Here is a 121,671-nt window from a genome sequence, read left to right as displayed (position 1 = left end):
AAGACTAAACTCGGATGCCGTCGAAGGTGGTCTTTCTCGAATTATGTATCACAACAAATAGTCAGACGTGGGTGGGCGAGAGAAAAGAGTTGTTCGAACAGTGTTGATGTGTGAAGATTGCAAGAAACTGCTGCGGCGGTAAGCGGGCGTGATGATAACGGTCTTGGGGTTGAAGCAGAAAACCGGGTAGGATTTCGCGCGTCAATGGTAATCGGACAAAGGCTAGCTCGTCAATTTCCCGTCTTCGCATCGTAACTTCGCCCGGGTTCGCCTTGGAAATGGGAAACGCTGAAGGAATCCCGCATGCCTCGCCGCACAGCTGCAGCAACATCGCGCATTCGACTGACGTTTGAGTGGGCGCCACCACAGAATTCGCGGCGAATCAAAGCTGAGAATATTTGAGTTGCGCTTTTCGGGCAACAGTCTCCCATGCTACCTGCACATCTTGGCAGCCTGAACGGGACGCCCAGTCCAGCTGTTGCGGTTCTTTGCACCAACCTGAGAGGAGTCGGAAACATGTTTCCAAACTCGCGATGTCAGCTGTCTTGACAAACCTCCATCATGCTTGTTCCCACGTCTTCTGTCATCCCATACTCATTTGGAAAAGCACACAGCAATATTTACCAACCGAAATAACAAGAGCAATCCCATTACATCTCGTGTCATTTTGACGTCGGCAAGATTTGCCATGTATGAAAGGGCTCTCCATGGCTCTGCCAGTGATGATGGAAAAGCCACCCAGCCTGCGACAGAATATCGAATGCTACAGAGCTGTCGCGAACCCCATAATGGCAAGGGTTCGCAAAACATTCACCGCGATGGAAAAGACGGTGGACACCTTGTCTCGTGGAGACCATTAATATTTGCCCGACTTCTCCTTGCGTGGCTCATGATATTCGGGGTTCTTGTCACCGCTAGGAACTTTTCGCCGGATGGACTGAGCACTTGGACATACTACTTCCCCGTATGTAACACCGTTCTGCCACTAATCCATTACGTTCACTGACTCTGAAAACATAGATTTGCGACCCGACGGATTGGCGACGTACCCCTCCGCAACGATTCAGATTCCTACCAAATAACCCATCATGCGAATCACAGATTGCGCAGCTGGTTGGTTTTGAAATACTTTTCTGGGCCAATGCTTTCAGCTTGCTTTGGAATTCGACCTTTGGGCAGAGACATGTGAGATGGGTGTTTGGAGTAACCGCTGCGGGAACCTTTATGACGATAGTGCGCATCCAAGACCCGTCCCCAGCTCTGCTGCTGGTGATGCCGTTTATCCTAAGTGTCTGTTCTTCCATCGGTTTCGTCGTAGATGTCGGCAGATAGAGCTTTCCCGCTTCAGCGATAGGTCACCATGAGAGGATTGAAATTCGATTATGAGGTTTCCAAGAACATCACCGGAATGCGATACCCCAGTTTCTGCAGGAATCAAGGGGATGGAGTTCATGTCGAAGTCTATGGCCCGGCTTCAAAGGGCAGAAGCATCTAAATTGTAAATAATGACAATGCTTCAAAACATATGTAGACACGCATGCCTACAGGTTTGTAACCGACTGCTCTGGCAAACCCACAGTGCTGTTTGTGTTCTATAATGTCACTTCTTAGCACACATGATGCAATTATCAAGTTGTAGATACTCTCTCGGTGAAGCACTTCACTCGAATGATGGATTTAATTGTGTCTAAGGCTCTACTGAGATCCCAGGAAGAGAGGCAATCATCAACTCAAGCCCCCGAGCTCCATAACTGATGATCACATAGACCATGGGGCCTCAGGAGTCTCCGTTCAGCCAGATCTCAAGCTCGTCACAGAACCCAGGCCACATGTCCAATTCTGTCTGTTCTCACCAGACTCCTTTCTTTCACCGCCCGGATTCCAGACCGCGTCTTCACTGACAAGCATCAAATCATGCCCAAAATACTCTACATAAACGTCATCATCACATCTTCAGCCTCGGCTCTCATTCATGAGCCAAAGCCCATCCTGAGACCGCACATTCCCATGGCTGGCGACCTCATAGCACCACCGTATATTGTATTGCGTGATTCAGAATCAAGGGCCGTTGTGAACACCGGCGATGATGTCGACCGCCACCCCTAAACAAGGCCATCTAATCACCTCCAAACCTCGGAATCACCCTCGGGAAAACAGAGCTGAATCGGGACCACCGAGCCTTCGCATTCACCAGCAAGCTTTGCGCCGTATTCATCAACCAGACGATCGAGGCCCAGTTACGATCGGCCCGCCCACCCGAGGAACACCCTCTCCAACTCCCTCATCGCCGTCCCATAAAGGCCTCCACGGAAACTCACTATGAACACAGCCGAGGTCCAGCCTAAACCGGCATTCATCTCGTCCCCGTATTCCACCAGAGAGGTTCGCACATACACTCATACAACCTGCCAGCAATAAAACCTCTGCGCCTCGCAGTCGCAGTCGCGCTTCGTTGCAACTACCCTTCCCCTCCAAGAAAGCCTACGCAATCTTTCCTCCCTAATGCGCGCCCAAACCCTCCCTCCCTCTCAAAACGTAATCAAACTTACGACGAACTCTTTTGCGTTCCTCACCACATTAGCAAAACCAAGCCGTCGCTGAGCTTAATCCCACCGCAAAGAGGGAAGGTCCTGCTCCTATCGCCGTAAACCTTGCGCGAAGCCGAGGGACTTTACATAAGGTACGAAGAGAGGGAGCTCTGGCCTCCCACCCTCCCGCGCCGAGATGCGACGAACTTACAGAGAGCTCTCGACCTCGGCTGTTTGAGAATCTGTCCGCCAATGCAAGGCAGATTCGAATCAAAACCGCCTAAACCACGAATCTTGATTATGTCGAAAGTGAGTACTAAGCTCGAGGGTGTATGGCGTTTACCACCCCCTACCTCTACCATTACCACCACCACCATCACACCTCTCTCCCCTCGTTTTCGTACAAAGTTCACGCAGCCCGTTGATGTCAGTGAAGAACTTCTGCCCCCTCCACCGGCTTGGCATGGAGCCGAAAAGTCCACGGAGCCGTCCGGCCACCAGCTCCGCGGACGTCCGCGGAGGGAGAATAAGGAGAATGGCATCATTTCGTACGTGTTTCGGCCGAGAAGTTTCTTGTCCGAAATGCAATCTGGGAGGTTACGCTCCCGCAGCATTAAGTGTCGTTGTCGTAAACTGAGTATGTCGCCCTCCTTTGTGACTCGCCTGGGCCAATAAAAGGGGCTTTTTTGGTGCTGTCCCCAATTCCTTGTGAACCAATAGACTGGTGTTTCGTGATTCGTGATGTTCGTGTGTTTGAAGCGGTACATTCGCTCGACTTCTAAAGACTTTCATCTCATAGCCCATGCCCTGGATAATGCAGATGAAGGGACACTGGCGATACAAAGGGGGTTAGTCCTGAGGGGTTTAGAGAGAGATTACGACTCAGCTGGCAGTACATGATAGAGACCATCGCCAAAGTAGCCTGGCTGTTCGGAAAGATAGCCGTGACGATAAGGGCAATCCCAGCTGTTTGAAACCAGACAGATTGTAGACACTATCACCAAGCGGCAACTACCATGCCGGAGCCATCCAAAGGGACGAAAAAAGGGGTCTCAGGCATTGGCGGGGTTCGGTTGATGACACTGAACTACTGGCCAGCCTCCAACGCCCGCAGATGGGATACTGGTCCTGGCACTGCGGTGCGTGCTGCAATCGCCGAAAAGACACCACATGTGTACGTCGTCGTCGTCGAGAGGCTGAGATACGAATGTCTCGGGTGACCCGAGTTCCTTCAATAGGCATGGTCTGTGAAGCAGACGTTTCGCAGTTTTACATGATGGCACTGACGCGGGCCACATGCAGCACGGGAGTCAAGATGAGGTGACGTGCAATTCGCAGTGACGCCAAATCTTCAAGGAAAGGCATGTTTTCTTCACTCGGACGAGCCCTAGAAGCTGCTCCGACCATGTTTCCAAGGACAATCGTGCCTTGATTTGGGCGAGTGTTGCCTACTTTCGTGACCACCGGAACAAAACCCCCTTCACCGGCACAAAAGACCGCGCAAATCGAGATCTCCCGGAACCAAGCCTCCGGAAACACCCAGGCGCTCAGACCGCTTGAGCCCACCTGAACAAAACCACCGACCGCGGTCCTGGTCTGTCAGACGCCGAAGTGCCGTGACGAGATGCCTGGCCAGCACCGGGCCTCAGCATCGGCGCGATTCCCAACAGTGGACCGTCTCCACTCCTCCGTGACGGCGATGACTGATCGGGGGCTCCATCGTACGACGCGTCTGAGTGCTCGTCCTAAGGTGGATGCGCGGAACAGTCCGACTTAAACCGATCCCCACCGCAAGGTAGAAAAAAACAGATGCTAATGGGGCCGCGCCAAAAAAATCTTTGCACTGCTGATCACACAAACAGTCACTCGGTCTGGATGCTTACATCTCCGGGCTGAATAGCGGGGCAGACTTAGGTCGGAAGTCGGGTAAGTGGTGACGAGGACCATATCACACACATAATCCCATTGTTCAGGGGGCTGGTCGAGCCGTTGTCGCTGTTGACTCCGTTGCTCGTGCGTTGGTTGCCCCAGCTGCAGAAAAATGCCAGCATCGTGAGAAGGAGAAAGAAGATTTCCCCCTTCTTGCTGCCCACCGATGACCGGCGGGATATTTCCCTTCTCGTGGAAACATGAGGTAACCGATGCGGCATTTCTAGCCGCTCGTTAAGCGCGGAACGTCGCAGGCCTCGTGGGAAAAGTTGGCAGGCACCTTTGTGAGCTCCAGATAAGAGAGGAAAAAATGAAGAATCCAGTGGAGCCAAGACGCACTTCGTGATCGTAAACTCGAGAGGTTTGACTCGTGCAACCGTGGGCCAACCTTGGCAGCCACCAACTTTTTCCTCGTAATGACTGTCAATCGTCTGGTCAATCATCTCGATTGATATCATAGCCTCCAGCTGACATGTGCCAACCCACTAGGGCGTAGGGAAAAAGCTTGGCATGCTGCCCTCGTAGATCCCCAGATCTGCCTCCCGCCATGTAGCTTCGCGGGCCAACTCCGCCAAGTGAGTTTCTCGAAACATCATTGAATGAAGATCACGATACTTGGAGAAACAAAAGGCTACATCGGCTTATCTCCATGCGTTCCGCGGCGGCAGACTGAAAGCCAGTCGAGCATCTTCATCACGACAGTGGGGCCCATGCGTTCCGCGGCGGAATCATGTTGCACCTTTGGCCAGCTGTTTGGTGATAGAGACAGTCAGCCCATTCCCAATGCAGAGCCTTGTCGTTATATCCATGCCTATTGTCGCTGCCACGTCGCTGGACGTACTGGTTGCTGCACCTCGGGAGCGGCCCACTGTGCATAAGGAGGTTAGCCGGTTGGTCATGAACGTGTTTTTGTGCCGCCGCCGAAAGTCCTCCGACACATTTGCATAGATCCCCCAGTAAATCTCAGATCAAGCACGGAGATAGCAACGGGGAATAGGCCCCACTGTCCCGACTGTCCTGCAGACAGGGGCCGGTGGCGTGACTCGAATCACATCGGTTTCGCGACAAGCCATCGCCGTGCTCCGCTATCAGTGGTTCAGCCCCTTCCAAATGCGTCGTGAATGAATAAGTTACCAGGTCGATCGTGCTCCAGACCGACAGAAGATTGGAAATACCAAGGAAGTGTGATTGCAAACAAGGCATGCAGTCTGCTTAGTAGATGGGCCGGGCCACTCGCTTGGCCATGGCAGATTGAGCGCCGTATTCTCGTTTCGTCAACCGTTTTGCCATGTGTTTCCGTGATCTCTGTGACCGACTTTCTTTTGTGAAGAAGCATAGCTCGGTACTAGCCTTTTGGATCATTCGGTGGTTCAGCTCCGGAATTATGGATCTGCCTCCGTGCCTCCGGACCCGGTAGCCGCCGGTGCCAAGCATGAACGGCGTCCGGGCACCGTAATCCCGTGGTCCCGTTCGCGGGAGATACCGGCCGGAGTCCAGCCCAAGAACAGGTAGCGTAGAGACGGGAAAACTTTGCTAGACCTGTCCCACAGTGAGCCTCGGCTGAGCCATCGGCTTGCTTCCATTGAAATTTGAGTGTGGCCAGCGCGATCATGCGCCCCGATTATCCACCCCGGCGGGAAGACGTGCAACCCCGGTGCCTATCAATCATCAGACGGCAGAAGGAGCGCAGTTATCCACATGATAGCTGCGGACGATCACTGATACGGGATTCAGCAGGAGGGAGTGCCTTGTGAAAGGTTGGTTGTCGTCTCCCGGGAGACCCATCAGCCTCGGGGGCGCCGTTCGATACCTGGGGGGTGTCCTCTATTTCGAACCTCCAAGTTGTCAGTTGTCTAGAACCAGACAGGCGGGCCGACAGGTGAGACTGGAGACCGAAACTCAGACGGATGGTGGACCCAATACTCTGGATAAGGCTTTGCGCCAGGATGACGTCTCCTGCAACCAAAAGTTTTGTCAGTGCATGTGGACAATTTGAGAAAATAGTGATGGCATAGCCCCAAACGTCTGCAAGTGCCGATGTTTATCGCCTGGCACGAGCGCACCGGTGAGAAGGAAGTTTCTCTTGGTTTGTGTACCTTGGGCTTCGATTAGAAATCCTCCACATCGACAAAGGGCGAGACTCGATGCCAAGTCCAAGAAGGCATCGCGTGGCGGGACAGGACGAAAGCCGCGCCGACAAGCAATGAGGCTCCAAAGCCTCGAGACGTCATGGAGAACGTGGTGGTGGTGGAGTCGAACCTCGGCCGAACTGGAAATTAGCAGAAGCCGAAGTCCGCTTTTGGCAGACGGCGCAGAACGGTGGTAGTACTCGAGTAGAGGGCTGCCAAGGCGCGTCTGCAAGACAGCGGGTAGGACGGGTAGAGCATCGGTGGGCTACCCGATACAGAAGCCATCCTTGTTTCTTGTGTTATGGTTGGGATGCTTTGTGTGGTGGTACTGCGGCGGGCAAAACACAAGTAGAGAATGTACTCTGGTCTCCCTTTGTCCAGGTTCGTAGATATCGAGATGTCTCCACGGCGGGGGGCAGGAGGCGAATAGTCTAAGTGCGCCATTTTGAGATTCCGGCTTCTCCCTTGGGTCCTGGGGGAAAGACCCTGAAGGCGTGAATAGGGGTCACGAGAAGGCTTAGGTGGTCGTCAAACGGGGATCAGGGGAGCCCAGGGGCTTGGGACGCGATCCTCGTGGCCGTAGTGGATGGGCTGCAGAGTTTCGATGTTGAGATTGTACGGGGTGGTGAAGGGGCGCAAGGCGGATGACAGGTACGAGGTACACAGGGTAAAGGTGCGTTATTGTTGTGGTGTAGTGTAGTGTACGAATAGCAGCGTGCAGTGTGGTTGGTGTTAGAGGGCTGACAGGGTTAGGATCGCTTGTTCGGTGTCTTGCGTATGGAGGTCGGAGGCCGAAAGGCCGTCTTCGTTACCGAGAGAAGGCCGGCCCTGGGCGCTGCAATTGGCTCATATGATCAGCGTGGGATCGACCGGGGCTAACTTTATGAATAATGCAAGGTAGCCGGGGAGCGGGAGGCATCCGCTGGCGTGCGGTGCACTATTCTGGCGGAGGGCGATCCGAGCCAACCCTACTGTAGCCGCTGTGTAGCGGACTCTAGCCTGTTGACAACATGTGGTGTTGGATGACGGCGGGAGAAGTCGTCATCAGGAGGTAGGGGACCGGACCGCAGGAGAGCAACAGGGCCATCGTTGCTTCATCGCGGGGTGCCGAGTTGACGAGATTTGAGATGACCAGATGGGAGAAGCGAGATGCCGAGGGATGAACAAGATGCAGCGAGGCAGTACCGGCCGGAGGGCGGAGGTCATTTTGCGGCCCGGTGCATATTGGAAGTGGGTTGCGCCGGGCATGAGGAGCCCCGATATTGAGGTCAGGCGACGTGACGATAATGCGCGGCAATGGTAAAATTGTGGTTTTTTGGAAAAGGCTCGTGGTCAGGATGCAAGTTTGGGTAGCCAAAGGCGGGATTCGGGAGAGGTACTCGAGCAATACTTTCCTTTACTTGTTGTTTGTCCAAGATGCCTGCCTGCCTGCCTACATAGTACTGCGTACCGTATTTGTGATGATACGTACCCAGGGCCCCTAGGAAATATTAGGCGTGGTTTAAGGAAAGTTCTCTCCAACCAGGCAGGCGCCACACTTGTGCTTGCCCAAAGATGAAAAAGATACTGCGACCTCGCTGCGGTATTCCCGTGGCGGCGCCGTGAGGCCGGGGCCGAGTGGAGACGGCACTTGCCAGCAGTGAAGCCGATTAGTCAGTTGGCGGCGACCACGTCCAAAAGGGGATAGTGGAGCGACCCGTCGGCACTTGCCAGGTGCAGACCTACCTTACCTAAGTACCTACTTGAGGTAGGTACCTTAAGGTGGTGGTAGGGGCTTGCTTACCCAATGCCAAATTCGGTGTGGTCAGTGTGGTGGATGGTGGACAGCGAAAAGTGCGGCCGTGGAAACACTGAACCACCTTCTAGAAAAATTCGACAGGCCACGATGATTTCACAATTTGCCAAATGCTGTGGGGATGTGGAGGGGAAGAGAGCGGAGGGACGGATGGATCGCTCCCACCCACCGGAGGAGCTACGCCGTAAGTACCAGACGCCGAAACTGCGCGCGCTCTGCTGCTGCTGCGAGTAAAAGAGACGACGGCGCACAGGTACTTCGTACATGCAGGTATTACAGCAAAAGCAAAAGCAAAAGCAAAAGCAAAAGCACAAGCAGCGTTTGGTACGGTACAGTACGGTACCTTACGGTGGGATGAGGGATGAGGGATGAGGGATGAGGAATCGGCGTTTAAGCGTGGTAATCACGGTCTTGATTGGCGTGCGCTGTTTACCTCAAACCCCTTGGGTGCCCCCCATCCCACCTTGCTCCGGCGATTAACTAAGCTTTCCGCCGTGAGATTTCTAATTCGTCTCATCTTGCGGCCGACGCGAGTCGGCGGCGGCGCCAATTGACCCCCGAAGCGGACAATTCCATCTTCATAGAGCAGGGCACCTTACTTAGTACCTTCCGCTCTGCTCTTCCTGCGCTGGCGGTTCGTGGATGAGGTCGGTCTGTCGCAGGATGTCCCCTGAAGACCTCACCATGATATCACCCTCCGAGGGAGTTAGCAGCTAGATTGAAGCTATGCCTGCCTCCTGCACGCTACCATGGTCTAACCTAGGCGGCTCGGCCTTCTCATAGACACCGTTTGAAGCCCTAGAGCTCAGACGTATCGCACATAGGGTTGGCAATGTAGATGCTGTAATGGAAGTGAGTGCTGTGCTGACGCCGGCTTTATTGAAGGAAGCCACCGCCAACACCACGGACAAATCAACTCGGAGTTAACATCTCCGCTCCGTGGATCTAGAACCAACTCCCGTGAACCGATCGGCATGGGGGAATGGAGCAGAGCAAATAGTGATGCCAATGTTGCGTGCGATCATCACATTTGACAGATGCAGCCATGACCGCCCGCACACCACCAATACTACCTTCAGGCTTTTACCATGGGAACAGTCTCAGGCATACTAACAGACCGCCTGGAGTCTCAAACATGAAAAATCTGTAGCGGTGACTCACAACGAGCCTGCCTGCCTGTTATCTTACCTTACCTTACGGTGTGAGGTGGTAAGAATGCGGCTTCAGGGATTGGTAAGAGCGGGTGAATGTTCACGTTATCACTTAATTCTTTGCAAATTTGGCCGGGAATAATACGCAGTGATGACATTTGTGTTGTGCCTTCCATTCTCCGACGCCCCACCCAACACCTCGGCACCGCTCCACGACCCTCAAGGTACATGCACCTGCCACTTACCACTTACACTGCTTACTCCAAGACACTCCAAGACATGGAGGAGGGACTGAGGCTTGTACCTGATCCTCCGCCTCCAACAGAACGAACTCCGGTCTGACTTGACCCTGAACCTCTCCGTTGGCATCAATTCCCACACGTCTCCACGGCAAAATAGTCTAATTAATCGCTGGGACTTTTGGTCTGGGCGAAACCGATCCACGTTGCTTATTCCTGCCGTCCTCCGCCCGGTGCCCGGATCGACTAATCAGCCAACCAACGAGCACTCACTCACAGAGTCACAAGCTCGGGCGCACACGCTGGATTGAGGTCTCGTACTCGTACTGTCCTCGACTGCGAGCGAAAATGCAGTGCAGGAAAGCCTCGAGTCTTGGCAAACGGGCCGGGATATCGCGACTGTGCGAGGTAGTGGGAGTAACATAGTACCTAGGTGGTGGCGGTGTAAGTAGAGGTTGGGTTGGGGAACGAAAGGCAAACAAAGTAGCAGGTCACTGTCTGAGCGACACCTTCTCGTACGCCTTTACAACGGTAATTGCGGTCACGGAAGGAACTCCAGAAAGGTACCTGATCCTACTTGTTGCATCGCGAGGTCATCAGGACGTTGCGTCCACTCATCGCCCTTTCAGCTTGATGCGTTGCGACTTTACTCATCGCAGACGCCACACTCTAAGGTACCTACCTGCCTGGCCTGCTTGACATCGCCATCGACAACATCTGTCTGCATTGCATGATCAAACAAACAAGTCGTTCGGCTCAAAACGCTTGCCGCTGATCACCTCGAGCTGGCCTTGCGAGCCTCTGCTCTGTGCGGTGCGGCCGTCTCGACAACTTCACGCGCCGACGGGGCGAGCGGGCCACAGAACGGCCTCGCGATCGTCCAACTTGTCCGTGCTCCGCTTGTCGTCTCCCGCGCTGCGTCGGCGAGATGGCTGTCAACTACAACCCCGAGCCATCTGCTCCCTTCTCCTCCTCGCCGGACTTTTTTTTTTTACACTCTGGTCCAGGTCCCCGATCTTTCGCGATCGTCCACGAACCATTGGCTCCCCCACGCCGCCGTGGCGAGCCGCCGACGAGCCTCGGCAGGGAGCTTCACGGCGGCTCCCTGCTTGTCGCCAGAGAATAAGGTTCGCTCCTCGAAACTGGTCGCCTTGACGTTGTGTCCTGCACTGCACCCTTTGCCTTGGGCGGTGTCACAGTATCAGATGGGTTTGATGGTGATGGCGGGCACCATCCATCTGCCTGCACGCTCCCGCCGCACAGAGGGTTGCGCTGGCCAGAAGTTTGAACCACCCTTCCGCCGACCTTATTGCACCCGTCACATCACACACGCCTCAACCCGTTCGCTCAAAGTTGCTGTTACCTCCATTTCGCCTCAACTCAACTCCCTCCGCCGTCAAAGTTCCGTCTCCAGCCCTTGAGTTGCCTCCCACTTAGACTTTGCGGTCAGGCACAACTTGCCCTTCTTCCATGCAACCGCAAGAGGCATCGCCGAATCCATGGTTGCCGTTCTTGGCGCATACTATTCTTTTAGCACGCATCGTCAGTATGCCAGCTCCAACATGGATTAATTAGGATGACACAAAAGTCCGTCCGTCATGGCTGCCCTCCCACACGAGGCTGTCGGCGCTGTTGCGAGGAACGAGGAAGTCCCTGCATGCATTCGAGCTCGACCATGTCCCGCTGTCTGTTCTCCAAACCGTTTTACGCGGTCAGTTCACCTGCGCTCGAGCTGCGTCGATAGGAAACGCCTGAGGATAATTGGGATATGCTGCTTTCAACCCCTTGAGTCCCCCACCGGGCAAGGAATCCGCCGATGGGTCACATTGGGCTTGAAGAGAAAACTAATTCAAGCATATCAAAAATACAACAACTTGGCGGCCGTAATGGGCGCTGTTCCGGCGGCTTGAGATTTTTGCTGGCCCAGCCCAGTGGTTATGATCCATCATGAATCATCAACCCTGGCTCCCTGTCTATTTGCCCAAAATGGCAATCTGGTTCAGGGACTCACCACGTACCACAACGCCAGCTGGCAGACACCAGTCTCTGGCGTCATCAATTTGATCATGCTTGCCATCTGGTCTCCATTCGAGTCCAGAACCTTTGCAAATTCGCCGCGCCGTTCGTGATCGCGGCCCCGAGGTTGAGCTGATCTGGAGTCGTTATCGTTGACGGTGGCAGCGCAACCAAAAGTAAAGGACCCCGCCCTCGGCGCCGGCCTCGTCGAGAGACCGGTATCTTGGCGTACGGGGAATCAGTGGGATTTATTCGCACCGCTACCGGCCCCGTCAGATTCCGCCGATGTGTGCACAAATCTGGGAATCATGGTCATGTAGCAACTTGGGATGGACTGATCGATCCCACGGCGCTAAACCTTGGTCGGGGAACTCAGGGCAATGCCATGAGCGTCAAGACGTACGGAATTCACACAACGGGACGGTCACCGCGACACCCATTTGCCCAAAACGGTAGAGAGAGGGGGGGGGGGGGGGGGGTTGTTCAACACGACGTATCGGCGTCAGTAGAACGTGCAGGAGCGCCTAAAATGCTGGTTACAGACAAGAGAGGTCTACCAGCCACGGGCGAAGTACGGACGAGTGGGGATTGGAGGGACCTTGGAGAGAGCTCGGAGGGTTTTGTGTCGTTCGGGAAGCAGAGTCTTTCTGTCGCTGTCTTTCTCTGTCTCCTTGGCCCCATCACCCATGCAGAGCTTGCTGCTCAGGTTGTTGTCGTCGGGGACTTAGCAACCTCCACACCCGATGTACTTTGTATCGCAATGTACCGCCCCGTCACCGCAGCGGACCCGCTCAACCTGCCTTACCCCTTGACGGCACCATTACGAGCCTTGTCCTCGCACAACCCACTTGAACAAGGCGTACACTCGGCTTCGTCTCTCCAAGGTACCGTCCAGTCTCTGCCCATCCATCTCCTCCTCCTCCCCGAGGCAGATGGCCCAGACTAGGCCTATGGCTAACATACTTGCAGCGTCATGTCATGTTGTGTTCATGACCCCAAGCCGCAGCCAGCAAGCAAGCATGGACAGCTCGCATTCTCTGGATCCCGGCTGAGCTGTGGATAACCCTGCTTCCTGAATATAAGATGCGGGCGGCTGTTCCGTCTGATTGGGATCCCCCTTCGACGGAACTTGGAAGCCATTGATGTTTCGAATCGGGGACCTTGATCACAATCCATCTCCAACTCCGCCGCCGACCTGACGTTGATAGCTTCTTGGTTCTGATGTAATGCCGTCTACTTAAAAGACCATCTCGATCCCGAACAGACGACACAACTGGACTGCATATTTCAAGCCAGCAAGAACCACAATCTCGAAACACTTCTCGGGCCCTTTGTCTTGGTCTCTCATCACTCATCCACACACACACTTCAACAAGCTTAGCCTCACCATCTTATCTCACCTCAAGCCACACTTGCAAAAGATAATCATCTTGTTACACCAAACCGGCTTATATCGAACCAATCCTCCCGCATTCGCCCGCCCGCTGTAAAGGACTTCAGTCATCTACGGCTCAACGAATAGAAACAAAAGGCACCAACCAGCCTCAGTCATCGCCCTTTTGGACCAGAACCAGTACCCGGCACCGTCGTCCGCCAAAAGACAGGTCCCTCCTGCGGTCAGCAATCCGCCATATTTGCAGTCATAAGCCCTACCACGTCCCAGGCCCGGCTTGCAAATCAGGACCCCAATCCCTATCCTCGTTCACACGCTCTGCACTCTCAACTCCGCTGCGGACTTTACCTCGTTTGGCGGCTAGTTCATTCAGAGCTGTCTAGCGCGCAGGCTACATTGCACAACATCAGTTGTACAAACGGTACACCAAGAATTCCAGGATCCCGTTTCTGTTCTTGTGCTCCTCCCCCCATTCCATTCCACACGACTGGACCAGGGGCCCGCCCGCGCATACTCGGACATAAAGACGTCGCCGACCGTTAATGCCAGCAATCCACAATCCGCCCTCTCTGCACAGCACCAACACCACAAGGACACACACCCAAGCAGGCACCGCACACGCCCTGCCCACCCGCCCTCCTAGCATTGCGAGCGACCGAACTTTATTAACTCAAAAGCTTCCGAGGCCTTCTGCCGCATCACATAATCTCGCGCGCGCACAATAGACGCACCCCGACAGTCTGCTCGACATTAATAATTTGCCAACACCCTGCATCCCAGTCCCTTGCCGTGCTGACTGTCCCGACTCTTGACCCTAGCGCCGCGGACTCTTGGCTGTGTCTACCTGTGTCATCCCGACTCTTTTACCTTTTTGGCTATCCTTCCCTAACTGAACTGGGTCTCGTTCTCGTTATTATATTTCACTTACACGGCCTGCACCCACAGACAGGAACAAACTTATACGTCTGTTTGCCCCTCGATCTTGGATCACAACCATCCTGCCTCATTTACACTACTACCTCTTCACCTCAACTACAACTTCGCCTCACATCATAACTCTTAATCATCCACCATGGGAAGCGGCCTACCTACCCCTCCATTGGAGGACCAGAAGTCCAGGAAGAACTCCTCATCCAGCTCAAAGTCCATCAAGGCCAACCGCCACACCGCAAAGCGCGCCAGCCCTCACAACGCAACATCACACCATGACCACCCCGCCTCTGCAATGTCTGCCGACGGTCGTCACAAGAGAGTATGGAAGGCTTGCGAGAGGTGTAGAATGAAGAAGACCAAGGTAGGCCTCACTGTCCCCCGCCTCCCAACCCACCCTCCCCTCTAACATCACTTAGTGCGACGGAGAGTTCCCTTGCAAGAGATGTAAGGACGACGGTCTCGTCTGCACTGCCGGTGTCCGCAAGAAGACGGAATACAAGCAGCTCCCTCGAGGATACGCCGAGGTCCTCGAGCACACCCAATTCGCCCTCATCGCCACCGTTCACAAGTTGTACTCCATGGTCAGGAATAACCAGCAATGGGACCTTGGCGAGCCTGAGCTCAACGACCGAGGACAACCTGTCATCCACAACATTGCCCAGAAGCTTGGCTGCATTCGCCCCAACTCAGATATCGACCTTCCCGTCCACTCTGTCTTCCCCGAAGACGAAGCAGGCCTCGCCGAATTGGCGCGCCAACTGGAGGAGCAACAGAAGGAGCGCGATGCAGAGAAGGCAGCTACCACCACCAGGATACCTACAGAACTTGACTCGGCTTCGTCTTGCGAACGCTCCGACCGCGCGAGCTCCTCTGAGCTCGACCACTCCGAGTTCGAGGCCGACTACCGCAAGGCAGTCTTTGGCCAGCACAACAACCCGATGACCATGTCTCCCCAGAGCTTCTCGACCGGCTACACCGAGTTCGATGTCGACTCTGTCGCCTCACCAGTCGACCCCACCGCCGCAATGTTCCATAACCAGTCCCCGACCATGAACGCCTACGTACCACAATGGACCATGCCTCGCCAGGCAGCACCGCCCCAACCACCAGCAATGGATCTCGCCCAGCAGTTCTTCCAACAACAAAACGGCGCCCTCTCCAGCATGGACATGCTTAATCAGGGCCTCATTGAGAACGAATTTGGCACCATCAAGCCTCACGTCCTCTCATGTCCGAACCCCGAGGTGATGATGGGCATGGGTGACCCAATGATCTACGGGGGCTACGACGGCGAGCCGATGCGCCTATAAACGGTTCACTCGAACAACGAAACCTCGAATTTCTTACATCTGATCACGCGTTATGAGATATAGAACTGGGGTTACTGGCGGGTTTCGGCACCGGGCTGGCGCACGCGCGCCCAGCTCGCGCACATGCGATGGCGGTTGGGAGGTTTTATTACGGTGTTCCGTCTGCTCTTCTTTCCAACGATACACCGCGAAGGCGTTGCTTTATTGTTACCGGCGGGATCTACTGGTGTCCACAACGACACAGGCGTTTTCAGGGATTTACGGGGAAACATGTTTATGCCATTTACTTCTCTATTGTGTGGTAATTTCTTCTCAGGGGGAGGGGGAAGGACGAAGAAAAAAGGCAGTCACGACGACTACTCGAATCGGAGACCATGTATCATCACGGCCGGGTTTTTCTTTCATGTTTTCCCTCCTGTCAGTCGCTTCGCATAGCCTGGCGCCTGAAAGGTGTTTCTTAGACAACAGGTTTACTTTCACCACACTCTCTCCCGCCCCCGTGCGTGTGTACATTGGGACGACTCAGCATAACAAAATAGCTGGATATGGGGGCCGGGGAGGGGGGCGTGTAAACCTTGGCGAGAAAAATACCAAACCACACTCTTCTTACAATTTCGTTCACCATGACTATGCATGCACACATTCTTGCAGTGACTGGTTCACCAGAGAAGAGACGAGAAAGAAAATAAATGCGCGCTAACAATTTCCTCTTTGGGCAGCAGGGCAGCAAAAAAAGAAAAGACCAAACGAACGAGCGCTCGCTGCGCTCTGCCACCAAGCGCACCCAGCCATAACCTAGTTCGAATGACTTTTTTTTTTTTTTTTTTTGCTCTTGTCGCCGTCTACATTTTAGTTCAGCGGCTGTAACCTTCAGAGTTTGTATGGTCCTGTAGTAAAAGAGTGAAGAATGTTGGCATGAACGCACACACACTCGGTGGCACAACAGTCCGATATCCCCCAAACTGAAAATGATGCCAAAATAACAACAGCACACAATAGCATTTCAGTGGACGGCGACGAGGCAAAACACACTGCAGTCGGCGTCCATCTTGGCTGCTGGTTGGGTTGCTTGCTTGCTACTGGAGGGGGTCGGCGACGGCTTGCGACGGTGTGCGAGCTTGCACTTGCAGGCTGACAGGGAACAGCTAACTATGCAATGCTGCCCTCCCCTCCCCCCCTAGTCCCCCGTCCTGAAGCATCATCCCCCCTCATCCTTTCAGAGCTTCCCCTCAGGGAAAGAGGGAGCTTTGCGAAGCAGGAGCCAGCTCCGTTCCAACTTTTTTTTTTCTTTGGTCTTCTCTGGCCTGCTGCTGCTTTCGGCCTGCAACCGTCACGGTTACCCTTTCCCCCTTCCCCTACTGCGTGACCCCCCGTGACCTGATCTGACCGCTGTTATTGCTGCTACGGCGGCGGAGGGTTTGGAGCGAATGCGACGCTCAGAGTTGCCAAGGGGGGGGGTACCATAGTGAGTTAACCTAAGCCACGGCCGGCGGACTCCACGTCACGACTGTAGAACCCGTACAGACAGGACAGGGGCCCGTCAACGGCCGCAGGTGTTGACAAAATACGTGTAAAAAGGGCCCCCAGGTAATCTTCTGATACTGAAGAAACCGACGATCATTGTTCGAAACGGGTCTTAGTCGACCTCACCGTACCCAGGTCTAGATTGCCAGCTCAGCTGTCGTGACCGTCGATGTTTTGCTGTATCCGTCGTCAATATTTCTCCAAGCTTCTGGTGCCCCCCACCAGCGGCGGCGCTGCAGCAGTTGGGTTTGAGTTGATCTGCGAAATGCCTGATGGAAGCTTGAGAGACACTTTGGGGGCCGAATGGGGTTCCAAACAGACGGAAATAGAGGCAAGACCAAGCCAACAACAGCCCATTTACTGCCCAACCCCCTATTTTCGTATTTCCCCTGGATGCTTGTCCTGTTTCCCTTTTTCATGTGAGATGAGCCGCTTGTCGGGCGTAGATTGCATCACCATCATGGCCAACGGGTGCAAACTGGCAACACGGAATAACAAGTCCCATCGGAGCGGACGAAACAAAACTCCAAGTCCGCCGAGACGGCGGGCGAGCTACCAGCCCAGTCGTCGTCGTCGTCACGCCCCTCACGCTCTAAGCCACTCGATCAAGAGGTCTTGGTTCGTTCTGGACAAAGGTTCCCCTGGCGTATCCGGGATCCCTGCTTCGTTGGTCAGTTAGGGGGGCGTGGGAGATGTGAAGCCAGGGGGTGTGTATCTGTCTCCCCGCCTGCAGTGCGTGTGTGGTTGCTCGTAGTCGCTGCGTCTGCGGCGCTGGCGTTGACAGTGGCAGGGCGCAAAAGCCAACGGTCTGCGCAGAGACGCACACACAACGTCGACGCACGTTCACGCATTTGCCTCTACACGCGGAAGCAAACTCCCTGGGCGGAAACAGATATGCATGGAACTCAGGCGCATATTTCCAGGCAGGGTCACTCTGGCGACAGGCAGAATGGAGCGCCACGGGGAACAGAGAAAAAAGTTCTCCAGCAGGACATAGCGATAGGAACCGTCTGAAAGCGTCCGCCCTGCGATCTCTTTCGATCCCAACACGCAACGCGGCGCCCCACAGCGCATGTTCCACTAAACGCGGGAAGCTCAGGGCGCTGTTCATGCGATGATGCTGCGTTTGAGGATAGGATAAGCGGACTTTTGGGGCCTATGGCGCGCCGCGCGGTGGATAAGAGGGTGTTTTTTTTTTTTTTTTTTTTTTTTGATAGTGGGCTATTCGTTGCTGCGTAGGATGTGCTTTGCGCGCCAGAAGGGGGCTACTAGGGTGGTTGGAAATCGAAAAGTGATCTCGGCGTTTGTAGCGGAGGGCGGGACGGGATGTTGTAAACCCCGTGGTCCGACGGTGGAGGCCCCCATATGAGTCGACATTTTTTTTTCCCACTGCAAAATGCGAGGGCGGAATTAGCCTCATGGTCCTGTGGCCGGGTTTAAGAGTGTGTGGATTATGGATTTTCGGTTTCTTGCTGCTTCAGGTGTAGGGCGGAAGAAAAAGTCGTTCACGGACTTCCAGACCGATGACATTGTTTGAAGGGGCTCAGACAAGCGTGGGCAATGGCACCTTGTGAGTTCACGTGTTGGGCTGGGCGGGCTTGTCTGAGTTGGGTTGACGATGCTGGGAAATCCCTGAATTGGGTATTGTTTGGGGTTCAGGAGCTTTGTCAGCGGACAAAATTGGGTTTCTCGAACAAATGATGAGCGCCGTGGCCGACATTGAAGAAGGTCTGAGAGTTTCCCACACAGCAAATTGTGGATGGTGAGAGTGGTGGACTGCCGTCAAAGTAGAGTGCCAGCAGCGGAACGCCCACCTCGAAGTCTAACGTTGTGCGACGTTCGGGGCAACGTCGTCCTCGTTGTCGGACAAGGCAGCCATCAGTCGGGCGAAACTCAAGGGCGAAAAGGCCTCTCGGCCGCAGGTCTTCGGGCTTCTCGCACTCGGCATATTACTTGATCGCCCTGTAAGGCGTGTCATTGGTGCCAGTAGCAGAGTACTATGCATAGTAGTGTAGCAGTCGTAGTGTACGTCGTACACTAGTGAGGGAGGGCGATTGATACGGCAGAGAGATGGTGTGGGTTAATTCCGGTGACTGACAGTGGGTCGAAAGGCGGTGATTAGATGGTGTTATTTTTGCCCTCTTTTTCCTTCTCGACTTTTTCTCTCTGTTGCTCCATGTCCGCAAGCAGCCAGTCGGGCTGCAACACTGTTCCGCCCCGTCCCACTCTGTCCACATCGTCGGGATCGGAGAGAACTGGGGACCAGACAGTGAGTCGATGACCAACCGCCAACGTGGTGGGTGGTCCCCTGACAGGGTGACAGGGGCCCCGTATTTTAGGCAGGCGATCGCAAAGGATCGGCGGCCAGCTGGACGAGGGCTGGGAGTTGTGCAGAGCTCAGTGCCGCGTTTTGTGCAAGCGTCGGCAGCTCGCGATGCCGAACGGGGGCTAATCGGACATCGCATACGCCGTATTGACACCGGCGTGGAGCGGGCAGGGGAGGCTCCCGCGGTATGCAGCGCACCGGCGACGAATCTGAAATTGGGCAAATGGGTAGGGCCAACATCCACCCGAATCCATGATAAGCTGGACCCCCGACCTGACCTCGTCGTCCGGGGGGTGGTTGCCTCGCATTAGACTAGAAGCCAAGACGAGGAGGCAGATGACACATATTGGGTGATTATTTCGAAAAAAAAGTTTTTCGTTCTTTCAGGTGGTTCAATCATCAGCCGTAACCCTAAGGTGCAAGTCGCGCTTGTCGATGATTTGGGTGGGCGTTTGATTGGCGCATGTCTTGGCTTTTTCTTGGTATTCCTGGGCTCGTGGTCCGCGGGCTGGCGGGCTCGGTGGCCGGGCGCCGGTTTGTCATGCGGCGGCCGGGCTCGGGGTCCTTTCAGGGTTCCTAGACTTTGGCCCTAGGGATTTGTTGGCGCCCGAGGACACGTTTGCGTCCATGTCTCGGGGTCAGACTCGGTCGCTCACTCTGAGTCGGGGTGAACGGTGACGGAAACGGTGACGGCTGCCGCGACGGGTGAGTGCGGGAACCCCACGTGGGTATCCGGGGGATTATCTTGAAGAGTGTGCGTACCTGATGCTGATGCGTACATGATCCAATGATTTCCATGATGCCATGTCTGCGTCTCACTGCCTTGTTCAATGTCGGGGCCGCATCTCGAGGTGGTTTGATGTTCTCGGGGTGGGGGGGGCCAATTGGCGAGGGGACTTCGGGCCCGAACTCCTGAGGAGAGTAATGGAAAGGCGGTGCTGTGCGGTGCGGTGTGGAGGATGCAAGGAGAAGATGCTCCTGCGCCTGTTGCAGTTCCTCCGTCGATCCGTACGGGAAGTAGCTGTCGGCCGTTGTCTTCGATCGTAGATTCAAGCAAGGAAGGAAGTAAGGAAGGAGACACCCGCACCCGTGCACCTTCCAGGTTGTTCTTTGCGGGAGGCCTTCCCCTTCCTTGATTGCAATGGAAGGAACCATCGCGATTGCAGCTGCCTTGTTTCGATGTTTCGGTCTCGGCACCTTACTCCAAGAGTGCAGCAGCTCGCACCCTACTTTCCTCATCCGTCGATGCACCTGCGACATTGCATATTATCTACCTACCTTACCTTAGGAATCACTCAAGGCAGTTACCCTCGTTGGCGGGACTGCCCGACTGGCAACGCACCTGCACCTACACTACTCATGGAAATAACACGAATTGTGCAGGAACGCGGGCGATTGGCCCGCTGCTGCATCCTCGCATCATTTCCCAATTGCGAATCCCGTTCCCGGATCATCACCTAGGTAGGTGCCTATCCTCCTGCCTGTTGCCTCCTCCTGTCACAGGTGACAGCCAGGCTTCTGGATTGAGATAAGTCAAGGCACCTTGGTGTCTCGCGAAGATGGACCTCCTGCCGTGTCAGTCATGGTGCTTGACTTGTTGTGCCTGTCAATCAAGCTTGAAATGGGCTGACAGCGAAAGTGACAGGACTGGGCATGGCCTGTCTATGTCATGTCAAGGCTGTCGCAAGTTGTCAGTGCCATGCCATGCCATGTTGACAGCACATGCAGTCCGTCAGTCAGGTACGAGTATTCTGATGGAGACGTCTCCAACTTTGCGAGCTTTGCCCTGGGCCTGTGCCTGTGCCTGTGCCCGCCCAGGAACTGCGTAAGTTCCCTTATTCCCCATTCCATCCCCAAACTCCGTACTGACGCCCCCTTGATAAACGCGTATTAGCGTATTCACCTCACCCGCCTGCAGCTGTCAAACATCCATCTCGCATTGCTCGGATTGTCTCGTCTGCCCTCGTTTTCGGTCTCGCGGCTAGCTAGTCTCTCGCTTGGTGTAACAACTGTCGCCGCTGCGACCACCGCCACCACGGCCTCACAGCCATCGCTGCTGCGAAACGAAATGACTCTCGCCAATTACTGCACGATGCGAAGTGCGAGGGCTTGCTGCTCGCTGTCGCAACTCACATGCCCTTGAATCTCGACAAGCGAAGGGGGGGCGTACGACGCAAATAATTACATTGTGGCTCGATAAGGTGGCTCCAAGAGTCCAAGCGACCCCAATTCGAGCCTACACTACACTATTCGACGAACGTACAGACATAAGCTGGGCAACCATGTTTTATCCTCCAGCTCTGTGTCTTGGCCAACCCTTTGCCCCAAAACAGGTGGCCGTGCTAGCCTTGGGACGCTTGGCATTCTGCACCCGCCGTATTGGCATCTCGTCACTTTTACTGACTGCCGCCGAGGGAGATCGCCATCGCATTTTCGCATCCCTCGTTAAGGTAGACGCCAACCGAACCCACGCCCACCCTGTCAGTGTCAGTGTCATGTCAACCTCTCCATTACCCCGCTCTCTCTCGTGCCAGGGGAGTTTGTGAGATTGCAATTCTTACGGATTTGGCCCAGGCCTACGACAAGCCGTTGGCGCAGCATCTTGGTGTCAAGGGCCAAGAGCTAAGAGCCACAGAGTACCTCGAGAGACATCGAGTGACTTTGCCAAAGTCCCTGCATGTTTCTCCAGGTATTGACTCGATCCTACCATCATCTACTGCGACAATTGCATCTGCTGCTGCACAATTCCAGCATGGGCATCTTCACGCTGAATTACACCAGTCTTGGCACCCTGGGCTTTGCTTGATAAAGTCAGCACTGCCCCAACCACGGCGATATTTGACACCGCCCGCCAGACTGTGAGCCACTGTTATCCTCGTGGGCCCGCCAATCACCCGCTGTACAGCGTCCATCATTCGCCTGATTATCAGATGACGGCCATCATGGTCCCAAGCTTCAACATTGGCCTGCGAACTCTAATCCGCTGGACATTTGTCTCGAAGTTCAGGAACTCTACCCTACACTAGGCCACAATCAATGTTACGCAAACGTGAGGCTTTGCTATCGTGGGACCCGAGTTCAGAAAAGATCCTTCAATAGACGCGGCGCTACTAGGAGTCAATTGGCCGCTATGCGAGGGGTTTTGATATAGACGAGGCGGGGGTTGCCGCCCGACTGCTGACATCTTGTACCTCGTCAATTTGGAATCTCCAACGTCTTACTTCCTGGCTGAATATGGATGTACGAGCATGACGACGAGGGCAATCCTTCGAAAGAGCCAAGCTCATCTCTTTACGGAAGCCGCACAGGCTTAGATGCTGGCATTGGAATCCAGCCACTCCAAAGTCCCATAAGCAAACCCCGTCTCGCGAGGTGTCGCGTCCGTTCGAATGGGTAGGATTCCAGGCTGCCGTTTATCGCCGCGGAGATCACTCTCTGCAACACAGGATCTGCCTGTAGGCTTGCCACGGCGGAGCATTGGAGGCTCACTTTGCATGGTCACCCGCAGGCGCTGACCCAGCTCGCAGGATGCTGGTGAGCCTTATTTCCAGAGTCGCCCTTTACACAACAGAAAGGATTCCAAAACACGTCGCCGCGTTGGCAAGACCAGTGCCAGTCATTTGGTTCACGCTGCACATACGCCATCATGCCATATCAGCACCTTATTCGGCCGTTAGCCAACCTTGATTCGCCCGGCAGACGGCTTCCCTCTTCGAGGAAGCAATCCGGGGACTTTCTCTGTCTCATGATAACAAGCCCGTCAGCTTACAAGCATCGAGAGAGCCAAAAGCTTAGTATGCTTGATATGCTGCCCAATTCAACAGGCAAGAACTGGCAAGAGATCCACAGCTCCGATGTGCCCAATCCACAACATCGCAGAGTTATTGGGGGCAGACATTTTGTCTCTTATTTCCAGTAAAGTTAAATCCCACCTAATAAGGATCCTAGTTATATCCAACGTCAGCAATGGAGGGGAGTTGGGATGCTAAATCCACGTTGTAGGCTCTATACCATATGGAGACATCGTGAGCAGGTCCCCGAGCCTCGGACCCCTCTCCGGTCGGGATTGTACAAGTCCGCCAATTTTTCAAGCTTCATGATTTCTCACTAGAGACCCTGCGGCAGATGTTGACCCGACACTTCGGAAAGATCATCAGCCGGTGGGAGAACCCTCGCCGTTTATCTGATCTAAACAGGCACAAGAAACCTGAGGTGGAGGGCAGCAATTACTCGGCCGCAGGCATACGGTCTAATCAATAATCAGATCTCCGAAGCTTGTTGACTCGTGCGGGTCGGTCCAGCCCCTGGGCCACTGCGTTTTGTCATCAACGGCGACCTCCTCCACGGACGGCCGAAATCTTCGGACGAAGGTGACGCCGTCCGTCGCCGCTGTCTCTCATCTTCCCCTCAGATTAAGGACGTTGAGATCTGCTATCCGTAACGGAAAGGTGGAGGACGATCGTTGGTGGGAAGGGGAGGGGCCGAGGAGGGCTAAACAGACACACGCACTCTCAAAACTCTGTTCTGCCCATCGTCATCTTGCTTGCGCGCGCGCGCGACTCGGGGTTCATCTTTTCTCATCAACCCAAACGAGGCCCGAAATGGGTGAAAATAAACCCCAAAGACCAGGACCCTGGTCCCATGCCCCGTCCCCGTTGCAATGTTGGTGGTGGGTGGTGGCCGGCGCGTCGCCGTCTCCATGGACGGGGTTGTCGCGCGCCTGCAGAGAATTAAGGTTAATCGGCACCGATGGGCATACGACGTATTACCGGGATGCCACCTGACCCAAGCGTCAGGTTTGACAGCGTTCGTCTTGCTACTCTATTCGTACCGGTAGGTCGCCGCAGTATGGGCTTTTGGGTTTCGTGGGGGGGCGCGCGGTCTAGGGCGTCCCCTTACAGACATTTGCAATCTGTATGATTAACATTACTTGCCTTTCGTTAGTCTACCCTCCCCTTCCCCCCTCATCCCCGACCCGCGCGGCCGGGGTCCGGGGTGCGGGCTTTCTGCTCATCTTTTTCTCCGCTCCGCGGCCGTTCGGTCTCGGACCTTGAGAGGTGCCAGGGCGGGTAGCATCCAGGGGTCAACGCCGGAGGGAGAAGGATAACTCATCAACGGCGACCGTGGTTCCTCCGAACGTTGTTGCGATAGTAATCGGGTAAAGGCTACTGCATCATACAAGTCCCAAGCCAAGGCAGACTTTTAGCTGGCATTAGCGAAGAGTGTTTGCTTGTGAGCTGCCAGAATAGTACTGGACTCCTTTCTTTGGTTTTCCTTATACTTTCTGAGGCGGCTTCGTCATCGCGTACAGTCGTGAATGCGAAATAGGGGCCCCGGGGGGGGGGTGGAGGAGGCTCGGGGGCGTCTATCTCATGTTCCTAACTCCCCAAACCCGAAGTTGGGATGATTAATCCGCGGGAAGGTCGAAGATCACTCAACACAAGTCCGCCGTTTGATGCATATGAGGGTCAACCCCGTCTTGCCGCGGAGGATAGGCAGGAAAAGCACGGGGCAGCCGACGCGGAAAGGGGGAGACTTCCCCTTCCCCGTCCGTCTCTGTGCCTTGTAAGGTCCGCCCCGTCGGGTGACCGAGTCAAGCTGGCGTTCTCGAACTGTCTTTTGACGAGGAAAGGCAGAGAGCGAGCGAGAGGGCTAACCCGAGGGAATGGAACCGTGATCCCTACACACCCCACGAACATGCATGAGGCGTTGATCTTTTCTTTTCTCTTTTGCTGATACAGGGGCCGCGGGGGATGGGAAACAGACTCTCGGGTTTGAACAAGTCGAGTAACTGCGCCGATGACGAGAGGTATGCATCCCATCGGTAACTTGCCTTCTGCTTTTGCGCATGTTTAGTTTAGCCTATTGTACAGTTTGCGATATGGTGTTTCTTGTAAGGCATTCTTGTGTCGTATGATACCGGCCCTTCGGTTTCGGTATCTCATTACTTGTTTGGGAAGTGAAGTCCTGCACATCCCCTCTGTATCATTCGACTAGCCCATGCCCAAGGTATTGATTATGATCGTACGTTTGAACCAGCGCCTTGGCCCCGAGCTACTTGATGAATACATGTCAAACGAGGGAAGTCCGGGCTTCGTTCGGTTCAGGGGGCAGAGAGCGAGAAGAGTGATGATCTGCCTTGCTTGTGGGGTGTACCTTTCTCTCCCGCCCTGAGGGTCCTGTGAGCTTGGTTGCGCTTGCATTGGGGTCGTCTTAAGGTTTGTGGTGATGGCTTGGAAAGGCTGGGCGGGGGGAGCGGAGGGTTGAATAGGGACGACGGGCCGGGGAGGAGAGTGGGAGTGGGATGGAGATGATGTGACCAACTCTTGGGGGACCGTCGTGGGGTTGACAGGTTGGCGGAAACGGTTTTGAGGAGGGGGAGGTTCCGTTACGGCGGGATTGAGGGCTCGTGGTTTCCAGGCTGTGGTTCCTGTTGGCCAAGACTTGGGGTTCGTCGTGGAGATCGCGTGGACTTCAGTGTAGCGAGTTTTACAGAAGTGGTATCTTTTGTGATTCGCAACCAACTCGGCTTTGAAAAGCGTACCCCGTTTTGAATTTGCTCGCCTCTTGCCATTGACAACAGTTTCTGTTGCTATCGAGAAGTACAAGTTGCGTTGGGAAATGTGTTGTCTAGGAGAAAGACCGCTGCAACACAAATATCTTTCAGCGAGACCTTCGTATACTCGGACATCAACGAACCATTCAACCTGCTATCTGGCGTAAATTTAGTGAATTTTTCAGTATCAACTACGACAAATGCATCTTAACTTGCCAAAGGAATGATTTCGAAGCTCGTGAAACCCGCCTCCGAGCCTCCAGGTCGGTTGAGTGGCTATGACGGCAGTTGGTTCGACAAAGGCCGCAACCCGACGACTTGATTTGGAATCACGGTAAAATTATGTGTTTCTTGGACTCATTGATTCAACGTGTATCGTTGAGATGCTCTGAGTTGAGCCGTTGAAGCTCCTGCATCTGCGTACATGTGCACGTAAGCCCGAGTTCATCTTGGAGAAAGGCGTAATCTATTCCCGCGAAGCTACAACTTAAACATGTCTTCATCAGATCATCGCCATAAAGACTTCAATCAAATACTCGGAAATTGTTTGAGTCTTGCTTAACTGGCAAGGCAAACGCAGGTCGCCTTGATCTGGTCGTGGGGACATGGGCTACTTCGAGGCAGACCGCAGTTCTTGATGGCCGTCTGGCCTGTCATCTGAATACCGACCGACGATGGCGTCCATTTGGAGGACTCATCGATCAAATTTAGTATCAGTGGTATGGGTACAAACAATGGTACATTACCACCGGCGAACCGGTGCTTTGGTTCGGCAGATCATCCCAACTCTTGGGGGAAGAACAGGCTACTTACTCATGTGGCCTGCTTGCCCAGCCAGAAACCCTAGCTTCATGTGCCGAGTCGGGGGCAGATTCTAACGTAAACCATGGCGTCGATCATTCTTCTATTTGAAGTGACCTGAATCAGGCGTTTGTGGCATGTGCTGGTGCTCAGAGTCTTGGGGGAATAGGGGCTGAGGTAGGTAGGTGTTCTTCGCCGGCTATGTCGCTGCTCTGTATCAATCATCTTGCTAAATTTCAATCACAAGGGGGCCTACAAGATGTGAGAAAGATTCCTGAGACGGTTCCTTCCATTTTTGGAGGGTTGTGGTCGGCTAGCAGACTAGTTGTGCAATTTAATGGACGGAGACGGTACGAGCACGAGGAGAGCCTCGAAACATCTGACTGACAAGGGTCGAGTAAAGGGTTTGAAAGACCAACTAATGTGTGTGTGAAAAATTATATGCGTCTATCTGCTTGGTATAAATGGTCATAAAAGCACTGAAACCAAGGAAATGCGGCTAGTCGTACACGCGCTTATTCCCATACAGCATTCGCTTCCTTCCTCTGTTTCCTCACCAGGCTTTGTCTGCATAATCATCTCCACCATTACTCTAAACTCCAGGCTGATAACGATGCACTCACAGACTCTTGTACTCGTCCTTGATTTGGTTGACAATGTACCGCAGGGCTCTAAGGTTCGGCTGCGTCTTCATCAGCAGAGCCATCTTCAATGGCTTCGTGACGTCTGTTCGAAATTCCCTATCCAGGCGTAGTACAGCCGTTCGTGTGAGAATATTCGGCAAGCGATGGGTCCCTCGTCTGAGATGGCTTTCCATTCTCCCCATCGCTTCATCTAGGCGGCCAGCTTCGTGATCGAATGCGTCCCTCTCTTCACCCCTCGGCCTATTCCGCTTTTGCACTTGGTGCAATATTTGCCGGGCTTTTCTGACGCTGAGGATCATCGCTTCGGCACAATCGGCTGTGTCTAATGGCTTGACGCGGGATCGTCCTTGAAGATCTTCGCCTGCCCGATCTCGAATGTCCCAAGCGGACTGTACAGGCGTGAGACGTGGCTCCGGAGTGGGATGCCGTGGCTGGTAGATGACTGGTGCCGGAGATTCCTGCCATTGGCGCTCTGGCGGTTGAACGTGGACGACAAATGGTTCTAGACTGCAGCGTCTTTGGATGTATCGCCGTCTTCTGGCTGATTCTTCGGGTCGATCATATCTTGCTGGGATGTAAATGATTCGAGGGTACAGAGCGTACTCATCGTCGTCCTTCTCTTTATCGCCACGGAAGCAGGACAGCATGTGAAGGACGGCTGGACAGATGGTAGACATAAAACTTTCTCCGGGATAGTGTTTGGTGGTGTCGATCTTTATTCTGTCTTGAGAACTTGGCGCTGCGTCTTATATACGTGATGGTTCGTTCAAAGAGAGATCTAACGATGGCAACCTAGATACAGAATTTTACGAATAAGCTCTTAGATTGAGTCCGGCGAGGCATTCAAGTTGTATCGTGACACTAGAGTAAATCCACTTGCCATGCTGAGGCTGAGTTTTGAGGCTATTTTAGACTGAACGCCGCCGTTGGTGGCGCTGGCTCATGTGAGGACTTGGCCACGCTGGCATTGCCCTAGCTTGAATATGAGCGGCATCACTAGGTGATAGTTTGTTTTGCGTTTCGATGCAAGAAATGGATAGCACTCCTATGATGACTGGGCTGCAATCGCGGTGGATTGCATGCTGGGAGGGGAACCATCCGAGTTCAATATGTGCAGGCCTGATTTGAGCGTCCTGGAGTACTTCAGGTCATTTCATCCGCTGCCTCCAAGATTTTGCGATGATTGGAGTCTTCCTCGGCAGCTTTAGCGGCAAGCCTTCGAACCACATCGTTGCCGTCCTCCAGTATGTATCCTATGGCAGAGATAATACATGGACATGCTGGCAAAACGTTGTCCAACAGAGCTGTCTTCAGCGGTTCCGTCACATCTAAACGGAAATCGCGGTCCAGGCGGAGAAATATGGCTCGAGCCTGATCTGTAGATCAATTAGACCTTTTTGCAGCGACTTCTCTCCGTCTGGCGCAACTTACATCGATCTCTTCTCAACAATTCCTTGTCTAAACCAATGAGCTTTTGTTTCAAATCTTGCAATGCCTGTCGCAAGTTTTCAAGCTCGGCAGTTTTCTTCTTGCTACAACGCTTATGGGTTCTCTGGATTTCGGCCAGAATCAGAAGGGCTTTATCCACGCTCGAGCTAGCAGCGTTGACACATTCGATGTCGGTCAAAGGCCTGTTCATCGAACGCGGTATCATCCTCTCCTGAAGTTGGTTACTTTCTGGGTCCGGGCTTCTTTGCGACGCTTGGTTTTCGCGACGGAAACGGAGAAATCGTTTATACATTGCGTCCATTGAAGAATTATTCGTTCGGTAGAGGTGAGAATGATGAAGATTGAACCAGAATGGACATTCTCAAGTCGGCTTGGTCAATCGTTTTGTATTCATACCTACCCTGAAAGTCTTTTGGAAGAAATCCTTCTTTAGGGAAACTGCCGAGAAACATCCAACATTCCTTCGAGCATAACCTTAAGTTGTTTGTGGAAGGGATGGCTGCGGCTGAGTCTACTAACGGTTTTAGGCCTTGTCGGCGCTTCGTGGCGGTAGCCACGTGTGGTGATCGGCGACTATCAAATCCGCGAAAGACATCGAACGTAAACAACCCAAGCAAATGACTTGATTAAGTCGCTCATCATACCTTAATGTGCTCATCCCCGCCGTTCTTCTTGTAAGCAGAGACTCTACTCTCTGAATGACCTTTTTACTTCCTCCAGGTAAAGAAGCACTTATTCAACAGGAGAAATGCTAGGATTTCAGAGCGGCAATGGCTTTCGAAAGCGGAATCCGGATAGGATTCGGGATGACATGGACTATGCTGAGCGCGTTTTCCGTTACTCATGGCATTCAGGAAACGACGAACCACATATCCTGGAGTACCGAATACTCAACAGAATCAACCTTTTCCACCTCCAGAATGAGCTTGCCAAGCTCAAATCCGCCGTCTGGACAGATTTTAGTGCTAAAGAAGATGATTTAGCAAGGTTAAGGACAACGCTGCACGATTATGGTAAGTTAAGCTATGTCAGTGACGAAAGCCGGCTTGTGTCGCTTTTGAAACCATCTCTATATCGAAAGTCTGACTCAGAAAACTCCCGAATAGCAAATGCTGTACGTGATTACGAATACCTCAGAGCTCTCCCAGAAATCACGGGCTCCCAAGCAGAAGACCGACGTCGCGATCTGACAGCCGCGTTCCCCTTCATCGCTGACCTCGCCGGCGACCCGTACAACTCGCGATACTGCACCTTCCGCGCCCCCTCACACCCAGAAGCTCCCGTCGACCCTCTCAGGCGCTTCCTCAAAGCAAGGCTTCCGAGGCAGTGGACGTATACGAAAGACGAGATGCGGGTCCACATAGACGAGTACCTCAAGAACGACCCGCCAGAGACTGTCTCGCCCTTGGTCGACAAGCTGGCCAGGTTCATCATCTCCTTCACCGGCGGGGTGAGCCTAATAGTCCCTATGCTTATCATGAGTCTCCCGGGGCAAGATACGACAAAGAGCCTCGTTGTCACGTCGGTCGCCGTCACCATCTTTTCGGTTGTGATGGGCTTGGTCTTCAAGGTGTCGAATGAGGAGACCGTAGTGGCTACGGCTACGTACGCGGCGGTGCTGGTTGTGTTTGTCGGTACTAGTTCTTAATGATGGCCTTTCAAATGAACACTAATATGCTTTCACGTCGTGTTGGGTCTCAAGATTCAAACGTTGATGATGTGTTCATAGCTTCATTTCATTCTTCACTAGATCGTCTAAAACTCCGCAGAAACAGCAATGAATCCAGTCGCCTTGCCCTCAGCGGCCTGCTTCATGAGCTCCTGGTAGACGGGGTCCTTGGTCTGGTAGTACTCCATATCCCTATTCACGCGTTAGCTTCCCAATGAACATCTAGGAGAACATCTCATCAGGGCTGAACTCACGCCTCATTCGCAAAGGTGATCTCGTACACCACGCTCCACGGCTGAGATCCCGGGACGTCGGTGAGAGTCTTGCACTTGCTCGCCTTGGAGGAGAGGATGTATGTGTTGCCGTCCTGTCACTCATATGTAAGTATCTGCTAACTCCGATAACCTGGGACCGAGGAACGTACCTTCTTGCACTCGCTCGAGAAGTTGCCGAAGCGAGCGACGGCCTCCTCCTGCTTGACGTCGTCGGAGAGGGCAATAAGTCCGATTCTGGTGATGGCCATTTTTGATGAATTTGAAGTTTCTTTCGTGCCGGACGAGTGGTACTTGAAGCAGCAGGTATCGTGATGTGATTTTCGAGTAATTTCCAATCTTCATTCTTCACCAAAACTCGACCGCTTTATATACACAGCAAGGCACACCGCGGACCTCGGCCGCGGTGACGACCCCCGCACTAGGAAATTCATGCCGTCCTCTCGGCGCGCCACGACAGTCTCACCATCACGGGGCTACCGGCCAGAGACCGACCACAGAACCCCCAAAAATGCGGAGCAACGACCCCGTTCCGCACCAATTCTCCGATGCCAGATACCTCTCTCCTCTCATGCAGGGCAGCAACATGAACCACGTCCAGACGACGAAAAAAAAACGGCGGCCATCCACAAACCGGAACGATCGTCCCTGAAACATGCCCCGATTCGGATCTCTGAGCCAGACCGCTCCCAGATAAAGCTGGCTCTTGGCGCGCGCGGGTCTGGATGGTGGCACGCTGGCTTTCTCAACGTTGAGCTACCTTTAGACTTCACCGCCAATCGGAGCCGAATCCACAGATCGTCAGGCAGACAGGAAAGACTCCTTTCTCAATACAGAAAGCTTCACTGCCAATCTGGTGAACCCTGCCGAGGTAAAAAAGAAACCACCCCCACACGGCGGACAATCGGGGGGACCGCGTCCTGATGTCGAAGTGCGCAAGATTGGAGGGCGATCGAAAAAGGGCTCGGCGTTCAGGGGGATGCGTGGCCATGTCGTGGAACGGCATTGCGAAGTCTGGGGGTCGTGTCTGCCGTCTTTTTTCTGGGACCGGAGAACGGAGGTTTTACCGGTTCGGGCATGTTCGCTGGTGTGGGGGTCGTGCCGGGCAGATCCCGGCTTCCCGCGGAGGCGGAGGAGACCGGGGACACTGGGGGTCTGTGCTGGTGTAAGGTTCCGGGGCGCCGATGACAGCTGTCCGTCTGCGGCGCGGTTCGGTGATGGGTGACGTGGGAACTTGCAACGGTCTTATTGATACGGCTCTTTGCCAAATGGAATTCGCAACAACAATTGCAACGGATCGAGAGGATAGTACGCTTAAATCTGATCATTCATTCTAGACAGTACGCTAAACTTTTGAGTAGCCACCCAGATAAGACATAAAGGTCGTTATATCATACAAGCCCTTCCCTCTAGACATGTTCTCGTGTATGCAATGTCCCATTATCCCTAGTGATCCACCAAGCCTCCGGACATCAATCCGGTCGTGCAAAAAATGTATACGCCGTGCGGTATAGCAATATGGTTTAGAAGTTAGAGATTAAGAACGATAAGACGGCTGGTTTCCAGCAGCCGGGAGCATCCATCGAAAAGACATTTGTCGCTCCGAGAACGCCTCGCCATAAGATGCAGTGGCATGAATCAATACTCGCTGATGAAGCAATTTATGAAGCAACGAACATGATAAGAAAAGGAAGACGAGGAACAAAAATCAAACACGGCCATGCTCTTTACTGACTTCCCCTGCGTCGCCTCTGGTCTCCTCTGTAGTTCAAGGAGTACGGAGCCGGGCGTTCCTGGCGCATGGTACGCCTTTCCGGAAGACCGGACCTCACGTCAGGGTAGTATCCCGGCTGGGGCCCAGCGCTGTTGGGCGGATAGACCGGAGAACGGGGAGCATACCCCGCCTGAGAGATTTCGGCTGCGCTCGTAGGGTACATGCAGTCTTGCTGCGCGGGCCGCAGGCAGAAAGGGTTCTCCTGCTGGGTGGTGTAGTGCTGGGGAGGCATGCCAGAGATGGCCTGCATGGGGCGCATCATCTCTGCAGAGGTAGGCGGGGTGTAAGTCGGGATCGGTCGAGACTGCATTGCGTAGTCTGACAGAGGGATTGATTGCTGAACTGGAGTGGGCAGGGGCTGTTGGAAGAAGCCGTGAGGAGCCTCAGCCGGAGCAGGGTGGCTGGTAACCGGTGAGTTCATGTGAGATGAAGGGCGGCTGTAGGCTGCACTTGGATAGAAGTCTGAGGTGGCAACGCGGTTCTCTTGGCGAACTCGACTGTGACCATTGGTCATGTCGCGGAAGAGGCGCGAGTGGTCTCGGTTCTGAGCCAAAGCCGACGAGCGGTCGGGTGGTGGCGTGGCCTGTCCGTCAACCCAGCGACACGAATCGTCGTCGCTGGCACCCATCTGAGAAGAAACAGAGGCGGGGGCGGATGGAACACGGCCGCCTGTGGCGACAGGCGCGTTTTTGTTCTCCAGACGAGATTTATCCCCAGTCTTGGAGTTGGCCTCCGCGGAGGCCTGCGCGCGTTTGACTACCTCAGGATGAACCCCTTCCACGTATTCGATGAACTCCTTGAGGGCCTGAACCTTCTGGTTCAGCTGCTTGATACCCTCTTCAGGGGTGGCGGGAGGCTCAGAGGCTTCGGGCAGAAGGTTTTGCATTGCTGCGGCAATCTGGTCAGACAGAGCCTGCAACCTCCTTTCTGTGCCCTGGAACGGAATGCCAGAGATCGGCTGGAGAAGGCCGAGCGTCTGGGAAGATTCTTCAGCTGCACGACGCGCGGCTTGGAGGGTCTCGTGGGCCTTGCGGACGTGGTCATCATTGACTTGCTGAAGCTGCTCACAGTGTCTCTCGAGAGCAGCAATGTGATTTTGCGTGCTTTGACGGAAAGAGTTGACCATGGCAGTGGGTGTGAACGTTTGTGCGGGTTGAGGCTTTGCTCGACGGATGACGGGTGTTCCTCGAGCGCTCGATGAACGTGACTCGTCAGGGAGCGGACTACGCCTGGGTTGCTGACTGTGTGAGGTTGATGGCAAGCTGCCTTCATGAACCGGGCTGTAGTTGGAGGGCAATGCGTAGGGAGGGCGAGGCTCATGGCGGTTGCTCTGAATGACGTGGACCTCTTGTGGCATAGAAAACGGAACTGGAGCGGGAGCAGGAACGGGGAGCCTGTTGGTTTGCTCTGCGTAACGAGGCTGCATCTGGAAACCCTGGCCAGGATGAGGAGCAGTGGCTTGAGGCAGTTGCTGTGGCTGGGCATATTCTGCGCGTTGCCCGTGCATGGTAGGCGTCTCCAAATGCTCATGCTGTCCCATATTCTGACCGTGAGCTCTGTTGGGGTCTTCCATCATCCTGTACTGATCATAGTATTCCGAGTGCACTTCTTGCCTCGGTGGGAGCTGTTGCTGGCGCTGCGGTGTAGGCATATGCGGTTGTCGCATCTCTGCCAACTGCTGCTGCGGCATCTGCAGAGTGTTCCAGGCTTGGTCCTGACCTGCCTGCATCCCTGGAGCAGCCCACATGTGATTTTGCGTGGTGTTATCTGGGCGCTGCTGTTCTGGGTGTGTACCAACGTAGTTGTCGCCCTCGTTCTGTTGCATGAACACAAAGTTGACTTGCAGATCACCTTCTGTGTTCATTCCGTTCAGCTGGAACCCTTCGCTGCAAAAGTCGAGCGTGGCAGGACAGCCAGCATCAAGGTTGAAACTGCCGTCAACATCGAATGCAGGCTCATCGTCTGACCCCAGGTCTGACCAAGAAGCACTGCCGCATGGTTGGCGATGTGTTGGGGCGTCTGTCGATATACGAGTGTTCTGCTTTGTGGCAAAGAAAGCAGAACGGGTAAACAGCGGCTTTGGTGACGTCTGCTGATGTCTGGTTAGCACGGCTGTTGAATTTGAGCCGTTGTTGAACATGGACACACTCTTACCTTATGTGTAGCAGTAGACTTGTAAACGGGTGATTCGGGGTCGCGAATCTCGATGGCAGAATCTCGCCGGCCTTGATGGCGGTAAAAGTGCATGACAGGAACGTCATCGCCAGACTCGGAAGGACTCCTCGAGGACGCGCAAGACGAAGAAGGCGTCAACGCGGGCTGCTGTATCGCATCGACTGACAAAGCATCCCACTGGACCGTAAATGTTGAGACTCTGTCGGTAGCGTCGAGGACAGCTCGTGAAGGATTGCCCTCAAAGATGATCTCGCGTGCGACATACACAGAAGAACCAAGAAGGCTCACAATTCCGCGGTTACCCAAGCGGCGTTGGGCGTCCCCCGGCTGCCTGAAGTCCAAGCTAGGACCGTACATGGTGATCAGGAAGGTGGCGCCGGATCGCTGTTCGGTATGTGTGGGAACCCAGCAGACAGACTTGAGAAGCACAAGCATGTACTGGTTGTTTCGCAGGTTGAGAACGTGGACAGAGTCCTTCAGGTCTTCGTTCGATCCGTTGTCAATGATCGCCACAGAATCCCCGCGTTGATATTCTTGGCCGTCGAGAGATCTGCCGTCGTGCACCAACGTGCCGTGGGATAGCTGCATATTGACGTTCATGGGTTCACAACCCATAACAGGGAGGGTGGCTGGCTGCATTGCCATGTCGGCGTATTGTTCGAACCCACCGCGGGAGGGAGCGTATCGTTTGGTAAAGAAGGACTGATAAGAAAGATGGGATGGCCAGCAGGCACAGGAACTACCAAGGAGAATGTTCCGGGTTGTGGCGCATAACTTGATGGTAAGCGATGTCGAGACTTGCGTGGATGCAGGGCTTCAGGAGAAAATCCAAAGTCTAATGCGTGGAGACAACGTGTAAACGTTGAGGCAAAGAACTGGTGGTTGACAAAACATGAGAGGAGGGTAGCACAAGAACCAGACGAGGAGGCGAGGAATTTTATAAGATGGATCGAAACTAGAGAGAACCGTGAGCGAAGAGCGTCTAGGGCATCCATGGGAACTAGATGCGCCTTGGCATCTCGGGACCGATACCCACGACATGGGTCATAGAAAGTAGCTGCAGCGGAAGACTCGAAGTGCTTCCGTCTGTATGAACTCGTGTGCGATACCCTTGTCGACACCCTCAGTTCTTGCGGACGTATGAACAGTGGACATGGGGGTGGGAGTTGAAAACCAGGATGCGCTAAAGGGCGATCTTCCAGGTACCTAGGGCCGTAAGGTACCACCCCTGAACAGCAGCAGAACAGGGGAGATGACGACGGGGCAAGCCGGGAGGGCCAGGTTGTTGCAAGGCCATGGCTGTCTCGGACCCTTTCTCCACCCCCAAAGAAGACTCGTCTTGTCTACTTGCTGTGAAGTGTGCATGTGTGTGTGCTGGGAATGAGTATGTGGGCGAAGTTGGGTCGACTTAGCACACTGTTGCTGTACCCAGCCCCAAGGCTCGGGATACAGATCTCAGCCATCTCGTACAATCAGTCACTTCTCAAGTTATTGGCCTCCTGATCCACGATTGACGGTGGACATAAGCAAGAGCTCCAAGTCAAACGTCTCGGGAAAGAAAGGGCGTCATCTGCGTCAACCGCTGGACTTATTTGACGCCATTGACGCCGAGCAGCCTTAGGAAAGTCTTTGCCGCGGCAGAGTAGCCGGGCGAAGTATGGCAGGTTCGGTGCATATTCGTACACTGGATAGACAGACAGAGAGTCGTTTGAAAAGCAATGAGCACGAACAACGAAAGAAAAATTCTGAGAAGTGATAGGGCGAAACATGCCATTGGTTATCGAACACGCCGGACCGCTATTCTGCCCGCGCGGGCGTGGAGTAGCCGAACGCCTGCGAGACCTCGTCGGCCACTAGTTGGTCGACGGGGACCCCGCCGAGGGGGGGCATGAGCCTACTGGCTACTTTCTGATGAACTTATCGAGCATGAGCATGCGCCGACCCGCAAATCGGGTTCCCGAGGCAGATGTAAGACAGAATAATGATCGTCGTATGACGCCAGGTATCCCGCGATGCAGAACCGGTGCACGGTATTCTCTGCCTCGGTGGCCTCGGCAGAGGCAGAGGCTGAGGCAGGGCGACAGGGACCCTCATCGCCGCCACAGACTGAAACCGATTCCAAAGGAGCCAATTTTGGTGGCTTCATCCTCTTGATACCAAGCCACTCCGGTCTCGCTCTGCATAGAGACTAATGACCTCCTCTGGCAACGAAGGGTGATGATAGACTCGGGCGTGGTGATACCATTTGAATCGGACCGTATTGAGATTTGTCTTAAAGAGCGGAATACGCCATTTTCATTTTGTACATCGCGTCAAGGACGATCTGACGGCGCCTATTCCGAGGCTTGGCCAAGATCCGTCGCGTCCGCGAGAGGGGGGTATCTTGAGTCTAGGTAGATGTTGGGTTGCCACCTCATCGTCCCTCCTTGCCTGGCTTGGAGTCAGACTCGTTCTTGTTTGCTGCTTCATCCTGGGGCGTCTTTCCAAGTTTGGTGAGAACTCTAGCGGCCCATTCTTCAAATTCTCTCTCGGCAGCTTCGTCTGTCTGGCCAGCGGCTCCATGGATACTCCTACGAGCCATCGCCCTCAAGTCCTCCACGGAACTAATGTCGAACGCCCAGGCGGCACCTCCAGTCATCATCATGCCGAAGCTGACAACGTTAAGAGTCGCCAGGTTCAGCGCCTCCAGGGCGATCAAGGAGCCCTCAGGGTTGCCCTGCTTGCCTGCCGCAGCATGGCTCGGCGAGTAGAACTTGGGGTAGGCGGCCATTGTCTTCCTTGCAACGGCTCGTCGCGTGATCACAGACGAAAACAACAGGAAGCTGGCGCCAGCAAAGAACAGGCCCAGTTGTTTCGCAGCTCTCGAGGAGAAAGCGGAGGATGTTGGCTGAGCTTGTGGCCTCGTGAGGCGAGAGTCCGGCGACTCGTTGTCGGCAGGAGCCATGGCTGAGGAGTGTTGCGCAAGCATCGAATCTTGAGCCTTGATTGCCTCAACAGTTAGAGACACCATCCACAGTGGCTGATCGGGAGGGGGCTTACCAAGCCAAGGGCGGTGTTTCCCGACTCAATTGACCACAGGCTGTTTGCTGAAGTACTTGTGCTGGAGGTGTTCGTGTGGACTGGACGGGTGGCTCACAGCTCAGGTGCTGCGCAAAGTGAAGCAAGGTCAGGCAAAGGAAAGCGGAGCTAGCTTTGGCGCGGGTGCTTCGACAGTGGGAATGGAAGCTCTTCCGCTCTGGAGTCGGGGAAAGGAAGTTCCCGCCCCTAAAATTAGCCGACCCCATCATCTTGAGCGTTATATGCAATAACGGAAACAGGTTATGCATCAACTGAGTCCACGGAGGAGACTCCGCTCCACTTCTCGCGACAGGGATCGTCAGATCTTTCCCGTCCAGTACATTGAGGAAAGGAACGTGCTGTACCTTATTCTCCGCCTTACCCGCCGTCCCTCTCGATTTGGCCTGCCTCGTTTCCGATGACTACATCGTGGCTGCTTTGGCAATGATCTTTGAATAGATACGAAGGCAGGAGATGAGCGCCCAACTGGCGGCTTTCTCCCCCTCAACTACGCCTGAATTCCAAGAATCCCCCCTACATCAGGCTGTCGTATATGTGCGGAGGCATGCAAATTTGCATCATGCCGGCCGAATGCTACGGTTCACTACGGACGAAATGCAAAATGCAGTCTGCAGACTGCAAGCTGGCCCACTGTCAACACCACACAACCTTTAGAGGGCTCGCAGCCACGAACCCTGCGACCGCGATGACCGACAAGCCACGACGAGCATCACGAAACCATCAAGGGCTTGGACTGGAATCTCAACATTGCATCCGCGAGAAGCCATGCTCCCTCTTGTCTGCAGCTGAAATGCGAGCAATTCAGGCGGTCTGCGATTGCGATAGCCCTCGGCGCTAATGGCTGCGCTAAATCCCTCGTCAAGCAATGGCACACGTTGCTCCCCTATGGGTTTTCAAATCTCCAACGCCCAATCACCACCCTCCACAACCGACATCAACCCCGGCCTTCATCACGTACTTGGTGCCAGGTTGGGATGACAGTTGGCCTTGCAACGGTCGTTCCCATCAGACGACATCACTTGCAGATGAGATGCCAGCCTGGCCAGCGGAAGTCTTCCCCGGGGCCTGTCCCGCCCCCCTTTGACGGCTGCATCTAGCGAATGGCATGACATGGGCCCGCCGGCTGTGCAAGATTGTCCGTTTGGCACTTGACCAGCAAACTTCTGCGCAAAACCACCATGCAAAATGATAGATCAAAACTCGCTTGTCAGCTACCTTACCTCCAGCACGCATACGCCATCCACGCCGCGCTGCATCAAACTTCACGATTCATGAAACTAAACAGCCGAGGTACAATATACAGCAAAGTACAGATATAGAAAAGGACTAAGCAACCCTAATAGATATAACCTAAGGTGTGAATATAGAAGTACTATACTTAGTACTAGAAGATATAGAGGTTTTAAGAGAAATAAAGATAAAGTAAATAAAGTATAATAACTTTTCTTTATAGTAACTTTAGCTACTAAAGTTATAAGAACTTTACTTTATATAAAAAAGTAATAGTAAAGTAAGTAGCTAATACTCTATATCTATTAAATAATATAATAGTAAATTAATAACTTAATAACTTTAATAATAACTTTAACTTAAAAAACGCTATATATACTAACTTTTAAATAACTATTTAAAGTATATAAAAGCTTTAGTTAAGAGAAATATAAAGGTTCTTTATAAATACTACTAAACTTAGTATTAAGGATATTATCGCTATATTTATTTTTAGTACTTACTTTTAGAAATAAGCTAAACTATAACTAATAAACTTATAAACTTAAACTTTAAACTAAGCTTATAAGAAGTATTAATAGGGGGTAATAGATTAAATAGAATAAGATCTTATTATAGCTCTCTAGGGTAATAAATATACTACTTATAGAGTTACTCTACTAAGGGCTTTATTAATTACTTAGATTATATAGGAAGGGTAGGATAAAGAGTTAAGGGATAAAGTAGTATACTAAGACTAATATAAGAGAAATTCAAACCAATAACAGGCTACTCACACCCTAGGGTGGGGGGAGGGTTGAAACTAAACAGCAAGCCAGCCATCAGACGCAAAGCTTCGGCCAACTGACCAGTCCGGACCACCTGCTTGTCTCGGCAAAGATCGAAGGCCCGGAGATCTTGATCGCTGCATCGCCGATGGCTTCTGATGATTTGGTGAGCTGCACCAGGCTGCTGGGTCTTTGCAGGCCTGTGCGGTCTTCGCGCACGTTACACAAGGTGCAAGCAGACAACTTCAGCCATTGCCGGTTTTCCATCGCGACTGCTTCTTCTAGATGAGCTTGGCATTTGCGTCTGGTCGCACAACAGCCGTCGTGCCGTTTCCTTGGGTTCGACGTCATCGCAACGGCATTGCACTGTCAGTCGTCTAAGCGATGCTTGGGGACATTGCGATCTGCCTGGTACCTGCATAGGAACATCTGGTCTCTCCCTAGACGAAAAGGAAACGGCGGTTCGAAGTCGAGCTCGACTGATTGTTGAGTTCTCTTACCTCATGTCGACTAAGCGCAACGAAGAGGAGAAACCAAACCGAGACCGACCTCACGAACACAAATCGGCCGGGGGCCTGGACCGCCGGCGGGCGCATTAGTCGAGTTTTCTGCAATATGATCAAAATTCCGGGTCGGCCCAAAGCTCATGGTCACATGGTTGGCCGAATAACAGCAACGGGGCAATCTGTTGCAATGTCCATCGGGCTGGCGACGTCCAAAGTGACTAGCGAAATGCAGCACCCAGCAAAAAGTATGTGACGATGTCGGACTTCGACTGTGGAGACTGCGACAAACATGACTGAAGAGCGCTCCGTCCCGACACTCGGGCACCTGGATTCGATAGTCGCTGCAAGACAAGAAAGCCACAATCGGATTGCATCGGAGACAGGTGTTGGTTTACGGAGAATGAGAAGTTCCAACTTGGCCCGACTTGTCTCATTCAGACTCGAAGCCTCTCACAAGTTGGATGCCTTCATTGTCAACAAGAGGCGATATTCGACAAGATCGCATGTTGCAATAAGATTGGGCAGGCGACCTGCAGCAAAACACTTTTTTTTCTTCGTCAAACAAGGATGCGTCTTGCTCGAGAAATGCCCAAGCGACTAATAAGGGCTGACACACAATGGGCGAGGGCACAGACAGTGGGCAGTGATTGGTGGCTGGCGATTTGCACGTCTGTCATTTATCACATTCTGGAGATCTAGTGCCTCAGCCCGGAAGGGCAATAGTCACGAATAGGGACCACCTAATGACGACGGGATGGGGTCGGGTTCAGCTGACGCCCATGGACAAGACTTTCTACGGCCAGATTTTAAGTGAATGGCAGCGGCTGAGGGATTTAGCAGGCAAGCAAAAGCACGGCCTCAACGTGCAGCACATGTGGGAATCTCCGCGATCGCCGAGGCGCGAGTTTATCGCGGTGTCGCTGGGTGCCATGGTTGCCTTACCATGTATCTGGGTCGATGATCGGGTTGCGCATTAAGTGATCGATCTCTTGACACGATAACCTCCTGTCACTGCGGAATATGCATATTGCGGCAGCAAACGTGTTGATTACTATTCCAACGGGCGAGGAAAACAAAAGTCGACGTTGGCGGCGGGAATGGCGTCTCTTTGCGACGCAAAGCTTTGGTAACGGGAACAACCGCAGAGGCGAAAGTTTGCTGATGTTTCGTGGGGCCTTCCCCGTCAATAGTCACGGAAGGCCCTGTGCCTCGTCCGCTGTACGCGCCGGTCTCGTAACGTACGACTCATTGTCCCAAAGTCTCTTGCTCTCTTCAACCACAGGCGGCAAAGGTCGAGAGAAAGAAGATTTTTGGGACCAAATCAACGGGACGCAGCGCACGGACGGAAATCCGACAGAAGGGAAAGGGAGGGCATCAGATCTGAGTCTTTACCTCTAAACGCACGCCTTGGGCCCTGGCCGGCATCTTCAATCCTGGCAGCGGGGAAAGAGGATGGCTTCGTGTTGTCCCTGTTGAGTCGAGTCAAGTCAAGTCGCAGGTGCGTGAAGTGGGAATTCTGGGAGAAGCGAAGACAAAGCGCAAATGAGAGATAAACTTGGTCAACTCTCACTTTTCTCATGGAAAAAGAAGAACTGACGAGAAGTGGCCTCTGATATGTGACGAGAGAAGGGTAGGACACGGCAGGGAGGATATGGTGGGAAAGACGAATCCCAAGATCAAGCGAGACCAGCACTTTTAGTGCCGCCCACCTCTGCGCCCTCGAGTGTCCCCTGGTCCCGGCGATGAGTGCCCCGGACCCCCGGGGAGGTCTTCCACATTAAAGCGGGACCACGGGGGTCTCAAAGGAGCGGCGGCGGTCGGGTAAGGCGCGGCTTCCCAGGTTGGCACACGCCAACGATGCACCTACCTACCGTCCGCGGCCAGAGGCACTGGACGGACTGTTCAAGTGCACCCAGTACGTACCTGTCCAACCGTGCGCCACAGATGGTTAGCGCCCTCAGCGTTGGGTGTCCCACTGTCCAACCTCCATCCACTCGACTTCATCTTCCCATCCTCACGCAGTCCACGCAGTCCTTACTGCGCCCACAAAGGCAGAATTTCTCGTAACCACGAAACCCCCTGCGCATGCGGACAGTCTCGGCAGATACCTATAGCTGATCTGGCCAACGAATCGTGGTTCAAATCTAAGCACCTGCATCAGCCCAACCCACGTCAAGTCTCACGTGGACTGATTCCGTCGGCCCTAATCAGATCTCGACCTGACACAACACCACCACTTGCTAACGACGTTTGGCACTCCCAGTCAACCCGACATTCAACCGCCAATCACCAGCTCTGCAACACATCTCCTTTGCATTCTCATCCTTGACCACTCCACCAGCTTGGCCCCTCCCGTCCTGGTCCAGGCGCCACGGATACTTCGCGATACACCAGCGGGAGCCTCACGTCCCAGACAACTTACGGGAGCCATCAGCCACCAGGAGCCCCTTGGGTTGCTGCACATCATCCATCTACGGCCACGTTCCGTCTGTGACCGTACGGCACAGCATCAACGCTTTATCATGGGCAAACAGAAAACAGCCAACGTTGGCAAAGCAAAGGGAGGCGCTGGCAACGCTGGAGCCAACGCAAAGACGACCGCTGCTCCCGCTCCCAACGTCCCTCCCGCTTGGCCCCAATTCAAGCCACCATTACCAGTCACCGATCTTGTGCCCGAGAAATTCCCATCGTGCCCGGACAAGGTCGTTCTTGTCCGCAATTTCTGGCCGAAATCCCTATGCAGCTCCTACGTCACATTCCTGAGGAATCTCCCGCTTGTCACCACCCCTGGCCGACCCAAGAGAGGGGAGGCGGTCAGAGTGAACGACCGTTTCCAAGTACAGGATGCCACTTTCGCTCGACGCCTGTGGGAGGAGACGGGCCTGCGCGAATCGCTTGCCCAAGAAGATGTTCAAGGCTTATGGTGAGTCCACTGCTTTCACCTCCCTCCCCCTGCCCTCTCCCCGCCCTTCTCAGAACCCTGGCCCTGAAGGATGCATCGTACGCGCTTCCGGCTAGATCCGCCAGCTGCAACCAGTCGAAAAATACCCAAAAGGAGTTTTGCGCACACGAAACCCATGCGGAAGAAGAAAACCAGCTGCCTCACGAACATCCAGGCGGGATTTCGGCTAACACGAGAAATACATGCTAGGGGCGGTGAGGTCGTCGGTCTGAACCCCAACATTCGCATCTATCGCTACTCCAAGGGCCAGTATTTCGATGCACACTGTAAGTCCCAGCGCCAAGTCGTCAACCTGTCATTAAACAACACATCTACTGCAGTCGACGAACTTTCTGCGTGTCACTGTGCGAAGTCCTTCCCGCCTCAAAACATGTAGGATCCATGATCGAGTTCCTCGAAATCCTTTTGCGAGTGCAACTTGCAGCAAGCCACCAGGATTTGTCATTGTTGATCAATAGCTCGAGTTGAGAGTCAACAGTAGGGACATGCAAGCCTTCGAAGTCTTGGGCGAGCAATCGTGACATCACCAAGTGTTGATATCCTCCTCCCTACACCGACTCTTCTTAGGTCCCAGGGCCGAGTTACAGTTAGACCAGCCCACGACGCTCGTCTGGTGTTCAGCAGGCTAGAGTTGCCGTGTGCAGACACATCTTGCGAGTAGTTAGTCACGCAAGCTTGGTCCATACGTTTTCTCTCGCCCCTTTGGCAATTTCCTTCATCGACCCATTCGTACGGATACTCGCCATGGAGTGGTTTCCAGTCCATGCATGTCTCAACCTCATCAAGCCCAGAACAAAAGTCTCCAAAGAGGTCCCATGACTTGCAGTGTCGCAGACAAGAGACAAAACCAGCCGGGACCTGCGGTGGTTTTACCCACTATTTCTGTTATGTTTGAGGACGAAATTACATGGCCCCGCAATGGGTGAGGGCAGCGATCTACGATGGTCATTTTTGATATATGATATCTCGCCTCCTCCGCTCAGTCCTCTTTGTTTACCTTCCACTCGTCATCACAAGACTCTCGAGAGCTCGAACACCGCGAATCCCATCGATTTGTTCCGCAGGCCCAAACCCTGCGGATCGTTCCATACCGATCCACCCAATGGCGTTATCCTTCAGGGTCCCGGGGGAGAATTGAGTCCGGGAGCCAGCAAGTCCGATCCAGTCAACCCATCAGTATCTCGCATCTTCCCATCCGCTCGAGAAATCAAGCAACGAATGTGCGCTGGCGATTGCCTAGCTGCAGCTTCCAAGGATTCCTTCTGCGCTCTTTGACACTTTCCTTCTGTCCCCTTCACCTGTCTTCCGTGCAGGCCTCCTCTTCATCTCGCTCCTGCTCTTAAGATCGATCCAGGCCAGCTGACCAACGGAACCCCCACACTCAGACGACGACTCCAATAACGTCTCGCTCGCCCTCGACCCCTCCGCGGGAGCCGTGCCGTGCAAGACAACCTGGACACTCTTGCTCTACCTAACATCCTCCGCCGAGGGCTGCGTCGGCGGCGAGACCGTCTTCTTCCCCAACGACCGCCGCTCCGCCAAGGAGGAGATCCCGGTCGCGCTCGAAACGGGCATGGCTCTCTTGCACAAACATGGCGATGATTGTATGCTGGTAAGTCCTCTTCCTCTTCGTCTTTCTCTGCTTCTGTACGATTTCCATCGTCGTGCGTTCCCCTCGTCTCGCCTCGAAAGGCTCTGCATCCTCCCCTGATCCCCGACCCAAAACCGCGCGCTCCTGACCATGCTCTTTTGTACAACTGCGACCGTTGCCACCATGGGCTTTTCGCCAGCGTTCCTTCTGCCGTACCTATTTCTTTTCTTTTTCGTGGCGCGAAACAGGCCAACCACGGCCACACAACTGCGGCCTCACCTCTGCTACCTTTTCGCTTTGTCCCCAACCACCCGTCCCGCCTTGCCCGCCCACTCTTGCAGACATTAAACTCCCTTCCTCCCCCCTCCCACTTATTTTTTTCTTGCCCACCTCCCCAGCCGTACTAGGTCCAAGGAACTGCAGACTGACACATGTTCCACTTATCAACAGCACGAGGGGCGGGAAGTCACCGCGGGCGAAAAGTGGGTGTTGAGGACCGATCTCTGCGTCAGGAAGTGAACACGCCGCAGCCCTCACGGCCACACCCACACTCACACATACACAAACATGAACGCAAACGAAAACACACCAATGCCGGGCCGCACCCCTCCTTTTCCCGCTCGGACGTGGAGCCAAGAGGAACGAGATCGCGCGGGCGTAGCGGATGGTGCATCCACTGCGTTGGTATTTCGTCCCCGGGGGAGAGAGAGGGTACTTTGCTCCAAAGGGCAAGCCACGCGCACAGGATGACAGATCAATGCCTACGAGACCATTACATACTTCCATTTTGTACCTGTTCAGAAAACCACCAATCCACCAACCGCCGCGGGATCGTGCCATGTGCAGCCGCACCCCTCCCCCCCGCCCATCTACAATCTACTCCTCCTCGTCCGCTTGTCCTTTCCCCTCTTATTTGGTCAAATATTCTGCTGCTGCTGAATCATATGGAGAAAATAACGGGACCTCTCTTCTTGTTCGACATCGGGAAGGCGTCAAGTGATCTCTGGATATGCATCCCGTGCCCGATTAGGTTGCCGTTGATCGACGTGTTCGACGTGTTCGAAAGGGACCGAGCGGGAATTTTGTCCCCTGGCCCTTTCCCTTTCGTCCTTGTTTTCGTTCCGGGAACGACAAGAGGTGTGGTGTGTGTGTGTGAGTCGTGCCGGGGATGAGGAGCAAGAGGGCTTGTTCGTGCTCGTTCGCAACTGCTCACGAACAAAGTCCCAGCCGCCAAATCATCGAGACAGACATTGCCGGGACAGGTAGCAATTTTCAAGGGGTCCTAAAACCCCCCCTCCCCTCTCCCCGAGCAAAATGCACAGTACCCATCATTGTGTGTCACTCGCAACTCGCCTATGTCGCCATGTGTGCCATGTAGACATCTTCCCCAAGCGATGCGGCTGACTTTGAGGAGGGGAAAAAGGCCTTCCAGCTTGACTAGTTTTCTGATAGGAAGAAGACTTTTCTGCCGTTTCCGTTGCTGTTCCTACTGCCCGCTGCTGATCTACGGGTTGTTCCTTTTGCATGGCGCTGCGCGAACTTTTGCAGTGGATGAACGCAGCAGCATGCACCCCTTTTCTTGTGCCTGCGTCCTGCGTCCTGCGGCCCTCTTGAGGGGTATTTCTCGTCTAAGGTAGTCTGCAGTCTGCAGTCTGTGTCTATGTCATTCGTGTACACTTGTGTTCAAGAAAATGTGTATATTTTGTATGTAGAAGCCTCAGCCGGCTGCGTCCGGGCTGCCTCCCCGAGTGCCCCGAATAGAAAACGGTCCGGAGAGCAGGCCTTTGCTGCGCTGCCACATCCTCTTGGCCATGCCGTCTATTCCTTCTCGCAGCAACACGACGTGGACCCTTCGGTTCGGAGACGTCCTTGGGCACGTCCCAAGGTCACAGCGGCATCAGCAACAGGCGACGTCTGCGTCATGAAGTGAAATCTATTATGCCATGTCCATGTGTCTCGTAAATGGAAAGTGACTGATGCCTGACGGATTGTGTGCGCACTCGCGCTTCCGGCCATCAGGGCCCAACCAAACACCCAAGTCTACTAGCCCTCTACCCTTTCTCAAGCTCCGAAATCGCTGCTCTATCCATGTCCATGATGAACAGCGAGAGACGACGGGAATGACCTGTCGAACGCCGTGTCGCAGCAGAAAAAGCTCCCGTTATCGCGCCCGCGTTCAGCCTCTGGCGCCGCTCATCAGTGCGGCCATACGATCCATGGGGTTGTCTTCATCCTCGACATGTACCTCTTCCCCACCGGTGGCGTCTTCGGTCTTGGATGACACTGAGACCTCGTCGCTGTTCCTGTCCGTGGGGCTGTTGTCAAACAACCTGAGCATCTCACCCCGGTGGACCTCTCTTCCGTCCTCAATCTGCGTCGCTGGCTCCGCCTCAACGTTCCCATGGGGAGCGTGGTAGGTCTTCTTCGTAATCGGCGCTGCTTCTGGGTTGATGGTGGGTGTGGTCTTGACTTTGCCCGTGGCAATACGGCCCATGATCCAATGAAAGATCCAGGGGAAGCTGATCAGGGGCATCGACTGACGCTTGTGCTCCTCGTCTTCGTACTCCCCTGCCAGTGCTGCATTGACCTCGTCCTGGGTCACTTTATACATGGCCGCCACGAATGGGCCGATGTTGTCGAACACCCGACTACCGCCGGCCTCCTGATAGCAAATTTCGCGGAAACGATGCTTCAGCAATGAGGATTCTCGGCCTATCTCTTCCTGCTGCTTGTAGTCACTGCCGACGCGCGGCTTGGACAAGGCGAAACCGGTCCAAATCTCGAACTCGGTATCAATGTCGCGCTGACCCATGAGACGCCGCATTGCCATATCATACTGGACCTTGACCGCTCGCGCCTTGGAGAGCAAGTCTTCAGTAAGATGGAAGCGGTTCAGAACTCTGTTGTCGAATCTCTTCTCGTAGAGGGGGTTGAAACCCACGTCTTGGATCATGTCGTACAATTTACCGAGAGCGGTCGATGAGTGGTAGGTCTGGCCTCTGCTGCCCAGGAAATGAGGGCGTTCCTTTGGATTCAGTGCGGGAGGGAGCTTTGCAGGGTCACCAGTCTTGACGTAGTCGACAGCTTTGGAGTGTAGAGCTGCGAGCTGAAGACCTGTATTGTGTTAGTACTCCTACAATCCTTTAGGTCCGTTTCATCCCAGATAAACTCACATTTCTGATCCTTGACGCCAAGCAAAGACTTGTCAGCGTGGGCCAAGTGCGCAGTAGCAATCAAGGCGAGACTGTCGTTCTGCATGTACCGAACAAAGAATGTTCTGAGATCCTTGACTTGAACATCTCGACGAAGTACTGCCGGTGTAGGCTGAGTATAGTTCATCGGCGGTTGGTGCCAATCTTTTGGAATGAGGTCTTGGTTCCACATCACGAAGAAGTCATCGCCATCCAGATCACCTCCTGACATCATGCTCGGAACATCGCGGTCGCCGTTTCGTGGGAAAACCACGACATTTCTAAGGTGGTGCAGCTGGGGGACGTCAACTGCCTCCACCACCCTAAGATCGCCTGGATGAAGTGATGGGTTGCGTCCAACGATACAAAGCCCCGTGACACATGTGAACTTTCCACTGCCGCTAGGGCTTTCAACCTGCAAGAAGACCTGAGGCAGATCCTCGATGTTGTTGGTCTTCTTCCCTTCGGTGGCGGTCGAGTAACCTCGTAGAGTACCTGTCTCATCCAAGCAGCCTAGAAGGAAAGCACTCTCCTCCACAATGACACGGGCCTTTTCCTTGAGCAGTTTCATGGACCAGATTCTCCAAAGATCCAGGATTGTCAGCACAAATGGCTCCTGAATCTCCGGGTCCATGAACCCCCAACCAACGAGATCTTTGATCGTCAATGATGTCAAGTTTTCATCGATATACTGACCCAAAAGGCTAGCGGCCGCAACTCGATCGTTCATTGCTTTCTGGTAGTTCTTGATCTGCCGTTCCGCAAGCTTCAGGATCGTCTCCGCTCGAACACCAAGGGATGTCAAAACAGTGATTGTCTGGCGATTCAAGGTCGCAATCGAATGCTGTGCGTACTTGATAATCTCAAGACCATTGAATGTTGCCTTGAACTTCTCTTGAGATGGCCGAATGTGAACCTCCTGCCTTTTGGCATCGGGCCAGACTGCCAGCATGCCTTTGCAACCGCCCATTCGGAATTGAAATGCGGAAGGGACGCTGATGCAGGCGTCATCGCTGCTCATCTCTACGACGACAATGTGCGCCAGCAGCTGCGAAATTTTGCCGACACCGTCGCTGAAACAGAAGCCGTTGCGTTTGATGTCTTCAATGGGAACAATATTGGCAACAGTGGTCCCTGGGATCTCGCGCGTGGTAGAGAAGCACTGCCCGATCCGTGCAGCGTATTTCGCAACATTCTTGATGTGACCGAAGTCACCCATCCAGTCCCGAATATAATCGCAGGATCTATGGTCCGTTGGGCAAAAGAAGTAGGCCGCGCATTCTCTAATTTGAGAATTTCCGAATGCCAAAAATTCGTAGTGTCGATTTCCAATGGTGATGCCCTTGGCCAAAGTACGGTAGACCCTGCTGAAAAGCTCTTCGCCCGAGTCGCTGTAGATCTTGCCGTAGTAAAGTTCGTCAGTGAACTGTACTCGAAGGAATCGGTCTTGGTCTTCGCTGAACTTTCGGAGAACTCTGTTGGAGGACTCGACGCCAGGAGAGCTGTAGTATGCTGTTGTGGGAGTCACGACAACCTTCCGGATTGTGGTGCAGTAGCGAGGCATCAAGGGGTTGGGGAAGTGAAGATTCGCCTCCTCATCCTCAAAGATTTCGTTCAGATCCCATACTCTCTTCTCTCGATCTGCAAAATATTCGAGAGTCCATTTCGCACGGTCCTTGTTGACAGCTGCTAATCGCTCCAGGAACTCTCGGGTGATGGCGTATTCACAGATGATGCCTCGAGAAATGCAAACCTCCAACTGATAGTGGACTTGGAAGTCCAAGGCTGGCGGTGACTCCAATGAGGATGCAAGAGACTGCAGAGACAGACCGGTGGAGGTGCCTTCTTCCTTCCCCTGGGTCTTTGAAGCTCTGTACAGGGTAGCGAGCAGAGCCGGCCTATGCGGAGTGAACTTGAAGTTGCTCGAAATTGCCTCGATGTTGTATGCATGAAGAGCCTCCAGAGCCTCGTCCAAGGAGTTATCTTCATCGCCGACAATGAATCTCAAAGTTGTCCATCGACCAATGTTGATGTAGCCCGGGTCGTCAAAGTCTGTCTGCAAGGTGACAGGGAAGTTCGAAGGCAGGCGATTGTCTTTCAAAATGATCGTCCGACGCTCCCACATATCCAAAGTGCCCCAAAACAGCCTTCCTTCTGCCATTGCGGCAAGACTCTTGTCGTCTCTTTTTGTTCTGAAAATAGGAGGAAGCTCGAGAGGAATGACCAAGGCAGTAGCACCCTCTTCATTCTTGGTCCGAAAGAGTTTTGTTATGCGAGCAAAGGCAATGTTGCAGCGGTAGCGATGGAAATTGTCGTCCTCCACGTCTTGAGCACCAACTCCTCTGGCGACTGCTTCGACATTCTGATGAGCTTTCTTCGGAATGTCAAACGTAACGGTGAGCTGCTTTCTTCCAAGATCCACATCAATTTTGACATTGTCTTTGACAGACTTGTGGACCATCATGTCAGTTTCCTGGAGAAGCGAACCAAAGTCCATCTGCTGCACTTTCAAGACCGTTCTCGTTCTCAGTTGAACTTTTGGGTTGGCAGGACTCGGTGTCAGGTCGTCGAACTTTAGCTTCGGCACGAAAAGGGCGAGAGTGATTCGCGCCCTTTGTCCAGCACCGAACTTGATGTTGTAGTTGATGGAAGACCAGAAATTCGTTTCGGGCGGCGGCTCGAAGCGAACCTTTGCGAAGCCATTGCGATAGCCGTCCTTGTTCTCGCCGATCTCTAGCATGGTGATGTTGCCATGTCGTGAGAATGACTTGTGCAGGTCTGCCAGCGTGGCAGCGGAAGGCAGTCTGTGAATCTTGAGCGTGAGCTCCGGCCACGTCCTCCAGGGGTTGGTATTTATGTCGAGGCGTTGACTGCTTGAGATGGTAGGCTCGGATTTCGTATCGATTCGACGAGTACCTATGTTGTCTGTCAGCAAATTGAAGCAAAACAATCGGGCAGTAGCAAGGGACACGTCGAGATGATGAACTTGTTAAGGTCTTCCCCATGAGGCAGGAAGTCCGGGAAAGGGAAGTGCCAGTGACGGCTGAGAAGAGTGCAAAGGTATTTTGCGGAGAAGAAGTCTTGCAGCTCGGGGGAGCGGTTGCGGAAGGTCCTATTCACGACAACTTCGACTGACGAGACCAAGATAGAGATATTTGTACGCACCTGAACGAAACTTGTTGGGCGTGGTCTGTCTCGTTGACGAAAGCGTCTTCAAAACTGTACCCAAGCTTGCCTTCTCGCGCTGCTCTCCTTCCTCTTGGCTCTCCTGCGTAATCCCTAGGGACGCTTCGGACGCCGGAGACCCCGGAGCAGAGTTTGATCGCAACATGGTATCTGCGATGTCAGAACTCATGATGTTGTGAGAGAATCTAGGTCGGGAGCGACATTGATGGTGGTGAAGTTGTTTGGGTCTGATGCAGAGATATGGGTTAGGTAGAAGGTAAAAGGTAGAGAAGATAGGCAAAGGTGAGGCGGAGAGAGGCCTGACCTGGAAGGTGTGTCGGGAGTTGCGTTGTTTCCTTCTTCAAGAAGGCAGGTAGACAATTAATCACCTTAAGGCGTTGCCTTCTTGATTTTCTTTTTTGAGGTGAAGTCGAGAAGATTCTTTTACCTCAACTGCAACTACCCGCCTGCCACATAGAGCTGCTTGCTGGGTCGACGCGAAAAGTCAGGAACAACGCAATGTCTGCAGGCTCCCGAACCGGAATACACACCTGTATTAATCCCATCGTCAATCTTCACACCAACATACACTCTCTCTGTATATGCCAGCTCGAGAATGGAGATCATCACTTCTGATGCGTCACGAACGAGATACTACAATCAAGGCTGTTAATGACCTGAATTTTGTTGATTTTATCCCTTCTCTATGGAAATCGTTCAAACTTGAGTATGTAGCATCCAACCAGCTCAACCGGAGTTACCAAGTTTGTCAGGTGCCTCGAACTCGCTAAGTGTTTTGATGGAAGCTGACTATTCCAAATCTTGTAGCCAACGGCGCAAGTCACTCCATCCTGTTTTTACCAAACCAACTGAAGACAATGCGATGCAAACACGTCATCGGCCATACTACAAAAGCCCACCCCAAGGAGCGACCATCCACAACATCAGATCGTCTTGGACCCCTCAGGAATGTCCATGATCTTACCAGGGTTCAAAATCCATTTCGGGTCAAGCGCCTTCTTGATGGATTTCATCACGTCGAGCGTGTCAGGACCAACCTCAAGAAGAAGCGAATCCTTCTTACCCCAACCAATGGAGTGCTCGCCGGTACATGTTCCCTCCATTTCGATCGCGCGCTTGACCATGTTCTTGACACACTTCTCAACCTTTTCTCTCTCCTCGGGGATCTTGCGGTTATAGATAATGCTTTCGTGGAAGTTTCCGTCGCCGATATGGCCAAGGATACTGGCGAACAATCCCATCTCGTCCATCTCCTTTTTGCTAACCTCGATCAAATCGGCCAACCGACTGAAGGGCACTGCGACGTCCGTACTCCCTGCAAAATGTTAGTCTGCGCCGCATCGGCAAATGGAAACACGCTGAAAACTACTCACAGACTTCCTCTCCGTCTTTACGAAGCGCCAGCATTGACCAAAGCGATTCTTTCCTAGCCGACCAGAGAAGCTTCTGCTCAAGTGCATCCTTGGCGAACTCGAAGTTTCCGCCCTTGTGGTTCTTGGTGATATCCTGCACCAGGCCGATATTTTCCTTTACACCAGCCTTGGTACCAGAGAACTTGAAGAACAGAGTCGGAAGCTCCTTCCATACCCGAGGAGCTGTAGCACCTCCCAGGTTGACGACCTTCATCTGGACTTCGTCCATGATCTCCATGGCAGCGACAGGAATGCCATTTCGCATTACCTCGGCCGCAGCAGCCGCTGCATCTCGAATGCTTGGGAATGTTACAACTGCCACAGAGAAATCCTCCGGTACGACTGTGAGCTTGAGAGTGGCTGAAGCTGCATCAGTTGTCTGTTCAAGTCGTCGAGGGGGCTTCTAAGTACTCACCTTCGGTAACAATACCAAGCGTTCCTTCAGACCCAACGATGAGCCCGTTGAGATTGTAGCCGGCGGATGATTTTCTTGGCCGTCTTCGAGTCTTGACCACGGTGCCGTCGGACAAAACGACGGTCAGGTTGATGACCCAATCCTTCATGGTTCCGTATCTAACCGCATTTGTTCCCGAGCAATTGGTACCGATCATTCCTCCAATCTTCGCACTTGGACCTAAAGTTTTCGTCAGCAGTTATAACGAATCGCATACATCGGCACAATCCTTACCCGGATCAATGGGGAAGAAGAGACCACTCTCCATTTTCGCCAGCTTCTCATTCAAATCCTGCCATCCAATACTTGGCTGGACAACAATATCCATATCTTCCTTGTTGAAAGAGAGAATTCTATCCATGAAGGCAAAGTCGACGCTGATTCCGCCATACGGAGCTGAGAAGTTGCCTTCCAAACTGGAACCACCAGAATAAGGGATGATAGGGACGTTGTACTTGAAACACACGCGTGCAATCGTCGAGACCTGTTCCGTTGATCGCGGGTACGCGACTGCCACAGGAAGACCATCGGGGTTGGTCGTCGACCATTCAGAGTAGCCGTGAGCATGCAAGTCCTCAGGATCAGTCGAAATAATGTCATCGCCTCCTAGTTCTTGGCGAATTTCCTTCAGGGCCTGGCACATTGTCAGGATGATGGAACACGTATGCATACGGAGAACCTACCTGCTCCATTTCGGCCATACTCGCATACTTGATAGGTCCGATACCGCCAAGCAGCGAGCCATCCGCGAGAGGGAGAAAGTTGGACGACAAGGGGCTTTCTTTTCTTGAACTGGCAAGACCCCATCCAGCGGCGCCGGCAGCCAAAGCCACACCCCAAACAGACTTTCCATTCCAACCAGCATGCGAATTCGCGCTTGAGCTTTCGGAGTTGCCACCTTGAGTGCTCTTCCGGGCGGTCGTCACGGAGAACCTCCGGCCGGCTCGGAAGGTGGATCCCACCAGTTGGCCCCTCAAGCCGTGGCTAAGGAGGGGCCTCGCAGAGTATTTTGCCGACATGGGCTGCAAGGAGATAAATCCGAATTGTCAAGATTGTGAGTCGCTATTGGTCCAATGAAGTGGCCAGGGTTCGATGCTGTCAGAAACGACAGGGCTTGACCACGGTGTGGGTTGCGTCGGCGAATGGCTTGTGTCGGCGTTGGATTTTCCTCTGTTTTTCTGCTCTACTTCAATGAAACGGGAGTTGAACGATCGAATTCAAGGACAGCGACTCTCGACTTGTTCGGCAAGGTATAGATATGAATTCTTCAAAGCCACTGTCGGGAAAAGGAAGGCATCCAGTCTCAAGAGAGTCGAGTGATGCTGACGAGATCAAAGGGTCGACGCGAAACGAATCCGTGACAAAGACGTTCGAGATCGTGAACACACCTGAGTGGGAAAGGGCACACTTATATCCCAAGAAGAGGACAATCAACCACTGCAAGATTCAAATCTCGAGCTATGTCGCAATCGTCCACAGAGGAAGCTAAGCGGCTAAGCGTTGGGGCAAGTGGATAAGGTGGATGCTCATGGGGCCGAACATCTTTAATAACGATGTTTTGGGTGTTTCTTCGTGGGAGGAATCCAGAGCGTGACCCAACCGCAAGTATCTGGGCGTACTACTTCCCACATTAGGAACGAGGTGCATCCAAGCCAGAGACTATGGGTGGACAGACGGTCTCCTGGCATCCAATCAGATCACTGGAGCATAGCGATGTTGGCCAAACCAGTCAAGAAACCAAAAAGCAGGAGGGCTACGATGACGAGAAGCTAAGCCGACGAACAGCCTAGGTCGTAGCTCTGAGTCGTCAGCGGGGTGGGATGCCGGGCTACCTCACGATGGTACTTCGCAGTACCTTGGCGACTAAGACCAGACCAGCTAAGTTCTCCAGGTGGAGCACTGGAGCTGTCTTGCTGCTGGAGACACAGCAAAAGGGACGACATCGGTCTTGAATCTGGGGCACAACCGATTCCAAGCGGGGAAGAGGCCGAAGCTGAAACAAGAGACCGTCGACTCTTTCGGTGATGGGAACATTTGCCCGGGCTTCGGAACGGTGACGGCGATGGGTGGCCCAGCTCAACTTGGACGCTTGGCTGCCTTGTATTACCAACCACCACTCTCGTCCTAATCACTTATGGCCACACCAACCCAGCATGTCGGGTAGCAGAAGCAGGGGCATCGGAGTTGACGCGGAAAAGAGACGCTGGCCATCAGATTGAACGGCAAAAAGGGCATGAGCACCTGCCGAGACGGGAGGTTTTCACGTCATCACAAGAGACCGACACCAGGTTGTGATGCAAGTGTGACCCCCGTTTCGTGGGGTGGCTTGGGAAAGGTGGATGGGGGGCAGCGACAACCTTCTGGAGTTGTCAATATGAAGTCTGATTACCAACTACATCCCACCGTTTTGTTTGGGCTACAAAGCGACATAATCAAACCGGAAGACCTGTTGTGCAATTGGCTGCCGAGCGAAAACTTGGAGGGCTTCGGCTAACAGTTCTAAGACTTGCAAGAGCATTGACCGACACCCGTCTTGTACGACAGTGAGACGGACGAAGAGCCTGAAGATCTAGTGCTCAAGCTAGAAGCGTGTCCCCCACGTTCAGCCAGCGAAGCGACGAGGGTGGTAAAATTTCTAGCTATCCCCATGACCACGGAGTTCAACCTTGCAGGGCAACAGGGTCAAAAAAGAGCCTTGAATTCTGACGAACCCCCGCGCATCGGCCCTGTCGGTGTAGAGTCCGCGGTGGAGCCTGCTTGAGGGGTAAAAGGACTGCGGTGGACGCCGAAGACGCAGGCCCGTTAACCTCCGGTGCTTCTAGAGAGCAGTCAGTGCCGCATCCCGGCTGGGAGCTGACGGCCCTTTCATTCTCTGGTGGGTGTCACTGCATGTTCCTGCGCACCGCTGCGAAGTCGCACTTCTATGGTGGATCACAGGACGAAGGCAGACACTAGGCCATGCTTGCGAGGCTCTTTCGTGGACATTGATAGAGCAAGCAACTTACTCCCAGCTGTCCCACCCATGGATGCAGCCGGGAATCCGCTTCCGATATTTGGGCCGGCACGGAGGTTTACCGAGGCGAAGACAGCCACAGCGCTGTTTGAACAGGATGCTTCTGAGCAGCTGAAAACTGCACTGGCCGTACAAGACTCTCATCCCCTCCAAGTTGAACCGCTCACAGCGTTTGACTTGCTTACCACCTATGTCAACATTCGTCAGGGATGTCTGCGAGGCTTATGTCATCTTAGCTGGTCGTCTTGGTTGCAAAGTCAACTAGAGAACCAATCGCGACTTTGGGATGACAGCATAAACAATGGCCGGTGAGTGGCTTTCGGAGACCGGTGACCTTTCTATGAATCACGGCAATAGACGAACACGAGGACGTGCTCCCCTGCCTCGTAAGAGACGCATCATCAAATGCACTTGTTGTTGAGCAGACCTGCGGGCGCTCAGCCCTCCCGCAACCTTCCCAAAGGATTTTCGATGCATCACTAGGGGCGTAGTCCCACGCTGCAACCCCTGCTCTACTTGCAACCTTCCATCGATGATCGGTCTGCTTGTTGGGCACAACTTCAGGGGCTTGCATCGGAAGTCGGATGGCCCAGGCGGGAAAGCCGCAATTGTTTGTCGATTTGAAGTACTTCAGCATTTCCATGAAATCGAGAAGCCGGCAATCAAGCTTCATCAACCTGGCTTCCAACGCTTACTTGCCTAGCCTCATTCCGGATGAGCAGAGAAACCCCAGTGTATTTATGGCAAGCCTTATTATCCGCCAACTACCACGCTTTCTCCTGTGTCAACAACGGACCCTGCTTTGACATTGCTTAGCCATATTTCAACAAACGGTTCCTGAGAGGACAGACACTCCCCACTTGAGGATTCGAGCCCTGCAGGAGCTCGTTCTCTACAGGTCCGAAAGAATGTAGCGCTAACAGTTGCCCTCCGCTTCAATGTTCTAGAACGCTGCTTGTTGCAGTCCTGGGGCTGCAGCTTCGGTGCGGTCTGGGCAGGAAAAGAAAGGTTCGGAAAGACAAATCAAATAATACGGATGACCGCATATTGCCAATGGATCTGGCGGTGGCGGAGGCTGAATTCCGAGCAATACGTCGACGGATATTGACGAGGATTATTGCATGGTGCAAGATACCACCCGCAGTCCTGTGCCTTAGAGGCGCTGCTTGCCTTGACTACGGCACATTGTGCCGTGGGAAGATATTCATCCTTTGGGCAGATGGGATTCTCCGCTTGAACCCAATAATGTCACAGGATACTGGACATCAAACCCGACTTCCGTCTCCAAAGACGAGCGCTGTTGTCGTCAAACTTGTCGTGGCACGACAGGTTGGGGTCTCCGCGGTTTCGATTGCTGGGGGAGTTTGACAGCGCCGGTTGTACAGCGGGGTTTGGGGTCACAAAGGCGGGGTGTTCCACCCGAACTCAAGCTCGCGGCACCGGGATCACAACTTTCGTGCTGAACGTCAAAAGCGAAACTTGCCAGACTCGCTTCGTCTACGGCTGTCTGATGCTATATCATAGCACGGAAGAAGATTTGCACACAGACTGTACGCCACGCCGGAGCCAAACGGTGGTGTGACGAGAGCTGACGAGGCAACCTTCAAAGCTCATGGCTGGCACCTGCGTGTGTAGATCCCTCTGGCGGGAGAAGCCTCTCCTTCGTTTCTCGAACATCTCAGCACCCACCATCGCTCCCTCCAGAACGCGCGTTTGACCAACGGTTCGCTCAGAATTCGACCCAGGGTGGCTTCTCCAGGAACCGATGTACCTCGCCTGAGATGCCGCTGAAATCACCGTCACAAATCAACTTTGGCGTTACACGAGCCGGACCTTCTGCCTTTGCCTCGTCGAACACTGAGTGCCTCGTTTCTCAGCCTCTTGAATCCCCAGCTACGAAGCGTACCGTTCGATTGCGAACATGGTGCGTTGTACGTAATGGTCAGACTGACAACGCCCGCCCCCCAAAAGTCCCCCGCGTCCCCAAGACTCGAATTCGCGGGGAAGCCGTGTCAGTTTTCGCACTGCCGAGTAAGACTGCGTCATGTAGAGCATGCAGCGAGGCACGAGACCCTTTGCGCTTTCGACCTTGTTCCTCCGACTCATGTTGCGAAGTATCTCTCTATCCATAGATCCGAATTGAGGGGGCCTTGCTGGGGCAATGTGACGGCGGCGAGCTGCGGTGAGGCTGGATCTGTCCGGCTTGCCTTCGTGTACAGCGGCCTGAATAGACCACGGTGAGCGGTGAAGAGGGGCCTCGTTGGTGACAGTGACGAGCCGGGCGCTTTCCACAAAGGTTTGAAGTAGGGAAGTGCTCAGATCGAAAGGCTTCTTCTTCATTCTGGCTGGTGATCTGTATTGGTAGCTTCAACCTAAGGCGCTGCCATAGCTCAGTTTTCTACCAGTTTGTGGACGCAACCATCTCCCTACTCAACTTCAATCTGCTTGTGCCAGCATCCTAGGTAAGTAGCAGCAGCAGGTAAGGTAGCCCGCCCTGCGGTACGAGCCTACGAGTGAACCGACAAGACGTTACACGAGTTGGACCTTGGTCACCGTGGCAAGATATCACGAGGCATGGAAGGGAACTCAAAAGTAACTTGGGCGGAAGAGTGACCTTCAATGGATTGGTATTGGCCGTAGTACAGCTATCTGCCGGGGACGTCAAAAAGCCGACAACTCTAAAATCAGCCCTAGACTCCGTTTTTTTGATTCATCAATCCCATTTGCCCGACCCAAATAAACCGTTTCGTCCTTTTTTGGAGCAAAGACATCACGAAAAAGTGTTGTTGCGGCCAACCAGCGTCGTGTCCTTCAGGACTACAACAGGGGAAGGCGCGCGGCAGGACTCAACTCACATACCCACTTTGCTGGAGACAGAAGAGTGAGGAGGAATTTAGTTGCCAGCCAGGGCCTGGGCGCGGCGGCGGTCGCGCTCCTCGGCGATGGTGAGCTTGACACCCTTGCCCTTGGGCAGGGAGATCCAGGGCTTCTCGGAGCCGATGACGAAGACGTTGGACTCACGGGTGGCGAAGGTGTTGTCAATGGCGTCCTTGATGTGGACGATGTTGAAACCTCCGTCGTGGCGCTCACGGTGGGTGATGACACCGACACGACCCATGTTGCGACCACCGGTGACCATGGCGATGGAGCCGGTGTCGAACTTGATGAAGTCCTGGATCTTGCCAGTCTTGAGGTCAATCTTGACGGTGTCGTTGACCTTGATGAGGGGGTCAGGGTAGCGGATGCTGTGAACAGACATTGGTTAGCCAACAGTTGGGGTAGGGTAAGACATTACCAGCCGTCGGATGTAATTTTGGTGTGGTGTTCGTTTCGACAAATCGCGGCCAATGTTGTTTCTTTCCTTCTTTTTTGACGTTGGTTCCTGCCTTCCTTGACTAGCAAGTGAAGTCGTTCCCTTGTGAGGAGAACGCTAAGGATTTGAAACACCCAACAAGAGCAGAGAGACGCATGTTTGACACATGGATTGTGACGAATCGACCAAAGCTTGATCCAACGGCTGAATGATGTCTTACGGAACATTGAGAGCAACACTCACGTTCTGGCATCGTGCGTGACCAAGAATGGGATTCCGCCGCGGCCAAGCTGGACGCGCTTGACCTTGCCGAGCTTGTACTCGGCCTCCTCGGCCTGGATGCGGTGGACGGTGAAGCGGCCCTTGGTGTCGTAGATGAGGCGGAAGTTCTCGCCCGTCTTCTCGATGGTGATGACGTCCATGAAGCCGGCGGGGAAGGTGATGTCGGTGCGGACCTTGTGGTCGACCTTGATGAGGCGCTGCATCATGATGGAGCGGGTCTCACGGTAGTTGAGGGCGTACTTGAGGCGGTTGCGCAGGAAGACGATCAGGGGCAGGCAGTCGCGCAGCTTGTGAGGACCGGCCGAGGGGCGCGGGGCGTAGGTTCCCGACAGCTTGTCGAGAAGCCAGTGGGAGGGCGCGCTAAGGCGCTTCTGGTGCTTCTTGCTGGAGGCATTGTCAGTTTTGGTTCACGGTTGGTCATGTTGTTTTTTCGATTCGTCTTGTCGTTTCGAAAATTGCCATCCCTTCGCCGCTGCTGTTTTCGCAAACGACAGGAACGACGAGAGGCATTTCGAATTCGAATCGTCCAGGGCGAATTGAGTGCGAGAGCAACTTACAGTCCCTTGCCCATCTTGTCTGACTGCCGGTTAGTCTATGGGGGTATCTGGTCGGTGGGTGTGAAGTCGAAGTCAAGGACAATCTCAAATTCGCAGCCGGGACGTGGAGTAGCAGGTCGCTCGATCCAAAAATTCTGTGAGGCTAGGTTTTTCGAACCCTACGCTGCCAAAGTGGGGGCCTTAGATAATACAGTCAAGCGAGGCGGGTGGTCTGTGCTGGACTTTGACCAGTGCCGCTCAACTTCAACCTGCTTGTGGGGCAGTTGCTACCGCCCCGCCGCCGTCCATCAAATTGTGGAGGACCGGCCAATGGCAGCTTCAAAGGGGACGGACCGAATCATGTCGGCGAATTTGGATCCAACGAAGACATCACAGGATACCAGTGTGCGCTCAAGCTGCTGCATTCTGATACATCCATCTAGCGACTGATGCTTTCTAGCACACAGATTCACACACTCTATCCGACAGTCCTGGAAGCCCGAAGCCGTACTAGGCTTCTCGGGCCTCCTCGTTCTTTTGCAGAAACGACTGTAATCCTTCTAACCGTGTCCATTCCATTTTCCCATCCTTGACCGTGAGGTATCTGATTATGCGCCGAATCTCCATATCGCTATAACGGAAAGTCCAGTTTGGTATAAGCACCCGTTCAGAAATGACCGTAGAGGCAGCAGAGCGCCTCGTTCCCCTACTCCACGCAAACAAATAATACGCAGCACTTTTAATATCTAAATCAACAAGGCCCGGCAAACACGGGCCTCTTGGCTCTGAAGAGCATCGTATGAGTTCGCAAGGCATTAGAGCCTTGTCGTATGTTATGTAAGGAGAGCTGCTGAAGGGCAGTGAAGCGACTTGGGCGTTCGGCCTCATGGTACTTGTTGTCGGTTCCTTCAACACGAGGGTAGATAGATCAAGGTGACATGGGCTCGGGTGCCATCTCGGCGGCGTACTGCCTCATGGGCAAGTTGTCGACCTGAGAGTCGTCCAATAGCAGGCGGGAGATATCCATCTCACCCGCGCTGCCCATGAAAGCGGCGGTTGTCGTTTCGCCAAAATCGAAGGCCTGTTGTACCGCCGGCGATTCTCCATTGTCGAGCACTGATAGAGGCCATCTGGGCAGATCCTCCTTCGAGTTGGTCCTATTCAAGGCCGCTTCCATTGGAGGCGGTCTGTTGGGCTGCAAGGTGTTGGTGATGCTCATGCTGACCGTAGGCTCCAGCGTATCACCACCCCTGCCGTCTTTGATCTGGAACAGTCCCTTTTCAATCTTCTGGTATACACTTGGGTACTTGTTCCGCACTCTGTCCCGAAGGTCCGTCGGCTGTCGTCCTGACAGACTGAAGCGAGAATCCCGCTGGATCTTGGTCCATGCGGGTCCGTACTTGTCCAGACCCTCTAGTATTTGTTTATCATCTTGGTCGGTGAATGGCCGTCGTTCCCGTCGATGAGACTTCTTGAAAGGGCCATGGATTCCCAGCTCGGCCAAGTCCTCGAGCTTCTTGCGGTGCGCCCGGCTTTTCTTCGCCTTGGGGATGCCGTCCGCGTCGAGCAAAGCGGCCTGTGCCTGTGATTGCTCGGCGACAACAGGCTCTTCCTGCGCGATAAGGATGTTCTCAGAGAGCAGGCCAGTCTTGGCCTTTGCCTTGGGCTCAGTTGGAGTCGTAGGCATCGCAGCCGTCGCAATCTTGGTGTCGCTGTTTGTCCGTCGAAGCTCGTTCGGGCAGCACGTGCGGAACCGATCTTTCAAGTCTCCCGCAGTTCGGTCGTTGAAGTTGAAGTCCGGATCCGCGAGTATATCAGTCCACTTGCCTACGCCGTGTCGATTGACACCTAGAAGCAAGTGGTTTGTCTCTGCCTCGGACCATTTGCGTCTGGGCTTCATAGCCTTCTTCCTCGTCTTACCACTGCCGGTTTTCGAGGCCTTTGTAGGAGTCGGTTCAGGTTCCTGGGGCTTCTCGGTTTCTTTCTCTTCGGTGACAGGCGCGTAATCTCGTAGGGGCTTGAGCTGGTTGCTCTCGGGTTCGTTAAAGTCGTTGGAGGCAATGGGAGGAAACAGAGCAGCGTCTGGTGGAGGTTCATGAAGGCCATTGATGATGGGCGGCATAGCCGGCATGACCTGAGGTTGGATGGGCTTTTGCTTCTTCACCGGTTGAGGCAGCTGAACGAAATCGTCCTTGGTGGCGATGTTCCGGTGTCTCTTCTTGTTGGATGTGTCATCTTTGCTATTGTCGGGTACTTCGTCGAGGATCTTGCTGAGGGAAAAGGATGAGTCTGTCGTGTCTCGATCTTCACCGACGAGCAGCCTGAGCTGCATATATGCGGTGCTGCTAACAGCCCCACCTCGATCGTTTGCTCCATCGTCTTCCTTTCTTATATCTCTCGCGGCGAAGGCATCGTCTGGCCCTCTCGAAGGTGCGAGCGGGGCTCCATGGCTCGTGGCGAGAGGTGCCTTGGGCTTATCTTCACGGTGGGAGGTATCGGGCTCGAGGGGGAACGGTCGCTCGGAGGGACGGGAGTATGCCAGGCGGAGCGGCGGCAGATCAGCGCGAGCAAGCTGAGGAGTAGTCGAATCGTTGAGCAGGTGGATGAGGCGTGGCTCGATGAAGGCCATCGTGGGCGAAAGGAGTCGGAGTGGGCATTTGGTTAAAGATTGATGTAGGAAACAACACTGGCGAAGAGAAGAGGGAAAGGCAGAGCGCGGCGGTGGGGACGGAAAGAGGAGGACCAGCAGTCAGGGTGTGTGATGGCAATGATGGCAGACGGGGCAAGATGGTGAGAATGGTCGCGAGAGCAGACGCGGAGTGGTGGGATGGAATTCGAGGCCTTGCCTTCTCTTTGCCTTGCACGGCTCGACTTTTGACTGGCCAAGGCGATGGCGGAGTAAGTCAGGTACTAAAAAAACGCCTGCAGTATTCCACGTCCGTCTGGCAGCAGTACGGACGGACGAGCAGAGCTAGCTCACACTCTGCTGCAGGGCACTCCCAGAGACATTGCAAAGCAGGTGCAGCGGTAGACCTCCACTTCCCAGAGAGGAGCAAGGCACCGAGTCCACCCACTCAGTGTCGCCGGGTGTGAGGTCCCACGTGAAGATTCTCCACCAGAGCAACGGCGAACCAGGCTAGCGTGGTTGGAAACACGGTATTTCCTGCTACGGCAGGGAACAAAACCGGGTGCGCTGAACAACTTTGATACTTTTGGTCTATCATTGGACTGTCACAGGCCACAGGTACTTGTACCTTGCCTCACTTCATTAAATAGATAGACCGGCAGGGCACCTTGTAGGCACCCAATCCTTACTGAGGTGCCTACGGAGTACCTACTATGTATGGTAGACGCATCGCATGCCCAACACCCGCAGACAAATCAACGCATTCTACTTTTGACTGCGGACTGCAGCCTCTCATCTCCAGGCCTGTTGCCTCGAGGTTGGCCGAAGAAACCAATCCCAATGGCTTCAATACGACTCCAAGCTGCCCTAAGCTCCTTGGGCAGTGAGCACTAGCCCGAGATGTGAGTGAGGGCAAGGTAGCATCAGGCGGGTGATGAGTGGTAGGTGCCCAAGGTAAGGCGATGGAAGCAAGGGACCTCATGCTGGCGCTGGTGGTGGTGGCGTCTTGACACTCATCAATGAGCAGAACGACCACTGACTGGACGCTTCCCCGTGCACACCTTTTCCCACGCACGCAACCGCAACCCACCTCCTCAGGGCAAGGTTCGCTGCCTCAGCACTCGGACATGGGGGAGCTAAGGGTCCCAAGGGGACGCCGGAGGCACGGGAAACACCAGACCGGTCCCCTGTCTCCGTTGTTTCCGCCTCCCCGCTCCACCCTCGCCTCTGAGTGTCTCTCTCCGACGTGCCCTTCAGCCAGCCGTCGAACACCAACAGCTCGATTCTCAACCGCCTCGGCGTACCTATGAACGGATCTCTGACAACAACTCTACCCAATCAACCGACTTGCCTTCTCTCCCTCCAATCCCGTTTCCCTTTCCTGCCCTAACCGGAACTTTTGATACCTGTCTGCATCTGCACCCAAAACCACCGGCCTCCCATCGTTCGAGTTGCACTGCATCTTCAAAGCAGCTCCACCAGCTCGCGACAGCGTCAAACCCCGGGTCCCCGTTTGAGCCGCCAACATGGCCGCCGCACTCCCAACCTTCCCCAGACTGGTCTTCACCGTCTTCGAGCCCATCTCGCTGTGCGTACGATCCTTCTCGACAAGTTGAGGCGCCCCATCAGCTGATGTGAATGTCTCAAGCGCCGCCGGCTTCCTTGGAGCCGTCATTGACCCGGATTGGTTCATATCCGAGCAAATTGCTTCGGTCGCGGCCACCACTCCGCCGACCCTGGCCACAGATAACAGCCGTCTCGTTGCTTTACAGCTGGGCAACATCTATCTTCTCATGGCCATGGTCGGCTTGGCTGTCCTCAATTCCACCAGCGAGCTGAAGGTGGTGCGCAGTTATCTCGTCGCTCTGTGGATAGCCGATCTCGGCCACATCTACGTGTGCTATCATGTTCTGGGCCTGCAGAGATTCATCGACGTTGCAAGTTGGAATTCTATGACTTGGGGCAACGTGGGAGTGACGGTAAGACCCTGAATAGCCTCGGCCGGCGAACGTGCAGCGCTAACAAGTGTAGGCATTCCTGTGTCTGACCCGCTCGGCCTATCTCATGGGGTGGTTCGGGGCAGATGTAGAGGACACCAAGAGCTCATCAAAGAAGCGGGAATGAGATTCTCGCGCACTTTGGGCGTTCGCCGATATTCGAATGATCTGTAAGATGTCTCAGTCTCTACTGAGAGCTGGTCATCCGGGCCAATGTCCCCTACGGAGGCTACGTTACCCATCGATCCAGCTGATCCTCTGCCTTTTGTCTAATCCTGATACTCGCCTTTGTGAAACCTTGGGATAAGAATCAGAGATTACTCAGGTGGCGAGAATGGAGATTCCGGGCTGATTGCTTGCATTGACACAGGCTCTTTTCCAGTTCGCATAGTTCTACCACTTCCAATGGCTGTATATCTGGAAGCTGCGAGTGTATCAATCAGAATTCAAGCCAGGTACGCCGAGTGCTGTGTACCTGGGTAGTACCCTGAGGTGCCATCCAGAACCTACAAGGCATTTGCAGAAGGGACGAGGGTCAATTAGCCCAACTCCGTACCCCGCGCAAAGTGAAGTCGATCTTAGCTTTGAGTGCATCAATCCCGATTTTGAAAAGGAAATAAAGTCATGAAGTGTGATTCTATCCAATCAATCTTTATCAAGCTCAAAGCAACGTGCAAAGGTTGGGGGGCAGTGGTTCAACTTTAATGAATGCACCTCACAGCTCCCTCTGAATTAAAAGTGGATACCTAAGGCAGTTGCATCGTTCCTGGGCACCACCCCTCCATTGGACGGGCGTTCGTACGCGGGAGGCGCCTTACTCGCCAGGGTTAGGGTTAAGCGAATGAGAGTTTGTTTACACTACACCACCACCTCTCCACCCCCTCGAATGACGCGTTCTCTTCACGATCTTTCAAAAACGGGCCGCTGCTCATCATAAAATGGTGCTGACGAGGGCAAATCGCGGTGCCAGCGACCAGCCGGCCGAGTCTGGCCGGTCTGCACGCCTGGCGCGTCGCCGTGGGGGCTCCAACGATAACATGGAACGCGAGTTGCCGGCCAGGACCAGGGCCAAGGGCAAACAAGTCGCGGTGCCGTCGAGCGATCCGGGCGACGACGAAGAAGAAGACGAAGAGGAAGATGAAGGGGCAGGGTCAGAGGAGGAGGAAATCGCCAAGGGCGAATCGATTGCACGGTTCAATGCGCCGAGAGGAAACCTCGTCAAGTCCATCAGCCCGCCGCCTCAGAGCGAAAGTGGTGGGTCACATTCATAATCGAGCAAAACTCCTGGATGGACGCTGACGATAGAACAGACATTGCTTCAATCATTGGTTCTCAGAGCGTGTCTGGTGTCCAGAGATTCGCCAACCCTTACGGCGCAACAGCACAGTACACACGTCACTCAAGTGTGTTATCCCTGCAATCCGCACTCATCCTTCACAACGCAGTGCTCATGCAATCCAGGCGTACCTAGGCCATTCGGCTCGTCAGCGCCTCTATTCGGTCGCGGAGGTATTTCAATTATCTGCCCTTGTCATGTCACAATGCTCACCAGAAACCGCAGGTCTACCAGGAAGCCCGGTAAGGGAGGATGACGAGGAAGACGCGCCAGACGAAGGTCGCGGGACCCAAGGGAGCAACCACAACACCAGCCGCGACGAGACAGCGGAACTTCGAGAAAATGCCCTCGACCCCCTGTGGAGCACCACGAACGACCTCGCCAAGTACCTCCTCGAGCCAAAGCCGGACAAGAAGACCTGGAACCAGCTGCTTAAGATCCAGCGCCAGAATTGGGCCAGCATGCAAACTCTCTTCACCAACAGGGACAACGAGTTCCTCATCGACCTACCCGACGTCCTGTCCGCATTGCCCGAGAAGCTCCAGTCGCGCGGACGGGTCATCCTCGCCGCGACGAACGCGACTTCCCTCCAGAACGAGCTCATCAAGACCGTCCAGGGGACCGGCGACCTGCTCGACATCTGCGCCCGCGTCTTCGAACGGCTTGACCAGGACTTCCCCGCCCCCTTCCTCATCTCCATCCCCGACGATCCGTATGAGCTCATCACCAACGAAGTGATCGAGCTGACTCTCGACATCCGTGTCCAGAAGTTCATCGCCCAGCTGAGAGACCTCACGGATCACCCCGTCAGCCCCGCCAACATCGCATCCGACCTCTTCTGCGCGGTCGACGAAGGCGTGGACGGCGAGGAAGCGCTCCGTCACGGGCCATACCAGCCCGTTTGCGGCGGCGTCGAATCCCCCCTGGTATCGCAGCGTGCTAGAAGCATCGCGCAGCTTATCGAAGAGAAGACGGTTGTGGAGGCAATCCACATGCTGGAGGATGCGTTCCCCTTCATGACCGAGGACGATACCGGGCTCTCCATCGACCTGATGCAGTGGACCGCCGACATCATCGGACAGGCACAGGATTTCCTGCGGGAGCCGGCGATCGGGTCAACCATCAGATCCTCCTCTCCTTCCGAATCCCTCGCCTCATCCTCCCAGCAAGAATTTGTCCGCAAGGACGTGTATGTGCCTCCCTCCCTTCCATTGAGTATCCCACCAACTAACACTCAAAAGTCACGAGAACATCATGTCGAAAACAGTTGTCCAGCACTTGGCCATGCTCCGCCGCCAAGCTCCTCAATCCACCGCGTCAACGTCAGCCCCTCAACCTCCTCCGTCCCGCCAGCCACCCCCATCCAGCCCCGACGATCTATCCGCAGATGGAGACGACATCCTCGCCATAGCCCGGGGCAAGCCACCTCCCTCTTCCGCCGCCGCCGCCGGACCAAGCACCTCGGCCCCGCGCTCCAGCGGCTTCACCCCCGTCAACGGCACCAAACGCCCCTCGGAAACCCAAGACCCCGAAGACCCCTTCGAGAACGACACCCGCTCCCCAGACCCCTCCCGCAGAGCCCAGCTCGACCTCGACAGACAAAACATGCCCCCGCCAGCCTCCCGTCCCCAGAAACGCCAACGCCTCCCCTCACACCCGCAACCGCAACCCTCATCCTCCGCCTCCTCCTCCCGTCCAACCCCCTCCCCAAGCGCCAACCCAGCTCCCGCCCCGCCCTCCCCGAACGGAAGCACCAGCAGCAGCGCCCCTCCCCCGTCCTCCGCGGCCTCCACCTCCCTCCTCAGCGGCGAGATGTCCTTCTCCCAGATCCGCGAATCGAACCGCCTGCCGCCCTCCCGCGCCGCCGGCGCCCCGCAGCGCCAGCCCTGGTCCGACGCCGACACCCGCCGCCTCATACGCCTCATCGAGGTGCACGAGTGCAAATGGGCCGTCATCGCCCGGCGCCAGGACCCCGACTACCGCCGCGGCAGGCAGCCCGACCCCGGCCCCGAGGACACGGAGGACTGCGTCTTTGAGATCCGGCGCGACCAGCAGGCCATCCGCGACAAGGCGAGGAATCTAAAGGTCGACCTGCTCAAGTACGTTACTTCAGCCCCTCCCTTGCCTCACACTGTAGAAAGTAAAGCATACTAACACGGCAGAAACACAACAGGGCCGACTTCGCATTATACCCGGGCTTCAACGGCATCGCCCTCGGCAAAAAGGAGCGGGCCGCGCTCATTGCGCGCGGCAAGAACCCTGACCGGCGGGAGGAGGACACCACGCCTGACGGTGTGGTTCACAACACGACGTTTATTCCTGACGAGTAGCGTAGTCGGTAGCAAAAGTGCGCATGCATTGGTGAGTGGATCATGTCAGCAGGGCTGGAACAGTGTCAAAACTACCAAATTATGCATCATGTTTGTTTTTTCAGTCGCGTGTATTGATGGCGTTGAGGGTGACTGGTATTGGATCATCAGGCGCGTGTCACGCACAAACAATACATTTCATCACTTGTTCACGAGGCTGCCATATTGTGACAAATAAAAAATTCCGTGAATAGAAATCCGGTCCCTATCAAGACTGCCCTAAGAATATCGACCGACCTCTCTAGGGTGAACGCGGCCCATCACGTCTGTGTCTCGCCGTCCCGGTCATCGCAGGCATTTGCTCCATCTCCACACCAAAAAACCAATCTGACTGATTACAACCACCACCACCTTGGTTCAGTCTACTGCCCCTTCACCGGTCTTGAAAGTCGTAAAAGAAGCGAAGTCGAAAGAAAAGTTGGGTAGAAACTAGACATCATCGCACGCCTTTAGGGCGGCGGCGTAAAGGTATTTTTTCGGTGCCAAACGTACAAAAAACCGGATCTCGTTCCTCTATGTGGTGCAGCAACAAAAGCCCAAGAGATGACCGTTTCCCATACCAAAGACCAGAGAGCTAACAGGTAGCGCGCTTGTACGTTGATTTGGCTGAACGGAATCGCAGTGAAAGGAGTCGGTGGATATCGAGGTGGTGTCGTCATGTGAGTCCAGGGCTGGAATGCCGTCGTGATGCCATAGTTTCGGGGGCCTTCCAACCAGAGAAGTTCGTAAGAGTATGTGACAGAGGAAAGACAGGACAAAGGGGGTATGCTGCGCGGTGCTCTCAAATCTCAACAAGTGTAGAAAATATGTGGATCCAGCCATGAGCAGCTGGAAACTGAAGTAAAGGGTATCGGAAGTTGAAGTGGCGTAGCGGATTTTACGTTGCTCTTGTAAAGCAGTCTATCGTCGACGAGAGTTGGGGCTGTTCTTGAGTCGAGATGTACGCCAACCCTCGTACCATTGCTCCCTGCTGGCCTCACGGAGCTCGGCTCTCCATTCACTGAAGACGGCATCCTTGAGTCTCGTAAAGTCGCAGTGCTCCTCATTGTAGGGGTCCGCAAAGCCCCAGGGGAATTGACGCCCCATAACCTCGGGCTCGTATAAGTCGGGGCTGATGATGGAAAGAGGGAGAAAAGGAATCTCGTCCTCCTTCGAATCTTGCTTCGCCTTGTGCTGGCGGATAGACGATCCCGACAGTCGTTTTGATGAGGGAGAAGACGGCGCCTCGCCGTCACCGCCCTGGATCGGAAGGTCCTCGTCGCCGTTGTTGCTGTGCTCGTAGCCATCCTCGCCCTCGTCTTCCTCGTCAATCTTAGTAGAGTCGTCATCCTCATCCAGGCCGAGGGGTTCGAGGGGATCCATTCCAGCCTTCTTGATCGTGTCCCAGACCGTCTTCTTGAGGACATTCATGTGCTTGGTAGTGATGGTATCGGCCTTGGAAATGACGGGAATGACAGTCGTCTTGCCCTGGAGGGTGCGGAGGACTTGGAGGTCAAGGTCCTCATCCAGGCCACCGGTAATGTTCGCCGGCGGTGCGTACTTGCCGTTGTGGCCATTTGGCACAGTCTTCACAGCAGCAAGATTGCGGTCCAGACGAGCTGGGTCGAGAACCATGAAGACAGCATGAATGTGGGTATCCTGTACACCAGGCGATCGAATGACCTTCATCTCCTCGGTAAAAGTCTCTTCGAACTTGCTCTCCAGGAATGCTGACATCTCTCTAAGCTGAAGGTCAACCACATTCTTTTCGAGACCTTCCGAGTCCCAGATTGTCAGGCCAACACGTTCGCCGTCGATTTCACTCTCAAGGTAGTGGGGGATGTAATTGCCCGAAGCGGCAGCCCTGGGAGTCGAGTCTTCCTCGGTCTCGGTTCGACGGGATCGTTTCTTGGGCGGCAGCGCCAGAGCAGTCTTCAGGAACTCAAGGAATGAAGTCTTGCCAGCGCCGCGAGTGCCAATGACGAGAATGCTAGAAGAGAAGGTTAGCTTTCGGTGTCTTCAGATCGAGGGAGGATTGTCTCAGATCGGGTGAGGCTTACTTGAAGGGTGTGGGATCCTTTCTTCTCCGAACCCTCCTAGGGCTGTTGACAGTGCTGACGGCGCTGCTGGCGTAACTGTAGCGACCGCGGTGCGTCATACTCTCGGTACGAGCGTAAGGATCGTAGGCGGGGTTGCTCGTGGGCACAGGTGGTACGGGAGGAATATACCCTCCCGCGCTGAAGCCGGGATCCATCGAAGGACGAGTGGAATAGGCGGTGCCAATAGTATGGTCAGACATGATCGAGGCTTCGTCGGCACGAAGGTCTGAGGGGATGGAGTTGGAGAGCTGGTCATTGCCCTTGTAGAACTCGGGCAGCTTGGGTGGGATTTTGGAGATGGCAGCTTGACGCTGGCGTTCGAGTTCGCGTTCCTGCTGCTCCCTGAGGGCTTGGGCCTTCTTACCGCCCTTCCCCAGGTCGCCGGACTTGGAGCGTCTGAGAAGCATACCGAGACTACTGCGACGGGGCTGTTGGCTCATTGGTATCCGGGGTGCTCAGCATAAAATATTTGTTTCAGCGTCGGGAGCCGCAAACGGAGTGGGCGACTGGCATGCGACTAACACAACCAGCAGCACTTTCTGTCGCGCTTGATCGTTCGATTGCGTGAAGGCGGCAAATGTGGACCGCTCGTACCAACGGGCGTTGAAAAGCGCCGAACTTCGAGTCGTGTGATTTGGTAAATAGCAATATGTCGCCGAGGAGAAAATCCAGGTCGACGTCAGTCACCAAACCCGTGGTTTGGTTTCGTTGGGGGTTTGTAGGTGAAAGGGGAAAGCAATCGGGGCTCCCCTGGAAAGGGTGGAAAGGGGTCAATGACCGAAGAGAATGGGACGATGTGTGGGAAAAGAGCTGATGAAATCAGGTTAGCTACCAATACCCGGATAGAAGGCAATTGCTTGACGCCCAAACACTGCGAACGCTCTTCCTCGACCAACCGCAGACAGCAGCGCAGCGGGAACAGCAGCAGCGTGTCGAGTCGAGCAAGTGTCTCGCCGGGCGGCGCCTGCGAAAAGGTGACAGGGAAATGGCAGCCGGCAGGAGTTTGGGAGACAGCGCGAAAGCAATGCCTCTGCCAATGCTCTGCTCTGGTCGGGTCAGGTCAGACCAGAGACAGAAACAGAGACACAGGCGGGAACCAATGCCCGGGCCGGCTCCGAGAAGGAATTCTGGGGACGTATGCGTTCCCCAGTGGTGGTCCTGCCGTGGTTGGCCGCGATTGACGGCAGAGGTCGAGGCAGGAGATCTGCCGCCTGCAGAGGGGTCGCGGGACGCAGGTCGCAAGTCTCAAGGAGGGGCGGACAAGCAGCGAGTAGGGGCAGGAAGCGGGAGCTGATGACGATGGGATGGGATTGGCGCCGTTATAAGGACTTACCAGTAGGATGCCGAGCTTCAAAGCTGGAGCTTAGGCAGTTTGAAAGCAAATGGTGCTATTCTCGTGGAATTGGCGGCGGCAGAAGAAGCAAGCGTCGGCTCCTGCGATTAAGATGGATGTGCAATGCTGCAATGGCAATGGCGGGGAGCGCGGTGCGGTGCAGATCAGAGACAGACGACTGGCCAAACGTCGGACGGATGGTCGAACGGAGCGAGGGTTTCCAGTCGCGCGGCGATGGCAGGAGATCGGACGAAGAGGCGTGGCCGCGCGTGGAGAGGATGGTCGGAGTCCGTGACCCGCGTGTGTGAGTCTGGTCTGCGGTCTACTGAGCAGACAGACAGGACGAATGGAACGAGGGGGCCGCAGGATTCTGAGACCTGGCCGAGAGCTTCCAATTCCAAAAGACCAAAAAAAGTGTCGAGAGTGAGAGGGATCCGTGGAGGGGATGAGGCGTAATTAAGAGATGGGAATTGCGAAGAACGTGGACCCGGCGGGACGAGACGAGAAGCAGGCGAGGCGGGTCGAATGCAGCTGGTGAGGTCGTGGTATCCGTACGTAGGGTGAAGGCAGGCCAGGTACCAAGGTAAGGTAAGGTACGTATGGGTAGGTATGGACCTTACGTATGGATGAGGTGGGCACACAAGTGCAAGCGTTAGCGAGAGTTAAGGCAGGTTGGTAGCGTGTTGGTAGGCCCGGTTCGAGAGTACCTAGGGCAAGCCAGTCCAGTCCAGTGCAGGTACAGGTACAGGTGTGCAGGGAGTAAAGGTTGGCGTGGGTTGTGAAATGTGAAGAGCGAGCGAGCAGCCTGGAGCAAGAATGGCGTCGAGAAGAGCAAGCAGGCGCAGTGTCTAAAGTGAATGAGTGAGTGAGGGTGAGGGTGAGGGTGAGGGCGGGATGGCCAGTGCAGATGCGCGCAGATGGAGAATTGGGGGGGGTGTTCGAGGAGACGGGAGACTGAGAGAGCAAGTGGAGGGACCCGCGACGAGACGAGTGTAATTATGCCAGTGGAGGAGCAGGTGCGATGGATGGGGACAGGATGAGGTCAGTGCAGGGCGCTGCGCGATGCGATTGCAGACCAATGAAATTGCCGACTTGGGTTTGCGCCGACAGCAGCAGCAATGCGATGCTTCCCGCTCTGTTTATGAGAGATGTCAAGGTGTGCACTGAGTTGGAACAGGTGTAAAGTGAATCAAGGCAACAGGCGCAAAAAGAGCAACAGGAGCAAGAAAGACGACACAAGCAGAGTCAGGCAGACAGAGAGAGAACCACCGCGAGTGCGACGCAACAGACGAGAACAGGACCTGCCCGTTCCCAGAAGACGAAGCTCCTGCTCCATCCAGCATGTCAGGCGTCCCCCATCGTCCCTCCTCTTCACCTTCACCCCATGCTGGATCCAATGTCCCGTCCAATTTGAGAATCGAGAGGGGCTTCGCCGATGGACGATGGACACTGGACAGCACCAACCGGCCAAGCAGGGTACGCACTGAAGTCCTGCCATTCTTGTCATGTGATTGGTTGGGCGACGGGTAGCGCATCACCCTGCAGCCAGAAATTCCCCCGACGCAGGTACAGACGGGGCCGCGCTAGGCTGGGTTGGGGCCCAGGTACCGTCTCCGGCTCCAGCGAGAGACGACATAGAAGAGACGACGACCTCGCCAGAGACCAGGCCAGGGCTCCTCACTCTCCCATCACTCGCATCTCTCTCTCGCTCCGCATGGCCTGTAACGCAGTCGTAACTCCAGCAGCTCGCTAGCCCAGGGCCCCCAGAGACATTCTCCAACCAGGCGCACTAATGGGCAGCTAATAACGCCATTGGGGCCGCCCGACGCAGCCTAAGCACTGAGATGATGGAGGTCCCCCGGGCCCTAGAAACACCGTTTGAACTGTCTGGTTGGTTTCTTATCTAGCTGCTGCTTCTGCCCTGGTGGCTGCTGCTAGCTATCGATCAGGCAAGTAAGTGCCCAGACTCTAATACCAACGGCTTGCGTATCTCCTTAGCGACTGGAACATGGGGGTTTTAGATCCCACGTGTAGTAGCCAGTCAGACTATGCCCTTAGTGCCCACAGTATATTCGAAAAAGACGCTTGTGGCGTGCGTTTAGCTAGCGAGGAGTCTAATTAGAGGTAATAGATATAAATATAAGTTATACTAAATGTGGTATATTAGCTAATATTACTAATACTATCTACTGTAATACCCCTACTAGCACCTCTTATAGAGGGCTATACTATAATCTAAATACTAGAAATCTATTTTATAATCCTTAGAGATATTAGTAGTAGTCTCACTAAGAACCTTCTTCTGAAACTTAGATAAGCACTATATATAAAGCCTCTTCTTTAGTAATACTAAGAAAGTATAATTTATATAAGTAGATAGCTATTTTAGTATAGCTAAAAAAAACTATATAATAATAGCCTCCTCGCTATACTTTATAATAATCTCTTTATAGAGGTATTACTAGAACTTACTTTAGGTCTAATAAGTATTCTATATATCTCTAGATATATTAGAAGTATTATAAAAAGCTTCTCAGAACACTAAGTAGGCGTTTATTATACTAATAGGTAAGATAAAGTTAAAGTTAAATACTTAGGCCCCTCTATAATATATATAATATCTATAGGTATATATTACTTAGTGCTAATTACTAATATTAATAGCGTTTATATATTAGTTATATTTATAGTAGATAAGAAGGAAGGGTAGTAGCTTTATATAGGTAATCTCTACCTCTCCTATAGTAGGATTAACTACTTTAAAAGGTACTTATAATATTCTGAAATAGGTTATATTACTTACTAGCTGCTTATATAGCTTAAGCTAAGTATACTCTCTACTGTGGAAGCTAGTAGTTACTATTAAAATAGGGGAGCTATCCTTAAATAGAAGCTAGTTAACTATACTATTATCTATAGGTATAGTAAAGATAGTGCTTTATAATATCTTTTTAGTGTTATTATTATAGCTTTTAATATTATAGAGGATTTTAGTAACCTTACTATTAGGTTAGTAGGTATCTATAATAATAACTTCACATTAATAGAGATATTAAAGTAAGTTAATTAATATAAATAAGTTATTAATAAATAGGTAGTATTATTAATAACTATTTAGTAGTAGTACTTAGAGAATAAGCTATACTATAAGGGCTTTAGTATCTAATAGAGGTCTCTTAATATTTTTATTATATTAAAGAAGAGTAATAAGTAGTCTATAATTTATATATTAAGCTTAGCGTAAAAAATACCTAGCTTTACTAATAACTTATACTTTAAAGCTAATAGGTATAAGCTTACTAGATATATATTACTTATTAGAGTAGTAGCTTTAGTAACACATTATACTCTTATTAATAGTAAAGGTACTACTAGGGGTCTAGAAGCATATTAATACTTCTTAGAGGTAGTTACTTTAGTTAGTAACCCTCTTATAGATAGTAAGGCAGCCTTTCTCAGCCTCAAAATTAGGGTTATAAGTAGTAAAGTTATAGTAAAGCTATTTAAAGTAGTTATAAGAGATCTAATAATTAATCTTATAGTTAGGTAAGTACTTACCTTTAGCTTAGTAGTTATTAAGGTGTAGTTTGCAGTAGATAGTTATATATATTAATATATTAAGAAATATATATATCTCAGCCTTATAGGTCTACTATAGTGACTTAAGGCTTTAAGCAGAGTTATATATAGTATTACTAGCTTCTAAAGCCTTAAAGCAGTATATCTCTAACTTATAGTTAGTCTATACTACCTACTTAGCAACTTTAGCAAGAGGCATAAACTCTTCCTAGATCTTAAGAGGGGTTTTACTATAGTTAATATTAATCTTATATTACTAACGCTCTAAAGTTATTTTATAGAAAAGTAGGCTAGCTACTAGAGGAGGGTTACTATAGCAGTCTCCTCAAGGAGGGTTAAGGTTATTAAGATGCCTATAAACCTTACTATTATAGTAGCTATATTAAATAATAAGCGCTAGGTTACTAAGAGAGTGCTACTTAGCCTCCTAGTTAATACTACTGTTAATACTAGCCTTAAGGATTATTAATAATATCCCTAAAGCTAGAAGAGGTTATAGAAGGTTATTAATAAAGCTAATACTAATAGGAAAGTGAGGAAGTTTAATAAGAGGGTTATATTCCTTAAATTTATTATAGTACTTAACCTCAAAGTTATAAGGATCTAATAATTTAATAGGGTTATCTATTATAGCAAAAAAATAGTGATTTTTTGACGTAAGGTAGGGTGGGTATAGTAGTAGTAAGGGGAGGTTATAAGGGTTAGAGGTATATAGGGAGGAATACTATAAACTTAGAAAAAAAGAGGGGAAATACTAGTCAGTCTTTAGGGAAGTATAGGTACTTCAAAAGTATCAATTTCACTACAAAATATAAGTATATTAACCTGTAGCTTAGACTAGGCGTAATGGCGCGTCTTTTTTAACTACATCTGGCGAGTAGCTGTGGGGGGGGCTAAAACTCCCATGTTCCAGTCGCTAAGGAGATTCGCACGCAGGTAAGGTAGCTGCTGTTCACTAAACGCAAGAAGCCGGCTTGTGCTCCCCCAGGCCACATGGCGGTGTATTGCGCCAGTCGAGCTTGGGAAATCAAGGCTAATGACGAGAGAAGGCGGGCTATCACCAAGTGCTGCCCCTAAGTCCCAACACCGTGTTCATGCATGAGCCGCTACCAACGCTACGCCAACTTCGCCCCGCTACAAGAATCCTTCCCCTGGGCCAGGCTGGGAAAGACGGCAAGGGCGTTGGCGCTGGCCGCTGGGCCGGCACATGGGGAGATGATCACTGTGAAGGAGCTCTCTGTGTTGTTGCTGCTTCGATTTCCCTCATCAGCATTTACACGTCATCTGACTGAGCACCATGATCAAAATACCTATTCCCAGTATCAATAGTTTGGAAGGCTTGAGGCACAAAAGCGAGAGGGTGCCTACCTGGCTTATCTGCTCTTTCCTACCTACCTACCTTTCCTTCTGGACCTTCCATTGCTCCCCTTCCGTCCTTCCTTCCCCCTGAGCACAGGTTTGGGAAGGCTCAGATGTAACAGCACCTGGACGAGACAGCCTCTTTCGAAAGAGGGACCTTCCCTGAATGCAACCGCGGGACAAACTCAGCAAGAACGGGATTTCCCAGTAAGCGGCCACCCCTTAAAATTGCATCCAGGAATTTCGAGCCAAGTTTTCCCACGACCACCTCCCTTGTCTTGCCTGCCTACCCGCATCTCCTATCCCCCATCCATTCTCCTGATCCAATCATCTGCCGCCGACTGTGTGAGAGCCCGTCATCTTCTTCCAATTCCCGCGCGTCTGTCACGCGTGCCGCTCATGATACTTTTTTCTTTTCCTTCCTCAACGTTCAATTATCTGCATCTGTCGGACACCATCAGCGGCCCTCGTCGGGGAACAGACTCTCGTCCGTCATCGACCAGCCGGCGGCCCACGTCTTGGCATCTCGTGTGCGGCTTCCTACATCGGTGCTCCGGAGCATAAGATACTAACACAAACACACCCGGCAAACACCAATCTCTTGTCATTGTGTATCCTTACCCGGCACTTTACCCTGGCACACGAAGAAAGAAAGGGAAAAAAAAAAAAAAAAAGTCGTGTGCGGTGGGTTGGTTTAGATTCCAGGCTGCAGGACCCGTGGCACGGATGGAAACGTCTTTGCTCCCGCAAGCGGCAAGCGGCTTTCGAAAATGTGCCCAGTGCTGTCCCGGGCCATCCACACGCGCAAAAGATCGTCGTCATGCCACCAATGACGAGAGGAAACCGACAACTCTGAGTGAGTCTAGATTCATCGTCGATCATTGCTACCCACAACTGCCGCTGTCAACCTCAGACTCGCGTCTCTTTTTCTTTCCTCTCAAAGTACGGATACGTCCTCTCGCCAAAGCAGCACAGACATATGACGCTCCTCTCAAAATTTTAAAACATCTCAATTCTCACTTCCGTCTTCATACGATCACGGCCTCTGCGAGCACTGCAACTTGCAGGCAGGCAGACCAAGATAATCTCGCTCCATCTCGCTCCATGGACCCCATCAACGTCCCTCCCGTCCCCTCCCCGTCCCTCAAGCCCTTTGGCGAACTCGATGGGGTCAGTGGAACCCCCGACGCCGAAATGGGCGCTGTTTCACATTAACCACGCGCTCCTTCATGCCATCTCATCCAAAGAAATTCCTCTCAAATTGTCCGAGATCGATCGACATGCTCCAAATTACCTTTTAGCACCGTGCAACAAGGCAAACCCGCTACGACCACCACCTTCACCACCAGACAGCCCAACACCACTCCCAAAATTCCAGGGGTCCAAAAATTCCTTCTTTTCCTTCTCTCATTTCCGCATCGCATTTTAGCTTGCCCTCCTGCTGAACAGCCGACCACACCGTTGCCTCACTACCTCCAACTCCCGAGATCGTTGTGTGAGACAAGAAGAACAACGTTGTGTTTGTCTCGCACAAGTGGCGCAGACGAGAGAGACATTCCCTCCCGAGAACACAAAGCCCACGACCACACGCGGTATCCGTAGGGCAGGACATCACACATCACCCTCTCCTTCGCTAACCCCCCCTAGCCCAAACCCCCCAAGCTTAACTCAACTTCATGCAATTCAAGACATTACGGCCAAATGCGAAAATACATTGCCATATTGCCTCTTGTTATTACCCCCTTTTGACCGCACAGCACACTCACTTCGGAGCCAATGACCCGAAGGTTTGATCAAGTGAAGCCACCCCAGAGCGCAGTCCTCCATTCAAACAAGTGCCCGGGAACATCCCGTGAGCCGCAATATCGCGGAAACAGCTTCCGAACCCCAGGAGTTCTGTGCCCAGACGCCCTGCTCCTCTCGCTCGGGCTGCCGCCGCCGCTGCCCCCCTTCACCAATTCGGCCCGCTGGCTTCTGCCTCTCCCGCTTGCGCCTTCGTCTTGCATGGTAGCTTTCGAGTTAATCCGATCGAGGTAGTCGGATATATGTATATCTGGAAGTCACAGCGCTGTCGGCTCGTCCCTCTGATCGCCAGTAGCGTCTACTCGCAGTAGGGACCGGACGGTTGTACAAGCGATATCCAGAGTAGGTTCAATACGTCTTACTCATGACAGAGCTTCCGCCGTTTGTCAGCTGCCTGTCCTAGGTGTTTGGGGGCTCTTTTCCGGGAGCCCTCAACTTGCATAACACCCTCACACACACCTACGACTTGACAGCAAACATGACACGTTCCGGGCAATTTACACCATTGCACAATTTATAAAAAGCCAGGCTCACCCAGCTTGTAGACAAACCTGGCTCGCCCCCGACTCGACTCGGATAGGGGCGCCCAAGGTTTCCGGGCTGGTAATGGCTTGTGGTGGTGGTGTTCATTGTTCGCTTCAGCCTTATGTGTCCCGAACCCGGAGAAAACCGACGGGGTTCGGCAACGGGGCGCGGGGGGTTGTTTGAAAGAACATGCGCGCGTTCTCTCTCTCTCTCCCTTGCTCACGCCAGGGGTAGGAAGAATGGTGTCCTAGTCAGGTTTGTGTGTGGTCGCTGTTGGGAGCTCGGGAAGCAGGGAGAGTCGCAAAGGGGCCCAACGAGCCCGTAGTTAGAACACGCTTGTCCTCGACAGCAAGCTAAAGTGAGAGTGAGAGTTTGTGGCGGGTTGAGGAGGCGTGATGATGCGGCCGAAGCCGATGGCTGATTTCTGCCTTTCGGGTGCGGCGTACTTATTGCCAATACTTGAGCCTCTCTTGGACCCTTCAGGGTTCTGAGATCTCGATCCCTGCATTGTTCAAAAGGGACTCGTCAACCTCCCAGTTCTTCCCCTTGCTGTAGGATTTTCCTTCGTTTCGATGAGTACTCTGACGGCTCGAGCAAGTCTTGCATCAATGTGCTAGCATCACAGCCACCGCTTGTATTTATTGCATGATTAAATGCTTATGGATTCAGCGCGGCGAAATGGGGACTTTGCTTGCCGTCTGGTACGTTTCCGGAATCGCAGAGTGATCAGCATCCCGCGCGGAAACCAGAGAGTAGGCCCACGTCATTGCTCGATTTGGTCTCTGTGTACGTTGTCACATGCGTCGGTTGAGGTTGAATACGCGAATGCAGACAGAGGCGAAGGAGGATGGAATTCAAGCCACCGTCCGGAGCACGCCCCGGTCTAGCGTAGCCAATTGGAGGAACGCAGACGAGTATATGAGACCTTGATCAGAAACGAGCAAACAAGCAACAGCATGCAATGGATTGATGTCTACAGAGTCATCTATCCACACGGCTGGTTTTATATAGCCAGGACTGGTGACCGGCTTGGGCCTTACACGCAGGCTGCCGGCAAACCACATTACCATGCCTCCAATCGTCTGAATATATTGTGCTACACAAAGAGATGTATCATCAACGGTCATGGAGGACGCCTGACGGCAAAAGCAGCCTGACGTGGTTCGCATACCTTAGTATATTTGGGTTAGTCGTGTTGAGAGGGCCAAGGCTAACGGTAGAGCGATGGAACGAAGCCATCCTCTCATTCCGTGGGGGTCCAAGCCTTCCAGATTGTGCCTTGATCAATCCTATGGGAAACTTCATGTTTTTATACTACTAAACGAGGTATTTCACGATGTTGAGCGTCAGCAACAGCTTTCGAAGCAGAAGGGGCAAGCTCTCCGAGCCAAGTAATGCACGATGCCACGCTTCGTGTTCATTCATCATTTAATGGAAGCAATCTCTTTTCCAACATGTAATTCTGCAGAATCACGCCCAACCATAAGTCGCGTTGTGAGACGGACCGTTGGCGCAATCGCTCCTGGAAGAATTCGTCGAGCCACCTTACGCCTTCCGTCATCCCATCCACCGTCAGCCTATTCACTGATACTACTCTCAAGATACCGAGATATAGCGTCAATATACACATTGAATCTATTGAGAAGCTGCCATCGGGGGCTACGGCATTGCCCAAGACCAAAGTCCATCTCGCGGGGCCTCCCGGTAGACATTGGAGACGTGTTGTCCCAGTATTCATGGGCTTTCCAATGTATCACAGAAAGTATTTGTACAAAACATCACTCATCGTGTAAGGTAATGTGCCGACTTTTGCTAGTCGCCGATGCGAGGATGCGCCAAGCAGGTGTGCTGGATCACGAGGTTTGGTCGAGTCTGATAAATTGCATCTTGCCATTTCGGCGTAAGTCATGTCTTGGGCAATGCAGTCGTTTCAGAAAATTGAGTAGTCTTACCCAGAAGACTGTCGGAATATTTTACGCAATCTTCTCACAGCATCGTTGATCACCCAGGTATGTGACAACTGCTTTCTGTCTGGGTCGGCACTCTCGTCTGCCGTTACCATGCATGTATTCCGGACCGAATACGTGGGCATTGAAGCCCTCCTTCGGAATCATGGAGCTTGCTGGGTGATGTTTGCGTGGCTATGCTACGCTTCGTGATACATCGCATCCACGGCTGCAGGAATTCAGAGAAAGTTCCTTCATTGCCTTGTAGAGAGGGAAATCACTGGCTACTATGTCCTGGGCGCTCTTAAGTACTCAAGGCAAACTATTCTGATTATAGATGCGCTCCTATTTAAGCAAGCCTTGTTTGCATGGGCGGTCTCTAGGCAGACAATGCCAGCGGGCTCGTCTTCGTTTTGTTGCTAATAGTCATCTGACCTCACTCGGAATCGAAAATCTACCGCTCACAAAAAGTTCTCGACACTTCTGGAAGCCATAGACTCATAGATCTCTACTTCATAGCCCTCAGCGTAGTCGTTGTGGTATTCAACCAGTATACTCGCCAGCAAAAGGAAGTCGGTCTCTGGCAAAGGTGCTATATGACCTGACAACAAGAGCTTCTCGATTCGGGGTCCTTGGCTTGGGCTGAAAGACGGGACTGCAGAACGACTACAGTCGTACAATCGACCAGGATTGCTCATTGCATGGGACATTCTTCATGGGAGCCTCCCGTCCACGGTGTTGATTGAATATCTTGACCCGATTCTTCGTAGTGTACAAGAAACACGAGAAAGTCTCCTTGGTCTCAACGTCGATGATTTAAGGCATGAACAGAAGAGAAGCACCATTCTCTTTACAAGCGAAAATTAATTCCTTCACCTGAGTATAAAAAAGCTGTCTGTGGCATGACTTTGACATGCAGCAATGTGGCATAAGTTTACCTCAGGTTACAATCTTGGATTGCAAGCAACTCATTCATGTGTAACCTCGAAACACCCAGGTTTCCAACACATCAGTGGCCGCTACTGAAAAGAGTTCCTGCTTCTATTTCCAGATACTAAGGCGCCGTGCATCTGTCTCGTCCATCGATAGTGTGGTGTGGAATACTTCCAAGTCTGTTGATGGCATAAGCACACTTGTTGTTTATGCTCATGCGGTTTTATCGCCGACGGTAGCTGCAGGGCGTACAACAGCTCAATGAGACAATTCTGTACACAAGTTTGAAGAAGCTTATTCTGCTTGATAATCAGTAATCAGGAATCTGTTAAGGTTTAAATAAGGAATCGTCACCTGCTTCTGAGAGCCGAAGAGACACATCTGCACTTGCTGCTGCACTGCCTATTTAAAAACAGTCTGTGAATCTTATAGAGATCGGACAGGCCAGAATAACTTGTACAGATAGAGAGGTCTGATACGAATTTGATGATGAATACCCAGTCTTCATAGCACTAGTCTTGCCACACTAGACTTTCTGCCAGATTTCATGCATCGAAGACATTCGCGTTTCAACTGCGTGAATACTTCATTGACAGAAAAGTTTGCTGAAGATACCTGCCACCGATCTACGCTGTTAGATGGAATATGGGGATGAAAATCACTGGTGGCGTTGTTCGGGTGTGGAAATCATTGGAGTCTAGAGTTGAAAGAAGTGCCGTATGAGAAGCGTCAATTGCCGTCCCGTTACTGGTCAATTTGCACATTGTGTAGCCCTTAAAGCTGCATGCTACCGTAACATGTCAGGCCAATACCATTTGAACCCTGCCAACAATACTCAGCAGATCCCTTCATGCGCCTCATGTACGCTAGGCTGCAGTGCACGAAACACGGCAGTCCATCATTCTATTCAGAGATTCTCAAACCCAATGACATCGCTTCAACTGGCACGATACTGAGCTTATCACAGAACATGATAGCAATCATCTGAACGCTGTTCCACCGTTGTTATTGTAGTCATCTTAGTTAAGAAGCTTAATCGCTCTTCGTGCTGAGGTATGATTGCAGGATAATCGCCGGACAGACCTAATGAGTACACCTTGCAGGTGAAACTCACTGATGGAGCTGCGTCAAAGAGTACCTCAGAGCATAAGTCGGAGAGTCTAGAGGGAGATTCGCCTGTCATGTCTCTCAGTGGAGGACAAATTGTCGTTTCTGGCGTTTCTCAAGAACCTCTGTAACTTGCTGAGCCTTTTATTCAAGAACCTCTTCCTCCTCAGAATAAAGGTGATCTGCCGACATTCTGGGTCATGAAGGATGCAGCTGCCGAGGCGTGACTATCAAGTAAATGACAGCAATAATCAAACACGGGAGCTACTTGGATTTCCTGTCTTCATAGTGCATTAAAGATGAGTGAACCAACTTATCTACTGACCGAAAGATCAGATTTCTTCGCTCGCAAATAAAAGGCTGTAGTCTGTTATCTTATACAACCTCTCCATATGCCCCTGCAGATATTCAGGCTAGAATAATAACAAAGCCAGATTTTGGATATCGTGAAGGTATTGAGATCACTTGCGCAGTGAGGTACAGCATCTATCACATACCCAGTTCACAAGTTCCTCAAACTCTTGACTCTGGCTTCCAGAATTGCTTTGTGTCTCAGAGTGGCGATGGCAGGAGTATGAAGTAGGCAAAGAGCATTCAAGTGCTGGCGCGGTGTGTTTAAAAGACTGATGAGTCTTTGCAAGAGACACTTTCTTAAACGCAAATGAGCTGTTGAACGAAGCCGACTCCAAGGAACCGAGGGACTGGACGCGCTGCTAAGACATGTTGATGACATTCTCCAGGCTGAGAAGTGATCAGCGATCGAAAATAGCCTTTGTTGAGGTTCCTCATTTCGCCTTGCGCATTAGGTCCACGCGCACAGGTGTATCCTCAGGAAACCCGGCATCCAAATTTATACGGACTATAATTTGGTCTGTGATGTTGAAACATGATGTGATCTGCGTGAGAACTACCGACTCAACTCAGCATGCTCGCAAGCAGGTTCACTGCGCTTTGATTCTTCTGATGATCAGCTCAGGTAGACATAATGACAACATTCAAATGTCTATGTTAGCTTAAGCAAGAATGTATTATTTGCCTGCAGGATTAATGATCATGACGTTATAGACTCATTTACACTGAGATGGCTGGGTTGTTCTACTTGATCTCACCGGGTAGACTATGGGACATGACGATTGCTACCGCAGCAGCGACAGGACCTCACATCCTTATAAAAGACATGGAAGCCAGTGGTGGTAGCAAATTTGACAGAAACACAGAAAATCTCTGTGGCAAGAAGGGCAAATAAGGTCCTTTTACGCAAGAGGACGAGATTCGCGATGTTGTTGCCTAGGTTCCGATAGCTTCAGAACTTGCTTGTTGGCAAGTAGCCCATGTCACCAAACGTAAGTGGCACTGGCAGTTAGCTGCATATTTAGCTGCAGTCCTTACATTGTTCTGCTGTATTACCAACCAGATGAAACAGATGATGGTCGTAGACAACACACAACTGTTGCATATGAAGTATTGTGCATTTGCCCTTAGGTTACTATAACGGCAGATTCGCGAATTGGCTTGGACTTCTGAAACGGAGATGGCCCCTATCATTGATTTCAATTCAAAGCTGCCGTTCTTTTCATTTTATAAACCGAACTATTCAACGTGTTTGTTGACTCTCAAATAACCAGGTGGCCGGATGTGGACGTGGGACCGCCGAGCCTGGAATCGTGCTCTTAGAGTATCATCGGATAGGTATGTATAGTATATAAGACGAGGCTTATCTCAGTTCAGACAGATTCCCAATAGTACGGGGGCAAATGTCCCAGGGATTGTAGTTCATTACTTTGAGGAAGGCTCAACTTCAGCACGATGGACTGAAAACATCAGTCATATACGTCTCTCTCGAACCACAGGTAAAGACTACGAAGCTTGCTCCACCATAGAATACTTAACGGAGGTACACTCTAAGAGACGATGAAGAACACCACGCAAAAATGTGAGAACTGAAGGCTACAGTGTCCATCAAGGTGCTGCATCAACTAGGCCTTAGCTGAAGTGTCATTCTTGCAAATCACATTGGTCATACAACGGATGTGACAAGGGTCTGTGATTGTGCATGAAACCTCATGCATAGAACATATCATGATTACCTTCAAATATATAAGTAGGTAGGTTTTCAAGATGGAGGCATTGAATGCTGGGACTCTAAGTCCTTCACTTACTGCGGTACAGAAATCTAGTAGAACCCTTCTCGTCTTGGAGTGGTTGTCAGCCGGGTTTGTTGTCGAGCTCCGTGCTGTTATTCTGAGTTGTCCATGAGGTTGGATTGCGGGCCTATATTAGTCGGCTCCATGCCCCATGACCATAGAGCCTCAGCAAGATAGTATCTGATGTAATCCATGATGCCAAGCATTCCGACCCGGAGGAGATCTGTTGTTGATCCAGGACTGGACGTCAGCAGAAAGTCTCACGAAATTACCACCTCAGAGGCATAACCCATAGTCTTCCGCCCTTCTCTTCCGAAGAGTAATGTAATAAGGAATACTCAGCTGACGATCGCGAATCTGCTTTGTTGTATCGGCGACGCTGGATAAGACGGCTGACTGCGCACGTCATGTCAGCCTCTCTTTAGGGGCAGAAACACCCCGACAACGCGAACCTCGTAGTGCGAACTACGATATTCGCATATTTACTCTGCATCGATAGTAAGTGTCGAAAAGCGAAATTTATACGGCATCAATGGTGCCCTTCAACTTGGCGCTCGTGACTCTGAAAACCGTGATTCAGCACGCAGTACAGAATCCAAGTCTCGCAACAAATGCGCAGCAACCCAATCTGATTTCTACGTCCTCGATAATAACCCCCTAACGGACACTGAATCTGTATAGCAGTATATTCTCCCAAGTAATGTTTACAAGTCTTCCTCACAAGATATAAAGGCGTTGTCTGCTGAAGCCAAAATAACCTTACAGATCAGGTAACAGAGACACTCGAGGCACAATGTCTCGACATAGCGACGATCCCCGAGTAAACTTATGTGCTCCTCGGTGTGTGCCGTGGACTCGTCACCCTCTTCTATTCCAACACCACCGCTCTCCTGCGTTTCCCTCGTCTCATAAGTATTCAGTCTGGGATATGTTCAGCTCATATGTCACCGAGGTTGAGTTCCAATGATTGCCTCGCATAGCGGGATAAACCCCACATCCAGTGAGCTATGTAGTCTGTTTAACCACGCACAATGACAAAGGGAGAATTATTGCTCGGCTCAGCACTTGGTCGACACGTGTTGGGAGGCTTTTTATATAGGGCAACCAAGCTTTGGAGGCCATCCTGGACTCTCGCCGAAGAGCACGAAGCCCAGACAAGTAGCATCGCAAAAAACATTGAAAGACGTCCTTCAAATGACATGAACCCTTTCAGTGAAGTCATGAGTGGTATCTTTTCCTCTAGGTCTCCCCGTTTACCGAAACCCGCGCCTCTACACCAGCAAAAAAGTCTATAATAAAACACTTAAACCTCCTCTCTTCTCTTGACAAGACGTCTATCAGCCAACAACATCTATCACCCTCTACCCCTCGAACACCTCATGCTGCAGCTCAACACCGAAATCCTGCGCAATATCCTTCATCCTCTTCTCCATCTCATCCTCCATGCCTCCACCAAAACCCAGCCACTGCCTGATCTTGAAAAAGTAGAACGCAACATCCGTCAGCGCCAGCACCCCCTTGAACACGAAATGCCTCCACGCGTTGCTGACCCTCCTCGCCCACGGCAGGTTCGGGTCCTCGTACAGGCTCCGCGAAGCCCACTGGCCCATCATCTTGACGCGGTTCACGGGGCTGCCGAGGTACTGATTATTCCCCTGCACGATGCGCATGTTCCTCCCGATAAAAATCAGCTCCTTGGGCCACTTCTCCTCGTCGGCCAGCATGTCGCGGATGCCCTGCTTCATCCGTTGCTGCATCTCGTAGTGCCGCTCCGCCGGCGTCTTGCCCTCGAGCTCCTTCATGATGCCGTTGCGCGTGCGCTCGTCCCCGCCCTCGTACGGCCTCATCAGCGTCGCGCTCGCAAACAGGTCCGCCGCCTTGATCCCCCACGCCTCCGTCACCTGCTCGATCGTCTTGTTGTCGAACGTCATCAGCGCCTTCCAGAACACCCCGTACTGGTGCCGGAACGCCGGGCTCATGTACACGTACAGCCCGTGGTCGATGAGCACCAGCTCCGCCCGCCCGCTCGGCAGCCTCCGGATGAAGATGTTGCCCGGGTGCGGGTCGCAGTGCACCACGCCCCATTTGAAGATCTGCGCCGAGAACAGGTCCACCATCGTCGTCATCACCTCCTTGCTGCTCAGCCCCAGCCCGCCGCGCCCGCGCCGGCCCCGCCACTCCCCGCGCTCGGGCTTCAGCTGCTCCCGGTACGGCCGCTCGCGGAGCTCCCGCCGCACGGCCGCCGCGTCGGGGGCATCGAGTGTCGTCGCGCCCTTGACGCCCGGCGACCCGTTCCCGTACCCGCCGAGCCAGCGCCCGTTGATGCCCTGCTTGTCCCACAGCCGCACGCCCTCGATCCACTCCGTCGTCATGACGCGCTTCGTCGACAGCTCCGGGTAGACCTTGGGCACGTACACGCGGCCGCGCAGGCTGCGCTCGCCGTCGATCAGCGTGCGCATGGTCTCCGAGTTCTTGGCCTCGTTCTCAAAGTCCGTCTCGAGCTCGAGCCGCTCCGTGATGAAGGGCACGAGGCTGTACAGCGGCAGGTCGAACCACCGGCTGTAGATCCACGCGACCGTCTTGAACGCCCACAGGTCCCACGAGATCTGCTTCGCGATCTCGCGCTTCTGGATCTTGATCGCCACCTCCCGGCCGTCCGGCAGCCGCGCCCAGTGCACCTGCGCGACGCTGGCGCTGGCTCTCGCGCGGCGCTCCATCAGGCCCTTGCCTTCTTCCCCGCGGAAGCTGACGCCGAAGACCTCCTCGACGGAGCGCCCGCCAAAGTCCTCGCGGATGACGGCCTCGACGTCGGACCACTCGCCCTGCGGCGCGTCGTCGAACATGCGCGCGAACATCTTCTGGAACTCGGGCGGCAGCACGGCGCTCTGCATGGCGATGGCCTGGCCGATCTTGAGGTACAGCCCGCCATTGTGCCGGAGCAGGTCGAACAGGCGCTCGGCGTTGCGGCGGTGCAGGTCCTGGACGGAGCCGCCGGTGAGCGGGACGGGGCGGAAGTTGAGCTTGTAGTCGAGGGCGACGAGGAGGCCGGTGCCGAAGGTGCGGAGGGAGCGGCCGAGGCCGGAGGCGTAGACGTGGGAGTCGAGGAGGTAGACGGTGCCGACGGCGGCGGAGAGGACGAGCAGGCGGCGGGTCCATTTGCGGCCCTTGGGATATGTGCGGGCGCGCTTCGGGGCGCCGAGGGAGGCGGGGGACGGCGGGCGGAGGGGTTCGTAGCGGGATCCGGTGCGGGATGTCGAGTGGATTGTGCGTTGTGAGGTTGCTGTTGAGCTGGGTGGTCGTGGTCTTGTCGTCGTGGAGGGGCGCAAGCGGATGGATGGGTTGAGGATGCGTGCCGCGGGGGAGACTTGGAGGCAGCGGGACGCCGCTGGCCTCGCGGAGAGGGCGGCTATGCTTTGGCGCATCATGGTTGGGCGAGGTGTTGAGGGAGGAGGAAGTTGCAAGCTCCCATATCCTTGACCTCTGTCGTTTGTTGCGCGGGGTGAAGGAAAGGGAACGGGAAAGAAAAAAAAGTAAGCTTGGGGGAAAGAGGGTGTTCGCGGCCGGCCAGTGCCGGATCTGTGATAGCTGGGAACAGGTAGGCAGATCAATGACGATAACAGGTGCCACAGTGGTGGTGGAAATTTCCGTCGGCGAATTGAGTACCGACTCGAGCCCGCTTCATCCGCTTATCCCCGGAAGCGCACCGAGTCGCCGGGGGCCGACTGGTCAGTGCCCACATCGGGGCTGTTCTTTGGACTTCACAGTCTTCTTTCCGAGGACATGTAGGATCACGTGTGTATGGGATTTGGTCGGCAGGTTACATACTCGAGGCTCAATATCTCGGGTTCATTTTGTTGGGTGCTGGTGGTTCTTTTGAAGAGTCACGAGCCAAGTTGCCATGTTTGGTAGAGCCAAGAGGTTGCATTCATGATTCTGTTCAGACTGGTTTCAGATGCCTCACCATGGCAGAAATTTCATTCCTTTCAACAAATTTCTCACTTTGGCTGTACTTCTTGTGATTTAAATCCACTTGGTATTGTCCCATGCGAAGCGGTAGGATCTGGAGCTCCTGTTCATGTTATGTCCGAAGCGGTCCGGATGCAGGACGCGGCGGCCCGAGTCCGGCGGTCCCGGAGATCTGCTTGCGATAAATGAGCTACTGCCTTCCGAGACATAAGACCGCCAAATCGAACATATAAACATTTAAAGGAGCATGGTGATCATTCCACGCGTACTCCCACCAGTAGTTCCAAAGCCTCCTAAAACCTCTCGCTTCGTCATATTCGCAAATTCTTACCAGACCCTGGGCAGACGAGCATATAGATCGCTTCCCCTTGGTATCCACATGTTCCAACTTGATGCGCACGCATTGTGTTCGCCAGTCGCGCATACCTTGACGACAGGGCACGCCGGACATCTGGCTGCAGGGTTAGTCAGGCTCCGTCTGAAGTCCAGGCTCTGAGGCATTGAGGACCGACGGCGTCCGGTGCCTGAGGTTAAGTGAAACAAAACTGAGGTTGTGGGCCGATTTGGAGGAAAGCTTGACGCTGCAGTGGCTGCGGCGGCGACACCACCATCAACCTCTGTGCTTTGACGGACGCCGCCTTGTACACTTACAGTTAAGCGGCGGCCGTTCCCGCCCACGGCTTGCTTCTGGCAAGTAGGTAAGCAGCCCCTTTCCCTTCGTCTGATGCCCCGAGGAGGGTGCCTGCTTGTTGGGCTGCTTGACCGCCTTCCGAGGCAGCACACCATCAGAGGTTTCGGCGACCTTCGGGAAAGCTCCCCTCGTGACCATGACGCATAGCATCGACAGATGTGACGTCTGAGAGCAGCTGTAAAGGGTCTCTGGACGCGGGTGATGGACTGCATGAACCTGGCGTCCCTGCACACCTTCCAGATGTGCAAAGTTCGCGTGGCTCAAATATGATTAAACACAATCATAAAACTTCCAGTGGGTTGGGTGGGAGTTTCCGTGATTAGCAGCTCAGTTCCAGATGTTCCTACCTGGGAAATAGGATGGGCACCACCATCGGGCTCTGACTGGGAATACACCAACATCTGAATGTTCAAGGTGACCCTATGTTGAATTATTAATGCAACAGTCCGACTGTGAAGCAGTCTCAGAAGAACAACAGAACGAGACATGTCTTGATGTTCAGCACAGCCGCCTCGTTTGCCGTCCATGGCCAATAAATTCTCCGAGCAAAACTGAACAAAATGGTGGCTTGGCGGCGCCATCGGGAGACTGAAGCTGTAGGTCTTGGCTGCTGTTTAGTGCACTTGGCCTCGTTTTGTCAAGTCTCCAAATATATGGACTGGAGCCCAGGAATAGAGGAGAACAAGCATCACTTGATTGCGCAGCCAAGAAGCTTGACACCACAACGGTTGCGAGTTCTAGAACTGTCTCTGGCAGAGACTTGTGCTGTCCTTGCAATGCTCAAGTGCGATGGCCTCGAGCGATTTCAGTCCGCTCGCCGATCATTGTTACGGATGACATTGGCGCCGATAGCCGTTGAGGTCGAAAACACCGGGTCGGACCAGGGGGACAACCTCCGTAATGACAAAGGAGGTGCACAAAAGCCGAGAGCTCAACGCCGAACGTAGATATACTTTGGCGGTTTCCCATGATGCCCTCGCTTGTAGCTTGATATGTGACGGGCTATATGGCGGCCGGCATGGGCTGCTGTGTTCCGCGGTGGACTGAAGTTTTGGTCCGACTGGATTTTGAGTGGTTTTGACATGGAAGCTTGTGGGAGACGCAGGGCGAACAACCTGGTGGTCGCCTCAGAACCTGAGACGGCGAAGCGCCCATGTCGCAAAAACCTCCGCACTGCATTGTAGTCAGCAAAGCAGACAGCAATCTGCCTCAGAATCACACATCAAGGGCTCACGGCATGGTCCACTTTCACCGCTCACAGCCACAACAACGAAACTTCAGCAGCCATTGGTCTTCAAAACCGTCGCCGGTTGAGCTGCTCGCAAGAGCGGGAGAGGCTCTGGTTTATTGCCCGTCTGGTCTCGACAAAGGCGGCCCAAAGTCAACCCTAGTTCTCTGACAGGTTTCGTGCTTTCATCTTCGTCCTGGTGACTTCAGGGCACGGCTACGGCTTGGGACGACCAGAAATAGACCAGGTTTGTGATGTAGTGTCCAGCAATGCACTGATGCTGGCGGGGTCTGGTACTCTTTGTCAGCGGAGCCGCCCAGTTTCAACAAAAGCTGAGAGCCGTCCGGCGTTGTCGGCGCTGTCGTTGTCGGTATCGGGGCCGCTACTGACGTCTCTGAGACGGCTGGGCCTAGCCACTGCTGATACCGGCATGTGGATGGCACTGGGGGACAAGCTAAGCGATGCACCCTGATGCAACTGCGTAGTGTTTCTCGTGGATTTTGCAGTCGCGTTTCTTGTGGCTATCCGCCGGGAGGACGGCGCGATAACAACGGCACGCGGCACGGGAAGAATAGCATATTGAAATGAGTATTCGCGGCCTCTGGTGCCAGACAGCCGGAAAAGCTTGCATGTATCTGCTACGCAGGCCCCGTCGACGGTTCTCAAGTCGCAACAATAGTCGCTTGGGACTTATCGATCGCCGGGTGGATGTCCGTAATTGCGGTGGAGAGATGTGACCGACAACGGCGCTGCGAAGACCCCTGGAACCCAGGAGTCGAGAGAGTTTCCGCTGCCCCAGTCCGACATGGGGTTAATACTCGTTATTATGCCTTTGCGTCAAGTTGCCGTTCGCGGTCGTCCTCGAACGCCACACCTGGTTCTGAAGAAGGCCGCTTTTCGTCTTGGAAGTACCAGACTCAACCACCGTGAGTGGAACGCAGCACCAGATTCTGGTCTCTATCGACCCTATCGAGACAATGGCTGCAGTAGTCGATAAATGAGCGAAGCTGGCTGGCCGTGTTGAAGCGAGTCGAGATGTGATTGGTGGATTGAAAGCAGGGGTCTCTTTGGCGAAGAGGGGATCGCAGAGGGGAGGAAGAGGAGGATGGGGCTTTTGGTGTGCATGGCGCATCCATCAGGCATCCCACTCTTCATCTTAAGCTTTACTGGATCCAGACCAACAGGTTCGCGGGCCTTGGGTGAGGACCTGCTAAATTGAGACAAGGTGGGATCGATAGTAAGATAGTCGAAGCTTCACTCGACCAGCGATGTAGCAGAGGCGATGGTTTGAAAAGTGCCAGTGCTGCTCTGTACAAGTACCAACGATAGCGGATAGGCAAGATGGTTGGGCCCGCAGTAAGCACGCGATTGCGGATTCTCAGATGCACAGCTAGTGCAAGCGTTCCTGACTAGACGGGGATCCATTGAGTTTTTTTCACGGGCATTCTTTCTGTCGGGGTGATATCGGTGATTATCTGGGAGATTAGGAATGACACAGTCGATATTTGATATTCGGCGATTGGCGCTCATACCCATTGCTGCTGACTGGCATTCTGTGCTGACACTGACAATGACAACGTGCGTGTGGGTGCTCGAATGACCTGCAAGGCTGCAGCGGTTTGCTTACGGCATTTCCTGGATTGCAGCAGTGTTTCTGACAACGATATTAGCATTTGAATGAAGGCGGAGTGGTGGTGGCGAGCCGGGATAGGGGCGGTCTTGAGAGTGAGGCAGGGACACCATGCTTCGCACCGTTGTGTCATTGGTTGGCAGCGCAAAAGGAGGGAAGACAGAGAACCAGGGTCCCGTCTGGAGGCAAGACTCGGTCTGGACTTGGACTGCTCAGTGCTAGCAGTGCAGTGCAGTGCAATGCTGGCTGGGTTGTTGTGGTCAATGGCCGGGCGAGGGGCACGCGGAAGAACAAGGGCATTGTTCGTTGAGGCCGGAATAGAGAACGTTTTGGGAAAAGCCACGCAGACGCGGCCGATGTTGGTGTCTTGGGCAACAACGCAACGTGGTGGGAGGAACAAAGAATTCCCACGGAAGGAACCTCTGGCCACCCCCAAAAACGGTAAGCCACCAAGTACCTAACCTGCCTTCACCTTCACCTGCGGCTGCCCACCCACCCCCTCTGACGAACGCCAGTCGATGCATATGCAGATACCTGCCTTCGGTAAGGTATGGTACCTTAGGTACCTTACCAAGTAAAGTAGTCAGTAGTGACACTTGCGCTGCACGTCGGCGGCGGGGGCAGAGATATTGATTGATTTTTGGCTGGCCTGGACGACGTACTTGGACATCGAGAGCGAGAGCGACACACTCAATCTCAGGTTGTCAACTTGGACAGGTCCATGCAAGTGCATCTCGAGCCGCTGCAACCCACGCACACCCAATATGCCAGTCTGCCTGTCCTGTCCTGTCCTGTCCTGTCTGCTCTGCCAGTCTGTCTGCCCAACACTGGTGGGCTGTGCACCTCCAAACACCTTAGTTGGTACGTATCTATTTCTGTGCTTCAGCAGCGCAACAGCATCATAGCAATCAGGTCCCGTCCTCTCGCTCTCACAGAGTTCGATGCCGCTCACTTCAGACTGGACCCCTGAGGATACCTGAAGAGGTACGTACCTGGATGGTACCGAGGCGTCACTTAGAGCCAGGGGCACGGCACGCAGTTCAAGTCCAAACTGGAGGCGCTGGATTGCTGTGCTTCCTTCGTCCAGGTGCCCAGCACCTTACCGGCACTGGGCTCTCTTCAATGTCTTGCAGCGTGTCTTGCCCCCTCCAACGCCGCCCGCCCCAGCCACAACGCGCAACGCAAAGCGACACTGACGAGACTTCCATCATCAATCAACGCTCACTCCCTATCCCAGGCCTGCCCACACCCCCCTGTTCCTCTTGGCTCCCCTGCCCGGTCCAGTGGTCACCCAAAACTGCCCACCTGCACTGCACCCACGCCTGTTGACCCACCCTGATTCCTTCGCTCCCTCCACACAACCGCCCGCTCGCCCACCCGCTTGCCCACATCGTCCTTCTCCCCCAGATCGTGCCTGTCGAGTTTCCCTTCTCCTTCTCTTCCTCTTCAGGTCGAACAGGACGACGCAAGCAACACTTCGCACGCTCCGAATCCTCGAATCCTCGACCCTTTCGCTCCTCACCGACTACTCCGACTATTCGATTTTTCACGACCCGTCGCATTTTCGATTCTTAGCCGTCTTTCTGCACTTTACGGCTACTTGCGACACTGTTTCAGGAACCACCACGACCGCCGTTGGACTTGACGAGGAAACTTTCGGGAACAAAGAGCTAGGAACAGGACCGAGGAGAACGGACAGCAAGAGGCAGGAATCGATTTGATCCCAAATCAACGACCGCGTCGATCCATCTTTTCGTCACTCTCATTCATGTCGCATCCTTCAACAACTCAATTCAACTCCACCTACGCATAGACGATGCCGCGCGACGCTTCAATCCTCTACTAGCCTACCCGAACCTCGAACCTCGAACCTCACCACCAACGCCCGACTCTTTCCCGGGCGTATCTACACCCTTCTCGCCGCGTCTTGACGACGCCGGCTTTCCGTCTACCGTTTTGGAAGCAGGTTTCTTCGACCATCGACCGCAATCATGTTGCGGCCGGCAACCCCCATGTCGCTGCTGCTGCTAGCGGCCTTCGCCCTGATGCTGCTGTCAACTCTGTCGACCCCCATCATCAAGGCTATCCCGCTCGGCAGCTTTCAGGGCGTCAACTTTGGAGTTTTCGGCGTTTGCAAGGCCGACGGCTCATGCACCGGCATCGAAATCGGATATGACACTTGTAAGACGACACACTAACAAGAATCTCATTATCGTGCCATGAGAATCGTTGCTGACTTCATCTGCAGCTGGATTGTTTCAAAAGTCGGGCGCCTTTGACCTCCCGGACTCGGCCCGAAACACTCTTTCCGCCATTCTGATAGTGCATCCTATCGCCGCCCTGACGACACTCATCATGTTCATCATGGCTGCCGTCGCTCACCTTCACTCACCATCTCACTCCGCTCGCTACCTTCTCGTTGTCTTCATCTTCTCCTTCATCGACTTTCTCATCTGCCTTTTGGCCTTCCTAGTCGATGTCCTCCTCTTCGTGCCTCACATGGCCTGGGGCTCGTACATCGTTCTCGCCGCCACTATACTGGTGGGCATGAGCGGCTTGGTCTCCTGCGCCATGCGGCGTATGCTGGTCACCAGGAAAGCGAGAAAGAAGAGGATCGCCGAAAATGCTGAAATGAGTGGCGAGAACTACTACAATCGCGAAGCTCAAACCAAGACCGCCACTTCTGTTGCTTCTCAGCCGACTGTTCCCGTCGTCACTGGTGGAAACGGCATCGACAAAATGCCCACCTTTGCGTCTTTCGAATCACAGAAGAAGGACGACCAAGTCAGCGATGAGCGAATTCCTCTCACAGCCCGGAGCCCGGTCGACAGGAACCAGGGCAACGTGATGGGCGTTGATGGTTACGCCAACGCTCCCCCCTCAAGATCCGGCTCTGCTCCCCCTATCAACAGAGATCCTTACGGAAACCCCATGCCTGGACCCGATGGCTACGGTCCTAGAAGAGGACCTTCGCAAGAACGTATGCGGGGCAGAGGTGGTATGCCTCCTGGAGGACCCAGAGGACGCGGCGGAGGCTACGGCGGAGGCAGAGGCGGATACAATGGCTACGGCCCTCCGCCTGGAAGAGGCGGCTACGGGCCCCCGGGACGCGGAGGTTACGGCCCTCCTCCGGGTGGTAGGGGTGGGTACGGACCACCGCCCCGTGGAGGCTACGGCCCTGGTGGCATGAGAGGCGGACGACCTCCCCCACCAGGCTACCAGAACAACGCAGGACCTTACGACCGGAGACCTAGCCCGGCCAATGCTTATGGCGCTCCCGCTCCCGGTCCTTACGGACGCAGCGGTTCAGAATCGGCGCCAAGCTACACTGCGACCAACACAAACCCATCTCTCCCGAGTATTCCCCAACAACAAGGATATGAGGCATACAACCCTGATCGGAACAGCCTACCGAGGGCTGAGTCACCCCCGCCTCTGCCTGGCGACGCGCCAGCCCCGATGGTTGGCCAAGCTGTCGAGATGGACGCGAGAACAGGCAGCCCTGCCCAGCCGCCTCCGGGCTTCGGGCAGTTCAGAGATAGTGATGCTGACATTGCCGGCATGGTCGGACTGCAACAAGGCGGTGGTAACAGGTCTAATCCTCAGAGGCATGACACCTACATGAGTGAGACAAGCAGGTACAGCCAGGATGAGTACGTTTCTTTGTGTGATCACCTAAAAGCTCCTACTAACGTTCTTCCAAGCGCATACGTCCCTCCTCGTGCCGCATGGAACCAAAACCAGCCCCCATCAAGAAACGCCTCCCCGCTCTCGCGTGCTGAGATGCCCGGACGTAGCTCCCCTGCCCAGCCCACAGCAAGCGACTACTACGAGGATGTTGATCCGCGCTTCGCGGACGCACCGGCCCCCGCCCCCGCCGGCAGAGCAGGCCCTCCACCTGCCCTTCAGGTACCTCTATCCGTGCCCAATATGTATGATTTAGACACTCATGAAGGTGCCGGTGCGCGCAGTCCTGGCGCCGAGTCTGATCGGTCCAATTTCACATCAATATCCCAACGGGGCATAAACCCGAGATGGAACCCCCCAGCGCCTTACGGCCAGGGCCCGCCTCGGCGGCCGCCTCAGCAGCGACGGCAAGATATGCTGCTGAACAACAACCCCGACTTCGAGCTGCCTGGAAAACGTCTCGGTCCTCCATCAAGACCGGGAGGTCCTGGCATGATACCCGGTAGCGCTTACCCGACGGGACTTTAATCGCTCCCCTCACTCGACCATAATCGGTTACGTTCTCCCCAACAGTCGAGTCAACTCGCCACGTATATACACCATTCACGGGATGCTTGGCACTTCAATTCGTCACCCTCCCTTGCAACAACACGAGCCACATTTTTGAGTCTCAGCACAGGACTCATGATGTCCATACATTCATGTCCTTCAGCCGATACCCCAGCCACATCATTCTGTTCTCGTCCGCCCAGTACATACACATCGGGCTCGTGGTTTCTCTTTTCAAAACGGGCATTTCTCTTCTGGCAAGTGCTTCTTTGCATCTCGAACAGCGGATACATTGGAGTCCTCGTCCTCAAGCATTAACGATCAAAAACCCCTTTTTCCTTTTGAGTCGGTACCTTTCAAAACAATGACCTCTTTTTTTTTCGTCATTTGGATGTTGGGTCAGGCGGTGACCTGGCCCATCGACCTCCAGCGCCCTTGTGTTGGGCCTTTTGAGCTAATCGATCCTGAAACGATAGCATGTGGGACACGATAGAATCATTGTTTGTGCATGTGTAAGCTATCTGGTCGTGGCCGTCTCTCTTCGACCTCTCTGTTTTCATGTTATGAGAGGCTATAGGGCGTGGTCGCAAAGGGGTGGGAAGAAGTACAGAAAGTGGAGGTTTCAGGATCGTTGGCTTGGCTTGGTTTCTCTGGGCCCATTGGGTTTCTTGCATGTGATGGAGAAGGTCACGGATGGATACCTTGCTCCAGAGTGCGAGACTTTGGGGGCCCCTCATCGCATCGAAACGGTGCGGCGTAGCAACAACATAAGCCAAGGTGTGTGTGGTGGAGGCAGAACACAATGAGAAGTGTAGAATTCATCCGAACCATGCACCGTGCTCCCTCCCCCGTGCTGTCCGTGAAGCTTGGCGCTAGTGCCTGTCATTCCACTAGACGTGAGAACCTTAACCCTACTTTGACCAAGGCTGCAGTATCGTACGGTGGCGTCTGCCTCTCGGTCACTGGACGTCTGGATTTGACCCTCCAGCGTTGTCGATCTTCCCACGACAGCTGCCTCTCTCCGCAAGGTCCGCATGGGGTAACGTTGCCGTGGCCCCGAGTCCCGATCCCAGAGGCTTGGCGGGCCGCAAGGTTAGCTGAGCTGACATACATACGGACCGACTCGGTAGTTAGAGCCCTTAGCGCCTCGATCTATGGTTTGTGAGATGTCGCCTTCTCCGCGGCGTAGGGCTGCTAGTTGGGTGGGATATCAGGCCATGTTGAAGGTTTACGGACGAAGACGGCTGGTGATGGAGCAGACCAGCTGGAGATAGAGTTTCGGGAGGCAGCTGTCAACGTTGATATCTCGGCTGGTGAAACGCGTGAGGCTGGCATTGTTCGGAGGCTTTGTGGGGAGGATGACAATGGACGTGGTGTTGAGGTGGTTCCGTGGGAGCTGAAGGGAGCTTCAGATGTTGGTACTAACGGCCTTCGCATTGCCCTTTCTGGGGAAGGTGGAGATCTGTAAATGGGTGGTTGTAAGCGAAAGTTTGATGCCACCGGTCTTGGGAAGGGAGCTTGAGCGGGTCCAGGGTAGATGGATGATGCTGTTGGCGGGAGCAGAGGCAAACATGGCTTGCCTTAGGGTGATGGGGTTTGTAAGCTGGATAGCTCTAGCCATTGCCCTTTTGGAGATGAGGACGCTGGAGGTGCTTGGATGTGATTGGGTCGTTGGCTTGAAGTATGTCGTCGACTGGATCTGTGGCGTCCTTTTTGGGGGCCGGTTTTCCAACGGGGGCGGATTCTGTTTGAAATGAAGGCTCTCGTATGGACTGGGGAACGAGGTTTCTTGTCTTTAGTCCCGTGTTGAAACGGGGAGAAAGGGGGCGCGCTCCCGGGGTTGTTGTGTAACCAAATGGCAGATTGCGCTTGGTGGTAGCTCTTCCGGGGAAGGATGGCGGGTTTGGATCGCTCCGGGAAGCGCGCGGTCTTGCCGTTGGGGATGTTGGACCGGTTCGTAGGTATGGTCCTTTTGAGAGGCTTGGTTGGGGTTTGTGATGGTGCGTGCTGCGTGCCTGCATGAGATTGGCATTTTTGCTGTGTTGGTCGGTTTGTTGGTGTTGTTCTTAGAGGAGCATCAAAGGAGGGCGAGTTGGCGTTGATACTGGGGATATAAGAGATGACGATGGCGCCTCTGGTATGGAAAGATTTGGATGTTGCTCGAGGTATCTTCATTGTCTTATTGAGAAGTTTCGACGAACCACTACCATCTACCGTCGATTTTTCATCTGCAGATTTGTTCAGCCGCCAACATGTATGCCACTGGTATTTCTCGATCTCCGGAGAAGTTGATCGGTAGATTGGGTCTGGAGTCGCATCGACATTTTATTCTGTTCATCTTCCCCGTCCGCAAAAGCGATGATGTTGTCTGCGTCGTTGGCGAGATGCACCGATATCATCTCTGGGTGTTCGACTCTGCGCCGCTGGTGCTCCCACGCCTCGAGGAGCACGTTTCTAACGGTGGTGGCGTCGACATTGGCAGAGTCAGGAGCTTCTCCAAGGGCATCAACACGGAGGTGCTGGGAGATCCAGTCGAAATCCTGCGATCTTGCCTCCAGGCTTCGACTTCTTTGTGGTGAGTTTTATTGTTCATCTTTGTTCTTATCGAACCTTTGAGAGCGAACGTGGCCTTGCCGATGTTTCCCCTTGCTGTCCTCGACACCGTGTGGGTTGCGGCGCCTTTCTCCTTCCTTCATCAACATCTCGACCTTTGTCGTGGTCTGTGTGGCAGGCTGAGACGGAAGGCAAGATCAACCACGACCTTGGGAAAAGAATATCTGGCATCTGATTTCTCTTTCTGGTCCGATCTTGATCCTGGGGTAGATTTTGGTGGGCATCTTCGGTAGTGGGAAGGTGCTGCGAGCTCCTTCCTCGACGTCCAGGTGCCCGCCTTCCTACCTTGCCTCACCACCCGCCGGCCTCACCCACAACGCGTCGCTCTTTCTATCCGTAAGAAGAAAGAGCTCTCGCCTTCCTTCCCTTCTTTCCATCTCGAGCTTGCCCTCCACAACTTCCGATTTTTTCATTCCCCCCACGATAATATTCGTCTAACCTCCTTCTTCCTCCATCCCACCCACTCCTCTCACCCGTCGTCACCTTCACCTTTACATTCTCTCATCCCTTCCTCCCTCGCGCCTCCATCTTCGTCTAGACCAATTTCCTGATTGAAGCAACAGAGTCGTCTTGGCCGGCACGCATTCATACCAGGTATACGAATTGGATGACGCCAAAGTATGCGGAAGCCCTGATTTTCAGAATGGACCATCTATCTTCTTCGTCGCCCAAGATGAGCGCGATTAAATTTACCCAGCAATCTGCCAGCACCTTCCATCAGGATGTTCCCAGACAGACCTACACCACTGCCGGTACCATCTACAACCCCAACAACGCCCAGCCGCTCCAGCCTCCCGTTCGTCGCGCCAGGTCTGTCAAGTGGCCTCCCCCAGGAGGTCCTGCCTCCGAACTGTCTCTCTTCCCCAAGTCAGCTCTTTCCAGCCTGTCCTTGATGAAGCCTCAGCCTCTCTGCACGACACCTATCAGTCCTCTTCCCAACCAAATCCCCAAATACTCGCCCCTTCAGCAAAACTACGACCGCGCTGTTAGCCCCAGCACTGATCACAGCCGCGAGTCTCCGATTGATCTGGATATCCGAAGCCTTTCTACATCTCGCGTATCTTCTTTCAACATGGCCACCACCACCACCACCCAGCTGGCTTCCCCGATGGAGGTTGCCTTACCCACCCCTATCTCGGACAAGCAAGTCAACGACCACGACTCCAGTGACGAGGAGGATGACGACGCCCTGGGAGAGAATCCCTTCAAGGGTATGACCGTCAAGTCTCTTCAGAACCTGGCTTCGTACCCCAACCCTAACCAGAAGAGAGCTCAGAAGGCGCTTCTTCGGGCTCGTCCGGGCGTCACTCCCGCCCCTTCCATTGGAACCAACGCCAGCCGCTCCACTACTCCCGCTTTCGGTGGATATTCCTACGGAGATATGTCCGACATGGGCATCGACGGCTCGCACTCTCCGGGTCCGTTCCACAATGCTAAGCTTGATCCTACCGATGTCCTTAGGGTGCACGTTGACTTCAACAAGCATACTTCAGACGCTGCTGGCGGTTGGAGATCTGCACCCGTCGGCAATGACATCGCTGGCCCTTTTAGGCAGTACAATGCCCTCCCTCAGAGAGGCACTCAAGTTGGAGCGTACAAGTCTAGCCTGGCAACTGGTCCTGGCGCTCCTTTGCCGTTGACTGCCGGCCCTCCTGGCCAGCGCCAATACCGCACGCCAACATTCGAGTCCGCCATGAAAGCTCTCCAGGATGGTCCCAAATCTGAGATTTCTGGCGAAGAGTCAGCTTCCGACTTTTACGCTGGCCCTCCCGGTCTACACAAGGCCCATGATATCATTCAGAACCCTGGCCCGGCGACCCCTGATCATTTGATCCACAGTCTGCCTGCGCTTCTTCTCGACTCGACGCCTGATAAGGACGACTGGTTGGACTCGTTCGGAAAACAGACGTCTGCTGTGGACCTGGAGAAGATGCTCGACGCTTTGACGAATGATGACAAGGCCACCAACGAAAATCAAGGCTTCCAGCAGCCCGCAGACTTCATGCCGTTTGGTCACGGTAACCGCAGCTTCAACGTTGGCGGCAACAGACGCACCGGCAATGCGCCATATGAGAAGTACTGGCCTCCTCGCCCAGTTTGGAAGGCAGGAACGAGCCAGATCTCAGACGAAGCGCTGGAGGCACGAAACGAACGTGTCAACCGTCTGTTCTACGCGGGCACTGGCGAGCTCGGTAAAAGCATGGAGTCCGTTATGCGAGACGCCGAATTCCGTCAATTCAAGCGTCAAGTTGGAGTCATTGGAGACGGTCGACCTAAGCCCAAGGCAGAGAAGGTCGAGTACCCGCACATATCTGCTCAACAGGTTAACAGCATGACGACCAAGGAGGCCGCAGACCCGTTCATCACCATGGCCTTCTCGGCGCTTCTGAACCAGGTAGAGGCGGGTATCAGCCAAGACAAGTTCCATCAGTGGAAGGACCCGTCGCCTTCCCTGGTCGACAGATCCGAAAAGGGACGCCAATCGGTCTTTGGAAACTGAATCGAGAACTGGGTATGGCAACCATCAGAATTGCGCATACTGGCTTGGCTTCGTTGGCGAGGATGCTTGGATGGGGACTCTATACTTGGGGCCTCTTGTGTGTTGTCGGCTGGAGCAGGTCTTGGTATTACAAAGGTGTTAGACACGGCAGCCACCATCGAAACATAGGTTAATGGGGAATGAAGGAAGTTGTTAGTAGTGTCTTCAAGATTCAGGCGGTACCGCAAGGCAGCTCATGCTGGCCACCAGTCTTTTCTACTTTATTCTCTCAGATAGACAATCAAAAGTTTAGGTATCTTTCAACCTGCCGTGTGGGTGTGAGATGCCCGGTGAGAGAGCCCATGCGTTGGAAGACATATTTGCTTGGCGTGAGCTGGCGTCTAAATAAGCCCGCGACATGACTTGGTACGGTGTCAAATGGAGGATAAGCCACACTTGCCTGTGAGATAACTCAAATGCCACCGTTCGCGAGAGCTGCTGCTGTGGCTGACATACCTAGTTGCGTCGCAATCTGGCCAGAGCAGGGATGTCAATTGAGTCACGTGACGCGACCCGCCCAAATGTTCTTGTGGGGCAATGCCTGTCCCCCTTCACACCTGAAGGCGACGTGGTAGCAAGCTGGCCTCCAGACCCGATTTCAGACCAGCCCGCCAAAACACCCGTTGCCTATCATGAGTTACGGCAAGAAAGACGAAGACGCCGATTTGGGCTTGGTGAAGGTGGACAGAACCCAAGTCTTCCAAGAAGGTTAGTTGGAATTACTGCAGCTCGAGCGTTTGCGAGCAAGCTGGCTAAAAGGGCGGGATAGCACGCCTATTCAACAGCTCTCCTATCCAACCGCGAAGATGCCGGACCCTGCTCACCAAGATCCTCCTTCTTCTCTACACGGGCGAGAAGTTCCCCACGAACGAAGCGACGACTCTCTTCTTTGGCATCTCGAAGCTCTTCCAGAATAAGGATGCCAGCCTTCGGCAAGCGGTTCACCTCTGTGTGAAGGTTAGACCAGTCCAATACGGATGAAGCATGGCTTGTGGGCTCACCTTGATCGCAGGAACTCGCGTCCTCCGCCGAGGACATCATCATGGTCACCAGCACCGTCATGAAGGACACTGGAGGCAGCACAGATGCCATCTACCGCCCCAATGCCATCCGCGCCCTGTGCCGCATCATCGATGTACGCTGAGCTCCGAGCTCCACGATACCAGGGATGGCATGCGCTAACTAGCTCCAGGCGACCACCGTCCAGTCCATTGAGCGAGTGATGAAGACCGCAATCGTCGACAAGAACCCCTCCGTTTCGTCCGCCGCCCTCGTATCGTCCTACCACCTCCTTCCGATTGCCAAGGACGTCGTCCGCCGCTGGCAGAGCGAGACACAGGAGGCTGCCGCCTCCACCAAGTCCTCGAGCGGCTTCTCCCTGGGCTTCTCCTCCTCGAGCGGCCAATTGCCCGCCAACAACTCGACCATGCCCCAGTACCACGCCATTGGTCTCCTATACTCGATGCGCATGCACGACCGCATGGCCCTGGTGAAGATGGTGCAGCAGTTCGGCGCGGCAGGTGCGGTCAAGAGCTCCGCCGCGATCGTAATGCTCGTCCGTTTGGCCGCCCAGCTCGCTGAGGAGGACCCTTCGCTCAGGAAGCCCATGATGCAGCTGCTGGATGGCTGGTTGCGCCACAAGAGCGAGATGGTCAACTTCGAGGCCGCCAAGGCCATTTGCGACATGCGCGATGTCACCGATGCCGAAGTGTCCCAGGCCGTCCACGTTCTCCAGCTCTTCCTCACCTCTCCCCGCGCCGTCACCAAGTTCGCCGCCCTCCGCATCCTCCACAACTTCGCCTCCTTCAAGCCCAACGCCGTCAACGTCTGCAACCCCGATATCGAGCTCTTGATTTCCAACAGCAACCGATCGATTGCCACCTTTGCCATCACCACCCTGCTCAAGACCGGTAACGAGGCCAGTGTCGACCGCCTGATGAAGCAGATTTCTGGCTTCATGTCTGAGATCACCGATGAGTTCAAGATCACCATTGTCGAGGCTATCCGCACCTTGTGCCTGAAGTTCCCCAGCAAGCAGGCTGGCATGCTTGCTTTCCTCAGCGGCATCCTCCGTGACGAGGGTGGCTACGAGTTCAAGCGTGCTGTTGTCGAGAGCATGTTTGACCTGATCAAGTTCGTGCCGGAGTCCAAGGAGGATGCGCTCGCTCACCTTTGCGAGTTCATTGAGGACTGCGAGTTTACTAAGCTTGCCGTCCGCATCCTGCACCTCCTCGGTCTCGAAGGACCCAAGACCTCCCAGCCGACCAAGTACATCCGCTACATCTACAACAGAGTGGTTTTGGAGAACGCCATCGTCAGAGCCGCCGCCGTCACCGCTCTCGCCAAGTTTGGTGTTGGCCAGAAGGACCCCGAGGTCAAGCGCAGTGTCGAGGTTCTCCTCACCAGATGTTTGGACGACGTCGACGACGAGGTCAGAGATCGTGCTGCCCTCAACCTCAGACTCATGCACGAGGACGACGCCATCTCCGAGAAGTTTGTCAAGAACGGTAAGTCAATCATAAACGACGCTACTGCACCCAAGCTGACCCCTGAACAGACAGCATGTTCTCTCTTCCGTACTTCGAGCACCAGCTCGTCATGTACGTTACATCCGAGGACAAGTCTGCGTTCGACACGCCCTTCGACATCTCCCAGATTCCCGTCGTCACCCGGGAGCAGGCCGATGCAGAGGACCGCACCAAGAAGCTCACGGCGACTGCCCCATCGCTCAAGCCTCCCAAGGTTGGCCCGACGAAGACGTCCACCAGCGGCGCGGAGGCTGCTGCATCAGCCACCGCTGCGGCTCAGCGTTACGCCCAGGAGTTGATGCAGATCCCTGAGATGAAGGAGTTTGGCAGCGTGCTCAAGTCATCGCCTGTTGTCGAACTCACCGAGTCGGAGATGGAGTACGTTGTCACCGTTGTCAAGCACATCTTCAAGGAGCACATTGTGTTCCAGTACGAGATCAAGAACACGCTCCAGGCTACCGTTCTGGAGAACGTGTCGGTCGTGGCAACACCTTCCGAGGAGGAGGAGCTCGAGGAGGTCTTCATCATCCAAGCCGAGAAGCTCCCTACGGACGAGCCCGGCAAGGTGTACGTCGCCTTCAAGAAGGTCGGCGGAGAGGGCTCCATGCCCGTCAGCAGCTTCTCCAACATTCTCAAGTTCACCAGCAAGGAGATCGACCCTACAACAAACGAGCCGGAGGCTACTGGCTACGACGACGAGTACGAGGTGGCCGAGTTCGATCTGGCTGGCAGCGACTACGTTGTGCCGACATTCGCCAGCAACTTCAACCACATCTGGGAGCAGGTTGGCGCGGCCGGCGAGGAGGCTGAGGAGACGTTGCAGCTCAGCAGCATGAAGAGCATAGCGGGTAAGTTCAACATGGTCATCCAGAGTACGAACAGAGCTAACAATATGTGCAGAGGCAACGGAGCAGCTGGCCAAGGTGTTGTCGCTGCAACCTTTGGAGGGTACCGATGTGCCAGTCAACCAGACGACACATACTCTCAAGTTGCTTGGAAAGACTGTTGGCGGCGGCAGGGTGGTTGCCAACGTGCGGATGGCTTACTCGTCCAAGTCCGGTGTCACGACCAAGATCACGGTCCGCAGCGAAGAAGAAGGTGTGGCGTCTCTTGTTGTTGCATCTGTCGCTTAAATATACTTGTTTGGAGTTCGTGGGGGTCGATACATGGTCGGAGGTCCAAGCAAGACGTACGGCACAGACGAGGACTTTATTATAGCCGACTCGCGCAGCCGCCGCCATAGTAGGGGAAGCTGAGGTCAGCGCATGATAGCGTGTGCGTGTAAAAGGACTGGCGGCTCGCGTATATCTAGAATGAAGACACGAAAAAGGCATCATGAAGACATTGCTAGATTTCGTGTGTTGTGGTGTATTTTGCGTGATGGGAAATAAAATGCATTTCTATCTTTATCTTTTGAGAACAGGCCTTGTGTGGCTTGGAGGTTCCAAGGCCTCCATGACATTAGAGCCCTGTCAATGAAGTCGCTGCTGTTGTCAAGCCTCAGAGCGTCCCGTCGTCGATCTCAAAGCCCGCAGAGGTTGGTCTAGCGGCAGGGCGGCTGGGGCTTGACAACTGGCACGGGCCAGGACTAAGCCGAATACGGGCTAGCCTTTTTACCAGGGGCTCGGGGAGCCGGGAAATGACGTTGTGAGGACTGTTTTTTTTTCCTTTGTCGCAGCGTGTGCGCTGCGCGTGTGAGCTGTCCAAGCAGGAAAATTTCCCTCTCCCAGCCGGCGGCCCACGCGACCACATGTCAACTAGGAATACCACCGTCGTCGTCTGTAGTTTCTTGTCAAGTGTGCCTGGTCTCGGGAAGAGCATCTGACGGGCTTGTGACGTTTGTTTCTCCAAGCTCTTGTCTCCGACTACCTCTGGTCTCCTCCCACTTGGAACCTCCCCGCCTTCTCTGCCTTTCTTTTAGCCCGCGCGCAAACCCGCACCCCGCAGCTCGACGAACCGCGTTTCCCCGGTTTTGAAGCTATCGTCGTCACCGCTCCAACAAAAGAGAAGTACCGGAGGGGACCCATCGAATCGAACGGGACTTCCACCGTGTTCTTGCGCCTAAATTTTCCCTTGCTGCCAGCCCACTTTGGGGACACTTGGCCCTGCATATCGAAACCTGCCCTTTGCGGACAAAACCACCAACACAACCTTGAGAGTTTTCTCCTTCAACTCCTCATCCTCACGACAATCCTCGAGGCAACGGTTCTCACCAGGAAGGCTAGCTAAGGAAAAGACACGCAAAAACAACAGAAACCATGGTCTACGTGCGCCAGGACCGCCTCCCGGCGCTCAAGGAGTACAAGTACTCCGGAGTCGACCACTCCTTGACGTCAAAGTACATCCTGAAGCCCTTCTACACGAATGTGGTGATCAAGATGTTCCCCATGAGCATGGCGCCGAACCTGATCACCCTGACGGGCTTCATGTTTGTTGTCGCTAACCTTCTGACGCTCCTCTGGTACAACCCGACGCTCGACCAGGACTGCCCCAGCTGGGTGTACTACTCGTGGGCCGCGGGCCTGTTCCTGTACCAGACCTTTGACGCGGTGGATGGATCCCAGGCGTAAGTTGACTGTTGCCATGCTTTGCTTTCCACGAATTCAAGCTAACAGTGTTTGTTTGCGAATAGTCGCCGAACGCACCAGTCCGGCCCGCTGGGCGAGCTCTTCGACCACGGCGTCGACGCCCTCAACACCTCCCTCGAAGTCCTCATCTTCGCCGCCTCGCAGAACATGGGCCAGGGCTGGATGACCGTCGGCATCCTCTTTTCCTGTACGTGACCATCCGCCGCATATATGAAGGGAAAAAAGACTAACATTCTCTCAACAGCCCTCCTCACCTTCTACGTCCAGACCTGGGACGAATACCACACCAAGACGCTGACCCTCGGCATCGTCAACGGCCCCGTCGAAGGCGTCCTCATCCTCGTCGGCGTCTACGCCCTCACCGGCTACCTCGGCGGCGCCTCCTTCTGGCAGCAGTCCATGCTGCGCACCCTCGGCGTCCCCGCCTCGTCCTCCATCCCCGCTGCCCTCTACGACCTCTCCTTCACCCAGTGGTACATGGTCCAGGGCGCCCTCGTCCTCGTCTTCAACACCGTCGAGTCCGCCCGCAACGTCATCCGCGCCCGCCGCGCCCGCGGCGACCGCTCTCGCGGCGCCCTCCTCGGCCTCCTCCCCTTCTTCGGCATCTGGGCCCTCGTCGTCGCCTACCTCGCCCTGCACCCGACCATCCTGCACTCCCACCTCGTCCCCTTCGTCATGTTCGCTGGCGTCGTCAACGCCTACTCCGTCGGCCAGATGATCACCGCCCACCTGGTCAAGCTCGACTTCCCCTACTGGAACGTGCTCGGCCTGCCGCTCGCCTTCGGCGTCGGCGACGCCCTCGGCCCCCTGCTGCAGGAGCGCACCGGCTTCGGCTGGCCCAGCGCCCTCGGCGACGACGTCTACCAGGTCGCCTTCATGTTCCTCATGCTCGGCATGGCCGTCGGCGTGTACGGCAGCTTCGTGGTGGACGTCATTGTCACCATCTGCGACTACCTCGACATCTGGTGTCTGACGATCAAGCACCCGTGGGTCGAGGGGCAGGAGGCCAACGGCGATGCGAAGGGCAAGAAGGTGCAGTAGAAACTTTCCTTGCTGGCTGGCGGCTGCCCATCTAGATCTTGTCTTGATGTCAGGTGGGGCCCAAGGGGGGTGGATAACGAGAAGGTTTCTGGTGAAAGGAAGCTTCTTTTGGCGTGTGGGTTTTCCCCCTCTGTTGTTGGATGGAGGAAATTCGACCCGGGAGAGGAGAAGCTCCAAGCGCAGGCAGAGTTTCCTCCGAGCTCGAGTGCGAAGACATTTTGGAACGCATGGATGAGAAACACGACACGATGAACCATGGACTACGGCGGGGTTGGGCTGGAAGGGAAACGGACGACTTGATGGCGGTTTGGCGGTGGACATTTGGGAAAGGAAAAAAAAATAGGGAGCGAGGGTTTCTGGCGGAACGTTACGTTACGTCTTGTTTTTCTCCCTTGCACCTCGCTCTTGGACGACTTCTGCGAGATTCCCACGAGTTTCCAGCGAGCTTTCTCCTTTTGACTTTTCTTTTCTTGTTTTCTGTATTCTTCATTTTCTCCCCCCTATCTTCGGCACGGCAAGTTCAGGAGTTCGGGGCGAGTGGGAATTATCGGAAACCTATTGGCGGGTAGTATGTCTTTTGAAGGCACATCATGCCAGGCACATGAGGGAGAGATCATGACGTTGTATCACAACACCATAATCATCTCTCCCCCTGGTGTATAGCTATCGGCACAGATTTTTGTTGTTAGTCGCATATGTAGTCATTTTTGCGGCCATGTTTTGCAAGTAGATGAGATACCATTAATTTACCCTCCCGGAATATGATTTCTCAAGCTAAGCATCTGTTCACACACAATTCCCGATGAAAGTAGTCATCATAGACTTGGCGGTGATGAACCGATATGCACCCGTCTTATTGGCAGCTAGCGACACAAAAGAACTCGGCAGTAAGCTTGGTCTGCTGTAGCCAGAAAAAAGGCACCAATTACATGTCGCCAAAGGAGGACGGCCGAGGTGCCCTAGTAAAGCCAGACGAGAGGTAGCATCATGAATCACACTCGAAGAACACCACGCTAGGCACCGAAATTATGTAGAATTTCTTCGAGACTTTCTTTCGATGACTTCAAAGAGGAGCGGGATGCCTAAGCCTGCAAACTTGGAATCCTTCCGAACCCCTATTCCCCCCCGCGTTTTACCCCCGGAAGAGAATAGCAGGGAAAAGAGAAGCAAATCAGACCAGAGTGGTAACCCCAAAAGCATGCAATTTGCCAGAACGTTCCGAGCGTACCGGAGAAAAGGCGACGCCCCGCTGCGGCAGCTCTGCCCCGTCTCGCCCCCATCCTCCGTTTCCCCATTGACGACCATGCTCCGTTTGTCCCAGCCTGGCGACGTCGACTGTGTGTTGCTTGGCCACGCCGGCGTCTCAAATTGTGTGTTTCTTCCAGATTCTCCGTGTAAATAAAACAATAGACGCCAAGTTGTCTACAAATATTTTGTGACTCGTACCTCGTGCTCCCCCAAATAAAAGAGACATTGACCGTTAAAAAGCATAACACATGAATCGCAGCGATGCATTTCAAGGCCGAACCTGCTCGCGGCGGGCTCGCCGTCATATCGTCTGTCGTTTCAGCAGGCGGACCCCCCATATTGACTCCGTTTACCCAAACGCCGAACCTGGCCGGATGTAAGGCTCGTTATGTCTGTTGGTGCTGACAAAGCACCCTCGTCGACCGCCTCCCCACTGGGGAGAGAGGGGGCTGCTACAGGAGCTCGTCGCTGCCGCTCGCGACGCTGCCTTCGATGGCGTCGAGAATTGAGCGCTCCGAGAACACCGGTCCCTGGCCATCGCAGCGTGCCTGATGCTTCAGCCGCTCGCTTACGTCGCCTACATCGACCAACCCCCGCTTGAACAACGGGTGGTTGATGATGAAGTCCCACGTGGCACCAGCCGCTAACAGGCGTTCTCCTTCAGATGATATCGCGACTCGGTGACTTGGCGTTTTGTTGTTGTGCTTCGCTAGAAGGTCGGTGTAGAAGTCCTTGGGGTTGTACGTCATCGGCCCCGTCATCCGAGGCTCCGGCGAAGTAGAGCTGTGGTGGCCGTTCATTGATGATGTAGCACGGAGGATCTCGTTCTCGGTGCTGATCTTTTGCATCTCGCGCTTGAGTCGTTCGTTCTCGGTGGACTTTTGCTGGGCCTCTGCCTCGAGATTCGCAAGCTTGGCTTCAAGGTCCTTGACGTGCTTTTCCTTGCGCTCACGGAATGCGCGTTGACTATTGCGATGATATTGTTAGCAAGCTCTGCTTGTGAGAAATGCGCTACTCATGCATAATGTGCGACAAAAGTTGTACGTACGCAGCGCGATTCTGGGCCTTCCTTCTTGACTGGGCCGGCGTCAGGTCCTCGTCGTCCGAGTTGGAACCGCCGCGGCGGGAGTGGTCATCCATGGGCTCCTGCTTGTGGACAACCATCTCAGGCTGAGGCTTGATCTGCTGGACGGGGGGAGCGGGCATGCCATTGTGCTGTGGTGGTTGCTGAGGCGGCTGGGGTTGCTGCACGGGCAGATGGTTCGGAGGAGTCGGCGGGCCAGGAGGGCCGGGAAAAGAAGTATGCTGAGGGTTGAACTGGGCGGGAGCATAGTTTTCAAAGGAGTTGAAGTGCTGGTCGTTGGGGTACTCGGCGTAAACATCCTGCTCGGTCATGATTGTGTAAGTGCATGTCGCAGTGCGCTAAGCGGCAATCCACCAGTGATCGGTGGGTATTCGGGGTTCAGAAGGGAAAGGAATTCGTTGACTTACGGGTGGAGATGTCGTGTTAAAATCGTCTGAACCTGCCGAGTTGGAATGCGATGGCGTCAAGGGCGGAATGCCCATGAACTGGTAAGGCTGCGCCTGAGCGAAGTACTGGTGGGAGAAGTCCATGGTCGCGCGATGTTGTCCTGGAAGAGAAGAGGCGACTCTATGGAACGAAGAGGAATCGAGAATGGGAAAACGAGCTGGGTACGGTAGAAATGAGAGAGCGGATGGGCGTGTGCTGATGAGGGTCCAGGCCAGGAGGGGGGAAAGGAGGGGGGCGGCGCTGGATGGTGAGGGTCGACGTGCCGGTAGAAATGCGCCAGTCTGCACCAGCTCTAGTGCCAGGGTGACAGGGCGAGCACTGCCTAAATGATGTTTGTTGGTGGGAATCGATGGGATCGGACGGGCTTAGGGGCGCAAGGAGGGCGTTGCTAAAGCTGTGAAAGAGCCCACTTGGGACACGTCTAGACTTGCTTCAAGGGTCTTTTTCACTTTTGCTGGCGCGCGGTCAGTTGCGTGTTTGACCACTATGCAATATATATTGCTCCAAGGAAGGGGATCCGTACGGAGACCCTACGGAGAGGTAGGCGAAGATGCCCGAGACCACAACGAAGAGAACGTGGAGCAGCGGGCAGCAGCAGCAGCAGCAGCAGAAGGACCCGTGGAAGGCGTGGATGCGTCGATGCACAGGCCAGGACAGGGCCAGGCCCAGGGCGAGACGTGGAGTTGGGGGGAGACGCTAAACGCTTGTTGTGATGGAGCAGCCGAGTCGACCGACGGATGATGAGGAAGAGAGAAGGAAGGGTGTGCCGGGCCCGTTGGTGTGTGTGTGCGTGTGTGTGTCTCCTCGCAGGATGTAAGGTGCAGCACCCACAGTGGGATTGCTGTACCAGCTGCAGACCGCACACTGCAGTGTTGTTGTTGGTGGTGGTGCGGGTTGCAGGCAAGACAAGACAGGACAGGACCAAGCCCAAGACCAGACAGGGCAAAGGCAGGACAGGGCGGGACAGGGTCTGGTACGACAAACCGGTGGCGCAAGTTTCGAGGGCTTGTCTCAGTGCCGCTAGCGCTGCCGTCGAGGTTTTGTTTTGGATATTTTGCTTGTGCCAGACGATCTGGAGACGAGCAAGAAAAGACGGGGTGACAGGGTCGGATGGATGGGGGACCCGCAAGACCAAGCTCCCTCTTAAGAGAAGTTGTCTCCAGATATAGGGCAGCGAGCGACGTAAGTGTCGACGTGCAAAAGGATGCGTAAGAACTGACGGAGATGGGAAGATAGGACGAGAGCGCGAGGTCCGGACGAAATCACAGGTAGGTGGTGTTCAGGGGCCCCGCCAAGGGAAGTCAAGAGAACTGATCTTTGTGGTGTAGGTGCCCGATTAGATTGACTGCACCCTGCGGGATGGTTGGTTTGTCGTGTGGGAGCCGTGTGATGTGGATGTCGAGGCAAAGTGGACAAGACTGGACGATCTTTGCCTGTGGTGTGCCTGTCTCGTATTCCCAGACTGCCGGGGCGTGTATCGCCAAGTAGATATTGTTCGAAAGATGATATTATTAGGATTGGAATCTAGGCCCGTTATGTCTAGGTCGAAGTCATGGTCGATATTAAGTATGCGGTGCGTTGGCGTCGAAGCAGACGAGAGACAGAAGAGGACTGGCGAGCTGCACGTGGCCGGGCACTTCCCAGGAGAGTTTGACGGGGCTCCTTGACGTCGTTCGTGACTCGTCTGAGTCGGGGTCGAGAGACGAAAGGCAGAAGAGCACTGGCCAAACGACTCAATGTGTCGGTCCCCAAGACGCGAGTAGGCGAGCTTAAACCAGCAGAGGCTGCTGGTTGCTGTCCAAGGTAAGGGGAATGCGCCGTAGTGTACCGCAGTAGTGTGGTGGTGAGCAAGGTATGGATGGAAGCAATAGAGTTGGGCGGAAGGTAGCTGCAAGTATCTCGTCAAAGGCTAACAGAGGACGGACGGCGGGGATAAGGTTGCTGTGGTTGAGGCAAAGGGAGGCGAAATCCAGTTTTGTTGGCCTCTGAATATGACAGATGAAAGATCCCTGGGGAGAAATGGAGCTCGTGGGCAGGACTGGCCTGATGGTTTGGAGGGTAAAAAAGCTCAAGGGACGTTGACGTTGAAGCGTGTGTAAGTGAGGTGGCTCAACACAAGGTTCGACGGGGGGGTCGGGAGGTCTGTCAAGCGTCAGATTCCCTTGCTGAAGGGGAGATGAGGTGTGCTCCGTCACAGCGCATGGGACCTGGACCTCAGTCGTAGTCGGGTTGATGCGCTGGAGTCAGTTTGGACAGGAGAGAGAGTGACGGCTTACTTGGGAAAGGTATCCGTGAGGAAGGCAAGGTACGGCAAGGTGCGGTATGAGATGCCGACGGATCAAATCAGCCCTGCGATGCGAATGCAGTCAGTCGGCAGCATGAACAGGGCAAGGCAAGGCAAGGCAAGTCAGGCAGGCACCTTCCCTTCCTCCTTCCTTCCCCTTGAGAGCCAGCAGTTGTCAATACCACGCGCCGGCGCACAGAGTCGGCGGATCCCCCAAGGCAGGAACGGGGAATTTCTGCGGGCCAATTCGGCGAAGGAGCCGCCGTGGTGGTGGTGTATCTCCGGAAGCTATCCGCAGCCGGGCCCCTCTTCTTCGCTTCCTTACCGTGCCTACCTTACCTTCCCTTAAGGTACCTGGGTAGGTGCCTACCTGCCTTAGCTGGGTAGGCACGTCCCGTCCTTCCCCCTTCCTCCACACTTCCAATTCACAGTTGCACCTTTTCCGCGTCACACTTGTTGGGTAGGTATCTTAGGCTCCATGTCTTTCCTTCTCCTCGCACCACGTTGATTGCACCTCACCTCTCCCAGACCACCAACCTCCTCCTCCATCTCCATCTTGCTTTTTCCTTAGCGTCAGATGCTTCATCTACCTGTGGCTCCAAGTCTCGTCTCCGCGGGCCGTTGGCGCATCAGTCTATGCCGCACCAAAGTCCAGACAAACACTCGGGCGGCAGCATCAGATCTGACGGCTGCGTTTCCCGTTTCTGCCATTGCCCCGGCCGGGGTATCCTCTCACCACCAGACCATGATGCATTCAAAGCCAAAATGTCAAACAAAGCTGCCCTATGGCTGTGTCGCCTGCGCGAGAATGCAACCTGACCGAACCTACTTGGACTGCCCGCAAGCTCAAGGCTCAACCAACCAACCGACCATCCAGACCAGAGAACCCACCGTCCTATCAACTACCTTAGCTTACTGCCCTGCAGAAACCGCATCACGCTCTCTCAAGCTCACCTCGGTCGACAATGCCCGCGCTGCATATTCTTCCCAAAGGCAATCAACACGCCCTATCCCTTCAGACAATCGAAGTTTGTTCACCCATCGTGACCATGGGCGTCATTTCTACCACCCTGAGATAACGGATGCCGTGCTATCTATCAAGTCCAGATGACTCCATGGATCACTAATCCGCGGACCATTCATTCAATTCGGTGTGCTTCACAGGCTCCTCCCTGATGCCACTATCTCCGATCCAGTGCTACCAACGTCATGAATCACCAACAACACGCACCACCACCGTCGCCACCACCACGGTGCTTCATCTCCATCTCAACCTGCAACAGTCTCTAACGTTTGGCATTCTACTGGTTGCGGTTGGCGGACCTTGAACCCGACAACAGCTTGTACAGCTTTCTACAGCTCCAACCGCTTGCCGGTCATCCTTGGCTGCGTTGCTGCACGGCTGGCTAACTTGGCCAGCAAATACCCGTACCCAGCCGTCTTTGCCGTCCGCTGCTGACCCGCCATTCGTCCGTCAGAGCCCAGAGGGCCGTGTGCTGCAGACGGCGATCCCGGTGCCCTTGCTCTCCGACTTACCTTGGGTCTGGGTCGCTCCTTTTCGTACAGCTTCGTTTTCGCTTCATCGCTGAAGCTCCAGACCTGGACTGTATCGTCGCATGTCCTGACTCAAAATTCCGCGCTGCTTTTCTAGAAGAAACAGACTTACAGCAACCAGGTGAAGCTTTCCCCGAGGGAACCACCACATCGGAAACAATACGCGAAAATGCGGCTCGATGCAGTTCGCGGCGGCCATCACCGGCCCAATCATCCTTTCGACATCCACTCTTGAGACTGATCTGCGAGACAACATGCCAGCCGTATCCGATACCCCAGAGTTGCCCAGAGCGCCAATTCCCCACCGGTCCCTCTCGCTAGCAGCTCTTGTCCGACGAAGCCCACCACCGTCACCCAATGCCATGCAAGGCCAGCAACGCACAGAAGCACAGCTTCCTTCTCTTATTTCCACGTCGTCTTTCGTCTTGGGTCGAATCATCCGAGCCCTCTGAGGCCACATGGTGCCGCTGCCGTCTAACCTCGGGCACCTGGCTACCCTTATTGGGCAAAGCAGCCGCCTTCCCAACCTTACGTCTGTCTTGGATAGAAAGACCATCGTCTGGCTGCTCGCCTCACTCCGTTGGTCTGGGTCAAGTTCCACAGTCAGAGCAGCAGATGGGCCTTGGCCCTCCGATCAGCCGTAGTGCCCACATACATGATGCGCATCTCCTCGAGGCCCTGTCCATGGCTCTTCGCCTGCAAGAGACAGCTGACCTGCTGGGCATTGCCTTGGGCGAGACCTCACGCCTTGGGTCTTGAACAGACGCTTGCAGGTTCGTTCAACCACGCTTCGTTTGGTTCCATGATTTGGGCGATTACTCACCCCACGTCGGAAACACCGCCTTCACCGTTGGTAGGTTATTCTCGAACTAAGCTGTGTACTCAATTTTGGACTGCAAGTCTGGCGGCTGGCGCCGAACTACGTTCAACCCCGGCCCTACAAGACCAAATGGGATTTCCGCAATCAAGCGTCGCAGATCATGCACTTCTTCTAACATCAAATATGACTGAGCCTCGTGGCGGTTGATGAGGCGGTCATCGCAGACCGCTTCAAGCGAATTCCTGTCGTTGGCAAAGGCGGTAGGCTTTACGCCGTAGAAGCACCGACGACGGTTATTCAGCAAACCTTATCCTCCAGCACTTCTGATACGGGCCTCCACGCTATTTCGGTGTTGACAATGTCCGCTTGAAACGGGGATCTGGAAACTCTATTCCAATCTAGGCCAACGTGCATCGTGCCCACGATACCACCCCTCCTTTCATTCCATGTCGGGTCTCGGCGGGGGGCGCACGGGACATTGAACGACAGAGCCGGGGAGGCTGGAGGGATGAACCCATGAAAGCTTCCATTGCAATCATACGCCCAAGACCAGACCCCTTGGCTCACATCTAACAATTCTTCCGATGCAAGCAGCGGCCCTTTAGCTCCCGCGAATTTGGAGTTAGTCGTGTGGGAGGGACGAACGACACTGACTTCGTCTTTACTGCTTCGATGAAGAATCCGACCACCGCCACCATGATCGGCCTTTTCGAGACCGGGTCGAGGGGATGCGAGGGCCTTTTGCGTCGGTGGCAAGAACAAGTCTGCAACAGCTGGGACCATTCAGCAGACGACCTGCGAATCGTTAAGCTTATTCACTGCGACTTTTAAAATAGACGCCGCTGACCAACCCCGCCATCATGTCGTTGACTGGCTGCCGGGGGGGGCATGATGCCCCCAGCGGCCGTATCCTCCATATCACTACGTATTCCACATTTCACGTCCCACGTCTCCAGAGATCCATCAGCCCTGTAAGAAGGCTGAACCAGTCTGTTTTCCGGCCCGTATCGGATATCATCTCAGCTCGGCCTGGGTTGATGCAGTCAGCACCTGACGCCACTTCATGAGAATCTAACCCAGAGCCGAGGTCCCCGCGTCTCCGCAAATGGCTGTCAGAACTCACATCATTGAAGGAGCTCGAGTCAAGAGTTGGCTTTTCAGGAGTCAATAGTGAAAGCAAAGGCAATGTCGTACGGGTTTACGGAAACCAATCATCCGTTCAGCCCTCGGTGCAGTCGATCACGGCTCACGCCAGTCTGAACGGTGATCTCAGGATGCTCAGCCCTAAACCCGGCGGCTAGCAGATGGGATCGACATGTCAACGCACGTGCGGGAGGCATCATTGACGGGCGCATTCGACGCCACGATTCTCAGCCTCTCAGGCCAGCCTCAAGTCCTGTCAGATATGTCCATGTAAAGTTCCCAATTCGGTAAGCTGATTCTGACCCTGAGGATGGCTCATTGTGGTGTCGACTGGCTGTTTGCGTACTGCGGGAAATGACGCTTGATCTGCAGCCAGCCCTACGGTAAGGCTTATCACCGTATCGAGAAGCGCTGCACTGTTGGGCCCTGCAGGCTCGCCAGTGCAATGGAAACCGAAAGAGGTCAGCCGCAGCCACTTCCGCTCCGTTCGCTCCAATACCCTTCCAACGTGCAGGCCAAAGGCGTCGTTTGTTTTCGAGCTAGCAGTTGATACAGCTAGTCCCTCCGTCGACGACTCTGCATCTTCTACCCCGCTCCGCCCCTGTTGCAGGGACGAGCGGGCGCAACAAAGGTTCCTCAGCTAGGCTGCCTCCTTGAGATTGCGGGCCGCGGACGTTGACGGTATCGGTCCTAATATCACGAGAGGTTGGCTACGAGTTACCACTTTGGATTGCCTCATCATTGGACGTCCCGTGTTGGACGTGAACTTCCGCCCAGGCTCGTCCAATCGAAGGGTCGCCATAGACTTGTAGTTCGGGGGACGCGACGGAGAGCTGCTGTCGTGGCGGGGCGGCGGTCTCAGCTCCGACTGCAGATTCGGAGCGGTGCCAGTGCCGGTGAACAATGCCTTTCATCCTTTTAGCGCTGCGCCAAATCTCGCGTTGAGATTGAAGATTTGAGATTTCAGACGCCTCCTTTTTTTCCTTTGTCTTCTCATTAGGGTAATCTCAAATGATGCTGCCTGCGCACGGTTTAAGCTTACATTACGAGAGCAAGTCGTCTTGCACCCTTCTTTTCTAATCGTCCCCCTCGACCATCCACGCGTTGCAAAGCTTGTTATTTTGGGTTACTTGGCAGAGATGGCTTATTCTCGAGAACGAACCGTCCAAGCGGGGAGGAGGGAAGGCACGAGGAAAAGGGAGAGAAAAACGTGTGAAGCGTTCATGAGTTCAGAGTTCCTTGGCAGGCGGCAGGTAAGAACCGTATCTCTTCTGATGAGACATGCCAATGGCACACATGCCTGCGTTACTCGGCCGATTCGGGGCGCGTGTTACACTATGGAGTCGGTTTCGGGTAGTCACGACTTCCCCCAAGTTGGGTAGGTGAAATGAGGTCGCCGATTTGATGTCGGGGACCACGGTGATGGTAGTGGAGGCCGGCGGGCTTGGCTGTGACGGGAGGAAGTGGGATGGACGGACGGGGTGCTGTTGTTGTCCGGGGCGGGTGGCTCCGTGTGGATTCTCTGCTCGACGGGTGTCTGCGGGATGGGTCCACTGTGATTGTCAACCGACGACGCCAGTTTCCGAATGAGATCCAGTCATTTAGTGATTGATTTTTCGCGAATTCATTTGAATGTAGTGTCATTTTATTTGCTCCATTTTTTCTACTTTTCCTGCCCATCTTGCTATATGATATATACCACGTTGAGTTGTGATGGATTGTCCTCATCAAAGATGTGGCATTCTTGGCCGTGTGTGATCTGAGTCGTCGTATTCTTTCTTTCGTCCTTGTCTTTCTGTGTTTCCTCTCGCCTCTGTTGTCTCTTTCGCCTCTCGTCTCTTTCCTTTTTGTAGTCTCTATCGTCGTTGGCATCCATCGCCGTCATCCATGGCTGTCCTCCATCTCTATCCTCCAGTTCTGTCCTCCATCTCACTGTTCACATGATTGTTCGAACATCATATTTCGTCCGTCTTCGGTAGCTGTTACTGTCATTGTAGGTCTCGGTAGTGAGGCGATCGACTTCTTCCAATTCCTGTTTCCGTTGAACTTCTTCCACCACATCTTGTCCGGGAAACGTCAAAGTCGACCCCACACACTCGAGTGACTGGGGCGTTTGTAGACCCAAATGTGCTCGAATCCAAACTGTGAACGATGAGTGAGAGGTAAGTAAAGTAACAGCGATGCCGACGCTCTCGAAGATGATGCCCTCGCGGCTTGTCTCCCGTCGGTGATTTTGTCTCGCCTTTATTCGGCCTTCTGGCAACTTTCGTCGATCGCTTATAACCAATCGACCTGTTCGCAAGGACTTCTTCGAAGGCAAGAGTCACAAGTCGGCGTCTTGCGATAGATCATCATTCCAATGTTCTCCCTTTCTCAACATCATCTGTCGAGTTTACAAACCCATGTGCGTCTTCGACAGAGGTGAATCGAACCGTGGGTAAGAGACAGTGGTTTTCAGCTCGATTAAAAGCAGCCGCAGAACGAGCGAAACCAGAGACTGTTTTACCGTCGATACTTGGCGAAGAGAAGATGCGATGACGTTGTCGTAATTTCAACCAAGTCTAAGGCATTCTTGGTGTTCTCTACTGAACATCAATCTGCCCTCTGTCGTATACTAGAGGATTACTACCATGCTAAGGAGACCTGAGCCCATATATCTCCCAGTCTTCCGCAAGACATAGAGCTGGTCGTCCTTCGTGTGGAATTAAAGACATGTGCTGGGCCACTGCGCAGACCACGTGGCTTCGTTTTTGGGGGAAGGATGCAGCCAACATGAGCCTAAGATAGGAGTCTTCCGACCCACGATTGTAATCTGGGATTGAGGTGCCGAAGTCGTTCTTCGTGTCGAACTTTCATATTGAAATATCCGATGCCCGTTGGCTGCCGACATCAAAGTCGACGAGAGAAGTGACAAACCCATAGAATTTGTGCACTGTAGCCACGGCCTCATCGCTGTCGTCATAAACATGGAGGAGATAGACCGAGAGACCACTTGTGTATCCTCTCTGGGAAGGTTGCATCCAGCCTGGGGTCGGAGTCTGATTCGTTCTCAGCACCGTTCCGTGTATTAGTACTAGAACCGCGAGACTGATAGACCGTAGGAGATTCTCATGTTTAGTATACCTATACCTATCTAATTCCTAGCTTCGACGGCTACTTAGTGAATATTAGTAATTCTAAGATATTATAAGCTATAAACTACTTTAAGTTAACGCGGGAGTACTCCTTAATCTTCTTCTTTATATAAGATATTCTAGTAGTCTTAGTCCAGTTTATTATAATACCACATACCGCGTTCAATCTTACGCGATTCACGTGTGCCATTGCCCCAGTATTGCTGTTCTGGCGGTCCTCGCTGGGAATGCTGACAGAAGGAGGCCGGCAACGCAGCATGTTGAAGTTGCATTTGACGTCTGATTTCCACATGACCACATAATAGATGTGTCAAGTTTCCGTCAGCTGTCGACATAGAAGTCGGACTTGGGATCGTGGTGAAGCAGTGGGACCTCCGCGCAACTCGTTAAGTCCTGCGACTTGCTCGTCGCTATTCGCAGCATTTTGATGGCTGTTGTTAAAGCCTTTCAAGCTGTCTTCGGTAATCCCTTTCACCAGGAAACATGTCCGTAGCAGATATCAGGGGCTTCGCTGGCTTCTTCATCGCCATCGTTGCCCTCATTTTTTCCCTGGGGACCTGGGCCAACCTCGGCGTATCCATGACAGGTTTACAGTTGACTGCGAAGTCCCGTTCTTGAACTCCCGATCGGGTAATCATACCGGGTTGCAGCCACTGCGATGAATATTGGCTGACAGCACGTTATGGTAACGTTCAAGATCGCTGGCCGTCGACATCGACACAGCAGCACGCCATACGTGGGTTTCCTAGAACCCAACGTGTGTACATGCTAAATTGCACAACAGACCCCGAAAACATGATCTGTTCAAGCGACAGGCAGCGAAACATTCCATCTGTTGATCCTATTTGGTGATCACACCGGTGACATAGGAAGTCTTTCCCCTTCGGCTTGGTGTAGGGCCCGGGATTCTGACCGATAAGAATCTGGACGTTATTGGCCGCGACATATACCGTTGGACCTTCATCTAGAGCAACTACTGTCTGGCCGCCCGGTTTCTGGGCCCGTCGGCACGTATGGCAGTTGCGGATGTACTTCTCAACGTCTCCCGTAAGTCCCTGCCAATAGTACTGGCTCTTGATGATCTTGACAGTTCTGTTTCGGCTGGGGTGCGCGAGAGACTGCTGATCGTGAACCTCCAGGATAATCCGCGTGCGCAGATTCTCTTCTGGCGGTACCACGACGCGACCGTCCATGTAGACGCCGTGATGCTGGCTAACGCACAACTATGACGATCCTGTATGAAGGTAGCTAGCTATGAAGGAGGGAAAACTCTGATTCCATGAGCGAATGACACCCCGAGTCGTTTTGTCCAGATAGAAAAGGGCATCGTGATTGATGTGGCGTCGTATAGCCCAATTCGGAACCGCCTCGAGTGAATTCGAGTAAATATTCGCTGCCAAAGCTTCCTAGACTGAAGCCTTTCCCGAAGTAACCCATTCCACGGAAGAAACCACCCGAACTTCATGAGTTGGCATGCCTTTTTTCATAGAAATGGGATCTTTTTCTTGGGACTTTGTCGACGCTAGGGCATTTCTAAAGCACCTCAGTGTCCTCAGTGTCTCCAGTCTTGTGCAGATGCATTTTGGTATCCTCAAGCTAGACCACTTTCTCGGCCACCGGGTTTGTAG

At 53.8% G+C, this 121,671-nt stretch overlaps 21 protein-coding genes across 21 annotated transcripts; 11 read left to right on the top strand and 10 right to left on the bottom strand.

Moving 5' to 3' along the window:
- Window positions 1-889: 889 nt before the first annotated feature.
- CGCS363_v012227 (uncharacterized protein) lies at window positions 890-1,332 on the top strand (the record flags this gene model as incomplete). The annotated part of the gene is made up of 2 exons (XM_036644076.1): window positions 890-964; window positions 1,021-1,332. 2 exons carry the CDS (start codon window positions 890-892, stop codon window positions 1,330-1,332), a joined length of 387 nt encoding a protein of 128 aa, XP_036490742.1.
- A 12,920-nt stretch (window positions 1,333-14,252) lies between these two features.
- FCR1 (Fluconazole resistance protein 1) lies at window positions 14,253-15,423 on the top strand (the record flags this gene model as incomplete). The annotated part of the gene is made up of 2 exons (XM_036644075.1): window positions 14,253-14,474; window positions 14,530-15,423. 2 exons carry the CDS (start codon window positions 14,253-14,255, stop codon window positions 15,421-15,423), a joined length of 1,116 nt encoding a protein of 371 aa, XP_036490159.1.
- A 7,655-nt stretch (window positions 15,424-23,078) lies between these two features.
- CGCS363_v012225 (uncharacterized protein) lies at window positions 23,079-23,384 on the top strand (the record flags this gene model as incomplete). Its single annotated transcript, XM_036644074.1, has 2 exons — window positions 23,079-23,188; window positions 23,276-23,384. 2 exons carry the CDS (start codon window positions 23,079-23,081, stop codon window positions 23,382-23,384), a joined length of 219 nt encoding a protein of 72 aa, XP_036490741.1.
- Window positions 23,385-29,471: 6,087 nt separating this feature from the next.
- On the top strand, window positions 29,472-30,371 carry CGCS363_v012224 (uncharacterized protein; the record flags this gene model as incomplete). Its single annotated transcript, XM_036644073.1, has 2 exons — window positions 29,472-29,736; window positions 29,830-30,371. 2 exons carry the CDS (start codon window positions 29,472-29,474, stop codon window positions 30,369-30,371), a joined length of 807 nt encoding a protein of 268 aa, XP_036490158.1.
- A 107-nt stretch (window positions 30,372-30,478) lies between these two features.
- On the bottom strand, window positions 30,479-30,915 carry CGCS363_v012223 (uncharacterized protein; the record flags this gene model as incomplete). The annotated part of the gene is made up of 3 exons (XM_036644072.1): window positions 30,479-30,584; window positions 30,647-30,759; window positions 30,817-30,915. 3 exons carry the CDS (start codon window positions 30,913-30,915, stop codon window positions 30,479-30,481), a joined length of 318 nt encoding a protein of 105 aa, XP_036490745.1.
- Window positions 30,916-32,391: 1,476 nt separating this feature from the next.
- Window positions 32,392-35,201, bottom strand: CGCS363_v012222 (uncharacterized protein; the record flags this gene model as incomplete). The annotated part of the gene is made up of 2 exons (XM_036644071.1): window positions 32,392-34,530; window positions 34,593-35,201. The coding sequence occupies 2 exons, from the start codon at window positions 35,199-35,201 to the stop codon at window positions 32,392-32,394; spliced, it is 2,748 nt and encodes a 915-aa protein (XP_036490160.1).
- A 1,825-nt stretch (window positions 35,202-37,026) lies between these two features.
- Window positions 37,027-37,557, bottom strand: CGCS363_v012221 (uncharacterized protein; the record flags this gene model as incomplete). Its single annotated transcript, XM_036644070.1, has 1 exon — window positions 37,027-37,557. One exon carries the CDS (start codon window positions 37,555-37,557, stop codon window positions 37,027-37,029), a length of 531 nt encoding a protein of 176 aa, XP_036490743.1.
- A 5,159-nt stretch (window positions 37,558-42,716) lies between these two features.
- On the top strand, window positions 42,717-45,266 carry CGCS363_v012220 (uncharacterized protein; the record flags this gene model as incomplete). The annotated part of the gene is made up of 4 exons (XM_036644069.1): window positions 42,717-43,117; window positions 43,346-43,422; window positions 44,542-44,768; window positions 45,198-45,266. The coding sequence occupies 4 exons, from the start codon at window positions 42,717-42,719 to the stop codon at window positions 45,264-45,266; spliced, it is 774 nt and encodes a 257-aa protein (XP_036490744.1).
- Window positions 45,267-46,923: 1,657 nt separating this feature from the next.
- rdp1 (RNA-dependent RNA polymerase 1) lies at window positions 46,924-51,293 on the bottom strand (the record flags this gene model as incomplete). The annotated part of the gene is made up of 3 exons (XM_036644068.1): window positions 46,924-47,861; window positions 47,921-50,854; window positions 51,104-51,293. 3 exons carry the CDS (start codon window positions 51,291-51,293, stop codon window positions 46,924-46,926), a joined length of 4,062 nt encoding a protein of 1,353 aa, XP_036491293.1.
- A 754-nt stretch (window positions 51,294-52,047) lies between these two features.
- Window positions 52,048-54,009, bottom strand: CGCS363_v012218 (D-lactate dehydrogenase; the record flags this gene model as incomplete). Its single annotated transcript, XM_036644067.1, has 5 exons — window positions 52,048-52,439; window positions 52,498-52,896; window positions 52,952-53,170; window positions 53,225-53,624; window positions 53,674-54,009. The coding sequence occupies 5 exons, from the start codon at window positions 54,007-54,009 to the stop codon at window positions 52,048-52,050; spliced, it is 1,746 nt and encodes a 581-aa protein (XP_036491292.1).
- A 4,887-nt stretch (window positions 54,010-58,896) lies between these two features.
- RPS4 (40S ribosomal protein S4) lies at window positions 58,897-60,169 on the bottom strand (the record flags this gene model as incomplete). Its single annotated transcript, XM_036644066.1, has 3 exons — window positions 58,897-59,248; window positions 59,560-59,982; window positions 60,156-60,169. The coding sequence occupies 3 exons, from the start codon at window positions 60,167-60,169 to the stop codon at window positions 58,897-58,899; spliced, it is 789 nt and encodes a 262-aa protein (XP_036491030.1).
- An 893-nt stretch (window positions 60,170-61,062) lies between these two features.
- On the bottom strand, window positions 61,063-62,763 carry TAY1 (telomere-associated protein 1; the record flags this gene model as incomplete). The annotated part of the gene is made up of 1 exon (XM_036644065.1): window positions 61,063-62,763. One exon carries the CDS (start codon window positions 62,761-62,763, stop codon window positions 61,063-61,065), a length of 1,701 nt encoding a protein of 566 aa, XP_036491029.1.
- A 1,523-nt stretch (window positions 62,764-64,286) lies between these two features.
- CGCS363_v012215 (uncharacterized protein) lies at window positions 64,287-64,884 on the top strand (the record flags this gene model as incomplete). The annotated part of the gene is made up of 3 exons (XM_036644064.1): window positions 64,287-64,348; window positions 64,409-64,739; window positions 64,792-64,884. 3 exons carry the CDS (start codon window positions 64,287-64,289, stop codon window positions 64,882-64,884), a joined length of 486 nt encoding a protein of 161 aa, XP_036491028.1.
- An 811-nt stretch (window positions 64,885-65,695) lies between these two features.
- Window positions 65,696-68,423, top strand: CGCS363_v012214 (uncharacterized protein; the record flags this gene model as incomplete). The annotated part of the gene is made up of 6 exons (XM_036644063.1): window positions 65,696-66,011; window positions 66,068-66,160; window positions 66,219-66,266; window positions 66,319-67,282; window positions 67,335-68,192; window positions 68,267-68,423. The coding sequence occupies 6 exons, from the start codon at window positions 65,696-65,698 to the stop codon at window positions 68,421-68,423; spliced, it is 2,436 nt and encodes an 811-aa protein (XP_036491027.1).
- Window positions 68,424-69,362: 939 nt separating this feature from the next.
- On the bottom strand, window positions 69,363-70,980 carry Sept3 (Neuronal-specific septin-3; the record flags this gene model as incomplete). Its single annotated transcript, XM_036644062.1, has 2 exons — window positions 69,363-70,431; window positions 70,502-70,980. The coding sequence occupies 2 exons, from the start codon at window positions 70,978-70,980 to the stop codon at window positions 69,363-69,365; spliced, it is 1,548 nt and encodes a 515-aa protein (XP_036491025.1).
- A 15,650-nt stretch (window positions 70,981-86,630) lies between these two features.
- CGCS363_v012212 (ABC1 family protein) lies at window positions 86,631-88,694 on the bottom strand (the record flags this gene model as incomplete). The annotated part of the gene is made up of 1 exon (XM_036644061.1): window positions 86,631-88,694. The coding sequence occupies one exon, from the start codon at window positions 88,692-88,694 to the stop codon at window positions 86,631-86,633; it is 2,064 nt and encodes a 687-aa protein (XP_036490149.1).
- Window positions 88,695-94,775: 6,081 nt separating this feature from the next.
- prr-5 (pH-response regulator protein palI/prr-5) lies at window positions 94,776-96,999 on the top strand (the record flags this gene model as incomplete). The annotated part of the gene is made up of 3 exons (XM_036644060.1): window positions 94,776-94,965; window positions 95,033-96,437; window positions 96,489-96,999. The coding sequence occupies 3 exons, from the start codon at window positions 94,776-94,778 to the stop codon at window positions 96,997-96,999; spliced, it is 2,106 nt and encodes a 701-aa protein (XP_036491020.1).
- Window positions 97,000-99,272: 2,273 nt separating this feature from the next.
- On the top strand, window positions 99,273-99,599 carry CGCS363_v012210 (uncharacterized protein; the record flags this gene model as incomplete). The annotated part of the gene is made up of 1 exon (XM_036644059.1): window positions 99,273-99,599. One exon carries the CDS (start codon window positions 99,273-99,275, stop codon window positions 99,597-99,599), a length of 327 nt encoding a protein of 108 aa, XP_036490357.1.
- Window positions 99,600-102,804: 3,205 nt separating this feature from the next.
- sec21 (putative coatomer subunit gamma) lies at window positions 102,805-105,833 on the top strand (the record flags this gene model as incomplete). Its single annotated transcript, XM_036644058.1, has 6 exons — window positions 102,805-102,880; window positions 102,942-103,129; window positions 103,185-103,307; window positions 103,365-104,679; window positions 104,730-105,548; window positions 105,601-105,833. 6 exons carry the CDS (start codon window positions 102,805-102,807, stop codon window positions 105,831-105,833), a joined length of 2,754 nt encoding a protein of 917 aa, XP_036490705.1.
- Window positions 105,834-106,958: 1,125 nt separating this feature from the next.
- Window positions 106,959-108,329, top strand: CGCS363_v012208 (putative CDP-alcohol phosphatidyltransferase class-I family protein; the record flags this gene model as incomplete). Its single annotated transcript, XM_036644057.1, has 3 exons — window positions 106,959-107,266; window positions 107,333-107,475; window positions 107,533-108,329. 3 exons carry the CDS (start codon window positions 106,959-106,961, stop codon window positions 108,327-108,329), a joined length of 1,248 nt encoding a protein of 415 aa, XP_036490706.1.
- Window positions 108,330-110,029: 1,700 nt separating this feature from the next.
- FCR3 (Fluconazole resistance protein 3) lies at window positions 110,030-111,191 on the bottom strand (the record flags this gene model as incomplete). The annotated part of the gene is made up of 3 exons (XM_036644056.1): window positions 110,030-110,543; window positions 110,626-110,960; window positions 111,069-111,191. 3 exons carry the CDS (start codon window positions 111,189-111,191, stop codon window positions 110,030-110,032), a joined length of 972 nt encoding a protein of 323 aa, XP_036491053.1.
- Window positions 111,192-121,671: the final 10,480 nt, after the last annotated feature.

Source organism: Colletotrichum siamense, assembly GCF_013390195.1.
Source record: "Colletotrichum siamense strain Cg363 chromosome Unknown KSG_Cg363_contig08, whole genome shotgun sequence".
NCBI classification, from domain to species: Eukaryota; Fungi; Ascomycota; class Sordariomycetes; order Glomerellales; family Glomerellaceae; genus Colletotrichum; species Colletotrichum siamense.
This window is presented reverse-complemented; position numbering and strand designations above follow the sequence as displayed.